We start from the raw sequence: 144,179 nt of genomic DNA, 5'->3' as shown, positions 1-144,179 counted from the left end.
AATGTTTTTATAGACCAAATGGTACCTAGTCCCCCAACTTAACAATTAAACACATGGAAGGTACCAGCAGTCTGAAATAAGTAGATTCAATGGAACCTAATAGTGTACCACATTTATACTGAAACCACGAAGTTAGTCCAGAGAAGTAACATTGTTATACCAGGAACAGTGAAAAAGAGAAGATACAAAGTCTGAAAACTAGAAAAAGTACCCATCAGCCCACTCAAAAGTGGAATTTCGTCATCTGGGTTATTTGCGTTGGAAAATGGTGTCCTGTAGGCTCCTCCTCAGGGAGAATATGAGGCTACCTAATTTCGGACCCAATGGTTGAGCATTCAACCGAAAAAGATGACAGTGTGTGAGCGGAAGGGGCAAAAGTTGCAGTGCTCAAAATAGAAAAGAAGAAAAGGAAAAAGATCCAAGTGATTTAAAAATACCTACTTTGATGTCATAAGAAAAACTTTATTGGGTCTGTCCATCAATGTGGTATAATTAAAAGCAGTGTGATAATAGCATGCAAGGAATTGCTATTCACCATGTGTGTTATTTGGTCAACATGTTTCAGCCTTTACCGGCTTTCGTCAGGACCTATGATGTACTACTGCAACACTTACTTAATGTGATGTGATAGGTAATCTACACCCACTCTCCAATTTTCAAAAGAAAATTGGTGTATCTTCTCCTGTATATACAATGTAGGAAACAAAAACAAGACAGGGTTAAAAGTATAAACAACTGTCACATGTTTATCATGTTTCTATGTAAGTTTTGTATTTAATTTTAATAATTTTCACTCACCCTAGTTGAAGGGAGGAAGAACCTCACCTCACCTGGCAACCGCTCAGGGTAAAGGAGGCCACGCACTGAAAATAAGCGCATAGATCTGAATTTAACTTCAGATTCAGACTAAACAGTCACAATTCAACATTTCATCAGTGATACGAACAAGGCACTATTGGAAGGCCTAGATTTTTTATGCAAGAGAAGGGGGGATTCTTAAGGTAAAGATATGTCTATCCCAACTTCCTGATTTAAGTCAACTAAGCTGCCTCGCATAGTGGTTAGAGTAGCAGAGTAACAAAATACCAGGAGCTATGGATGCTATATCATGAAGTGCAAAGTAATTCCTTCCCAAGTATCAGGTCGAACTATTTCTACAAACGCCTATCTGAAAAAGAGAATAACCCAGATGACGAAATTCCACTTTTGAGTGGGCTGATGGGTACTTTTTCTAGTTTTCAGACTTTGTATCTTCTCTTTTTCACTGTTCCTGGTATAACAATGTTACTTCTCTGGACTAACTTCGTGGTTTCAGTATAAATGTGGTACACTATTAGGTTCCATTGAATCTACGTATTTCAGACTGCTGGTACCTTCCATGTGTTTAATTAATTAAACATGAGTTCAGCCCTGCATATATTTCACCAATTCTTGGTGATTTTGCTAAACTTAATTTATCTATAATTAGGCAAGGTTGAAATCTGATACGACCCCCCGCTTTCCTTGATACAAAGTCTCTTACCTGAAGAAATTTAAAGAAATCCCTATTCGTCATGCTAAAATCTGATTTTAATTCATCAAATGATTTAAATATGTTTACTGTAAAGAAACACCCGAGTTGTCTAACCCCTGATTCAATCCATCTCTGCATACATGCGTCCCGGAATATTTCTGGGAGGTCCATATTTTGTGACACTGGGGTGTAGAAGGAATACCGGCCTAAGCCTACTAGTTTTTTAACGTTACCCCATACTTTAACAACATTAGAAATGGTCTTGACTTTCACCTTTTTGAAATAGTCATCATTTACATGTCGCCACAGACAGCCAGCGCTCCCATACCCCAGGATCAGTTCTTGAGGAGTGGGTATGTTGCGGCCATCCGAGTTGTTGATTAATAAATTTACACTATATTTTAGCACTGTAGCCCAATAATATAGTTTAAAATTGGGGAGAGACCATCCACCTCGTTCTCTAGGTAATGTGATCCATCTAAGTGCTCTACGTGGTCTATTATATCCCCGCACAAACCGTGAAAACATAGTGCCTATTTTTTTAAAAACTAGTGGGGAAAATTCTAAACATATTGAGCGGAAGAAATATAAAAACTTAGGAAAAAATAGCATCTTTACAACATTGGTTCTACCCCCAATAGTCAGATGTAAATTATGTAGCCGAAGCAGTTCTATGTTGGTATGGTGTATGAGGGGCTCAATATTGTCATCAACGATATTTTCAATTTTAGCACTAATACTCACGCCTAAGTATGTTGCCTTGTCAGTTACCCTTGGATCCCTCATTGTGATTTTATTATTGAGCACTATCTGAGTTTTGTTAGAGTTCAGTTTATAACCTGACACTCTACCAAAGTCATGGGCTTCTCTTTCTATCCATTTTATAGCATTGTTAGGGTCTCCTGTAATAATGGCTATATCATCCGCATATGCCAGGCATTTTGTTTCTAAATCTCGTACTTGGATTGGGGGGATTAAGGCATTATTTTCTTGTCTATGTATAAATGTGTCAATGTAAATTGCAAACAATAGGGGTGAACAAGACCCCTGTCTTGTACCCCTAGTGATGGTGATGGCGAAGCTTTCAGAGAGTACCCCATTGATCAAAACACAGGCACTGGGTTTTACATAAAGCTGTTTGATTGCTGTTATATATTTCTCTCCAATCCCACAATTTGACATGGCTGCCCACAGAAATTTCCAGGAGACCCTATCGAACGCCTTCTCTGCATCTAGCAATATAAGCGCCATAGGGTCTCCTGTCACTCCCGTGTAATCAAAAAGAGAAATAACTCTTTGTGTGTGATCGATTGTTGATCATCCGGGAACGAACCCATGTTGTCGTTCTGAAATTATTTTATGTATAATGGGTGCCAGCCATGCTGCCAGTAGTTTTGAATAGATTTTCGAGTCCCCATTGATCAAGGTAATGGGACGATAAGAACCCATTTCCTTGACATCCTTGTTTTTTTAGGGAAAACAATTATTTTAGCCAGTGACCAGGACCTTGGAGGGGTCCCCCCTTGAAAAATATACTGAAACAATGCTGTCATGATGGTTCTAAGTTGAGGAGCAAATTTAATATAAAATTCGGTGGGGATCCCATCCATACCCGCTGCTTTCCCGTTAGCCAGGGATTTTAATGCTAGTAATATTTCAAGCGCACTAAAGTGTCACACGTGACTCAAATAGGCCTGTCATGCAGGATTTGACAATGAGGTGTCAAGGGAATGCCCACACCCACCACCTTGTAGATTTTGTAGAACCTCTTGAGTAGCTCCTGGGAGAAATTTCACACCTCCTTTACATCTTATTCAAGGCTTAGCATAGGCTTAAAGTTGACAGAGGCTAATGATAATTAACCTTCTGAAAGCCCAGGCAGGTAAAGGGTAAGTTTTTAAAGGTTACTTTCCCTTAATATTTATTCAAAATCCAACTTCACCATTCAAATAAATGTAATAACTATTATAAATATTGGCTTGTTTTTTTCCTAGCAGGTCCCTTTCCTAACATAACAGCATTAGTATTTTAATCTGTACTCTATAGATGACAGCGAGGCCTGCCGCAGTGAAAATTGTTTTTAGAGACTTGTCAATGTGGAGACATGGTAATATTAATTATCTACCTGCCCCACATTTAATTACCATACACCGTGGCTTGTGGGCTACAAGACCTACTTAGAAATAACTTACTAATATTTAAAATGGAGATATTTAACTGTCAAAGGGTTATTTTGTCTGGTTGCATTGCAGGTTTCACAGTGCAGTAACAAGGCTACACAGGGTAGGCCAGTAGCCATGTTTGCACTGCCACTGTGGTGGATGGCACAGTATGTGCTGCAGTCCTCAAGTGGCATTTAACGTCCATGCTCTGGGTGGATTTTATACACAATTTACTATAGATTTACAGGCAAATTAAAGTTGCTAATCATGAATAAGCCAATTTAACCATGTTTAAAAGAGGAGCACAGGCATGTTACTAATGGTTAGCAGGGGTAAAGTGAATAGAGTTCTAAAGCCAGTCAAAACAGTGTCAAGAAACAACAAAAAATCCAGAGTGACCATGCAGAAAAGAGTGTGCAATCTGAAACAGTTGTATATATGAAATGTTATGAACACTGATGTTGTCATGATTTATTTAATATACACATTGTAAATGTTGAAGGTGAAATTTAATGTGGCGCATGATAAACAATAAAATATTACATTGCCTTTTTTAAATCCAATTAAGTTGCTGTTGCATATCGCTTTCTAAAGTGTATGTTCCCTCACACCACCCTGTCCTGTTTCTCTTGCAAATATCATTGAACAGTATTAATCTCATTTAGTCTGGTGTTTCAATTGTCTCTCTTAACCTAAAGTTCCTTATGCTAGCCAAATCGGTATTACCTCCTGGGTTGTAATGGGGGATTAAGATAGAATTACCTAAACAGTTAATAATTTCTTGCTTTTTACCATATACAGTCATCTGCTGTGGATAATTAAGCAAGAGTCCTTAAGCTTTGTACTGCGAAAACCTAATGCTTAAATATTCCAACACCCAGCAGATAGTTTATTTTTTTCCATGAGATTGTTATACTATTTCTGGTGATACTAACAAGTATTATATATCAGGTATGGAAAGTGGTTTGTCTTTATCAGTAGGTGCTAAATATTTTCAATAAAGTATTTTTCAGACAACGTTGCTGCACTTTTATTCATATTTCTGACTAAATGATTACATTTGACTAAATTGCTAACCAAACACTAAGGTTATTTTGAGACAACCACAATTATAAAAATCACCAGAAAACTCTTCCTCAGTGGTCTCAATATTATTATGGCCACATTATAAGATGCTTCAGTAATCCCTAGGAAAATTGGTCAAGTGACTTTAACCCAAACTAAATGCTAGAATGTCAGGATTTGATATATTAGTGCGTTTAGCAGGGAGCAGTGTTATCAGCACACACTCAGATCCCTCCAAGTGAATAATGGCAGTTCGATTTTCTCCAACAGATCAGCTATGGTTCGACTCAGAAAAAATGTCCATTCATGCCCGTTTGAAGATAGATTCCAAATGTAATAACCACTAGGTGCAATACATTTTCTTCCATTGTTTTGGACAACAGTGCTGTTAAATGAACAACATTTCTTGCTGATGTAACAGCAAACCTTTCAATCTACAGTCACGGCCTTAAATTATCATTCTGACAAACTGGACATGCAGGTGGATCTCTTCAACACCCTAGCCCTATTTACAGCAGGGATTGACAACAAGTTGGAAAAATTGAACAACTTAATAATAGGAGTGCAATCGACATCCAAACTAGTCCAGTCAGTCTGCTGTTGTTGGCCCATCATTGACTCTCTCTCCTCGCTTCCAGTTTTTTTAATTACTTAATTGATTAATTAATCAATGAAGTTAAGCTGTTGATGGGTGACCGAGCAACTGAATGCGCCGACCAGTTGCTTCATAAATCCCAATTTCCCAACCCGGAATTGGTTGACCCCCTGACCACATCCGTAACTGGGACTTTGGTGATCGGGTATCTACGATCGTCCTCAAACCAGACCAACCACCTCCTAGACTCCCCCCAAGAACAAGACTTTCCACCTTCTGCTGCTTTCAAACCATCGTCGGCCATAAGTCCTCAGTCAGAGAGTGGGGATCCTCATCCTACCAGTAATAACGCTGTAGAGTCTTCCACCAAATCAGCTGCTGCTCCAGCTCTTAACCCTGAAGCATTTCCTGTTCCCTTGGCAGCCCGCAGTAAGCGAGAACGTAAATGTCAACGCAAACAAAGAAATAAACTAAGATCAAACCCATCAGTGGATCTTCCTGAGCTATTCCCATTCTTTACAACTGCTGATAACAAAACGGTCACAAGCGTCCCATATCCACCACCGTTTCAACATCCATCTGTCAAAGTCCCCTAATGGCCAAGCTGGCCTCAAACGCCAGTCAACACATCTCTGGGAGGCATTCCGATCCAAATGCTTCACCCGTGGAAATAGAGGCTCCTGACTTACAGTCCGGGATCGAAAAAACAAAGGGTACACCTAACGTCCCAAAACCAATGAGGACGACAGACACGTCAATCCAACAACAACTATTCTCCCTTTCAAGTCTTCCCTACTCTGGAAAACTAAATACTAGTCCCATCCCCCTGAAAGTAATCTTTACTAATGCTCCAACCGCTCCTAAGGAACTCCAGACATCTAGCCAAGGTCCCAGAGATGCACTACAACATAATCAGGGACTATACTTCGGCTTTCGAATTGATAATCCCATCCTGCCTAAATCTAGCCCTACAACTCATAGTGCTAAATGTGACCTTCAACACTTCAAAATACTCCTTGTTCCTGAATATATATCAAAAGGACGGCACGACATCTTAAATAGATCAAACATAACTAAATTAGCAAACGGTGCCCCGGGACTTGAGGCACTGACATCCGACGAGATAGAGTCCATTGAATTTCTGCCACCAAGAGGATCTCAATCCTCGCAGCAAACCCTGATGACATTTAGATCTGACACATGGGCACGATTATTCTTAGCCCAAAAGGACACCTTTCAGCAATGGGGAATTAAAATCTTGCCTTATTGCACTCCGGGTTACCCCACAGTGCTATTACAGGCCCCAGTCACCTCGACAAGATCACCTGGAGTAAAAAACGGGCCTTATTCAATTCTAAAAAATGCCTTAGGCACGTCTCAACTGACTGAAATTCCATGGGCCAAAGCCCCTATCACTGAAAAAACTCCAGATTGGGGATGGCTTCCGGCCGCCCTGTCCCGAAAAGCATCAGACTGACCACCGGGAAACCACCTTGTATTCCCAAACGGCAATGACTCAGCTCAATCAAGACCCCAAGCATCATCGCCTACAGTCCTTTCAAACTCTTATTCGCAGCCGCCTTTTACACTGTGGTCATGGAACATTAGCGGTCTCCTTCAGAAAACGACCAATCTGGAGACGCACAACTTAATAGCCCTTCAAGAAACATGGGCTATTCGAAACTACCCAGTGACGGGCTTCATGGAATATTGGAAACCTGCAACTAGAGCCTGTACTTATGGCCACCCCAAAGGCGGTTTGTCGATTTACGTCTCAAATAACATAGAATGCCCGATCGACCAACTATACTTTGCGGAGGACTGGTTACTCGGAGTAAAAATTAGCTCATGGAGCAAACACCGATCGCTCCTTTTATTTAAACGTTTACAATAACCCAAGTACACGTTCGAAAAAGGAGCATCTAACATGTCTAATTAATATCGTGTGTGACCTGGCTATTGATTATCCTCACTCTGATTGCATGATCACCAGAGACTACAACACTAACCTCTTCCAGGAAACCCCGCTGACTTTGAACGGCTCTCTCCATTTACATCATCAGAAATAGAGGCACAGTCAAAACCACCAAATCAAGCATAATGTGGCCTAGGAGAGCTCTGTGTGTTGCAATTTTATAGTGCTGTTTTTTTGGTAATGAATGGGAGATCCTTGAAAGATACCCCACCAAAGTGGACCTGGACAAACGGTCGCAAACAATCCTATCTTGACTACACCATCTGCAACGCAGCTCTGCTGCAACACTTGGGTAATTACAGTACTCACCCTCGAACGGAAAGCGATCATCGCCCACAAGTCGGTACCCTTAATGTGAAGCCAACCTATCATATTACTGCCTCATCAACATGTACAGGAATCTACATGGAAAATCTAAAACGACTTAGATGGAGCAACGACATTTCCATAAACGTAATGAAGGAATGTGTGACCTTTACAGCTGGTAGCCCTGACTTGGCGGCACCTCCCACCGAAACATGGCCCACTTTCTGCTCCAATTTGATAAGCCTTTTTCCGTCTAAACAGCACTTCCATAAGGCTCACATTGGCCCTCAGTTTTCGATCTCAATCCAAACTATGGCATTAAAGAAAATGAGAAATAAAGCCCTGCGCACTTTCAAGAAATTCCCAGAGAACACTGAGCTCCTGAATATGTATAAAAAAGTCATTTAGATTGGCTCAACAAAAAGACCGACGACTCCACTTGGATGAATTTTACTATGGGGGAGTAAAAAACGCAATTCAAGAAAATTCTGGGCCTTAATCCATCGCCAAAACTCGGGTTCTCGCGCCTCCGGGAGCGCAAATATCTCAGAAGCCGACTGGGCTGCTTTCTTGACCAACCATTTTAGGGCTACAGAGGGAACGCCCTCCACTGACATATGTGTTTCCGTAGCGACAAAAGCAAGTCTGATTAATAGATGGAGCACCCCCACTGTATCTTTGGAATCTTTGAGGGAAGATATGATGATACCTGAAGAAACGGTCACTTAAGTGCTACTAAAAGCAAGATCTGATGGTGCACCTGGCCCAAATGGCCTACCACAAATCCTATTTAAAACAAATATAACTCTTTGGTCGGGATACCTAACCAATCTTTTTAACTGTGCACTAAGTAATTCAAGTCAGGATCGCACGCCTCTCCAAAGAACTATCGACTAATCGCTCTTTTAGACATTGAGGCAAAACACTACGCATGCATTTTACTGGAGGAACTGAGATCTTGGGCAGAGCTGAATAATCTGATTCCAGAGAACCAGACAGGCTTCACTGCAAATTCGGGCACCAGGACTAACTTATTGACACTGTCTATAATCATTGACAAAGCACTTATTACATCTAGGGCTGTTTTCAGCTGCTTTGTAGATTTCAAAGCCGCCTTTGACCGGGTCCCCAGGGCTGCTCTATGGGTAAAGTTAAAAAAATGGGGGATCCCTGTCTAACTTCTGGACGCCATAATCCAATTTCACTCAGGCACATGGATACAAGTGAAGCTGGGGTCTGACACACATCTCTCTCGGAAAATCATGACAACCAGAGGCGTCAAACATGGATGTGTGCTGGCCCCTTTAGTTTTTTAACTTGTTTGTTTATAGCAGATTTACCAGCCACCCTAGAGGAAATAAACAGACACCCACCCAAGATTAGTGGTGAGCCAATAAGTAATCTCTTATATGCAGATGATTTGGTTCTTTTTAGTCTCACCCGGGTAGGTCTGCAAAGGCTACTAAACAAATTGCACAGTTACACTACTATGAATTCCTTAGAGGTAAACCTAAAGAAAACCCAAGTGGTAATCTTCGGTAGAAAACGCTACCTTGGAGGTGGATGGCTATACAATAAGATGAACCTCACAGTTGGAAAAACGTATAAATACTTAGGGGTCAATTTTGACTCCAGGGGTTCCTTCGTAAAACAACGCAGTGAAATAGCACTAAAAGCCATGAACCTTCAGGTAACTTTTTCTAAGCTCTCAAAAAAGCTGTCCGGTCCAGAGTTTATCACCATTACTGGAAGTCATGAGAGCAAAAATCGGGCCAACTTTGTCGTACGGCATTGAAATATTTAGAAGAAAATTAAATGCCAACCTAAACCAACATGTGACCAAAATTTACAAAAAAAACCTGCACATACCTAAATCTGCTTCTGCAGCACAGATCAGACTAGAACTGGGCCTATTAAACTACGAATTTACGAACCCAGGCTCTTATTTGAATCTGTGCCACAAACTAAGACATGCAGAGCCAGGTAAACTGGAGTCACTACTTTGGTCAGATATCTCTCAGAAAAATCCAGGGGGTCGTATGGCTGTCTCTTCAAGGATGCAGTCAAGCAATTATCCGTGGCCGAACTATGGGATCTCAACCCTAGTAAGGCCGTTTTCAAAATCAGCATCAAGAAACGCACTCGACTGAGGTCCCGAATTGCTGACAAAGCTAATTTTGCTAAACGCAAACATGCATGGGCAATAATGAATTCCTATGGGCTGGCCACTCCCCTCCCCTATCTGTCCTGTACTTATCCCTTGTATTTAAAGCTTGGCTTCTTGGCTCTTAGACTGGGTGACTGGCAATTTTTAAAGGATTTACCTCACTGGCGTCGTACGTCAGAGGATGTAATGTGCAGGGGGTGTGGTAAGGCGGCTGAAACTTTAGAGCATGTAGTCTGTCTCTGCCCAGCAATTGCGCCACAGCGCAGACGAAAACTGAAAGTTGAGTGGAACAGGCTGGGAACCCGGACCTGCAGGCAGGCAGTAATTGCAGCTCTGAATCCAGAGAACAAAGTTTTAAACATAGGCCTCACAACTCTCATTTGCTACGTATACCGTTATTTTCCCCAATAACCGGAAGGGCTGGTCAACGTTTTTATTCTAAAGGTACACAGTTTACATTAAATCGCACCTTATTAAATGCTGCTAAAATTGGTTACATTTGATTGCATTTCCCTACTATCTGCTGCTAGTTGTTGACCATTTGATTGTATCCATCAGCATAACATTGCTACTGTTAAGCCCTCAAATTTCTTTTTTGCCCAAATGCCATTGTCGTTACGGTTGTTGTGTATATTTTGCCTTTTTTAACAGATGTACGCTACTGAAGTCCGCTAATCCAAATTGGAAGTTTTTATGTACCCACTGTTTTTATGTTTTGCTATTTTATAATAATTTGTATTGTTGTTGGTATCCTCTGCCCTGCACGTTTATGGATATTTTATATCCAAATAAATCTAAACAAAAAAACTTGCTGACGTAACATTGCAGTCAAAGGTTACACTAGTTAATTTAAGGTTGCAATACATTGCAGGGTAGAAATTAGCTCCAATAGAAAAAGTTGCCATAATTATCAAAGAGCAAATAAGTCATTGTCAATCCTGAAATGAATTTACTTATTTTTTCCCTAAATTATGCCTCCGTCTTTCCACATGGGTAATCAAATAAGCACTATACATAACATGTTCACTTTCAGTTCCATGACTCCAGGAGGTACAGTCAAAAACTCATTACAATTTCTTATATTTATAGAAAACAGGACAACCTTGCCTTCACATAATGTGTGTGTAATTCACAGAACCTCATCATTTTGCACCATGTAATGTCCCTTCGATTAACAGTTAGTATACCATTTTTCTGTCCATAACCCTGGATCATATCCTGATGAAGACCCTCTGAAGGACAGAATAATTCTACTTTCACACAATACAGCAAGACCCCATGTTGTGCTGTGCTGCTTGAGGGGAGAGTGCTGGAATGCAGCATTATATAATATGGCGCATTCCTGTCCTTTCCGTGTGCTGGCGCTAAACATGCTGCCTTGCGCCAATGCGGGCACCCTTGTGCCATGGTGTAAGGGTGCCTGTGTTGAAGGCAGGATTGTTTTTGTGCGGGAAGGCTTACCTTCCTGCACAAAAACAATGCTCAGAGACATTTTCCTCTTTCTGAGTATGCTGCAACACTTTAGGCCTGAACTTCTATTTTAATCTTTCAAACGTAAAATCTAATATTGCAACATAGCTGACACTTCACCCACAATGCCACTGCCCATTTCCTGTTAGTAATTTTTATTAGCAATGTTACCCAGCTGCACCAACTGTACTTGAGCCGAGTTGCTGTTGTGCTTTTTGTAAATGGCGCACTGTCCTGTGAAATGATGGCTTGATAAGTTAGATTTTCAGCAGTTCCACAGCCATCATTCCCACTCAAAGTGTGATCAAGGAAGAGAAAAGACTGGGCCTCCTCTAAGAGGTGCCCTACCGCTTGCACAACTGAATCTCCAGACTCACCTAAATCCATAGCACCTAACAAAGGACAGTACTTTTCAGAAAACTATTCAGCAGCCACTTGCTAACAGATGTTTCACTGAATTTTTAATGGGAGCCTCTTCACCTCACCACCCACAGGAATGCTGGCAATACACTTCCATTGTCTGGGGAAGTTGTATTCCTTTCACCTTGTACCATGTCAAACCGGAGCACCCTAAATGGATCCCACCGTGATTTATAATTAATACTGTAAGCCATACTTGAGGCTGAACATAAGCAGTCAACCACTCAAGCATTTGCAGAATTTCTTTCAATGTTTGTGTCCAATCATCAATTTATTGTCCCAATCCCTTAGCTCATCAGCTCCCCTTGCTGAAGCAGTGGTCCAGTGGTCCCTTAGCAGTGGACATACTGTTCACCTTAATCTAGCGGAAGGTACCTAATATGGCATAATGATGTTTTTTTCTACATTCTTGCTGCCTCAAATTGCATGCTATCTCAGTAAATGCCCTAATTTTTCTAAAATCCGGCATGAAAAACTGATCTTTACTTAAACTTTCTGATGGTCGCCTCTCCTTTTACATTCAAATGGCTCTCCTCTTCCTTTCCAACCTCTGCATGCATCTCCTCTGTTAACACATTTAAACCAAACAGTGAGGCAACAAACAAACATGTATGCACAAAACCTTTATCCATAGTGCTACTTGTAGATCCTTTTCATGCGAATTTGTCTTTTCTTTGTATTCTTTATCCGAAAGTGCAAGCACACCCAACGCGTTTCACCTTACAACAAAAAAATACATACTTAAAGTGCACATACAGTAACCAACACATAATATTCTTTAAAATAGGGACACATCATTAAATTACAATTCAAAATATGGATTTAAAAACCCACACCATATAGGCCAATCTATGTACAATGACAAACGCCAAGGTGAAATCCAATACAGACACGTTGAGACAAGAGGGCATACAAATAGTACAAAACAAACAATTCAGGCTCCAATTTATCAGTTATATTGTTGTTGTCCTAGAAACATTCATACACACATGGATAAAAGTCAAAAACAATGTACCATTCACAATACATACATTTAATTAATAAATAAATTAAAAAAGATTACAAACAAGTGAAGATACGTGAACAAAAAACAATCAGACTCAACACAAAATAATCTTATGAATTAAACCTGAATAGCCATCAGGTGAAACAGATGAGGAGTACATAAAAATATTTTTAAGAGGCCACCGAAAACCCCAATCATTATAAGAAGTCACAATGTGTAAAAGGAAAAGAGGATAAAGCAAGGAGGAGTAAAGACGTACATTAAGCCTCACATTAAGGTCAGCATGACAGCACCTTTTCCCCTACCTGCAGGGACTCTGAATCCGTGGCCTGACCTTCCTGCTGCCCTTGAGTCCATTTGGAGCTGCCGGGGACTCGAGGCTTCTGTTCCGGTCGCCCCGTCTGGGCACCACTCTGCTGGCGGGATGCCGGCCACACGGCCATAGGCCTTCCCGCCATCTTCCATCCATCGGATCCTCCAGTGTGCTGTCTGCTCTGGCCTGGGGAGAGTGACCAGCCTGGCCCAGTCCTGTCTGGGTGTAAAGGGTAAGGATTACAGCCACCCTCCCCTCCCTGTGAGGCCTTGCTGGGTGCATGGCGGCTGGAGCAGCTAAAGGCTGAGCCGTGCTGGGAATGATGGCAGCTGTACTGCAGCGGCACCCCAGTGAAGGCCTTGTGGTGTGCGCCTTAGATCTGCTGTTATGGAGGTTGGACTCTCCTGCTTTCCTGGCCAGCCTGAAAGACATGGGCCTGGAGTGTGGCCTGCCCCTCTGTTGTGATGTATTCTTACCTTGGTCGGAGCTTCCGTGCTCTTTGTGTTCTTTATGCTCGTGCTTAGAATGTGAGGCTGACAGCACTCCAGGACTTACAGTTGCAGCTGGGTCGTGGAGGTAGTCAGATGTCAGGTTGTGCTACGAGTAAACTATCTTCAGGATTACGTTAGATCATGGATGTTTATTTTATTTTTCTTTGTTTCTCTCCAGCTTTGTTTTTTTGTTTTTCTTCTTCTCTTTTCTCTTTGTTCTGTTTTTGTGTTTTATTAATAAAGGGAGAGGATGTGTTGTGATGTATTCTTACCTTGGTTGGAGATTCCATGCTCTTTGTGTTCTTTATGCTCGTGCTTAGAATGTGAGGCTGACGGCACTCCAGGACTGACAGTTGCAGCTGGGTCGTGGAGGTAGTCGGATGTCAGGTTGTACTACGAGTAAACTTCAGCTTCTTACATGATGTTTCTGGTCTTTCTTTGGAGTATCCGTCTTAACACCCTCCTCTTCTGGCGGTGAGTTCTAATGGATACTAGGTTGGAGCCTCGCTGCAGCTTACCTAGCTGACCCTAGTGCCTTGGGATATCGCTCAGGCTCCTGGTGACACTTGGAGAAGTGGCCCTGTTGTGGGTCCGGACCGGACACTTGTGATGTTGGTGTGTTGATCAGAGGGCGCTGGATCTTGCCCTGAGTGCATGGAGGTCGGGCCTGATGACATGTGGCTCCATCTGTGGATAGCTTCTGGGAAGGATTGTTTGCTGTCCACTGCTTCACCACCGGGTCCCCTCCCACCTTTCTTTTTTTCTGGGGACCCAACTGGACAGGTGGGGAGTACCCTCTAAGTGGCAGCTGCTACATTTCTAGACTTTGACAATTGTTGGGGTACATATGTTGTCGGGGGGCCCGGCTGCCCATTGACTGTGTTGACAGGCCCTGTCTCCCGGATCCACTGGGCCCCACTGACTCCTACATCAGCTCACACCTCTACTCGCTGTGTCTCCTCCCATGTGCCCTGCCGCCACCCCCACCCTTGTGGCATTTCCTTGATGGGTGACTGACTGAGTGCTGGGCCCTGGGGTGGCCTGTGATCACTGTGAATGAGGGGTACAACCTTCGAGACATCCAAAGTTTGCGGTGGGCCGGCTGCTCGTGCTGCTCGTGTAGCTGGTAGGCCTAACACACGTGGGGTGTTCTTCTGTGTGTAAACAGGCCACACAGCACCTTGATGATGGGGCATGGGAAGCTTCTGCCGCAGGCACCTGCTCAGATAAAAAGGGACCAACCCATCCGATGCCAAGGAGAGTGCCAAGACACCACTTGTTGCCCCTATGCAGCCTGTCGTAGTGGACCTGGTAGAGATTCTTAAGGCCATTTAGGACTCGAGAGGCTGCGGAATTCAAATTTGATGGCCCCCAAGTGCATTTTTTCCTACTGTGTCAAGATCTGAGTCATGTAGCAGACAGAGTGACCGAAGATGAGACGTGGATCTCTACGACTGAGGGTGAAGTTGCTACACTTAAACACTGATTTTTAAAGAATCGCTCAAGGCATAAAAACCTTCAGCTCATAGGTCTTCATGAGTTCTTGAAGCCATTGCGTCTTGCTGAAATGCTGGAAAAGTGATTCTTGGGTCTGTTCGTCATTGAGAGAGCACACCGTTCACTGGCACCAGAGCCTCTGATATCCTGCATGCTTAACTTTAGAGACCGAGACACTATCCTGCATGAGGCCCGCACCTATCTGGACCTTCGGCATTTAAACTCTAAAGTCTTAATTTTTTCTGATTGTACCAAAGCGGTGCAGCAATGTCGCCGCTCCTATGAAGAGGTGACAGTAAAGCTCTGCGCCCTCAACCTTGATTATATGTTTCTCTTCACTGCCCGCCTGAAAGTTATTTTTCAGTCACCTACCCCCTTCTTTGATACCCCAGAGCAGCCTTGGGAGTGTGCCACAGAGCAGCGCCCGCTGCAGCAATCTTCACCTGAGATCCACCGCATCAGCAACCACGGGGAGAGTGCCAGGATGCTTTTTTGTTGACAGACCAACCTAATTACAAACTAAGTAGTTTGTTAAAGTCGCGCACTGTTCACATGGTGAGTTACCACTGTACAATAAACATAATCATCACAAAGTTAAATTTCACACTGTTATATTTCTTACAGTTGTGTAAACAAAATATCACACTATAATCTGAAATGTGTACATAACATTGACATAAATCAATTATTGTTATATACAAGTCTAACTGTTATACATCATTCAATATACACAAAATAAACATTATTCATTAGAGTTCCATTTCCATTGCCCAATGCATTTCGGAACCTAATGGTTCCTTCATCAGGGGCTGATCTGCAAAAATAATAAAATATTAGCGTCCATGGGGATCAAAAAACCGCATGTATGTGTGTTCAAAAAAACACTGAGTGAATGCCTACCTTGTGGGCTTGTTGTGTGGAAATCCTAAAAATTCAAAATCCTCTGTTCTGAAAAAACAAATGAGCACTGTGACTCTATGGTGATGAACTACCTTCTCAATTGATATGTCACAATAACTACAACATCAAGAGGTCTAAAAAACGACCCTATGAAACCACCGCTTACCATCAACGGCCAAATTACAGGACTAGATTCGACTGCAAAAACAAACCTCAAAGGGATAATCAGTTTACTCATAATCAAAGTCAGAAATGAGTCCCAAAAAGAAACACCAAAACTGACATACCTTGGTTGCCAATAGTCAGCGCGTAATACTGAAAAACACATAATAAGAAAGAGCATCTGAGTGTCAAATCGCCACCACATTACACAAACTGACATGATCAAGGTAACAAACACTGGATAGATCTAACCACAATGAGCTGCAGCTACGCTCATCTACAAAAAACACGAAAAAATGTCAATGTTACTATTAATGGGTTTTAATATTAATAGGATGTAACACAGAACCATAACGAAAACTGAGAGGCCTGGTGTATACCTGTTTCCAGTATAAAGTGTCCGAAGTATCTACCCGCTCTCTACACAGACAAGAGATTTAAACCGAAAAGTACATTTACAACCACCGGTATAACACAAGATGCTTGATACTTTTGAAATTATGGTTAAAAAGGAAATTAAAGCATTGGAAATGGAACTCTAATGAATAATGTTTATTTTGTGTATATTGAATGATGTATAACAGTTAGACTTGTATATAACAATAATTGATTTATGTCAATGTTATGTACACATTTTAGATAATAGTGTGATATTTTGTTTACACAACTGTAAGAAATATAACAATGTGAAATTTAACATTGTGATGATTATGTTTATTGTACAGTGGTAACTCACCATGTGAACAGTGTGCGACTTTAACAAACTACTTAGTTTGTAATTAGGTTGGTCTATTTCGAACACAAGGGGTGACAGCCCTTGCAAGTCGCAGCACCATTTGAATTGTAGCATTAAGAGCGGTAGAGCCAGATTAAACAAGTGCACCTCATACCTACAATTTAGTATCCTTTCTTGTTGACCTTTCTTGTTGACAGAGACATAAGGGTTGCTCTTGCTCCAGGAAGTCCAGGGCTGAACAGTGGGAGATGGCCACATCACTGGGCACAGTGCCAGAGGAAAGCGGACCGCTGATGTGATCAGCTCAGGACTAGACCTTGACAGATACTCCATTGATCTTTTGAGCCTTCAATGATGTACTGGGCCCCCTTTCTCGACTGCCCTCACCTGATTGATCAAACGATATTGAGGCTCTTGGTTTATGGTCTTCCTGCACTGCGGTCATGGGCGGGCGCTGCGGGGACACATGGACGGCCTGGTCTTACTCTTCACTTTGCCGCTGCTGCTCTTCGGTGCTGCTTCCGCTGCAAATTGCCTGGGCCTGCTGTTGACTCAGCGACCCTGGCCGAAATGGTAATTTTCTTGGATTATGAACTGTATGGTGTCAGGAATCTTCTCAACCTTACTGAGCGCCTTCATACCCTATCTCATTCAGCCATATGATCAGTTTTCTTTACTGTAACCCAACAGCCCAGGTCCTGTTGAACAGCATTTTGTCCGTCCATTTTCCTATCCTGTGGGGCTGCCTGCTGTCTCCGCTATTGTTCACCCTTGCGATAGAGCCCCTGCACGTTTTATATGACGGAGCCAGATCCTTCTCCAACCTCGCTGCCATGACCTGGAACACCCTCCCCACCAACCTACAGCAGACCCAAGACCTACTGGCCTTCAGAAGACTACTCAAGACCTGGATCTTTGATCAGTAGCAGCATCCCCCCCAGTGCCTTGAGACCCTCACAGGTATGTAGTGCGCTTTACAAGTGTCCTGATTCATTGATTGATTGATTGATATGATGTGATGCCCGGGTGTGGGGATGACGGTGGGGTGATGGCTTTGAGAACTGCATGCACTGTTCCTTGGGAACCCTCAGACCTCTGGACCCTGGTGCCTGGATCCTCCATCTGTACGGTGATGCATCGGGCCTTCAAATCAATGCCGGCAAATCTGGCCTGGCGGAAGTAAGGGGAGATATGTGGGCAATTCGGGTGTCCGGATATCCCCAACCGGCATCATTATTTTAAGTACTTGGTGCTTCATGTGTCTCACCTACCTGACCTGGCTTGAGCTCTTAACTATCGGGGGCTTTGCTCAGGCTCTTGATCGGGACTTGCAACCCTGGGTCACCCCCACCTCAATCCCTTGGGGCGCATTGCACCTTTTAAGATGGTATGTCTCCCCCGTTATCTGTACATCCTGGGAAACTATCCCTAGCTCATTCCATGCAAATGGTTTAATTCTCTGAATTCTAAATTCACAAACTTTGTGTGGGTGGGTGGGAGGCATAGAGTGGATTTTCAATCGGTGCGCAGATCCCCCTTTGATGGTGGACTCAGAATGTCTGACATATATCTTTATTTCTTGACAGCACACCTGGTTCCAATTAATGATTGTCTCAATGGGGGTTGGGATGATCCTGCCTACCACCTGAAACTCCATCTAGTGGGCCTTGAAGGTCTTGTTGACCTACCTGCTGATGGGCAGTCCATTGGGACTGCCGCCTGACGTGGATGACTCCTTTGTGGTGGGGTATATGGCTCTGTCACCTTTCAAATTTGGAGGGCTTTACTCCCTGGGACCCATTGGCATTTCTTGTTTATGGGATGTATATAGAAGGGAAAACCCAATGTCCTTTCAAGATCTGAAAGACCAATATGTATTGCCCAATTTGCAGTTCTTTCACTTCTTTTAGCTGCCCTACAATCACATGTCCTCTTAGACACCCCGCTTCCTGAATATAGCCCACTTGATGCTAAGATATTTTTGGGATGCCTGGGAAGGAGAGACATTTCTCTGATATTGAGAGCTGACGATTTCCTCAAGCAAGCGCATGATTCAAATAAATTAACTCCAAGTGACTTAGCTCTCCCCACGATGCTTGACCCATTATCACCTAATGCCCCTGCCGCTTGCATGTGCTGTGCACTCTTGGCAGCAGATTTCTTTCCTGTAGTGTAGGACTGCCCGGTGCTGCCCTCCCTTTTGGGGCGGGGTAAGTCAGGAGCTCTCAGTGATTCTTGGTCATCCTCTGGACCTGACTGTCAGAACGCTCATACCCCAAGTGTCCACAGTCACACATTATCAATCAATCAATCATGGACATTTATATAGCGCACTACTTACCCGGAGGGTCTCAAGGCGCTTGGGGGGGGGGGGGGTGCTGCTACTGCTCGAACAGCCAGGTCTTGAGCTTCTTCCTGAAGGAGAGGTGGTCCTGGGTCAGGCGCAGGTCGGGAGGGAGGGAGTTCCAGGTCTTGGCAGCCAGGTGGGAGAAGGACCTTCCTCCTGTTGTCGATCTTCGGATGCGGGGGACGGCGGCGAGGGCGTGACTGGCTGATCGGAGGTGGCGTTTGGGAGCGTAGAAGTTGATGCGGTTGTTGAGGTAGCTCGGGCCTTGGTCGTGTAGGGCTTTGTGTGCGTGGGTGAGGAGACGGAAGGTGATTCTCTTGTTGACGGGGAGCCAGTGCAGGTCTCTCAGATGTCCGGAGATGTGGCTGCGTCGGGGGATGTCGAGGATGAGTCTGGCTGAGGCGTTCTGGATCCGCTGGAGTCTCTTCTGGAGCTTGGCGGTGGTTCCGGCGTAGAGGGCGTTGCCGTAGTCCAGTCGGCTGGTGACGAGGGCCTGGGTGACCGTCTTCCTGGTCTCGGTGGGGATCCACCGGAAGATCTTTCGTAGCATGCGCAGGATGTTGAAGCATGACGAGGAGACGGCGTTGACTTGTCTGGTCATGGAGAGGGAGGAGTCCAGGATGAAGCCCAGGTTGCGTGCGTGGTCTGTCGGTGTGGGTGCGGTGCCCAGGGCAGGGGGCCACCAGGAGTCATCCCAGGCGGAGGGCGAGGAGCCCAGGATGAGGACTTCCGTCTTGTCTGAGTTCAGTTTCAGGCGGCTGGTCGACATCCATTCGGCTACATCTTTTATCCCTTCGTGAAGGTTGGCTCTGGAAGCGGCGGGGTCGTTGGTCAGTGAGAGGATCAGCTGGGTGTCATCGGCGTAGGAGATGATGTTCAGGTTGTGTTGGCGTGCGATGGGCGCGAGGGGGCTCATGTAGACGTTGAAGAGGGTGGGGCTCAGCGAGGATCCTTGAGGGATGCCGCAGATGACTTCGGTGGCCTCTGACTTGTACGGTGGTAGGCGGACTCTCTGTGTTCTTCCGTCGAGGAAGGAGACGATCCATTCCAGTGCCTTCTCCTGAATTCCGACGTTGCTGAGGCGCTGCACTAGGGTGCGGTGACAGACAGTGTCGAATGCCGCGGAGAGGTCTAGGAGGATGAGGGCCGCTGTTTCTCCGTTGTCCATCAGGGCTCGGATGTCATCGGTGGCAGCGATCAGGGCGGTCTCGGTGCTGTGGTTGGCTCGGAAGCCAGACTGTGAGGGGTCGAGGGATCCATTCGTCTCGAGGAAGGCGGCCAGCTGTTTGTTGACGGTCTTCTCGATGACTTTGGCTGGAAACGGGAGGAGCGAGATGGGGCGGTAGTTCTTGAGTTCGGTGGGGTCCGCTGTTGGTTTCTTAAGTAGAGCGCTGAGTTCGGCGTGCTTCCAGCTCTCCGGGAAGGTGGCGGTGTCGAAGGAGGTGTTGATGATGTCCCGCAGGTGGGGTGCGATGACAGCGTCGGCCTTGTTGAAGACGTGGTGAGGGCAGGGGTCGGTCGGAGATCCGGAGTGGATGGAGTTCATCATGCGGACGGTGTCTTCGGTGCTGATCGGAGTCCAGGCGCGGAGGGTGGTGGTGGGTGGCGTTGCTGTGGTCGTTGTGTGCGATGGTTGACTACTGAAGCTGTTGTGTATGTCCGCGATCTTGTTGTGGAAGTAGGAGGCGAGGGAGTTGCAGAGGTCTTGCGATGGGGTGATGTCATTGTTACCAGCGTTGGGGTTGGAGAGCTCTTTCACGATGTTGAAGAGTTCCTTGCAGTTGTGTGCGTTGTTGTCTAGTCGGTCCTTGAATGCAGTTTTCTTGGTGGCGCGGATCAGTTGGTGGTGCTTCCGGGTGGCAAGCTTGAGGCTGGTCATGTTGTCCGGTGTAGGTTCCCTTCTCCAGACTTTCTCGAGGGCTCGGCAGTTCTTCTTGGAGCTCTTGAGTTCGTCGGTGAACCATGGGGCTTTCTTGCTGCCGGGTCTGCTGGGCGGGGTCCTCAGAGGGGCGAGTTCGTCCGCGCAGTTGCTGATCCACTTCGTGAGGTTGTCGGCGGCCTGGCTGGGGTTCGCTGAGCTGGCGGGAGGGTGCTGACTCAGGGAGGCGGTGAGCTGGTCGGCTGTGATCTTGTTCCAGCTTCTTCGGGCAACCTGTTGCTGGTGGTGGTGGGTCGTCGTTCTTCTGAAGGTGAAGTGGACGCAGCTGTGGTCCGTCCAGTGGAGTCCTGTGGCGTGGCTGAAGGCGATGTCTTTGCTGGATGAGAAGACGGCGTTGAGTGTGTGTCCGGCGAGGTGGGTGGGGGTGGTCACCAGTTGCTTGAGTCCCAGGTTTGCGAGGTTTTCCAGCACGGTGGTGGTGTTGCGGTCGTCGTTGTTCTCCAGGTGGAAGTTGAGGTCCCCGAGGAGGATGTAGTCGACTGAGGGGAGGGCGAGCGGGCTGATGAAGTCGGCGATGTCCTCGCTGAATTGTGTGCGTGGTCCCGGGGGTCTGTAGATGAGGGTGCCTCTGAGAGTGGTCTTGGGGTTGACGTGGATCTGGAAGTGCAGGTGTTCGGCGGGTGCGATGGTGTCGTCGGTGTTGGTCGTGATGCGGATGGTGTTCCTGTGAATGATGGCGATGCCTCCTCCTGTCTGGTTGACGCGGTCTCTCCGGATGATTTTGTAGCCGTCCGGGATGGCGATGGCGATGTCGGGCGCTGAGGAGGCGTTCATCCAGGTTTCCGTGAGGAAGGCGACGTCTGGGGTTGTGGTGTCGAGCAGGTTCCAGAGCTCGACGGCGTGTCTGTGGACGGAGCGGGTGTTGAGCAGGATGCACTTCAGGTGGCTGCTGCTGGAGTTCGGCTTGGTGGGTGCTGGTGCCGTGCAGGTCCGGGTGCAGGAGAACTTGCAGGCCTTGCAGATGAAGGGCCCGTGGGTGCGTCTCGGGGTGGCTCGGTAGCATCCAGGGGTTCGGCCGGCATTGAGTGCGTTGAGGGTGGCGGCGTCGTACGTCCGGCGGGTGGGCTGGGGTCTGCGGGGGCCAGGGGTCCTGGCACTGGGCGCGGTCCAGGCGCGGACGGGCGCAGACGGGCTTACCTTTGGCGCGCCTTCGGCGCACAATCGGCGCGCCCGCTGCGCGTGCACGCTGCGCGTTGATCGCTCTTCCATATGTGGAGAGTGGGCGGGCGGAGCGAGGGAGGGGCAGCTGGGAGGCGGGAGCGGGGCGGCGAATGGGAAGGGCTGACGAGGGGAGGGGAGGGGGGGGGCCGCAGGGGGCAGCGGCGGGGAGCGGGGAGGTGGCGGGAAGCGCGGCAGGGGCCAAGTCACAGGGGTACAGTAGTACAAACACGGGGGAAACAGAGAATAAAACAGGGAGCAGAAGCTGCACAGGGGGTCAAGCAACGGAGATACAGAGGAACGAGTGAGACAACACGGGGACTGAAAAATGCAAGGGAGCACAGAACACACGGGGGGGAAGAGAAACAGTCGGATACTAAACCACAGACGTGGCGCAGGTGGGGTAAGAGCGCCAACAGCGGAGACACAGGCTCACGAGCACCAGCAGCGGAGACACAGGCTCACGAGCACCAGCAGCGGAGACACGGGGTCACAGGACCCAGCTGCGAGCGGCGGCGTGCGAGGGTGCGAGGGGGTGACCAGCCCAGAGGGACAGTGGTCACTGCCCGCTACCTTGCTCACCTCGACCTATATGGCCCAGTCAGTGGGAGGGAGGGGCAGCTGGGAGGCGGGAGCGGGGCGGCGAATGGGAAGGGCTGACGAGGGGAGGGGCGGGGCTGCAGGGGGCAGCGGCGGGGAGCGGGGAGGTGGCGGGAAGCGCGGCAGGGGCCGAGTCACAGGGGTACAGTAGTACAAACACGGGGGAAACAGAGAATAAAACAGGGAGCAGAAGCTGCACAGGGGGTCAAGCAACGGAGATACAGAGGAACGAGTGAGACAACACGGGGACTGAAAAATGCAAGGGAGCACAGAACACACGGGGGGGGAAGAGAAACAGTCGGATACTAAACCACAGACGCGGCGCAGGTGGGGTAAGAGCGCCAACAGCGGAGACACAGGCTCACGAGCACCAGCAGCGGAGACACAGGCTCACGAGCACCAGTAGCGGAGACACGGGGTCACAGGACCCAGCTGCGAGCGGCGGCGGTATTATAGGTCACAGAAGAGAAGCGCTCGACAAAGAAGAGATTCTTGGTCCGCTTTAATGTGATTTCGGCTCTCTAAGATGGCCGCCGAAGTCGTGCTGCGTTTAGCAGTCTAGTCTTTCCCTGTCTTGGCCACCGCAACTCAGGTGAGGCGCTCGTTCTATTCGAGCTGCGCACTTCACCGAAGATTTTGGCCCAAGCGGAGCGTGAAGGAGTGTGAGAAGTGAATCCTGAGGCAAACGAGCTTTGAACTTTAGTTTAGAGACCCAAAAGATTTCCCCTGAATACTTACCAGAGAGACATTATTCCGGAGTTCGGTTGTAAGGCTCTGGAAAACCGCTTTGAATTCCTGAACCTGAGTAGTGAGGTGGAGGCTCGAGTTGACACCGCAACTCTGAGAAACACGACCAACAGAGTAAATCCAGTCCTGAGCACCTGAGAAAAAAGGAGTCGAGATACGTGACGATTAAAAAGTGTAATTTCAAAAGAAAAAGACAATTTAATGACAATAAGAACACTGAGAATTATATACTTACCAAGGTATCGGCAGTAATAGCGCTTGTTCTAGAAGAAAGAAGAAGACTTAATTTAGTTCCAAAATTCAGAAAAGAATTTCAAGAGGAGAAAGAAACACAAGGTTATTCTTTTAAAAGACTTCAGTGAGAATACATAAGTAAGTAGCTAGTATATATACACTAATTAGTTATGGACAAGAATAGGCTAAGACACTAACTCTATGTTGTTTAATTATACAGGAATAGATTAAAAACGAGAGAGAATTACATTCAAGTCTAAACCAGCTATGCAGAAGAGAAGCTAGTTCCAGAAAAGCTATAGGTAGGTTAGCAATAATAATAATAGAGAAAATAGGGAGTAGAGCAGGAGAAGGCAAGCATTGATAATCTTTTTCCTCTTCAGGTTCCAACTACTAAATAGTCTGCAGGTCAGACATGAGGAAGGAACCAACCGGAACAGTCTCTTCTCTCTCTCTCTCTTTATTATTTTATCCAATATCCCCCTTCCCCCAGGACAATAATCGGGAGTCTCGTCTATATTGAGCTCCAGGTTGTTGTTCAGGGCGGATTTGGGAATCGGCATCTCTGTTCCTGTGCAGTCAACGCTACAGAGTTTTCTCAAGATCTTGACACTGACCACATGTAATGTGCTGCGCGGGCTGGTGGAGGAACTTGGAGCACAGGGGCTGGACAAACCTTCCATGAGGAAGCAAGTTTGGTGGCAAAGAGAGATGTGGCTCGCACATGGAGGCAACTGACTCCTCCTTCACTCAGGTGTTGGCAGCGGGGGAGGGTACTGGTGTGCGCAACAGGAAAAGCCTATCAACATTGCACATGGATGCCGTTATAAACATGGACAGATGTGGGGGAAATGATTCTCTTTCTATGGACTGTCGATGTAATACAATTGCCTTTCTCCACCAAGATGGTGTCCATGTCTCGATGTATCTTTCTTTGCACAGTTCCATCTATCTGTATGTGATAACAAATGTCTTGTGCCAGAAACCGGTCCTGGGAAGCTTGATTCCGGTCCAGGGAAGACATGGCTTGGCAGTTCGGGCTGGACTGTTCCCATGAGGCACAGGGTCAGACTGATTTGCATATGGCCATGTCTGAACTGGGGTGGCGGAGTGAGCTAAAGAACGGTGATGGATTAAACCCAGATCAGTTGACTGGGGGTGAGTGTTTGTAATGTCAACGCTCCGTCTATCACCACCTTTGGTTTTTCTTTGTTCGCCCTAAGTTGGCAGGGTATGCTCAGACGTGAGTTCCTTGCTCACTTTGCCACTGGAGTCAAGCAAGCCCGGCTGAAGACGGCTGTAATGCCAGAAACGGGTCCTGGGAAGCTTGATTCCGGTCCAGGGAAGACATGGCTTGGCAGTTCGGGCTGGCCTGTTCCCATGAGGCACAGGGTCAGACTGATTTGCATATGGCCATGTCTGAACTGGGGTGGCGGAGTGAGCTAAAGAACGGTGATGGATTAAACCCAGATCAGTTGACTGGGGGTGAGTGCTTGTATTGTCAACGCTCCGTCCATCACCACCTTTGTTTTTTCTTTGTTCGCCCTAAGTTGGCAGGGTATGCTCAGACGTGAGTCCCTTGCTCACTTTGCCACTGGAGTCAAGCAAGCCCGGCTGAAGACGGCTGTAATGCCAGAAACCGGTCCTGGGAAGCTTGATTCCGGTCCAGGGAAGACATGGCTTGGCAGTTCCGGCTGCACTGTTTCCATGAGGCACAGGGTCAGACTGATTTGCATATGGCCATGTCTGAACTGGGGTGGCGGAGTGAGCTAAAGAACGGTGATGGATTAAACCCAGATCAGTTGACTGGGGGTGAGTGTTTGTATTGTCAACGCTCCGTCTATCACCACCTTTGGTTTTTCTTTGTTCACCCTAAGTTGGCAGGGTATGTTCAGACGTGAGTCCCTTGCTCACTTTGCCACTGGAGTCAAGCAAGCCCGGCTGAAGACGGCTGTAATGCCAGAAACCGGTCCTGGGAAGCTTGATTCCGGTCCAGAGAAGACATGGCTTGGCAGTTCGGGCTGGACTGTTCCCATGAGGCACAGGGTCAGACTGATTTGCATATGGCCATGTCTGAACTGGGGTGGCGGAGTGAGCTAAAGAACGGTGATGGATTAAACCCAGATCAGTTGACTGGGGATGAGTGTTTGTATTGTCAACGCTCCGTCCATCACCACCTTTGGTTTTTCTTTGTTCGCCCTAAGTTGGCTGGGTATGCTCAGACGTGAGTCCCTTGCTCACTTTGCCACTGGAGTCAAGCAAGCCCGGCTGACGACAGCTGTAATGCCAGAAACCGGTCCTGGGAAGCTTGATTCCGGTCCAGGGAAAACATGGCTTGGCAGTTCGGGCTGGACTGTTCCCATGAGGCACAGGGTCAGACTGATTTGCATATGGCCATGTCTGAACAGGGGTGGCGGAGTGAGCTAAAGAACGGTGATGGATTAAACCCAGATCAGTTGACTGGGGGTGAGTGTTTGTATTGTCAACGCTCCGTCCATCACCACCTTTGGTTTTTCTTTGTTCGCCCTAACAAATGTCTTTGCCATTAAACTTCCAGTAAAGTTGGTTATTCAAATAAAATACCTAATATATACTGGACCTTACCAGTTTAATCCATCAACTAATGTCAGTCAAACTGGCAAGCAACATCACAATGCACAATCAAAAATCCAGGGTACACTAGAATACAAAAATAAAGCCATAAATCGCAACATAACCATGAAGTATCTATGTCATAACTGGATGGAATAGACCCTATGATTTCAAAAACTTAAGGGCATACTCGAAAATCAGCCCCAAAGACTTTGGTACTAGGTAGACCAGGACTCCATACCACATGTAAAGGTGCTCCCAAATAAATACCATATCCAAATACAGGTGATTTTTTAACCCTAAATGTTCAAGCATACAAGGATAGTATCTTGCATCAGAGTTTATATGTACACCGTAGTCCGTACGTCCAACCCAAAACCATATACATCTTAAGGTTGGAAGGTATGAAGGTACTAAGCTTTGTGGTCAGTCGTTCCAGCTGGTATAGAATTAAAAAAGAAACAATTAGAGTAATATAAGTCCAAAGTCACTTGGCCTCATTAACAGGGAATCCATGATATCTGACTCATGATGAAACAGTCAGGCAAGCCTATTCATGTTAGGTTTGAAATGCCCATCCCTGCAACACACTTGTTTCATGCTATATTAGGTTAGCAGAGTGTGGCTAAATAGACGCCATTTGTATTCAAGTTATGCAACCCACTGAGTTATCCCTGTAATGTGCAGGCTTCAGTTAGCGAGTGTGACTCCATTTTGTATTTCGTAATCCCTATTAGGCTGCTTAGACTGTGCCTGAACTAGGCCCTATTACTCGCATTGCTTGCCTCAGCAGAACACTGTATTTTGTTATTATTTTCTCTTCTGTTCATGGCTATTTCTCGATTTACTAATGAATAGGCCATTCTGCCCTCGCATACCTATCCGAGTGTGTAGTTTCTGCTCCCCCATTAGGAGATGCTGAGACTCAGCACAGTAACCTTGAATGTCGATAACGGGTGCCCATCTGGCAGGGGGTAGCTCATCCCTCTGTACCCTCTTAGTTCATGTTCGGCCCAGGCCAGTATTTTTCCATTGTTGGTATGGTTGGAGGCTTCTCGGGAGGAATGATGACTCACTGTAGACTGTTGGGGGGGCAGTGCCTCGGCAGACATCTTAGGGTGCAGGTCAGGATGGACTCCTCTGCAGAGTATTGCTAATAAAATACTCTCTGACCGACTCTTCATTCTTGGGGAGGCATAGCCGGTGGGTGTAAGTAACCTGGGTGGCCCCTAAAGGCCACTTACTTCAGTCACTGGTTAGAATATAAATATCACCAATGTTGGAACGTGTCACAAGCAACCATTTTACCCTCATTGGTTGGAATATATATACCACCAATGCTCGAGAATATCCCAAACAAACATATTTCCCTCATCACAGGGGTGACAGTTCGATGTCTCGCACACAACCGACTGACGCCTTTGTCCGGGCCCTAGTAACCCAAACACCCAGAAGCTCTTTAAATAAAGTTTGTTCACACCACAACCTTAGATCATGCACCCAATTTGACGGCCATGGTGCTCATGTAAGTGCTTACTAGCAGGGTCAACGAGTCTTAAATTAAGCCCTGTTAGAGTCTCTCAACGTAAATGTGACGGGAAGAGCTATCAGTATGTAGCAGCCACATTTAACCCCCAAGGGGCTTGTCCCCTGTAAAAGTCCCCAAGGTGAATGTATAAGGAAGAGCCACACTTTATCCCGAAGGGGTCTGTACCACACTAGCCATTTGCCGCCATCACTCACAATATCCAAACTAAACCTCCCCAGCAGGCTGAAATGGCGAGAACAACACATGCATCACAACAAACTCTCAATCTATACCCCCGTGGAACATTTGCAGTACATGTCCAAGGCTACTTACATGGGTTCAGCGTAGAGTTATTGAGTCCCTCACATCCGATGTTGTACAAACAGACGCACGCTCTCACTGCGTCTTAAATCCTGAAAAACCCTGCCCCCTTCCTAACAACTGGATTGTAACCGAAGAAGTAGGCACACATGTTCAGAGTTAACATTACTCCACATCCATAGCACTCCGGAGATGACCTCTCCAAAGCATTTAGCCTTCAGGATATAGATGCCACGCCTCTTAAAGCGACGGTTGAAAATGACGTTTCCTCATTGAGGAAGAAGATTCCGAAAGGGAAAACAAAGTCCCGCTCTCATATTTGGAGGCCCTGACACAGCAATTGTAATAATGCTAAACTACAGGATCGCTGCCCTGTTCCTCGGAACACCACAGAGTCATCGTACTCCTAAGATCCCCATGGGTCCACGGTCCTTGGTATACCTCCTAAGAACTTAGCATTCCCTAAGACTTCAACGGTCGATCGGACATCGTTCCAATGCCGCTTGAATTCAGCCGGATTGACTACCTGCAGGAGGTTTCCATACCAATCCCTCATCATAATCATCCCCGGAATCCCTGGGCTACAACTCGCCATTCAGGGCGGTTGAAAAATGATCAAGCCAGGCAGGCAAATGTTCAATTGTCAGTCCTGATGATGATCCCACATATTAGAGCATAAGGGATCGAAACGTGTTTTCACAACCTGACTATTATGTGTGAATTTTGTTGTGTCTAGCACTTCTTTGGCATTACTTAAAATTAACACTGATCTACAAGTGGCCAATAATGCTCTCCCTTGCCTGAAAATCCCTTCCTTGTGTGTCCCCAGTATGGTACAGGACAGTGCCTTACTAACATTCCTATGTGTGTTTTCATCTGAAAAATAAAATACCCTGTCTGGCTGGACAGTGGATAAATATAGTTCCCATTGTGGCCTATGTTTTACCTTTGCATTTGATCTTAGATATACTAAGGACCCTTGTTTTCCTTTAAATTAAAATAAAAAAACTTAAAAAAAACTTCAGGTGGTGTAGCATCAGGTTTCCTGGCTGCCATAATGTTTTCAGTACTCTGTTAAAACAGCCTTCTCTAGTCATATGCATGTTTGCATTAATCTCTGTTAATGTATTTCTGCAAATTGCCACAACTCATTTGAAACAGCACAAACTCATCTAATATCCTCACCAAACATTTTCATGCATCCACATATGACCCTTTCCAAAATAATGATAAGATCTAACTTCAGCTACTTTAAACTGCCCAATAAGAAACTGAAGTGTATGCATGGAATTGTTTGCTTGAGCCAGGTATTTAATGGAGGCCCCTGACACCCCTGCAATGCATGGGGGGACCCCAACCTTCCAGGTGGCCCCCAAACCTTCTAGGGGGCCCACTTCAGTCCAAGGCTAATGAATATCTGTGAGAATGGAAGACTCGGGCCCCACATCCCATTGTGCAGGATGGCCCCATCATTTTGCATTACGCCACTGGTTGGAGAGTACAAAACTAGTCACAACAGCCACTAACACTGGACTAACAACTAACCTTGGGTTCCAGAAGCAGCATGCTGCCAGGCGTAAAGCACTTCAACGCCTCAGCAGTGCTCGTAAGTGGTATATAAATGCATTTACAATTACAATACGGCAACAGCTTACATACAGACACCTTTGCATTTCTTGTCATACTTAAATGCACAAGTTTACAAAGCGTGAACATGTGTCTAATTAAATAAATCCTTGCAAAAAATCAAATTTAAGGTCTTCTATCCATTTCTCAAATAAAACCATAAGCGTGAGTGATTGCATTCTAATACTGTAGCTTGTTAATTGCTTTTTTAATTTGCGCTAGGTGTACAAAGCAAACACATACAAAGCAAACACAATATCCTATTTTATTTGTTTTGTTTGGGAAGGGTTTGAAGTACAGTCGACAAACGGGAGACAAAGGAACCTGTGATTACCAGCTTTAGCAATTAACATCTAAGACTTCTTTGTTAAACGAAGGTAAATGGGCAATCAGTTCCCAAATTACTAATTTGCATCTCTTTAGCATAAATATCAAAACTAGAAAGCGAATGGTGTTATTTGTATAAAAACGAAGAAAAGCAAACACAGCCCGCATGAATGTGAATTTTATTAATTAGAAGCTTCAAAATGTGACATGTCAACGCAATGAAGCAAATTGTTAAGTTTAAAAAGTTCAACGTGAACGGTACATTAATACAATTACCATATGGCAAAAACGGAGGCAGCATACATATATAACATTTGATAGCATAATTTGTGTTATTTCAAATTCATTAAATCGAGTTTTGTATTTAGCATCATTATCATCCACCATCTGCATTTCCCTTGTAGTCCTTCTTAGTCGTTCTGTTTGATGCTAGCCAATTCTTTTTTCTGCAGTAAGGGGCGTGAATGAATTATTTAGTTCTCACTTATAACACAGTCATGCCAGATAGCAGAGTATTATAGAGGGAGGTTTATATTCATCAAACGCATTTAGCATAATCTCAAACTGAAGTGTTTTAGCACTACATGCATCTGAAGGTTCTTTATCACATAAGTAGCCAGTACTTAAAATTAGACAAAGGATTACACAAAAGGTCTTGCCCTTTTAAAGGCGCATAATCTCATGGTGTGCATGTTTTTCCTTCCAATTAAATCACCATTACCTCCTTGTCAATCTTCCTCATCACCTGAGTTACACAGTGAGCTTCCAGCTCCACAACAGAACCCTCCAAGCAATGTTATGCTCCAGTCCTCCCATCCCTCCCCAACATGGCCGACCACCTTCACCCATGACCGAGTACAAGAGGAGGCATGACCTAACCCACTTCCTGTTTTTTTTTGTTCTTCACTGCAGCTTCTCTGAGCACGATTGACAGGAAGAGGCCATGTGAAGTGGGCTCTGGTTGAAACACCCCTTTTTACCTTGTTCTACAAGGCTTTTTGTCGAGGCTCGGCAGAGCGAGTTTACTGAACAGGCGGGAGCCCTGCTTCAGCCGGCTCATTCTGGGAGTGTTGGGGCTGTGCTGCATGACCGCTTATTGTAACTCTGCCACTACGCCCGCCCTTTTTTCTTCATGGTGTTCTGTTGGCTCTTTTGTGTGGGGAACGTCTTCCTGGTCCAGAGGTTCTGCTGGCCAGTGTGCGCCTTCTCCAGTGGCCTTTGTTTCCCAGGGCCGCTGTAGGGTGGTTGGATGTTTTACAACGGCCCAGCTTGACTTCCCTCATGATGCGTCATTCACTCCTGCCTTTTCGGCATTTTGCCTAGCAATGCATATGTAACCCCCAAAGTCAGCAGGCTCCCTGCCGTTGATATATGGTAGCATGGCAACCGGCTGGATTTTCAGGCGTGTTTGTTTTTTCATCTTGCCAATTCTCTATTTATTACCTACCGGTCACTGGGGGAATTGCCTTCTTCTCTGTGTATGGAGCAGGATGGAGCCTGGCGAGGGACCCCCACATGGAAGCAGCCCCTAATGTTCAGGCTCCTGCGGAGACACCATCCTTTAAGGCCATCCAGAAGATGATTGAGGCTGCTGAGGCTGCAGCATTTAAGGAGTGTGAGGGACCCCCTTCCTAAGAAGCATCGTCTTGAGCCTTCCACCAGTGCTAGGGCACATGGTGAGGAGGATGAACTCCATGGCAGATATGTGCAGGGGCAGGAGCTGAAGGAGGTCCTGCAACACATTAAGGATAACCTGGCTTTATCTGTCCCTCCAGTGCAGGGAGATGCAGATAATTTATTCATGCAGTACCAGTTGCATGAACCTAGTCTCTGCCCTTGCACCCATCTGTCAGGAGGGTGACTGACAATGAGTGGCAGGAGGTGGACAAACAGTCTTTCCTGCGATATCTCTCGAAACACTCTGCTATTCAGGATTTTGCTAAAGACTTTCCCACTGCTGTGAAGGTTGATTCTCTGATGGCTGGGTTATCCTCTCCTTCGTCCATCATTTCAGAGGATTCCTCTCCTTCGGACTCGGCAGACAAGAGGGTGGAGCCAATAGTTAAGAGGTCTTATGCCACAGCCAACTTCTCCATTAGGGCATCTGCCTACCTCTCCTACACCATTCCATCACTGTTGAAGGATTATCAGTCTCTTGACGAGCTTATGGAGCAAGGGGATGATGTCTTGCCTACAATGCACTCATGGAGCAGCAGATGAGAGTGTTGTCCAACACTTCCTTTGACACCTTGGGTGCCACAGCTGCATCAGGGGTGCTGCTATTCAGGCACAGTGCCCGTTCTGGCTGCGCCATTGGAAGGACGAAGCAGCACAGAAGTCCCTTCTGATGAAGAATCCTTTTTCCCGGGCTAAATTGTATGGCTCTCACCTGGAGGAAATTGTGAAGAAATTGGCAGTGGATAGGAAGCTGTTGGCTCCAATACATCCTTCTAGAGGGAGGTTATTTGGTCATAATACACAAGAACTGAATATGACAGAACACTATTCTTTTTTAGAGTACCAGGGAAAGTCTGAAACTATCTCTGCCAAGAAGCTGGCTTCGCCAAGATGCCAATCATACCTAGTTCCCATACCTAGTTCCCAGTGTTCAAATTTAAAATGTTTATCAATACACCAAATAACACCTCATCTAATGAGCAAAACTAGAAAAAAGGGTGTGAGAGGTCAGAAAGTACCTCAAGTAAGCATCACCAAGGGAGCTGCTGGTTGGTACTCACCATTTTGCTCATGCTATCATCATTGGTAACGTACATGACTGTATAGAAAGAAAAAGGTAGTGTCCTAATTTTTAGATTTTTAGAGATGAAGAAAAGAAAAGAAAGTGGAAAAGAATGCAATATCGCTGCTTATGTCATTCTTAGCTATTCATCCCCGTGGTGAGAAAGAAGAAAGTTGCTTCTCCAAGCTAAAATGAGTTGTGACTCACTTGAAGGTATACATACTTTATTGATCGCCGTGATCACACTCAGAATAAAATAACGGCATGTGTTAGACCATTTCAGTTGGAAAGGCCGTCATGTTTTATTGCCACTTATTATCAGGAATTTGATCAGTGCTTGGGTACTGGTCTCCACCTCACTGATGCTTCAATCACAGCCTGTGGTGATTGACAAACAATAAAAGAAAGATAGTGGCAAACATTTAAACACACTTCAAAATTGTGGTTTACTGGCAATATTGCCAATACATTAATGCATGCGAATGTACAAAGCAACGCCATATTTACCAGGTGGTTGCTAACAGAGTTCGTACCAGCAACACACCGTTAGGGGAGCACACACAGTGATCGTGTCCCCTCAGATTTGGATAGCCCTGGGTCGGTGGTGATGATGGATGCCAGCCAGTTGGAGGTCTCTGGAATTGCCTGTAAGCTCGCTGCTCGTCCAACTTCCGGGAGCTGAAGGCGGTACAGATGGCTTGGCTTGAGTTTGCATCAGCCCTTCGGGGGCACCATATTCTGGTCCGGACGGACAATCAGGTGGTGATGGGTTACCTCAATCACCAGGGGGCCTGCAGTGTTCGGTCCCTGTGGCTTCTGGCTCAGGAGATTCATACATGGTCGGAGGGTACTGTGTTGTCTCTTTAGGCTGTGTATATCCCGGGGTGAGAGATGTGTGGCGAATCACCTGAGCAGGGCTTTTTCCCCCATCTTCAATTTCTCTGTTGGGGGAGGTGTTCCGTGCAGATGAAGTTTGGTGCCTGATGGTGAACTTGTTTGCAGCTAAGGTCAATGCTCAGCTGACCCACTTCTGCATGATCATTACCTGTCCGGAGGCGTGGCGGGTGGATGCAATGTCATTCAGGTGGCCGTACACCCTGATCTACGCATTTCCTCCAATTCCTTTGATTGCCCGGGTTCTGTGCAAAATTCGCTTGGACGAGGCATTTGTTCTGTTGATTGTGCTGGGTTGGATTCGCTGCCAGTGGTATCCTCTTCTGAGAGAGCTGGCCATTCAGAAGTGTTGAGTAATTCCTCATCTTCCGTATCTGTTGAAGAGTTTGCGTCTTCCTGTGGGGGTTCTTTGTTGGCTCCATCTTCAGGGCTGCCTCTTTAGAGGGTGAGCCTCTTGTCCTGTGGCTGCTCCAAGGAAGTGGTAGACTTGATTCAGGGTTCCTGACCTCCGGTCACTATTCAGTCTTATTTCCGTCATTGGGGGTCCTTTTTGAGGAGATGTATTTCTAAAGGCCTGGACTCTCATTTGGTGGACCCGATAAGGGTGCTGGATTTTGTTTTGGATGGTTTTCCATTGCGCCTGGCTCCTTATACGCTTCAGGCTCAGTGGGCAGCTTTGCGGGTGTTCCGTAGGCCTCAGTTGGATGGGCTGGATCCATTGGTGGCCCGGTTGATACATAGTTGTTTACTTCAACGTCCTAGAGTGATTTGTCCTGCCCAGTCATGGGATCTCCCATTGGTGTTACAGGACCTTCAGGTGGCTCCTTTTGAGCCCTTTGGGTCAGTGGATGTTAAATTCTTGACCTTGAAGGTGGTGTTTCTGTGGCCATTGTGTCCGCTGGTCGGATTGGAGAGTTGGGGTTGTTTTTGCAGTCTCCTCCTTTCTTGCATGTCTTGCCTGATCATGTTGTCCTTCGCCCTGAAACGAAGTTCTTGCCCAAGTTCCCTTCAGTTGCCAACCGTTCCAGAGAGGTTGTTCTGCTGGCTTTCTCCCCGGTGCCTGGGTCTGGGGTGGATATTGGTCTCCCCTTGCTGGATGTCATGTTCGCAGTTTTAGTTTATCTGGAGTGGACCGTGCCTTTTTGCAAGTGTGATAGTCTGTTTGTCACTTTTGGCCTAGTGAGATATGGTCATAAGCCTTCTCTGTCCACCCTGAATAGGTGAATTAAGCAGACTTTCCTTCTGGAGGTGTTGGCCCTGAACGAGAGTCGGTCTACCCAGGTATTTCTGCCTCCTGGGCCTCTTTCAAGGCAGTCTCAATTGAGGAGCTCAGTAGGGCCGTTACTTGGGCCTCTCATCACATGTTCATGGACCCTAATAGTGTGGTGTGGGGTGGTCCTGCTTCTGGGGGTTTTGCTGAGGCTGTTCTACAGGCTGGCTCTTCCTGCACTTGGCTAGCGCTCCTTCTGTTGAGCATCTGTTTTTTTTCCCTCTGTCTTGTTGTTTGGCTCAAACTTTGCTCTGTGGTTTCTTGTTGGTGAACATGAATCCGCTTAGCTTTGGTATATGCTCACGGTGTAATTCAGGTGGTGAAGAAGACTTATGAGGAGGTAATGCTCTGGTTACCTAACGGTATTCTTCATTACTCTGAGTATAATCTTCCTTGCCACATGAGTTTCCATCCCTCTCTCCATGTTTGACTATCGGCTTCATGTGGTTGCTTGCTGGGCTTGGTAGTTGTACAGGAAATGGGGTGGGTCGTGCCTCCACTTGTACTGGGTTTAGGGTGAAGGTAGTCGGCCATGTTGGGGAGGGATGGGAGGACTGGAACCTAACATTCCTTGGAGGGTTCTGTTGAAGAGCTGAAAGCTCACTGTGTAAATCATCTGGCGAAGAAGACTATACGCTGAGTAACGGAGATTACTGATAAGTAACCAGGACATTATTAATGAAAACTGAACTTGCATGACAATCAGTTCTTGAAGACTTGTTTTATGTCTTTCTTCTGAAGACCTGTTAAAAGGAACCTGGAAGCTCACACACTTGTAGTGCAAAGACAGGTAGCATAAAAACATAAATAATGAAGCTTCAAATGACAACTCCAGTTGAAAGGTCCCATCCACCAAATTGAAAAGTCACTGCACCATGTTAAAGTACATTAGACTTTTAATATGCTAGACATGGATCTCAAATGTACCTGTTCTGACACATTATTTTTCATATATGTCAATTTAATTTTTTTTATTTATTAAAATACTTTTAATGTAATTTTGAGTTACAAGAGGGTGAGTGCTAAGAGGAAGACACTGCATATCAAGGTAATCTTCTTACTCCTTTGTTTTATTCCAGGTTCTTTACAATCACCCTAACCTGCTCGACATACACTGCCTTCACTGAACCTGCTCTCCAACTCCCACTCTTTTAATTCCTATATTCTTAGAACACCGGTTCGCCAAGCAACAGCCCAAGCACATGCAGAAGGTTCCATTCTACATCAATAGATATCACAGTGATGAAGCATTATTTTGAGAGAATTCAAATTCAAATTCAAATTCAAAGATGCTTTATTCGGTTTGTAAAGAAATACAACCATATAGCAACATACATTTAAAAGTAATTTAACACAATACCAAATTAGGCAATCAAAAAAATACAATCTTACATAATAGCGCTCATGATATGAACATTTTACCAGAATCAATAGAGCATAGTCATTGGGTCGTTCAAGTATTAATTTAGGATTTTAACAATCCTACGACTTTTAATTATGTACAAATATGCAATTTAAAGTGCTAAATAGTGTCTGTAAATTAGTATATGTGCAAATCGGCAATTCTAAAGTGCATATGCAAGCAGCAGCACCTAGACTAACTATTAACTAAAAACAATGTTAAAATACAAATAATAGGCCAACCCTACGAAAAGTATAATAGTAGCAGCGATTAGTCCAACAAACATATGTGTGCAAAATACAAATACATAATTCAGCAGCATCGAATTTAAAGTGCATAGTACATTTAACAGCTAAGGGAATTCATATAATAATTGATTTTCTTGCAGAGATACATTTTAAAATATAAGTAGCCACATAAAATCATACATCTGGGGACTCTAGGTTAAACACTAGTGTCATTGCTGTTTGTAGATGATGCGTATTGTATTTTAAAAAGATGGGTTTCAAGTAAAATTTCCTTAAGGAAGTATAAAAAGTACAAGACAACATAAAGTGACACGTGCCCTGTTTTGATTTGCCATCACATGGGCATACACAGGTTCCAGGTTTTTAGGCACAGGAAAAGCCACAAGATGATGCACAATTCCTAGGCGGAGGCGGGTTAAAACAAATCGATGGGAGGGAATACTGACTGTTACGAAATAAGATTGGAAGCCTACATTAATATTATAATGTTGGTAAAAATTGAATGTACTCTGTTTAATATATTTTTCCATCCTGGTCTCTTCTGTAAATTTCATAAACGAGACCTTCAGCTCCTGTTTTGGTAAAATGGGGTCCATTATTAATTCATTGTAAATGTCCAGTCCATATAAAGTTTTATACCAAAGGTGTATATGCTTCAACCAAGGAATGTTCGATCGGCGATCAAGTTTGATACAATCTGTTATTACGTCCTGCGTAAACTTGGTTTCCTCCTTTGCCCATATTGAGCGCCACAAGGATAGAGGACGGAGGGCAATTAGATCATTGATATAATACATATCTAATTCCTTGTGTATTAGCTCCGTTGAAGCCGTAACTGGAACACTTATTAATCCTTTTTAAAAAAACATTCTCCCTCACCTGAATAGAATTGGTACACTGTACATCATACCCCCATATTCCAGCTCCGTATATAGCTGAGGAGATGCATCTAGCATTAAAAAGGGTTAGCATTTCACGAATTCTGCGGTCCCCTAATTTAGCAGCAAATCTAAAAATACAATTTGTATTCCGGGCCATTTTGAAAAGGACACTATTTTGTTCATTGATCCATTTCCCATTTCCCGAAAAGGTGATGCCTAAATAGCAAAAACTATTAACGGATTCTAGTTTCTCTCCTTCTAGGAAAAAAGGTTTGTTTTTCCTAATGTTCTTACCACAAACCATGGTAACAGTCTTTCCTTTGTTAATTTTCAAGTTCCTGCTTTTAATAAAAATATGGAATTGGTTAATTAATTGTTGTAGACCATTATGTGTCCTAGAGAGGAGGACCGCGTCGTTCGCGTATAAGAGGACAGGGACGGGGTTACCATTTATCGTTGGAGCATCAGATTTAATCAATTTTAAAAATGTATCCACATGATTAATAAAAAGTGAAAATAGTAAAGGGGCAAGTACGCATCCTTGACGGATGCCTCTCTTAACTTCAAAGAAGGGGGTACACTCTCCGTCTGTTCCAAACCTTACTTTGCTTGATAAATTACTATACAAGCGAGCTAACAGATGGATAATTTCAATGGGGGCGCCCATTGTTAGTAGTATGGGCCAGAGCAGTGCGTGTTCCACCAGATCGAATGCGGAACTCAAGTCGGCAAAGCATAGAAAAAGATTACCAGATTTGGCTTTGGTATACTTGCCGACTATGAGTTCCAGGTTCACGCACTGCTCCATTGTTCCCAATCCCCTACGAAAACCATACTGCACTGGGGACAGAATGTTATTCTCCTCGACCCAGGCTTCCAATATCACTAATAGGACTCGACTAAGGATTTTAACTGTCGAGTCCAAAAGAGAGATTGGACGATAATTCCTTGCCTCTGACCTGGATCCTTTTTTATAAAGGGGTATGATAATTGATTGGCCCCATGTCAGTGGTAGATTATCTTCCACCGCAGCATTAAAGTAACGAGTTAGGATTGGGGCCCATAATGTTATTTCGTGTTTATAAAAATCCATGGGTACCCCATCGGGCCCGGGTGCTTTACCACCCTTACTATTTTTAATTGCATCTGTCACTTCATTTAAAGTTAAAAACAACTGCATTTTCTTCCAATTAAAACATAAGATAGACCCATCAAATTTAAGATCCGAATTAAAAATCTCAGAAAAAGGTGCAATCCATGCAGGACAGCTGACATGCTAACTGACCTCAGGGGTATTTTCATTCTTTAAGAATGGGCCATTAATCGTTTCCCCAAAAAGTTTATGGTTTTTAGTTACAGCGGCCATATCAAGTTTATTCCAGGCCTCGTCCTGTAGCTCCCTTTTCCTGATTGACAGGGCCAGTTTATAATTAATACGTTCTTCACTGACTCTTTCCTTATTTCTAGGTTTAGTATTAAGTACACTTTTTAATTTTTTCAGGGTCTCGGCACAATGTTTGTCAAACCACACAGTTTTATTTCTCTTACCCCTTCTGTTTCTTTTTAACAGGGAATTTTCAACTGTGCATGTAATTTTCATAAAATTGGAGAGAACCTCAGGCGCTATCACATTAGGTGCAAGGCAATATTCAACCTCTCTGGTACATTTACAGATAATATCCTTTGTTAGTTTATTAGGGTCAATCTTAATCCATTTGATTCTTGTACCATTTAGTCTTTCAGCAGAAATCCCGTGAACTGCTTTACTTTTCACAACGCTTTTTTGACCCCAACCCATTAACTCCACAGAGATGCTGTTGTGATCACTCACAGGTTGCTCTATTACCCAGACATTGGTGAAAATTGAACCACTGGACACCAAAATATGGTCAATATTGGTATGGGCATCTCTCCCCCTAAAAGTTGGACAAATTTCATTATTATTGTTTTTTGTACAATCAAGCAATTCCAAATTAAACTTGGCTATTAGATTATTCAGTGCGCTGCCATAATTACTATGCGGGAAATGATTAACATAAACACTGTCACCCTTTACATAATCCTCGTGGTGGCCGCATATCCCCTTCCGAGCATATCTGCAGGCTTGGATGTTAAAGTCACCTGACCACAGAATTACAAAATTATTCTTGGAGAGAGTGATTGCAGCTTCAATAGCGCGTTCAACATCGGGAACAATCATATCACGTTTAGGGCCCACGATATTATTATAAAAATTTACAACAATTAGATCCCTACTATAGCTGTGTTTTAGACGTAATATAGACGCATGCTGACAGACTATAGAATGCTCCCCAAGGGTAAATTCTGTCAATTTAGTTGAAACCAAAGTCAGCAGACCTCCCTTAGCTCTACCAGCTTTGGAAGCTACTGCTGCCACATTATAAGAGGTGTAACCTTCAACTTCAATTAGTCCAGTATGCCATGTCTCTTGTAGGCAAATAATGTCGTAGCCACATATGATGAAATTATCCCAAAATGGGGTACATAATTTAGAAGTAATTCCGGCTATATTCCAACTATTAAATACAAGAGAATCAGCATTAATAGTTACAGTACTTTCGAGGTGATTAGACAAGATTGAAGCCTCAAATCTTACAGTCGGAGTAACATTAACATTATCATTGGTTACAATTGGTTCATTATCTACAACATTGCCTATACATAGCCCAGTATCTGATGAAATTGATTGTGGTTCAGTTATATTGTTTACACAACTTTCATCACCCAGCTCTTTCTCAAAAGGTAATGTATCACCTATTACAGTAATTCCCGAACTCGATATCAGAGACGGATCGCTCAGTCAATCATTCTCCTCAAGTGAGCCGAGCAGCTGGAATCTATTAGAATTTGGACCAGGAAGTTGTCATATAGGTTAGGCAGTAAGGGGGGACAAATAGGTACAACATTAGGATATTTAGTAAAGGCCGCTCTTGGATGCTGGAAGTTATGTGTAATGATTTGTCTTCCTGACTGGTTCCTATAAAAATAATCAAGTGGGAACAGTGTAATGTTGTATTCGTGATTCGATGGCATAGGTGCATGTAAAATCGAATCTCTCGCCCATTCCGTAGTCCTAAAATTTATAATTATGCAGTCCCCGTCTATCTCCTTTTTATTAGGCCCTACCCAACCTACCCTCTGTGTAGTTATAATCTCTTCCGCGCCTCGTAGTGGGAACCCGCAATTTTTCGCCAACCAATATAAGGTCTTATTTTTCAAGGTTTCTTGATTTTCAAATTGGTTAGGCAACAACTTGGGGACATTCGCAAGTATTGCTACAAATGGTGTGCAATCAGGTGGCAAATTGATAGTGGCTGGGATGACATTATCAATATGGCGCCTTGATACAGGTAGGCTCTTGTAGGTGGGGGTGGGTTCATTGATGTTAGTTTGGGCCCCATCTACTTTTTGCCCTCGTATTACCTTGGGAACAGTGGTTGTTGGCCTCTGCCTTCCACTTGTAGAGGGTACCGTATTTCCCTTCATAATGGGCACACTAGGGATACGATTTACTGCACTTAATTTACCATTACTCTGATTCCCGGAATTTAAATTACTTGAATGAGATCTAACTTGTGAACCCAGTTGTTCTAGAACATCCAAGTTAGCTATTCCCAATTTCTCTAGGTTTTCTATTTTTTTACTTAGAATTTCCAGAGATTCCATCACTGGTGCAATGCAAACCCTTACCATTTTCTCGAGACATTCTTTAACTGCCTCGACATTGCTAGAAGCCTGCATTTCCAGTAGTTTTATGTCTTTTACATGTCTCCCTCCACTGTTCTGCTGCATCACACCTTCTCTTTCATTGGTTTCTAGGGTTTGTATAGCCCTCTTCTTTTTCCTTCTATATATTTTTGTCTGTTTGTTAATTATTAACCTATTTCGATTTTGGGTTAATTTCCTTTTTAAGGGTGCAGGCTCACAATCAGTCTCACTGCTTGACAGACTAATATCACTGATTTGTACAGTTGGAATGACAGAATTAGTAGCATAACCATCCAAATCCCCATTAGTTACAGACACAATACTAGATATTAGGGGCTGTGGTAATGTACTGGCTGATAGGTCAGGTGTTATAGATAGTCTAGTCTCCCTAGTACAGGGTACAGTGGGATCTAAAAGCTGTGGTACATCAGATTGTATTAAGTCATACCTTGGCAAACCTGCAAATGATTCCAATAGAAGTGAATCATGTGACATTGTTGTCTCATTTGGAACGCTAACATGTGTATTATCAGTAAGTGATGTTTGATTTATTAAACACATACTAGCTGGTAGTGATAATCTTCTTTCCGTACTTTCAATAGCGTTGACAACGACACCAATTGTCTGTTGCAGCATCCTATCGATTGCACTTAAAGTGGGCAGAGGGGTTGGCGCCGAAATTTGTTTTCTGGTAGTTGAACGAGTGAGCATAGGTGTTTTTTTGACCGCCACCCTACTTTTACTTTTGACCTCCATCAGGCCTGGTACCCACTATTTACTATATAAGTCAAGGAGTTGAGTACCTTCGGCAAGCAGAAAAAGGTAAATATCAGGGGGGTGGCCCGGTCCGGTCTCCTGCGGTCTCCAGAGGGCCTCAGAGGGCCCGCCCTTTGCCCGGGCTTGGCCCGGCGCGTCCCGCGCGCGTCCTCGCGGGACGAGGGAGTGGGTGGGTCTTTATGCGCCTCCTGGCGCTGTGCAGTGATGGTGGGGGAGGCGTCCTGGAGCAAGGGCTGATGGGGGCTGTAGTTCTTGTCCTGCCCGACCGGCGGAGCCAAGCCCGGCCAGCCGGAAGCAGGTGTTGATGGAAGACAGCGGAGCTAAGCCCGGCCGCCCGACAGCCACGACCCACAGGCAACGCGCCTCAGCGGAGCACCAGGGACAGAGGTACGCTCGGCCGGCGCGTGCAGCTTTTTGAGAGAATTAAATCCTGCTTTATTAAATCTACTAATGTTTGTCTTACTAATAAAACAATCACTAATAGTGTGGAAAAATTATTAACATGGGTGACAATTTTTTGTAAATAGTTGCAAAACAAAGCACACGTTGGAAGGTTTAGTAAAAATGCAAAATGAAGCACAATACGTGGAAGAAAAAATGTAAGTAGCATTAAACGTGTGAAGAGCAGGAAAACTAAACTCTTATGCAAACTGAGACATTTACGAGAGAGAGAAATGGGAAATAATAATAAAAAAATGCTTATGGAAATGTTATGCATAGACGCTTATTTTCTACTTATGTAATGTAAAAAGAGACATATTAATAATTGTCTCCCTTCCTGCACATAAACCAATTTTAAATGATGTAATTTCTTTTTTTTGATTGTTTATGTGCAGGAAGGGTCATCTACTTGCATATAAACAATCAATGGCAATTTGCTGTTTTTATGTGTGCTGCACAGCGCAGCGCACATGGAAACAGCAGAAAAGAGGAGAAATAAAGCATTTCTCCTGTTTAAGACCATGTTTTCCCTAGCTTATTATTGGCACCGCCTCCCGTTGACGCCACCCTTGTAAATAGGGGGCAGAGTCAAAACCAATGGGTGTTGCAGTGGAACTCCCATTGCAATACCCAGTGCCCTCCCCTTTCACGTAAAGAGCAGAGTGAAAGGGCGCATTATTTAAAAAGTGGCTTAACGCTGCCATGTAAATATGGTGAAGCCCCTATCGCCATCACAATGTCACTGAAAACTTCACTCCACTCACCCTTTTGAAACTGGACCCAGACGGATCTCATCTTATCACCAAACTTTGTCGTGCATGCACATCTCTTGAACGAGCCAATGTAGATGGGGTTCGGAAGAAATGGGAGAAGGACCTGTGACACCCCCTCTTTGAGAAGTATTGGGCCATCTGCTGCACACAGACTAAACTAGTTCCCCCCAACCACTGACAAAACCTCCTACATTTTCTTTTTCTACATAGAGTCTATGTGACCCTAGCAAGCTAGCCAATATTGAGCCTCCAGATCTACTCTGTGCCTAAATGCTGAGGTCCAAATGCAGTTTTTCCACATCTATTCCGGACCTGTCCACCAGCTGCATACTGAATGGAAGTATTCCAGATCCTCTCTAAGATGATTTCCATGCCTATTGATCTATTACTGTTTATAGCCCTCCTAGACAACATCTCCCTTATTCCCGCAACCAGTCACAGATTTGCCAACATTGTCCTTCTCCTGGCCGAACAAGGGATTGAGCTCCATTGGGGCAGCTGTTTACATTCCACAGTTAAGGCCTGGCTCCGCAGCATGACCTTATGCGACCTGACAAGTGAAGTGTATTCCTCTCTGCAACCTCTTACAGCCCACCCTAAAGATATTTGGCAGCATCTTAGCCTATGTCTCCTCACATTGACTCCAGACTCCCCCGCTCCGACCCCTCAGGTGCTTACATCAAAGCCATCCTCGGACAGCTCTAGCCAGGACACTGACATATGATACCCCACACACTGCCTCAGGGTCCCTGTCTGCGGAGAATCCCTTCTTTACCTTTTGCCTCCTAAACAACTGTCTACTTTTTTACCCACCCCTACCATCCCATATTGGAATGTACTTTGCTTATACAACAAGTCTTGCAACTTCTTGATATATACGATGTGTTACCCATGCCTCGTCATCAATGTCTTCTCTTTATGTACTCTTAATCTTAAAATCTTGAAATACTGTTTTTTTTTAAAAAAAACGTAAAAAATGTCCTTACGGTTAGAAGATCCTAAAACCTATTTTCACTGTAGCAGGGTTCCTTGCATCATAGGAATGCTTGGGATACACTAGTAAACTTAATGATGCTATCTCCACTTATGGAGCAGCAACAGATTTTAATTTTGGGGTTTTTGAAATATTATTGCAGACCCAATTCACTGGTCGGATTTCTAATAAATAGTTTGGGAAAAAAACTTGGGAACTTTTACCCTATTGGTTAGGTAGGGGCCTGGATCCACCCCAACCCAGAGGCTGGTGCCAGGCATACATGTGGCACCCACAGTTCCCTCCGCTGAACATTTTCTAGACCTCTCAAAAAAGAGAAGATGATTGGACCTACTGTCTGTAACCTGAGATGAGACCTGAAGACTGAACCTGTTCTTGTACCAAGGAGAAAGACGTGGACTCCAAGGGTATTATGTCTGAAGTTCTGCTCAAGCTCTTGGGACACTACATGCTATAAAATACCTTTTCTGTAATTACCCAGCTGGCCAGCTCCAACTGGATCTGCACTGAATCCTGATGCTGGTCTCTGCTGGAGTGAGGCTTGATCCCCAAGTGTTGTCCTCAAGGTCCTGGAACCTTGACTGGTACCAAGGTGGACTCCTAATTTTCTCTAAAGCCTGCGAGTTAGACACTTTTTGGTATGAAACACCTTCGGAGGACCGGGACGAACCAGCTGATACAACAATGTTGCATTACACTGGCCCAAGGATTTTGGTTGCTCCTGCTCTAAGCTTGTCTGTAATACCAAATACCAAATCTGGCTAAACAGGACTTCCCAGAGCAGGTATTTGGCCTCAGGAAGCCCTCTTTAACTACAACATGCAGCCTTAACCCACTGTACAGATCAGGTTAAGATGAGAAAAGTATCAGGCAAGCGATGGAACTTCACTGGGGGCAAAATTGAAGTTCTCCTGCTCAGAGCTTTCCTGCCAAAAGTTAACAGCTTCACCAATGGCCTTGTCCAGCTGCTATCTGACAAAGTGAAGCACAACTACATGATCTTAAACCAGGAACCAACAACGATACTAAGAACAGAAATTGCAACCATGGTGGAAGGTTGAATTAGTAAACAGGAGGGAGACTTTTTGCCTAACACCAACCTCATAACTCCCTATTTATATACACCTAAAATCCATAAAAACCAAGACCCACCTGCTGAAAGACCTATAGTGTCTGGAATTGGGTCACTGCTAGAACCATTATCACATTTTCTTAAACTATCGGACAAAAAACACAAAGATATATAAAAGACACAAGAGACCTCCTGGCACAAATCAAAGACTTGGAGTATGGAATATAATGAACAGGACCATTTGCTGATGAGCTTAGATGTAGAAAGCCTACACACTAGCTTTCCACAAGACGACACATTAGAAGTATTAAGACAAATTCTGGAAAAGGAAGACTGGCGCTACACAACACCGACATAATTCCTTTTGGAAAAGCAGCACTTCCCCTGACAAGAAACTTTTTCGAATTTGAGGGAACTCTCTACCAACAGACCCACGGGACCTCCATGTGAAGCACTTTAGCTCCTAACGTAGCAGGGTTATATGTATTTTATCTAGAAATTGAATGCATCCTACATGAAAGAAACACCTATCATGCACACATTATTCTGTGTAAGCTATGTATAGACGATGTCCTTTTAATATGGAAAGGGGATTCAGACACAGCATTAGCCTTTGTCAACTGGCTCAACAACCAAGATAGAAGTCTGAAATCCACACACACTGTGGACGAAACGAAACAGACATATCTAGATGTGACAATCTTTAATGAAGGGGTAAAGTTACAGATAGACACATTCCAATAACCAGTAGCCAAGAACAACCTATTACGATTCTATAGTTTTCACTCACAACCTCTGAGAGAGAATCTGCCATATGGTCAATTCCTTCGTCTTTGAAAGAACTGTAGCCAAATTCAAGATTTTAAAAATCAGGCAGAAATACTCACAGATAAATTGGGAGCACAACATTATCCTGAACGGATCATTCAAAAATCAAAGAAAAGAGCAAGAAAACAACATTTGGGGGGCTCTTCTAGAAACCCCAACACACCCAAAAACAAATCCACTACTTGTACGGGTCACCATGTGCAATGTGGCATCAAATCATGTTAAAAATATAACTGAGAGCAATTGGCGCACATTGAACATGTGAAACAGACATTGGAACCCTCCATTGTTCTCGCATAAAAGGGCCAAAAGCTTATGAGATACCCTGGCGCACACAAGACCAAAACAACAGCACAGACCACATACAATAGAAACTGCACCAGGCCTGCCACAGGACACTACCCCTGTGGACAGCACAGTGCTTGTCACCTTACCTATGCAGCGAAAGAACTAGATCTAGGTCTGCGCACCCCATGTGAGCTAAGAAAGAATAAAAATTGTAATACTAAACAAGTCATCTATCTGATGCGGTATCTATGCAACCTAATATACATAGGCATGACCACCAGGAAAGTAAACATAAGGAAAGGCAAGACAAGGAGTAACATACGATGCGGCTGTAACAACACAAAAATGGCAGAACATTTCCTAATAATGAAGCATACAACAAACAACATGAGATGGGTCACTCTACAACAAGTCATGGCAGACACTAGAAACCTTGAACAGATACTCTTCGAAAAAGAACAAAGATGGATTTATAAAGTGTCCACCCACACGTTGGGCCTGAATGATAAAATTCCATGGGGTAATATATTGTGAATACAAAATGGACATGGATAAGATGGCATTAACATCCTTTGGAAGCAAGGCCATTACTTATCCCTGCAACACAACAGACCCCTAATTAAATATGACAATGTAAAACATTTCACAGTATGTCAACATACTGGAGATGGTGTTAATAATCGTCATATTGACCCCTCTTTAATGAACCCCACAAATACTAAAAATAATGTACCCTTTCATGAAACATATAATCACGTAATGTCGAGATCACATTTGTAGGCTAGATGAACATACAGCATGATGACACAATAAACAGGGCTTAAGATCAAGCATAGGACACTGTCTCCCAGCACCTTCTACCGGGTCGCAAGGTTTGGACGCCATCAGTAGTGAAAGGCAAGAGAGGCATTCCCACCATTAGAGTTTAGCCACTTACAACGGACCAAATGCTAGGCGGAGGATTCAGTTTCCTGGCATCCTCTGCCCAAATCACATGACATGGACATCGCAGAGTTATGCTAACTTAAGTAGGTACTACACGGTGATATAATAACAGCCACAAACCCCCCGAAATAATAATTTGATACGCATTTTCCCATGCACATTGCGGTATTGGGTTGCTGTCGACAAAACTCGAAACAAGAGTTCCTTGACTGGCCACATGACGGACCATCACGTGACCAGACTGGGAATCGTTTATCTTGACGCCAATGGTCGCAAGTCAGTAACATTCAGGGATGACTAGGGAAGTATTTCTCATTTCTCTGTTCACTTGCTTGTGGCTTACAACCCTTACATGCCACGCTATTTACAAATATTGAACAACTTTCTCTTCCAGTGTGTGACTACAGGGACAGTCTCTCCCTGCAGGACCCTATGGTGTTTGTTGACTGAACAAACCATGTAAGTATCCCTTCTTGAAATTAAATGTTTTAATTGTGCTCCACACTGCAGGCGCACAGTTTGTGTGAATTTATGTACCCACATTGGTTTTGTTTTAAAAATAGACCATAAAGAAATGTTCCTTCTGTTCTGGGGTGGTTTTTCCCACGTGAGTAGTAGGATTTTCCTTGCACTTTCAAAGGATGCTAGACTCCCAAAAAAATGCGAAATGAAGAGTCCTGGATTAATAAATACCTTTCCATTTTTTCAGAAAAAAACACCATACCAGGAAAAAGTCCTAAGTGTATGGTCGGTATTTTGCATGCATTCTTAAATATTTACTTTGCACTAAATATTGATTGTGTAACCAATAAATGCAGTGTTATAGTAAGTTCTGAAGAAAGCCGATAAAATAGAGGATATAGAGGTCATTTTAACTCACTTTCATTCCCTGCACTCGTACTTATAAGAGCTCTCCTTACAAACGTGCTGAGCCCACTCATGCACATTAGGTGCATGAGTGAGGGTCCAAAGATGAAGCAAGCCACAGGTGGAACCTGTGGGTGAAGACCCTATTATATATGTTTATATATATAATTATATTTATATAATACAGGGATTTGTCAGCAGACAGACCCATACATATCTGGAAATAGGATATAAACCCCTGCAAATGTGATGTGGGCACTAATTTACCTGGGTGCTTTCCACCCACTCACTGGGGATAAAATAAACATTGATGCATCATTCAGGGTTCCCCTTCTCTAGTGTATGATTGTCATTCTTGTCTCCCCAACCACTTTTTAAAACTAATTCTAGTCAAGATAGTGATAGTGTTCCTACTCTTAACATCAAACAACTACAGCAACCTTGCTCACTTTCAGATCATCGACTTAAACCTATTTGTAAACAAGCTAATGATCATAAGCAATGCAAAATCTTACCTTATGGCCCCATAACCTATGTTACCAAAATCTATCAATAGAAACTATGTATCTGATACAATCTAAAATACCTAGACCTCATTTAAAGAGAACAGAACAGGTTTGCCACAGTAAATCACTTGAGCTTCTGCCCCGCCAAACACATGGTTGTCATACTCTTTTTAAAACCAAGGAAGGAAAAGATCTACCCCAGCTAGACTTTAGCCACCTGCATCTGGGTAAACTTTTGACTTGAAGGCCTATTCACTGGAAGCTTGTCAGATTACAGTAATGCTTCTTTGCCCTATTTGGAGCAGGACAATCATAGGAAGAGTTCTCTGCCATGCACCAGGAATGTTACTGTTTGAATACTGCATAAATACTTTTCATATTGCCTCTGGATCATAACTTTTGTTTCACCTCCCGCCAAGACGTTGCTTATTGCTTTTTTCCCACTGAGAATCAGGCCCCTATAAGGAATGTTCTGGACTTTACTTTGTCTCTAATTACTATTTAAACCACATGTTCTTAAGCTCTAGAAACCTTCTCAGAAAAGTTCAATCATTCTTAGTTCCATCTCATTTCAGAATCATGTTTTAGGTCCTTGTTTAATCTCACCCTGTAAATTTCTGCGTAGTTAATATTTTGAATACTCTTGCTATAGCTAGCTTATTCTTGATCTAGAATGTAGTTTGGAACAACGACCAGCTGTCTTATCTAGGCTTCTATTCATTTTTTACTTTGAAGTCAGCTTGGCTTTATACTTGTTGAGACTATATTTCTTCTAATTTCTTCTGGAATTCTGTATGGTTTATGTTTGACTACAAACCCTTTTTCGGTGGGAATAGCTTGTTCTGCTAAGTGGGTTATACCTGGAATATCCAAGAAGAGGAAATGCGTGAAGAACCTGGTATGACAAGATCCCCAAAGGTGTTTAGACTGGGATTTAGAAAACACTTGTACAGCTTTTGGTGGTGTGCATAACCATTTTCTGAATAGAATAATATGATAGTGTTGCTGTTTGCGGGGGGACATTTGTAGGTGGTATGTGGTGTTACCTAGTTTAGCGATGATGGCTCCTTCTACTCCGATCTCATTTTCTTCGATGTAGTAGGTAGGAGTACAAGTACCCAATCATTTACTTGCAAAATGTGCCACTTTTTCGCTCTATTCTAAAATATCCTCTGCCTTATTTGACTTTTTTTGAGGTTTGTGTCGGCCAACTACAGGACTTTGCCTATTCTAGACTTCAGCTGCCTAGCATAATCTAAGAGGATTGCTGCCTCTTGCCCTGAATCTTTTTCTCACACCTCTTTAGTCATCATAAGAGAGTATGTGATTGTCTACCATACAATAGTTCAAATAAAGAACAGCTTAGACTACTTTAGACCTGTCCTAGTATCACAAAGAGGGAGGGTGAGGGGTAATAATTGATCCCAGTTCCTCTCCCTAAAGCATTTTTTTAAGGTTAGTCCCATTGTATCTTTCCACTAAACCATCTGTTTGTGAATGACATACAGATGTTTTAATATGGGAAAGATTCAATGTTTTACAGGCCTGTCTTATAATTTGTGACACAAAAGGTGTCCATTGATCTGTAATGATGTCCTTGGGACATTCTGTGCTGGAAAACAATTCTAATAAACAGTCAGCTATATATTTGGTGGTAGGTGCCCTCAATGGAAAAACCTCTGTATATCGTGTAGAATAGTCTACAGCTACCAATACACATTCAATCAATCAATCAATCATGCCATTTGTATAGCGCACTACTCACCCGGGAGGGTCTCAAGGCGCTTGGGGGGAGGGGTATGCTACTGCTCGAACAGCCAGGTCTTGAGTTGTTTCCTGAAGGCGAGATGGTCCTGGGTCAGCCGAAGGTGGATGGGGAGGGAGTTCCAAGTCTTGGCAGCCAGGTAAGAGAAGGATCTTCCTCTGGCGGTGGCTCTTCGGATGCGTGGTACGGCTGCGGGCGAGGCTGGTGGACCGTAGCTGGCGGGTGGGCGTGTAGAAGGTCAGGCGGTCATTGAGGTACTTGGGGCCCAGGTCGTGAAGAGACTTGTGTGCGTGGGTGAGGAGCCGGAACGTGATCCTCTTGTCGACGGGGAGCCAGTGCAGGTTCCTCAGGTGGCTGGAGATGTGGCTGCGTCGGGGGACATCCAGGATGAGTCGGGCGGAGGCGTTCTGGATGCGCTGGAGTCTTTTCTGTAGCTTGGCTGTGGTTCCGGCGTAGAGGGCGTTTCCGTAGTCCAGTCGGCTGGTGACGAGTGCCTGGGTGACAGTCTTCCTGGTCTCGGTCGGGATCCAGCGGAAGATCTTGCGAAGCATACGCAGGGTGTTGAAGCACGATGAGGAGATGGCGTTGACTTGTCTGGTCATCGAGAGGGAGGGGTCCAGGATGAAGCCCAGGTTGCGTGCGTGGTCGGAAGGCTTGGGTGCAGTGCCCAGGGCTGGGGGCCACCAGGAGTCGTCCCAGGCGGAGGGCGAAGATCCCAGGATGAGGACTTCCGTCTTTTCCGAGTTCAGTTTCAGGCGGCTGTCCTTCATCCACTCGGCGACGTCTTTCATCCCTTCGTGTAGGCAGGTTCTGGCGGTGTCGGGGTCTCTGGTGAGGGAGAGGATCAGCTGGGTGTCGTCGGCGTAAGAGATGATGTTGAGGTTGTGCTGGCGTGCGATGGCTGCGAGAGGTTTCATGTAGATGTTGAAGAGGGTGGGGCTGAGTGAAGATCCTTGCGGGACGCCGCAGATGACTTCGGTGGCCTCGGAGCGAAACGGGGGGAGGCGGACTCTTTGTGTTCTTCCGGCGAGGAACGAGATGATCCACTCCAGTGCCTTCTCTTGGATACCGATGTTGCTGAGGCGCTGGACTAGGGTGCGGTGGCAGACCGTGTCGAACGCAGCGGAGAGGTCCAGGAGGATGAGGGCCACTGTTTCCCCCTTGTCGAGCAGGGTCCGGATGTCGTCGGTGGCTGCGATGAGGGCGGTCTCGGTGCTGTGGTTGGCTCTGAAGCCGGACTGCGAGGGGTCGAGGGATCCGTTCGTCTCGAGGAAGGCGGTCAGCTGTCTGTTGACGATCTTCTCGATGACTTTAGCAGGAAAAGGGAGGAGCGAGATGGGGCGGAAGTTTTTGAGATCGGTGGGGTCCGCTGTAGGTTTCTTCAGGAGGGCGCTGATCTCGGCGTGCTTCCAGCTCTCCGGGAAGGTGGCGGTGTTGAAGGAGGCGTTGATGATGTTCCGGAGTTGGGGTGCGATGGTGGAGTCCGCCTTGTTGAAGACGTGATGTGGGCAGGGGTCGGTCGGTGATCCGGAGTGGATGGTGTTCATCGTGCGGGCTGTGTCTTCGGTGGTCACCGTGGTCCAGGTGCGAAGGGTGGCGGTGGGGGGCGTTGGTTCGACGGTTGGGTGCGTGGGTGGGGTGCCGAAGCTGTTGTGGATGTCGGCGATCTTGCGGTGGAAGAACGAGGCGAGGGAGTCGCAGAGGTCTTGTGACGGAGTGATGTCGTTGGTGCCGGTGCTGGGGTTGGAGAACTCCTTGACGATAGTGAAGAGCTCTTTGCTGTCGTGGGCGTTGTTGTCCAGTCGTTCCTTCAGGGATTTCTTCTTGGTGGTGCGGATGAGCTGGTGGTGCTTGCGGGTAGCGCGTTTGAGGGCGGTCATGTTGTCGGTGGTCCGGTCGAGGAGCCAGGCTTTCTCGAGGGTGCGGCAGGTCTTCTTGGAGTCCTTGAGGTCGTCGGTGAACCAGGATGCTTTCTTGCTTCTGGGTCTGCTGGGAGGGTTCTTTAGTGGCGCGAGGTCGTCGGCGCAGGCGGTCAGCCACTGTGTGAAGTTGCGGGCTGCTTCGTTGGGGTCCGTTGTGTTGGCGGGTGGGCTCTGGCTGAGGGAGGTGGTGAGCTGGTCTGCGGTGATCTTGCTCCAATTCCTGTGAGGTACCTGTTGCGGGTGGTGGTGGGTCGTGGATCTTTTGAAGCTGAAGTGGACGCAGCTGTGGTCGGTCCAGTGGAGTCCGGTGGCGTGGCTGAAGGTGATGTACTTGCTGGAAGAGAAGACGGGATCAAGCGTGTGACCGGCGTAGTGGGTGGGGGTGTTGACCAGTTGCTTGAGTCCGAGGTTGGCGAGGTTTTCCAGCAGGGCGGTGGTGTTGCGGTCCTTGTTGTTCTCCAGGTGGAAGTTGAGGGCCCCGAGGAGGATGTAGTCCGTGGAGGGGAGGGCGTGCGGGCTGATGAAGTCTGTGATGTCTTCGCTGAATTGTGTGCGTGGTCCCGGGGGTCTGTAGACGAGGGTGCCTCTGAGGGTCGTCTTAGGGTCGGTGTGAATCTGGAAGTGGAGATGTTCGGCTGCGGCGAAGGAGTCGTTGGCGTCGGTCGTGATGCGGATGGTGTTCCTGTGGACGATGGCGATGCCACCTCCGGTCTGGTTGATGCGGTCCCTCCTGATGATCTTGTACCCGTCCGGGATGGCGATGGCGATGTCGGGTGCAGAGGAGGTGTTCATCCAGGTTTCCGTGAGGAAGGCGACGTCCGGTGATGTGGCGTCGAGGAGGTTCCAGAGTTCCACGGCGTGTCTGTGGACGGAGCGGGTGCTGATCAGGATGCATTCGAGGTGGTTGCTGCTGGTGTTTGTCTTGGCGGGTGCGGGGCAGGTTCGGAGGCAGGTAAACTTGCAGGTGCAGCAGGTGATGGGTCCGTGGGTGCGTCTCGGGGTGGCTCGGCAGCAGGCGTGGGTCCGGCCGGCATTGAGTGCGTTGAGAGTGGCGGCGTCGTAGGTCAGTCGGGTCGTCTTGCCTCGGCGGGGAGGGCCAGGGGTCCTGGCGCTGGGCGCGGGCCAGGCGCGGACGGTGCAGACGGGCTTACCTTTGGCGCACCTTCGGCGCTCAATCGGCGCGTCCGCTGCGCTGTCGCTCTGGGGGCGTCATAAGTAAGGAGCCGGGAGGGAGGAGCAGCTGGGTGGCGGGAGCGGGGCGGCGAATGGAATCACAGGGGGGCGGGGCCGCAGGGAGGCAGCGGCGGGAAATTCCAAGAAGCAGCGGGCAGCGGGAAATTCCCAGGAGCAGCGGGAAATTCCCAGGAGCAGCGGGAAATTCCCAGGAGCAGCGGGCAGCGAGCGAAGGAATCTGCAGGCAGGAGGCGGCAAGGCAGGCAGGAGCGGCAGCAGTGAGTGGGGCGACCAAGCCCTGTGGTTCCCTTTGCTTGACCTGGGGAGAGGTCCTATAAGATCCATCTCAACCCGCTCAAAAGCCGTCTCTGTAATGGGAAGAGGTTGTAAAGGCACAGGCAGTTGTCGATTTGGGTTTCTGCGTTGACATACCTCGCACTCTTGACAATATTTATTTATACTGGCATAAATCCCTGGCCAATAGAATTGTCTGAGGATATTTTGAGTCAATTTAAGGCTCCCTGTATGTCCTGTCATTAGATGTGAGTGGGCAAAGAATAGTATCTGTTCTTGAAATTCATTGGGCACTAAACATTGAGGTTCATCATTTGATTGACCTATCCTATACAGTAGCCCCTTTTTAGTGTTGCACAGGGGAAAATATTTTGGGGAGCTGCTTGCATTTGCTTGCGCCTCATGCCAGGCATTTTGCAAGGTGGTGCTGTTTATTTAAGGGGCCTAAAGTTCTTATCCATGACCTGCCTGAGAAAGTAAGGCCTTCTGTTAAAGCAATTCTGGTTGTGTCTCTCAGAGGGCTGGCAATGATTCATATTGGTTAGGAAGATGTCTAGGAATTCTGGGGTATCAGTACCCAGAATGAGGTCCTCTGGGAGATGACGTTCAACATGTGTCCATTCACTGTAGTTACAGAGAGATTGCTGACAAGATAAGTTCTAGCATCTCCATGTACACACCGGATATTAAATATACTCACACTGGTATGATTTGTGAGGCATTGATCAAGTTTCCTTGTATTACAGACTGTCTACAACCCGAGTCTAATTAGGCTGTAACCCATTGCACATTGATTCAAACACTCGCATAAAAACAGTGTCCCAGTTCTTGAGTATAGAGGATGGATCGAGGAGCATAACTAATATCCATAGGCTCTTTTGTGGTGTTCTTGTTGGGACAGGCGTGGGCCACACTCTCCACGATCAAAACATTGAGTGCCTCTATAGGTATGGGTTTCATTTTTTGGATATTTGGATTTAGTGGTCTCTCCTTGTGGTTTCTCAGGTCTTCTTTCAGTCTTTCCCTGGTTTAGGGGGATATTGTGAATGGTTTTGTATCCATACCAAACATAAAATTAGGGTTGAGCCTGCAAGAAAGTGGTGGCCATATCGACGACTTGTTCAACTGTGAGGTTATTGTGTTGTCTCAACCACCTTTATGTTGGGACAGGAAGGGCTTTGAGATACTGCTCTAATAATATCTGGTTCACGATCACCTCTTTGGTATTTTCTCCAGGCCGTACTACTTCTCTGCGGTTGTTCTTAATTGAAAGAACAATGTTGTAGGATCTCCCTGGACTCCTTTTTCCTTTTGGAATCACACTCAGTCAGTCTCAAGGTACATGCTCAGATGGTCTAAGACAGGGATCTCCAACCGGTCGATCGCGAGCTACGGGTAGCTCGCCATCAGCCTACCAGTAGCTCGCGATCTGATGTCCACTTTAGTACCCTATCACTGTCATTATGTTTTTTAGGCCTTTTTGGCCTCTTGTCTGTTCTTGTCGGTGTTTCTTCCGGTATCACAGTGCTGCTATTGGCTAATAAGTTAGCAGGGGCGGGGAGAAGTGGGTGATGTCGACCTGGTTGAAGCAGGGTTAGTTTGCAGCTCTATGGGGACCTACAATGCACAATTTGTACATTGCTGCAGCATTGGGCTGGCTGCGTGATTCCAGCAATCAAATGGAGACTCACTCAGCCCTGCTGCGGCCTCCTTAATACCACGTGGCCTGTCACAGCATGAGCATCACTGAGCAGTGCCCTCATGAATCAGCGGGACAGTGCTTTGCATTTTATTTCTGGTAAGGCCCAACCCCCATGACCACGCAGGATGTCTGGACAATATCGATATAAGGTTAAATTTGCCATTCCTGGTGCCAGCCGCTGCTAGACTCAAGTAGCACCTTTTAAATATGTAGTAGGCAGAGGAGGTCATGCTCTTTGGTGCCGGATGTACAATGCATCGGAAAATGTGTGTTTTATTTCTGGGGCCACCCCACCCCAAGCACTAGCAGACAATGATTGCCAGCCCAGTGAAAACAGGAGGAGCACTGACCTGAGACTTCCTGCGGGGGTTGGAGGGTGCATAGGGTACACTGTTGCCCCAGATTGTATGGAGAGGGCCCTCTCCTGACGGGCCTGCATGTTGGAGAGGCTGGGGCACACACCTGTTGTCTAATCACGCTGTTCCCAGCAGCGCTGAGCTGTCTTTAAAAAGACTGCAGCCGTTTAAAAGACTCCTCTGCAGCCACGGTTGAACAGCATTGCAGGCAGCATGCAGTCCTTGCACTCTGCTGAGCCCCAGGCTCAGTCAAGAGAGAAGTCTGCATTTTTGCCTAGCATGACGCCAGCAGCAGAGCACCAGCTCTGACTGAGGTCACAGAGCGACGAGTGATGCCTGCAGCCTGCAGTGTCCTTGACATGATGCCACTCCACCTGCAGGAGCATGCCCCCTTCAGAGAGAGCGCCTCTGCCCCTGTTGTACGTGTGATGCCAGCAGATTAGCACCGCAACCACCAGCAGTAAGACCATGTTATGGTAAGTCTACTCTACATTAAATAATCATCTGGGTGCACTTTGTGGAGAGCCAAATAAGTAAGTCATATGCTTAGTTTATAACAAGTCTTAAGTAGTTTAAAATACCTTGATGCAGCCTACATGTGTAATCGTTTTTGATTTATGCTTGGCCTGAGGTCGCAGTGTAGTATTGCATAGAGGGGCGTCTGTATCTGTATAAATTAAACAACAAGGGAGTAAAGTATGCATCTCACCCTTAATTTATCCTATATTAAAAAAAAAAAAGAAAATAGACCGTGACGTCTTCTACTAATGTCCATGAGATCATGCATTTTGGGCGGTTACTTTTTATGTCTATGACCAAACTGCTTTATTTTGACACTAAATAAAAAATATGCTTTCCTCTTTAAAGGATGAGCATATAAGTGAAGTTATTTGAACTAATTTTTCGAGGCCTGCTCTGTTTTAAGGTCAGACACTGTGGTTTGTGACCTTCCATTTGAGAAGTTTTATATCTGTTTCAGAACTTTTCATGTTTCAGAAGTGGGCAATTTGTGATATTTGTTTCCATGGATATTATGCTTAAATGTCATACATAAGCAACCTGAAAACTCGACAGCTGTTGAAGTTGTTTCTGGCTACAAACCGGTCCCAGGAACATCATTTTACATTTCTTCTTTGATTAAAATGTAATGAAATGATGAGAGAAGGGTATAATAACTTCCTGGCTTCGGTTTGTGCCTAGGGACAACTTACAAGAGATACCTTATTGTAAAAAAAATCCCTGAAAAACACTGCTTTAATTTAATGAAATAATGGGAGAAATTTAAAATCAAGTTTTAATTGTATGGCAAAATGAGCATTAGGCTCAACACCTCACTTTTTTAAATGTATCCCATTTGAAAAAATAACCAAACCCCTGCAGTGGCTATATTTTTCTGAGGCCAATGAACAAGGAAAGCTGAAAGATGAATCAAGCTTAGGTGTATGACCCCTTCCTTGCACTAGCACATGTTTTAAAATATTGCAAATGAGGACAAAAATGTCATACAAAAATGGTATCCATTAAAAAATGACGTTCTTTTATTTCTACAACATGGAGAAGCATTTCAACGAGTTTTTAAACACGAAACAGTTATGGACTGCCACCGTCCCTTGTGTTATGACAATGCTATATTAATGTACTAAGATGCAAGTCATGTTTAACAGCTTTATATCCTCTTGGGTGAGATTTTTGCACAGTGCACACCCTGACCTCAAGCATTTCAAGTTACAGTTATGTGTGATACTAAAGAAAAAGAAGGCAAGATGTAATAAAATAGTTGTATCGCAGCATTTATATTTAGAGCTTATTCCCTTTGTGGGGCACAGAGGTACTTGCATACATGGCCAGCAAGCTATGCCATGTAGGGTGTGTGGTTGGTATGGTGTTGTCATTGTCTTGTGATCCTGTGTGGCAGCGTTTCCGTGTCATACGTGATGACCACCAAGGTGCCTTTACTGTGTTATGGGACGGAGCAGTATAGAGGATGACCAGGTATGAGAGACAGACATTCCGTTTCTGGCTTTCAACATGCTGGTAGCGTTACACAGCTCTGCAAGTCCCTATAATTTTATGATTGTAGTGTGCTTAGCTGGTGACTGCAGTGGCCAGGATCACACAATCTGTTGAAGTGAGAAGCTGGAATAGGTTTTCTGGTTTCATGTTGTGATTGCATATACTAAATAGGTAGCTCATTCTCTGTAGTGGCCCTTTAGTCAATGAAGCTGTGCGTAGGGGGTCTAAGATAACCCACTTAATATCCTCATAGGGGTTATTACCATGTGCATTGACTACCTGGTAAGCCTAATGGGCTTCCCCTTTTAGTAGGGGTGCTAAGAAGAAAGGACACTTCTCTTTAGGCCAGGCACAGGCTCGGGCAGCCCTCTTGAAGTTTGATAAAAAAGCATCTAGGTCCTCCTCATATTTACGTATTTCTGTAGAGCTACATTAGGGTGTGAGGCGGTGAATTTGTGACCCCCATGGAGGCAAGACATTAGCTGGACTTGATATTCAGCAATTCTTTGGATTGTTTCAACTTGATAATGCAATGCCTCGCAAAAGATCTCACAATCTGCCTTTGCGGATGACATCCTTTGCTCGAGAGTCGACTCGAGCTTTTTCTGTCCTTGCACTAATTGCTGTACAATATACTTCAGTTCTGCAGATCAATGGAGTGGTGCCCACATTTTCACCATGTGTCGTAATATGCAGGATATATGAGACTAGACCACATCATTGGTAGTGATATTTTATTAGTTTTTATTTTAACATATGAAAACTCAAGTATAGTATTCCAACTTTCTTCTTCTTTCTTATTTTTTAGAGTTGGAAATCTGAGACCACCGTGGATGAAGACATGCCCCTTGAAATGAAGAAGAAATGTTACAAGTAAGTGTTCAGGTTTAGACGCACTCCGTGTACTCAGTACCAATAGCCCTAAACCTACACACAACAACTTGCAGATTGACGACAACCACATCCTTCAGCAAAAAGAAGTTCACATTTCTGTCCCAAATAATATCTGAAACCTTGGGCCCATAATTGACAAAAAGGTAAATATACACTTCACAAGTACTACATATCTTAACAATGAAGATCCTACCCAAAACAATTCCAGTACCCATTGGGTTCCCCTTTTGCCTATATTTATCTGAGGTTGCATTATTGCTCATTTGTAAAGACAGCTCACAAAATTATTTTGTCATGGCTGCTAAATATACTCCTGGTTAAAACCTCAAATCCAAGAAAAAAGCATGATGAGAATATTCAACAACATACTTTCATTCTCCCTTGTTCTGTTTTTAGGTTGAGCCTACAAAGACAGTCCATGCACTGTTTGGTGCAAGGCATATTGTGGCTTGCCATAAACACACAGGGGCCTGGAGCCCGGAGCCCTTCTATAGCTTACCATTGGTTGACTTTTCTATCACTCTCATCTGTCCACCTTTTATTTGCGCCCCAGCTTCTCAATCTTATGTTTGTCCCTCCCAAGGAGCATTGCCTCTTTACCATCTCTTTGACTGGCTGACATCTATGCTTCCACTGTTTACTTTTTAAGCAATACTTTTTTGTGTTAAGCACTCTATATGTTTTGGAGCTGTTTTCTTCATGTACTTCACACCCGCTACACTCCTGTTGCTATCTGTCACCCGAGGGCTTCTTCAATCTCTCTGCCTATTGCACTTACCCACGTGTTTCTCCGCACTGTGTCCCCAAGCCTTGTGTTGCTTCTTTCCACCTGTGCCCGCCTCCTCTCTCCCCGTTGTTCCTTCCCCTACCCATGCTGTTTGTACTGATTTGCCCAACCCTGTGTTGCTTCCTTGTACTGTGTTGCTTCCCCTTCCATCCCACCATCCACCTGCTGCTTCCACATTCCCCCAACCTCCTCTTTATTGCTTCTGTCCCTTTTGCTTCCAACCCTCCCTCCCCCTCTCCCGGGCCCACTTTAGAAAAAAACATTTTTGCACATTTTATTTTATTTTTAGTGACTGATCCATTTTAGATCGGTTACTACAAAGAGAAAATTGAGTGGTCGTGTCATTTTGTATGTGCGCATATATGCGGTGCACATGACTATAAAATGACGTGGGCGGTAGCATCAAAGGATTTCTTTTTACCATTAGCCACACTGCACAGCCGTTGTTAAAAAAACATTATTAAAGCGAAAATGTCAAAAGGCGAGATCTATTTCCTTGGTCAATGATTGTTGGATAATGTCATTAATTCATTCCAAGTGATTCTAAGCCTGCATTTCTTCAAGAGAGCATTTAATAATTCGGAATGTGATATTTAAAACATATTTTGAAAAGTAACAACTCAGATATGCACTTTAGTGGCAGGTGACGTTTCTAATACATTATAGATCAATGAAAAAGCGAAGTAGATAGAAAAAGACATTTTATCCAGTGACACCCTTTACATAATCCTCCCCACAACCCTGACATTTCCTGGGCAGCTGCACTAGGTAGTTAATGAAAAACGACAGTTTGTGTAACAGTTCCCTGGTATACTGTCAAGCAGTTGAAAGAAAAATTGTGCAACTGTCATAACGTTTCAATACCAGCTTCCTTCTTTTTTTAGGTTTTGCAAGGACAGCAGGGGTAAGTTCGTTGACTCAATTCTGTGCAATCGGTTTGAACTTAAAGTCCAATATGAAATTATAATTTTGCCTCTGACTACAGAGCAGATGTCCACGGACCTATCACTCCATAAAATACGAACTGCCTCGCAATACAGGAATAAAAAGGCAAATATAACAGCAGTTATTATGACACTTGTTTATTCAGCATTGTAGCCTTCCCCCACACCGGACTCCCACCAATACAGTTCCCTTTTGAATCAGCAAAAGTTCGAAGATTCCCTCGGAGACACGCAGGACTCCATGTGGCCACTAACGCTAACAAATGTACACTAAAAAAATGCACAGCTCTAGAAATATAATGGAATTGATTGATCATCAAATATAATCCTCAAATGAACTACCTTTTTCTATTCACAATATCAGCGTAAAAATAAAATATAAGTTAAAAGAAAAATAATGCATTGGGTACAAATTGATTATCACATATATAAATTGCAAGCGAATTACATTTTTGTATGCACCCGATCAGCGGTAAAATAAAATATATAAAAGAATTTTCGAAAAGGCAGATATTTTTTCCAAAACTTGTGCAAGAGGTAGGTATTAGAAGACTCTAGATCAAACTTCATAGTAGACACTAAAGAAAGGAGTAAACCACAATTTTTCAATCTATCAGTTAGTTGATATGATATAAGTGTTGCATCAAAAAGTTGTGAAAAATATTGATACCAAACAAAATTTAACATAACGTTCTAATTTACAAACCGGTACCATGTGCAGCAGTCACGTCCTTTGGTAGTAACTAGTCAAATATGTTGCAAGGTGCTTGCTGAATATTTTAGCACGCTGTAGGCTTACTCTTGACCTCGAAATAGGGTACATAGGTTTTTGAATTTGAAGATATCCCAAATAAACTGAATAGATGGATCTTTGGAGAGAAAATAGACCTTTTGTGAAACTCAGTCCACAATCATCAGTAATTCTGGTTTGATAAATTCCCTTGCTTAATATGACTCATATTTATGGGATAAAGTACCCCCTGATATACATTAGACCCATATTGCAAGTTACCAAGGGATTCCATGAACATATAAAGGAAAAGAGTCAAAGGCCGAGTTCCTTTATAAGGTTACGGTGGGATGCTCACGTGACTTACAATATCTTATCATGTACGTGAGGGGGTACTTTATTCAATATAATACTAGGTAACACAGGGCACTTTAACCCTTTCCAACAGTCCACTTTAATCTTTTGTGCATAACTCTTTCATATGCAAGGGAGAACCTATTTTCAAACACAAAGAATAAAAATAGAATCTCTAGTGCATAACGAAACGCATCAAAAATATGTTCGATATTTGTTGCAAAAAGAATTAATTTAAAAGAGGTCATTTTTTATTTTAAAAAAAAGTTGCAATGGCTAGGAATTCGTAGAAATATGTAGAAAGATTCTAACTTTTCTGTAATTACCTAAAGAGTGCAAAATATAAACGTCACCATAAATATGACCTCTGTCAACGTACAGCTACAAAAACAGAGCAGAAGGGGAAAAAAGAAATGTTTAATTCTCTTTTTTTAAATAGCCACATTAATTACGCTCTCTGACCCCCCCTTTGGCCGCTGGCTCTGGCATTGGGCACTGTACCTCAGAGCTAATCTGTAATACGTTATTACACTTGAGTTCGAACGTCATTTCTTTATAATAGGCGCCTGTGTGCATCACAAGTTGCCAACTATAAAGAAATGAGAGACAGGCTTTTAATATAGGGGTTGCTGAATCCCATGTATTATATTATAAAACTGTGATATATGCAGTGCATGTTGTTCTCTGTATAATTCAATTTGCATAATCTATTTTGTAATTATTACTGTGCTACCAAACACCAGACAAAAATAGGCACCTCGCTGAATTCACAATTCTTTGGATGCAACATTTTTGCTTGCCCTGTGGAAATTGCTAATGCCTTAGTTTAAGTAATGTGACTCTGGGAATTTAAAGTGTGAAGAATTGATAAGTCATTTTATCATGTTATTGCCATCATTAAGATTATGTGAACAGATAATTCTTTGTGTAATAATGGTGAAATGTCAAGTAAATTTCAGACAGTGTCATATTCTGTGGGTCCAGTCAAGCAAGATTGAAGGCCTGCAGAGACCATTAATCTAACAGAAGGTGAGAAGGAAAAAACTAGTGGCCTGATTTGGAGGTGAGCGGTAATGGGAATTGCATCAAAAAATGACAGAAATCCTGTCAGGCTCTTCTGCATTCCCAAGTGTGGGGGTGTCGATTTTCACCAAATGGAAACACATGCTTAAACTCTGGTTTACGGACATGAGGCGTAGAGTGGATGGGTTGCTTCCAGGGCCGGACTGGGGACAGTAGCTAGCCCTGGCAGAGTCAGGGCCAGACTGGCTAACAGGCGTTTTGGCATGCTGCCGAGATAGGGGCTGATATCACTGCGGTGGGGGCTAATTTCGTTGATGGAGACCTGCGTGCGCTTCTAAATAAACAAAGCAAAACGAATTTCGTTCAGCCCACGCAGGTCCCCATCAACGAAATCAGCCCCCAGCTCAGCAGCATGCCAAAATGCCCGGTAGCCAGTCCGGTTCTGGGCAAAGTTGCTGCTCGGCCGGCCTTGAAAGGGGGGGGGGGGGCTCTAGGAAGGAGCACTGTTCCTGCTTTTGTTACAGGGGGCCTATATTGCAGCACTGCTGTAAAACTGTCCCCCAGTGACAAAACCGGCACCCACTGGCACAAAATCGCCCGCTCCCCTTCGGCCCAGTGGAAAAATACCCGGTGCTTTGTTTGCCCAGTCTGGAACTGGTTGCTTCAGATGGAAGATTTGCTGTCAACCATGCCTGAACTGGCGCTACCAGGCACTGGGTGTTTTCCAGGTAGGCTGCCAGGGTGGGAGGTGGTTTCAATGCTGGTGGGGGATGATTTTGTTGCCGGAGGTCGGGTCGGCATGAGTCCTGTCTGAATCGCTTCCGGGCTTTAACCATAAACAATGGAAAAAAAATAGTTTTAAAGCATGCGCATTCGTTTCAAACTAATTTGGATAAGTGTAAGCTAGGAGTGGTGCAAAGCTTACTGGTTTCACTTTACACAATTCAGCCACTATATGGTTATCTCTTTCTCTCTTAATTTTAGAACAAAGCTTAATGCTTTCTATTTGATTCTTTGAGGTTTTAAATGTGTGCACTGTGTTAAATACATCCAGACTAATGGATGTTTCATAAGGATTGGTGGTGCTAGGTCAGGGTGATATTTTAATGCAGAAGTTAAAATGAAAACTAGAGCACCCACTGTTGGTTAGTCCATTGAAAGCATTTGTTCCACACCGATAAAAGCCTATACACACTGTCATACATTCTTTCATTAAATCAACCATGCAGCTCTGTCTCCATTCTCCATCCATCCACTTAATAACTATAATGAAATGTGCATTTAAAATGTACCATATTTGTAATTTTTGTTAAAAGAAAACCTTAGAGGGGAATGAATGCCCCCTCACCCCCCAATCTACCCTTGCAGTAGTCCATCTTAGCACTGACATGCATGACACCAATAGGATGTCACACCAGCATCAACAAAATTGTGCACCCCAAACCTTACGCCCACTCACTCCATACTGCTTTTTATTAGTAAAATTGACACACAGCTTGTAACCTGTCTAGCACTGCACTGGGCACAAATACACATCGCACATATGGCTCAGAAGCCAAGGACAATATTGAATTCATACAACACACACAATGTCATACAATAAGCGTGTTATAAATTAAATCCCCTCAATTCCTCAGCCGTCACTTTCAAGCCACAGAAGACCACACCTTACAGATACCACTAAAACATGCATGATACATACAGAAAGATTAGTTGTATGCCAAGTAGTAAGTATTACAAAAGGCACAACTCATCAGCTGCTTATCATACACATTGTAAGAAAGGCACACATACCGACTGTCATATTGATTCTACTTCAGCTCAACAGGACTAATGAATACCCTATTTGAAGCAATGTGGCCAAGAAAAGTCTTGGCTTCTACAACCAGCTATTCAACATTGTCCAAGCGCTTTACCTCTTCATCCCTATAATAAGGAGCACATCAGTATAGGAGGGGCAGGGGGAATGATCACTTGGTTGTCCTGGAATGCGTGCCTGAACGCATTCCTAACAGCTCAAGGAGCTAACCTTTATGTTGGCATAAAAGTCTAACTCCATTGCATGGGCCATCCTCATCCAACCATGCCAACACTGTCACCCAGCGCAATCCGGGAATACAGGGCAAATCAAGTGCCAGGATATCAAGAGAGTACTGTGTATGAATGCACCTGTTCTATGCAATATATGATGTTACAACGCATGCAATTACAATGCATGCTTTTACAACGCAGTCCTTACATCGCAACCACCATTACATTGCATGGCATTACAACGCATTTTTTAAAAACTACAGTTACAATGCATTCCATTACAAACGCATACCAGTACAACGCATACCATAACAAAGCATAATACTTTTAAGGGAACAGTTGAGTAAGTGTTGGATAGTGAAGGAGTAAAAATTACTATTCATACTCCAGTGAGTGCAATAGTAGGGCAAGTGTTGGATAGTGTAGGGGTAGTATTTCTAAGTGTTGGATAGTGTAGGGGTAAAATTACTATTCCCACTCCAGTGAGTGCAACAGTAGAGAACGTGTTGAATAGTGTAGGGGTAAAAATTACTATTCCCATGTACCCCAAACCCCATACCCACCCTAATACTAAAAACATCTCCATTACTTACCTTATTATGCGTTGTAATGGCATGTGTTGTAATGGTATTCATTGTAATGGCATGCGTTGTAGAGGCAGTTGTGCTGTAACAGTTGCCTTGTAAAGGTAGATCATTGTAATGACTTTGTTGTAATAGATGTTTCCCGTATTATGTGCAGCTGAAAGAGGCAGTCTGAGCAATCATATACATCTGGGAGCTGCAAGCCTCAGCTTCTCATTGGATTTCCTTAGATGATGTAATTGTTCAAGATATCCCAGGATGACACTCCCCAAGCACAGTATTCCAGTGCCTCAACATACAATGCAAACCAGCTGATACTTTGAATGCAGGCTTAGAAGACACAAACAGGCAGGTAAACGAACATGACCACCACCGACGATATCACCAGTGCTGCAAGCTCCACAAGAAGTGACTATATAATGATGAATGCCAGGTATTTTTAGGACACAAACAATGGTCACATGCAAAATGCATGATTTACCAAAGATGAAATTCTCATCCTTGTACACGAGATCCTGCCTCTTGTGAAGCTACTACAACATGCGGACCAAAATCATAATGCCCTCCAAAACACCATATGCAACACGATCTGTAAGTTTGGATTAGTCATGGGCAGAGTTCGTGGAGTTCCGCTATGTGGAACCCCGCGAAGTGACAAAAAACTCTGACAAGCTACTCATAGTTTTGCGAGCAGCAGAGTCCGTTACCTTATGCCGTTCGCACTGATTTTTAGCGCCAGGTGTTAGTGCCACAATGTAAAATCAGCACGAAAGGCATCCCCTGCAGTGCAAGAGGGCACTGCTTCTTTCTGCTACTAGAGTAGAAGTTCTGGTAGAGCGGCAGCTTCCTCAACATGAACGGAAGGTTTCTTAACGCGATCAGGATCAATCATCCGTGACTGTCTGTGTTGAGAAATTTCACAGGGAAGTGGTCTACCATTGGATTTTCCTTGCTCGTGCCCACCAAAGTCTGGTCAGTTTATCAAAAATCCACGAGCTCCCAGAGTGCAAAAAACTTTGCAAACTCCGCGAATGAAGCGGAGTTCACCACCCAGGCCTAGTTGTGATCAAGAACAATGTCAAGTCGAGAGGCAGTTCAAAATCAAATTTGAACAAAGGAGACATGTGTCAGGAGGCATGTGATACATCTGCAGTCTTGGATGTTGGCATTGTAACTTCACACAAACAACAGGATATGTGATGCATTGTGATTATGTGGTGCTTACCCCTTTGCGTGCGTGCGTCGGCCAACAGCCGTCACGAGCACTACCTCGGTAGTGCTGCTCACATACGTCGACCGACGCAGCCCCACCCGCACATTTAACGCTGTAAACGGGTTACACACTCATTACTAAAGTTGTTACAGGCGACATGGATCAAAACAATGCAACCTGGGTACTACAGTTTAAAATATCACCTTTTGCACTCTTGTGGGATGTTAGGTATACGTAATTGAAAAGAAAGGGTGTAAGTTCCAGTGTCAACCTGACACAAGCCCCTCGATATTCATGGCCAGTACGCCAAATAAATAAGAGTGTCACTGAAGCACAATGCACTTTGTTGGTGCTAGAAGAAGCGCTGAGCAACAAGACCTGGCGCTTGGTGAGTTTGCAAATACTACAACTGTCTATTTCTGGTAGGCTAAGGCTGACGCCAAAGCCAGGCAGAAACCACCATTGTAGTCAGGGCAAGGGAGTCACACGCCAAGATAACTCCTGCTCACCCCCTTGGTAGCTTGGCACGAGCAGTAAGGCTAAACTCGGAGGCAATGTGTAAAGCATTTGCGCCAGCACACAACAGCAACAACATACTAGGCACACCACAAAATGAACTCCACACAAGGTTATATAAAAATAACTTCTGTATTGTCAAAATCACATCAGATAGAAATCACACCTGTACATTGTGCCAACTGGCATGGGTAATATTCACCAGGGATTATTTACAAGACAGGGCCACATGGGCCACTGTCAGATTCAACACTTTTAGAAATAGAAATACTGTCAGAAATTAGAATAAAAGGATATAAAATCACTGTAGCACAAATTAGCAAGAATAGCACACAACCAGTAACTACTGGTAACAGGTAAGTACCACCTACGCAACCCTAACCACCTTAGGAGAATATCACGCAGGGGACCAGGACCTCCCTAGGACCACCTGTACTGGAAAGAACAACCACCTAAGAATAAAATACATTTAGGGGTATCAGCAAGAACACATTACACATGATGCATCAAACATTCAGAGGTGTAGGGAAGGAGAAACACAGGATGCATCAACCAACACATTCAGAGGTGTAAAATCAAGGAAGACACATGATGCATAAAAACATTCAGAGGTGCCAGACCATAACTCAATAGCGCAAAAGCACATGATGCCCAAAAACATTCAGAGGTGTAAGATCAAGGTGCGTAATCATATTAAATGCATTACATTTCCTAGCACCACATCACATTGCGCGAAACTCAGATTAGGCAATTACCATCACATAGATAATCATATTGCGCCAAAATAAAATCACATATCAGCCCCCATCTAATAAAGGGACTAAAGAGCCCTGTGTCCAGAATGTCAGGGCGCGCTGTCTGCAGCGCCAGTCAGAGGTGCGTAACCGGCGCAAAACCTAAACGGTGCAGCTGCCCACTAATTGCTGGGCAGCTGGGAATCAAAAACTGCGACAGGGTCCTCACTGACCCTAGAACAGAACTGCGCCAACTGTTGGAGCCACACGGGCTCTGCCACAACACTGCGCAGAACGTTGGAGCCACACAGGCTCTGAAACTGTGCCACATTGGAGCCACCTGGCTCTAAAACAAATACTGTGGCCAAATGCTGGAGCCCCCGTAGACCACGGACTCTGTACAGCGTTGGGGCGGCCCACTGCCATCCGGGACCGCCCTATCTCCCACCAACATCTGGGGCTTCGCACTGGCACGGCTCCCCATGGAGACCTCGAGACTCTGAAAGTACCTCTTGAGCCCTTCGTGGGCTAAACCTGGCCAAATGCCCCCACGAGCCTCAGAGCCCTGTGTCCAGAATGTCAGGGCGCGCTGTCTGCAGCGCCAGTCAGAGGTGCGTAACCGGCGCAAAACCTAAACGTTGCAGGTGCCCACTACTTGCTGGGTACCAGGGAACATCACAAGACCTAAACGGTGCAGCTGCCCACTAATTGCTGGGCAGCTGGGAATCAAAAACTGCGACAGGGTCCTCACTGACCCTAGAACAGAACTGCGCCAACTGTTGGAGCCACACGGGCTCTGCCACAACACTGCGCAGAACGTTGGAGCCACACAGGCTCTGAAACTGTGCCACATTGGAGCCACCTGGCTCTAAAACAAATACTGTGGCCAAATGCTGGAGCCCCCGTAGACCACGGACTCTGTACAGCGTTGGGGCGGCCCACTGCCATCCGGGACCGCCCTATCTCCCACCAACATCTGGGGCTTCGCACTGGCACGGCTCCCCATGGAGACCTCGAGACTCTGAAAGTACCTCTTGAGCCCTTCGTGGGCTAAACCTGGCCAAATGCCCCCACGAGCCTCAGAGACTCGTCAACGCGGTGGGGCAGCCCACTGCCATCCGGGGCTGCCCTGACTCTGTGCCCCACGTGGGAGCGGCCCGCAAGCAACAACACGCCCAGCGGCCTCTTCTACTCACCAGGCTGTAGGGCACTCTAGCGGCAGCACTTCCTTAGCGTGGCGGCACACGGGGCTCCCACCACGCAACGGGAGCCCCACCGGATCCATTGCTAGCCTTAAGGGTCGTCTTCTACCATAGGGGTAAGCGCTGAGCCAATCCCGGCGCGGCTCACAAGACGAGCCCCCCTATGACGCTGCACTTCTCTGCGCTGGGCCAATCCCAGCGCGTCTTCACCGGTGCAGTCTGCAGCGAGGCACCAATCACAACGCGGCCTCTCCAGTCGAGCCCTCCAGAGCGAGCCAATCACAGCGTGGCCGCTCCAACGATGAACGCGGCCCGGGGCCGATGGTGGTGATTCAACGGAGGCAATAACGAGGGGTGGACACCCTCGAAGTTAAAAATAAACATAGAAGCGATGTGGGCACTCGCTAAGGCGCCATACACGGGGTAGCACCCGAATTTAAATGAATAATTAAAATACGGGCAAAATGCGGCGTGGGCAGCCACGAGAGTGAAAGTAAAGCGCTCTCAAGCGCTAGAGACAACTTCAAGCGCTCCTAAGCGCTAGGGACAATTACAGCGCCTCCCAAGCGCCAGAAGCCAAATAAAGTTCCAGCAAAGTTCTTCGGGCAGGGGATGCAGCAAAGTCCTGGGGCCAGGAAGAAGGTCCAAAGGATCCCAGGGCAAAGCAAAGGCCCCCTAACAGCCCAGGCAAGGCAGAGGGGTCCCCCAGAAGTCCTCCAAGCATCCAGGGGCTGGGCAGGGCCCAGGGATTCCCCTGGGCCCAAGCAGCAGCACGCCCCTGGCAGGATTCAAGTTAGAAACAAGAGCATTTTGGAAGGGGACACAGCCCCTTTTTATACAGAGAAATCCTTTGTCTAGCAGAGTGCAGGCAGTGTGAGACCAGCTAGAACTGGTTATAGGGAATTCCTTTCACTGACCAGGCTAGGGACATCAGACGCACCCCAGGGGGTGGAGCCAGCATTGTGTGGGGAAAACCCAGCCTCACTCAGGATCCTCAGACCAGACAGTCAATCCACAAGCAGGCCCAGGGTCACTCCTCCCCTCATATCAGCATGCTAAACACTCCATTCACCACCGGGGCAGACCCTCCCAGACTCTTGGAGCCAGGCTCACCAGCCAGCCTCAGCCAATCACACGCCAGTCACAAATTACACAAATATGCCAACTTCTAAAAATGGCACTTTTACACTAGACACAATCATGCCGCATATACCATTGCGCAGCATTCAATCTCACGAGTTCGTACATACCAAACTCGACCCTGCACTCCCCACACATCAGGAACTACCATGGGCATACATATTCCCCATTCATTCCTATGGGAGGGCAGGTCACTCACCACACATACACAGAGAGCTCACGCACTTTACACTGTACCACAGTGAAAAAGTGCGCAGAGGCCTAAAATCACCAACACCAGCTCACAGAAATAGGCTAGGAAAAAGCAAAAAGTCTCGGGGTGAACCTGCCAAAAGGGCCGGGTCCAACAACAACATATTGAGAAAATTATTGTTGAATAGAAAAGTCCTCTTCATGGTAATGGCCGTGCACCTTTGCCCTGAGTGCCCAATTGTATTGATGCTAATGCTAGCTTTCTTTGCTGTAGGCAAACACGGATCATTCGTGTGTGCCATGACAAAGGCCTGTCTCATGGATTGCAGGCTTGAAAAACCAGTAGGGGCCCCCAAACGGCTACCCTTATAGAGGAAGAAGTTTGCTGACTTCACCAGGTGTTGAGCAGCACAAGCCCAGTGGTGGCTGCATACTGTGTTGTGATCAGTTGAAGTGAACCAGTCTTATTTAACCTCTGTAACCAGAGTGAGGCCTACAGGCTCACTCACTATTTCAAGTTCTGCTGCTGTGTTCTTATCTCCCCCTTTAGCCTACATCAATTGGATGTGAAGTGCCGCGCAGCAGAAGAGTGGTGACTCTGTGCTGGATGTATGTGTGCCTGAGAAGGGTACAATAAAGGGATAGGGCAGTGATGTGAAGTGCACACATGGTGAGTGCATGTACTGGGTGTACGTGTACCTGAGAGGAGTACAGTACATGAAGGAGGTAGTGTTGTTCAGCATGTGCATAGCGAATATGCGTGCTGGGTGTATTTGTGCCTGTGGTGGCACAATACATGGAGTGTACTGTGTGGTCTCACTGGATGCATGTGTGTCTGTGAATGGTACAATAAATGGAAGACCCTTGGTTCCATTTTGGAAGACACAGACCTGTATGGTGAAGAGAAGAGGAGGTAGAGGAATTCCCCTGAAAAGATTTGTGTATTGCTGCATTCCTGTGATCTGGGGGTGGACACCTTGGGGAGGGGGAAGCGAGGCTCCTCCAGTGCACTTCAAAGGGTGCCCCTTAATTCAGTGAGAGATCACAAGTAAGGGACCTGGATACATATCTGGAAGGAGATGGGGCTGATAAGGCAATCATAAAGAGTAGGGCTGGGGAACCTAGTTTAACCTTTTGATGCACATATCACCGTGGCCGACATCCAGGTGTGAAATCTAGTCAGTCTGTCCTGTGTTGTGGGACTTTCAGGTTTAAAGTCCCTCCTGCTGTGACAGAAGCCTTTAGAGGGAAGTAGGGAGAGGAGAAGTATGTACTTCGAAAGAATCACCACTCCAACATATAACTTCAAATACAGACGCTAAATCACATTTGGTGTCAGGAAATGTACTATAAGAAGGGGAGTTTGAGAGTCCAAAAAATTGTCATCTGTCAAATAGCCAGATGGGCTGTGTGACGAAGGGAAGATCTGCAAGATTTCTGGCTGTGACCAAGAATGGACGCCAAAGCCTGCTTTTCACCCTGCTGGGTGAATGGACTTTGCCCAGGGGAACCAAAACCACTTGCCCTGGAGCACCAGCACCTGCCTGCTTGCCAAGATCAGTATGCCCTGTGAGGAGGAGGAGAGTGTTGAAGGGAGCACGATCCAGTGGGGAGCCCTGCCAAGTGGACACGCAGTGCGAGGTGTGTTGGAATGGCTACTGTTCTGATCGGGTCATTGCCCATGTGCAGAACTGAGTTGGCAATCCCGGTATGTCATGAGAGGGCTGCCATGAAGATAGCAGTGGAAACGATTGCTGTGCAGTAAAGGCTTGAAGCCTGCGCAGCACCTTTGAGGTGATCCCATATGCTAGGAGGATCATTAACATAATATCGATGACCAAAATATCCCCATACACAAATATCAACACATAAATATTGTTTGCCAAAATATGGACATCCTATCTTTATAATGTAAATGACTAAAATAGCGAGAGAAAAAAATATTGATGTAAAAATATCAATGTACAAAATATCATTTTTTATATAAATTAAAAATAAAGTTAAATTCATTAAATAATAAAAAATGAACTTTAAAGCAATTATTTAGATGTCATGTACATTTTAACATATATAATAAATACATTGAATATCAAACATACATATATAAAAAGTAATATATAAATGTATATTTACCTTAACATAATTATTACACTAATAGTTCTAATTTATTTTAAAATGTTATAAATATATAAGAAATTACACACACACATATATATATATATATATATATATACATACCCATATAAAATGAAATCTAATTAAAAAAAGTTATAATATAAATTAAAACATTAAATTATTTATTCATTTTTAAACTTACATTTTGCACTCCATTGAGTTCAACAATAGGGAAAGTGTTGGATAGCGGAGAGGAAAACATTTGTATTCCCACTCCAGTGAGTGCAACAGTAGGGAAAATGTTGGATAGGGGAGGGGGAAAATGTACTATTCCCACTCCAGTGAGTGCAACAGTAGGGACAGTGTTGGATAATGGAGGGGTACAAATTAATCTTCCAACTCCAGTGAGTGCAACAGTAGGAAAGTGTTGGAAGCGTAGGGGTAAAAATTACTATTCCCATTCCAATTACTGCAAAATTAGGGAAGGTGTTGGATAGCGGAGGGGTACAAATTACTATTCCCACTCCAGTGAATGCAACAGCAAGGAAAATGTTGGATAGCGGAGGGGAAAAATGTACTATTCCCACTCCAGTGAGTACAACAGTAGGGAGACTGCTGAATAGCGGAGGGGTAAAAATTACTATTCCCACTCCAATGAGTGCAAAAGTAGGGAAAGTCTTGGATATCAGAGGGGAAAAATGTACTATTCCCACTCCAGTGAGTGCAACAGTGGGGAAAGTGTTGGATAGCGGAGGGGTACAAAATACTATTCCCACTCCAGGGGTTGTAACAGTATGGGAAGTGTTGGATAGCAGTGAGGTACAAATTACTATTCCCACTCCAGTGAGTGCAACAGTAGGGAAAGGGTTGGATAGTAGAGGGGTAAATCAGGATTGGAGTTGCTGTGAATACCCCGCAGATGGGGTGTTCTCCAAGACCCTGCACGCTGCATTCCTGCCAGGGTAGGTAAGACTTCTTTCAGGCTTAACAGCCCCAGGAGGACTCGCTGCTAAAATTGTTGCAGCACTAAGGCACTATTGACCTGACTTTAATAGTCAGAGTGGAATCTTGAGATACAGCCTGCAAGTTGAGCATTCCCTATTCAGGGCCGGCCCGAGGCATGTGCAAACTGTGCACCTGCACAGGGCCGCCAAACCCCAGGGGCCGCCACGACGAGGATCGGATCGGAAGGGTCACTGGCGTGGCGGCCCCCTGGCAGGATTTGGCGGCCTCCGGGCAATGGCAGCCAGTGCTTAATAATTGTGCCGGTGCTTTTCTCCCGTGGCTGAGTCCCGGTGAAGCAGTACTGCAGAGTCTGCGCTGAAGTCCGAGTGTTGTGGCAGTGGCTGTGAGAGCCAATAAAAATATTCACATCGATCACATATGATATTATATGATTAATTTCTGTGTCCAGACCGTCCGACTCTAACCCTCATTTATTGATTTTTCCATTTCCAAATTCCACATTCAAATGTAACTGGTCGTGAGGATGCGCATTGCGAATTTGCTTTACTTAGGCGGCGGCTGTCCCGTCCTTAGTTTAGTGTTTCCGGTGGGCGGGAACCTGTTTGGGCTCAATTTGGGCTGGATTTAGTTCTGCGCGCCCGTACGGCAGTGCGGCAGGCAGCTTGCATACATTTTCTTTTAAATGCCATGCCCCTGCACGGCACACCTGTTCACCGCGGCGCCACGAAACAAAAGCGAGTGGTAACTGGTGGCTAACGAGTGACGACGTCGAGTGCAGACTGCAGCAGGCCCATCGCAGTTATCCATTAATAAAGGCAGACAACCACTGCCCACCATCACCTAACCGTAAGTGTAGACCCAATGGTTGTTGTTGTTTTTTTAATGAGCATGGCTGTGGTGGGTGGTGTGTGATGTCACGGTCACCGCGTTAGCTCCAGCTCCCGCAGATGATGAATCAATGATTGCACAGGCCCAGGGCCCCAGCCTCTGGCATGTGCAGTAGAATAGGTGCTGCTGACAAGCATGGCAGAGTAAAGTGTTTGTGTGTCGAGCAGTACAAATCATTTAACTGAATTAACACAGGGCTGTTGGGAAAGGCCCGTGTCGTCAGCACAGGGTTAAGTTGCCCCAGTGCGGAGAACCACAGCCTAGCCTGGCGAGGGTTCAACCATTTACTTAAAAATGCGCAAAACGTAAAGAAAAAGAGCTTGAAGTCCTCTTTTAGATCGGATAGTTATCGTGATAGGTCAGGGGTTAAGTTCCAGCCTTATCCTCTTGGCCCGGGCAGTCAGTGGCATTGTACTCCGTTTACTTTACAGTTCACTTTGTTCATGTACGTATGAACTGAAGTGAACCACGGATGTCTCGCAGCCTCCAGCGCTGGGCACCTTGTGCAAGTACAATGGCATTGATTTGTTTTTAATTATGGCAGTTTTTTAATATAAATGAGGCAATTTCAGAAATGTTTTTGAAGCATCCTTCAAGTACGCCGAGCAGAGTGTGTTATTATTTATCTAAAATCCTCACTGAACCATTGATTATACTTTGGAGTAGTTTGTGATATGTGGGGTTGAAGTTGATTTACTATTGCACTATTAGCTACAGGAAGTTTGCAGATAATTCTACAAGATTTACGTTCACAAATCACATCTTGAATACTCACTTAATTAAAGACTCTCATTGTCGGGGTGAGTGCGTTTGGACAGGAGGTGTCGCTGCCATCTAAGAATCATATGTAATGGAAATTAAGAGAAAGTAAATAATGCTAAAATATCTAATTACTTGTCTTAACTAGTGTCACATTCCTGAGCTCCGCCCCGTCCGGACCCCCTCTTCCGGGGCCCCCAATTACGCTCCCTGCACAGGGCCACCATGAGCCTAGAGCCGGCCCTGCCCTATTTGTGGTCACCAGTGAATGGAGAATAACCCCCATTCCATTACGAGGAAAGAGTGGAACAGGGAACAATAGAAGCCCTAACTCAAGGGTGAAATGTTTTATTGTCTGTGAATGTCATATCATTCCTTTGGATGAGTGGAGTCAGAAATAAAATAATTCTATTTTCTATAAACGTGTTTGGCTCAACATTGACTTATTACTGCTGCTATTCGCTGTTTGAGTTGAGCCTGCGTTCACTAATCTGTATGCTCACATCCACCATGAGCGAGCCCTTGATTGCTTGTTCATGTCAACCATTGAGACGCAAGTGCAGAAGGGCTACTTAGCCCAGTTGTTTAGAACGCATAGTTGGTCAGGTCCCCGGACATCAAGAGCGGGGCCGGACTGGCTACCGGGCAGTTTGGAATGCTGCTGAGCTGGGGTTGATTTCGTTGATGGGGACCTGCGTGTACTAAACAAAATTCATTTGCTTTCATTATTTCAAAGCACACGCAGGTCTCCATGAACAAAATCAGCCCCCACTGCAGTAAAATCAGCCAGCAGCTCGGCAGCATTCCAAACTGCCCGGTAGTCAGTCCGGCCCTGATCAAGAGTAAAAGGCATCAATCCCCACGGTTTGGCCCAGTAGCCCCTGTGTGCCCTCTGAAAGGGGTTCCTGACAGTCATGTAAAAATGTCTGTGTGATTGCATTTGCATTACAGTTATATATACATCACGAATGCTCTCCTTTGTGCCTACATGAGTTCTCGTGCACACCACTCTTTGCTCCAGCTAGATGACTTTAAAAATATTTATTTTTTAATTTATGCATCTGCATCTAGTCTTTGGAACATTTACCAAAGAAGCTACCTGAAGACAAATGAACGTTGATAAGCTTTTTGTAGTGTCGCTTTTATAGAATGTGCACGCTTAATCTGATTCCCATTCCAAAGTCAAAGCATTATTTTCTAGTTTATACTGTACAAGATGCGGCGATATGTCTGAAGTTTTATATATTTTATGTGTCCCTGTGCTCGAGTTACAAAGACTGCTTCTCTTCCCCTTTCTTCACGCTTTCAAAATTTCCAGAACTGTTGCTATGACTTCAAAACATTGTGACAGTGATGCTACGCGGCTGAAGGCGATGCTGAAAGGGAACACAGTGTCTTGCTCAAATACACGAACTATTTGCACATGCAGCAAGTCTTGCGGTTAGTAGGCATTACTGTTCTCTATTATGGCACAGTCTTTATCTATTTTTTTGTTGTTTACGAAAAAAAGCTTTAGTTATTTTCATCCATCTTTCTGGATTACATCCACTTTGGTTTGTTTCCATTTAAGAGTCAAGGTTGTTAAGTTATCCTTACTGCCAAAAATTAGATTTTACATTTAGCCAACATTAAAATGAATATCTAACTGGCTGCCATTGAAATCCTAGGAAATACGCTGCCAGTGCTCAGTTTGAAAAAGAATAAGTGCCTGAGCCCAAAGTTTTAGCCTAATTCCAAAAGTGGTAGGCTGGATCCCTCCTTATGTCTCTTTACCTCTATCTCATTCATTCTTGCAGGTCCTTTCTGATCGTTGCTTTCTCCCTTTGTCATTGTGTTTTTGTCTTACCCTCCCTCTTTCTTTTATGTTTTTCTCTCTTGCTCTCGGTCATAGTCTAATGAGTTAAAATAAGTACCACCTGTATCCACCAGTTTAAATTAATCCCATCCATATGTGTTACATTTCTCATAATGTGTAAATTGCACGTGTTGTAATATTGCTCTTTTTTTCAGATGTCTTTTGCATCTGCACATTCAGCATCGACCATTTCATTGTTATGACATTCTTTCCCACTGTGGACCATCCACCTATCCATCCACCTGTGTGTGTGTGTGTGTGTGTGTGTGTGTGTGTGTGTGTGTGTGTGCGTCCATCCGTTAACCTGTCCAATCGTCCACCCATCCAACCACCCTCCCACCCACCCAACCACTATCCATTCATCCATCCAGCCAGCCAGCCACCCAGACATCACTCCATCGATCCATACAGCCATCCACCTAGCCATCTATCCATCCAACCATGCCTGTCTGACCGTCAATGTACTGTAAAACGAACGGATGTCTAGTTCTGTCCACTAAAAGACGCATTATGAGTCCTCCATTTCTTTAACTCGAAAACATATATGAAGACCCAGCTGTACATATGCTTTAAAAAAATAGAAAAAGTAGAAAAACTTGCAATTAGCCACACTGGCTACGTTGGAAAAAGCAAGAGAGCATGGGCTATGCAAGACCTGTAGGGATGAGACGCATCTTACAGTTCCACATAGTTAAATCCTATTTCAACATGGAGATCAGTTTTCAGTGAGAAATGACAAAAGAAAAATTGCCCTTGGCTACCTGTGTTCAGGACCGCATCTGAAACCTACATATTGTATACAGTATTACATCAGGTGACTGAATTAAGGATGATATTCCTCATGCCGGAGTGAGGATCCTGTACTATCATGCTGTCTTATAGAAATACAACTGTCAATACTAAAATGGTGTTTTGAAGGTTCAGTGACAGAAACCCAATGGCTAAATCCATCCCTCCTTACCAGAGTGGGCAGTGACCATTGGAAGCCTACGTGTAGGCAGGTGGTAACTGGTTCTGATTGTGGCTTTCTTTAAAACCAGCTCATAAACAGTTTTAATTAGTCGTAATTGCTTTTATTGTTAAATGATCTTCAGCGGCAGAATATTTAGTTTGAAAGTGCTGCAGTGTAAACACCTACCTTAAATTTGATGAGTGAGTGGAGGAGCAAGCGCCCTGGGGGTTCAGATATTTTGGAAAAACAAGACTAAATATTGCGTTCCACAGTCTGATTCTCACACACATTGGCTAAAAATCGTCACATTTTTTAGGGGCACTAATGTAACAACCCAACGTCTGTAGTGACCCTGGCAAAGCTCTACTTCCGCAGGGATGTTGAGATGCAGCCTTTCCGTGAAAAGCAGAAAGAATGATGAGATGGTAGAAAACTGCAAGTTCAACTCTGTCCAATGTGTCGAGGTAGGCTGCCGTGCCCCGACCGCTGCCCCTGAGGGGGCCGGAGGGGGGGGGGGGGGGGGGGGGGGAATCGCACCCCTACATGTGCCAAGTTGCTACATTATCTCTGGAACATACCTGGCTTTAAAATGCCAGCTGCACTCCCGCGCTAGATCTGCACATTTGAAGCTTCCCCCTCCCAGAAGCAATTGGCGCGGTTTTTAGCTAAAACAACAGGGATCGGAGGGGGAGAGCATCGGCCGCCCCCTTGTTAACTTTTGCGGACTCTTTCTACTTGGTTCGGCCCAGCACAACCTGTATCCAGCGTGCTGCTTCCCTCACCAAAAATCCTGAGAAAATCTATTTCTATATATATGTATATAGAGATAACTCTAACCACTAGTATATGTAGTAGTATATGTAGTAGACCTTTTCCTCACTACCATTCCTATGTGATTCCTAGAGTTTATCCATTTGTATCTCTTCCTTGAGTGACTTTACAACTTGTACATTTGCAATTTTCTCTGTCTGTATCTCTTCCTTGTGTGACTTTACAACTTGTACATTTGCAATTTTTTTTCTGTTTGTATCTTTTATTATAACTCATGTAATCCTAAATCCTTTGTATCGCAACTGGTTCTTTTGTAACGCGCTCTGACACCTTTGGGTAATGTTCACGATATATAAAATCGCATTAAATAAAATAAACTCTGGATATGCAATGTGGTATTTATCGCCGATAACACTCAATGCCATTTTTCCATCTCTATATGCTATGACAGTGAGTAAATATGAAAGGAAAGAGGAGGGACGACAAATGTTGCACAACTGCTTCAATCACAAACCACAGCAGACAAAACACAAATCCTAAACATTCCTTCAGGGGTGCTACTGATGAATTATATAAGGCTAACAGGGCCAGGCAGCAGGCTCCTTAAATTACATTTACATGATCATGCCTAGTCACAAGTAGTGATGAGTTCAATTTTAACAATATAAATGTTTAAATCGTTCAAACAAGTCATGAAATAGAATACATAGCAATAAGCATTCTCTGATACCAAGAAAACCGCATGAATTAACCCTTAAATATAACGTGTAAATAACGTGTAAATATATTACCGAAATGCAGCAATTTATTTTCAAGAAGCACCTTTTCTGTTTTTGAAAATGCAGACATTTCACCATAAACAGCTACAAATATTTTTGCTTGATAGCTTAAATAATGTCTTTTTCAGCAACAAAAGCTAGTAATTGTCATCAAAAACTGTATTTGTGTTTGAAAATAGCAGATTTTGTACCTCATGTACAAAAGGGTTTGTGCTACAAATGAGGCACAAACTGATTTGCATCCATAAAAGTGTTCCTAACATCGTACAATATAGCCGAACTGTGTGATTCCGTGATTTGGTAAGACTGTATATCGCTGCGACCCAAAAGTCACAAAACGCGTCTTGACGTACAAAAGCCAAAAAAAGCAATTCAGATATAATGAATCACCAATCCTGTCTACAAACAACCCTCATACTATGAATCATAACAAAAAAAAGTCACATTGAATGAGAAAAAATACCATCAAGAAGCAGATGGTAACCAGGTGATAGGTATGAAAACACATCTAAAATGCAGCAAAAATATCCATAATGACTGCTCTTTATAGGATGATGGGGATGAGGTGTGTACTAAGAGCCTTACAAAGGAGAAAGAGAAGACAGTAGTGGGTTTGAAACAGATAATCACTGTATTCAGTAGGACTGGGTGGTAAACTTCGTTCAGTTAGCGGAATTTTGCTTGTTCGCGTTCTCAAAATGCGTGTTCGCAAGATCTTTCTCCGTGAGCACGCAAACAGCAATTGCGAACAGTAAAAAAGCATCGCGAACAAGCAATTCCGCGTGTTCGCGGAATGTCTCCTTGTTCGCGGGGATTTTTTACCATTTCGCGGAGATTTGCGTAACGCGATTACGCAAATTCGGCCCACCCCTAGTATTCAGACAAAGGGGTAGGTGTATGCCACATACAGGCTGAGAAATTCTCCTCTAGAGAGACACTGTCAATGTAGCCAGCCCTCCTCTGTATATGTCCAGTTTTTAGGTCTCGTCTGAGCCAGCGCGCATGCTTTCTCTGCAAGACTTTTTGTAAGGGGCTTCAAAAATCTGACCACACGCTTGTGCGTGTGTTTTGGCCTAATGCTTGCGGTTACCCGCACGATCGCCATGTGTTTTGGATTTTCGTGCCCAGATGCGTGTGCGATAATTCAAAACACATGGCTTGTTTTTTCTTCCTGTTCTCCCCTCCCTTCATTTTTATCTACCGCCCCCTTTTCCTTCTTTGCAAAAGCAAATGAGATGGAGGGGCAACTGAGAGTAAGACGGGCTGGTGTGCACAGGTTTTGTATGCTGTCACCCCCCTTTGCCTATTGCCCATCCATGGTGTTGCTCTCGTCTGTGTGTTTTTGCCCCCTCTGCCCCTTACCGTGCAGCAGAGGTCTGTGTGCAGCTCGGTCACCTGAAGTTCACGGGGGGGTGGTTAGGGTGGTTTTATTTTCTCTTTCTTCCTCCCTGCCCCCAGTCTTTCTTGCTGCAGACGGACGGCGATCGATATCGACGTTACCATAAGTATATTTATATGTTTGGAAGGGGACGAGGTAGGGCAATGACTGATGGTCTGCTCTCTCCACCCCAAGTCCTAGGGCACTGTCAGTCTGCTGACAGATGAGCAAATGCAGACCCAGGAAGACATGGCACTTTCAGCTCTGGCAATTATTTCTCTCACCCCCTTCTATCTCCCCCGCTCCTTCTTCATATGTTTTACCCAACGCACAGAGCATAGGTTGTTATGTTATGTTATGTTATGTTAAGCTAACTTTTATAGCGCACGGATGCCCCAGCCAAGGGGCGTCCCGGCGCTTCCAAGAATAACCAACACAACACAGCGGCAACAACAGGAGAAGAACTACAAGAAGGCTAGACTAACTGTGAAAAAAGATGGGTTTTGATAGCCCTCCTGAACTTCAAGAGCTCATCAATTTCCCGGATATGGGGCGGAAGAGAGTTCCACAATTTTGAGGCCAGTACCCTAAAGGACCGACCGCCAGCTCTACATAGCCTGAACCGGGGAATAGTTAACAGATTCTGTCCTAAAGATCTCAAATTTTGGGCGGAGACATACGGCGCCAGCAGATTATGAAGATTTTGAGGGGAGGCCAGCTTGAGGATCTTAAAAGAGAGACACAAGGTCTTAAAGTGGATCCTCTGTGCCACAGGCAACCAGTGAAGCGAGCGGATGGTATTATCCGCTGAGCAAAATCTGGTAAGGCCCACCAGGGCTCTGGCTGCGGCGTTCTGGACGCGTTGTAACCGAGTGATCTCCGCCTGATTGGCTCCCACTAGAAGCGAACTGGCATAGTCAAGCCGAGATAAAATAGAGGCCTGTACAATCAGCTGCCTGGTGGAAGGATCGAAGAACCTCAAAATAGGTCTTAATCCTCGCAGGATGCCGAAACAGGTGGCTGCCACTTTTTTGGTATGTCCAGAGAAGCTAAGGGCAGGATCCAGCCATACCCCTAGGTTTTTTAGCTCCAGAACAGGAATAGGAGTCACACCCAGCTCAGGGGGCCACCATAAGTCACCCCAAAGATCAGCCTGTTTGCCCACGACCATAACCTCAGTTTTTTTGGCATTTAACTGGAGACAGTTGGTATTCATCCAGCTGGCCACTGCCAAAAGTCCGTTCCGGAAGCTAGGGGCATCAAGGTCGGAGTCACCACTCAGGACGACCGCCAGCTGAGTGTCATCAGCATACGAGACCATCGTAATGCCCAGTTGCTTGACGACACCCGCCAGCGGCCTCACATAACGATTGAAAAGTGTGGGACTCAATGACGAGCCCTGAGGCCCACTCAGCTGCAACGGATAGGACTTGGACTCAAATGGTGGAGTGACCACTTTAAAGGTCCGGTCAGCGAGAAAAGATCTAAACCAGTCGAGTGCCGTGCCCGACACGCCTGCCTCACCAAGGCGTTGAAGTAAAATCTTATGTGAAACTGTGTCGAACGCGGCGCTAAGATCCAGCAGGATCAGCGCCGTGGTCTGACCAGAATCGAGCACGGACCGAAGATATTCTGTCATGGAGAGCAATGCGGTCTCAGTGCTGTGGTCAGCACGAAAACCATTTTGGGATGGATCCAGAATGCCTGCCCTGGTAAGATGTTCAGATAACACCCCATTCACATAGGCCTCAGTGATTTTAGCCGGCCAGGGAAGGAGTGAGATCGGGCGGTAGCTCTCAAGTTTAAGAGGGTCCAAGGTGGCCTTCTTGAGTATAGGTGTTACCACAGCCTGTTTCCATTTGATTGGGACAGCCCCAGAGGAAAGGGAAAGATTAATAAGCTGCCGCAAAGGAGGCAGACAGACGTCTGCTGACTCTTTAAACTGAGCTGGACGCAGGGGGTCAGTAGGAGAGCCAGATTTAACCTTGCTGACCAACATGTAAAACGTCTCCAACGATAAATTAGGCAGGGAGACAAGGGCATGGCTATCGGTCAATACAAGGTTAGTGGCCTCAGCAACCTGCTCAGAACTAGGAAAAGCCCGGTAGATGGCTTGGACCTTTTCAATAAAAAACAAAGCCAGGTCTTTGCAGTGGGTCGCTGAGCAAATGTCTGACACAGCAGCTCTGTTGGCTGTCAGGTCCTTAAGGATCTTAAAGATAAGTTTGGACGGATTGGAGCTGTTGCTAATTTCCTGCGCATAGTGGGCAGCACGGGCTCTATATACTGCTTTGTGATAAATTTTGACTTTTGCCAAATAAAGCTTCTTTTTCTCAGCATCATAGAGTTTCTGCCAGTCCCTTTCTGTCAGTTTGCAGGCTTTTTTTACCAGCCGCAGAGAACTGTCATACAAAGGACTAGAGGTTTTAGCACGCTGTTTTGTCCAAACCGCACGAATCAGTGCGTCCAAGGCCCGAGAGACCCATTCCACATAATGATTGTACCCAGACTCAGCATTCAAAGGAGGATCTAGTGGATTGAGCTCCAAAAGATGGTGAAAGTCCACCAGGTTGTTTCCTCCAGTGACGCTTGAGCACAGCTCTATGCACCGGCGTGAGGAGGTGCTCTCCAATCTGGAGAGAGATAATAACAAAAAAATGGTCAGTCCACGCAACCGGACAAGGTTTGACCACTTTGACCCCAGACAAGTTGGTAAAAAAAGGGTCAAGAATATGACCACCCACATGGGTGGGGGAAGTGACCAATTGAGAGAGCTGAAATGCCTCCAGATCGGCTAGAGTGCGGCTGATGGCAGGGATGTGACTACAATCAAAATGGAGATTGAGGTCTCCAATTATGCTAAAATTAGCCCAGCCCATTGCTAAGGAGCTGATGCACTCCGGAAGAGCCTTTCTGAAGGTGATATCGCAACCGGGAGGACGATAAATAAGAAGACCAGAAAAAGTAAAATTATGACTAAAGGAAATTTAAAAAAAAGCACTTTCACATCCTGCCAGATCAACTGGCTTCCAGACACAAGGGTAACTGGATTTCACAGCCATCGCAATACCATCACCCCTGGTTAACCGGCTACGAGTAAAAATGGAATACTCGGGGGGGAAAGCAAGATTGACGACTGTCATATCTATGTCCTGAAGCCATGTTTCGGTCATGAAAAACACATCTTGTAAAAGATCATGTACTTCAGAATAATGTTTCCCGAGAGAACGGATATTAAGGTTCCAGATGGTAATATCTCGGAAAACAGAAGGCCTGGAACAAGGTAGACTAGCCGGAGGAAAGCCCACCACGGCAGCAGACAGGGAGGGAGCATCAAGCGACCAAGTGTCGCAGGCACAAACATAAGGGCCAAACGACGGGCTAACAGGTCCATATAAACAATCAGGAACAGACCGCCTGACCTCCAGCAGCTCCTTCCTAGTATACCCCCGAGGCAAAGACATTACCTGCGTATTTGCATGAGAAGTAACGAAGTGGGGCCCCGCCAACCGCCTCCTTAGCGCTGACGGGCGCAGACGGGCAGGACTCTGGCACGACTCAGGCGCAGCAAAGGCGCGCCTGCTGCGTGAACCGCTGCGCGCGCAAGGGCTAGTTTAAATAGGGCCGCCACGTGTGAGCCGCCCCACTAGGACACTCAAGATGGCGCCCAAAAAGCGTCAGTACCCCTCCCAAGATGGCGTCCAAGCTTCAAAACGAAACTACGCCTCCAGAACCGGACCCGCTAAAGCAGCGGTGAAGAGTAATTTTATGTGCAGGTAAGGGCCAACTACCCCAATTTGTATTTATTTGTATTTATTTTACTTGTAAAGCGCTAACATTCATCCTGAAAGGACATCACGGCGCTGAGAATTAAAAGCAGGGACTAAACGAAACGAAAACAAATAAAATTGTCAAAAGGGAGAATTCAAAAAACACAGCGCGCTATTAACACAGCGCTTAGAAGCAAATGCCTAGCTGCCACGCTGAGCGAGTGATTCTTGTCAAGGCCGAGCCACATGACGCGCCGCCTTAAATAGGGCCACCACGTGTGAGCCGCCCCACTAGGACACTCAAGATGGCGCCCAAAAACCGTCAGTACCCCTCCCAAGATGGCGTCCAAGCTTCAAAACGAAACTACGCCCCCAGAACCAGACCCGCTAAAGCAGCGGTGAAGAGTAATTTTATGTGCAGGTAAGGGCCAACTACCCCAATTAAAAGCAGGGACTAAACGAAACGAAAACAAATAAAATTGTCAAAAGGGAGAATTCAAAAAACACAGCGCGCTATTAACACAGCGCTTAGAAGCAAATGCCTAGCTGCCACGCTGAGCGAGTGAGTATTGTCAAGGCCGAGCCACAAGACGCGCCGCCTTAAATAGGGCCACCACGTGTGAGCCGCCCCACGAGGACACTCAAGATGGCGCCCAAAAAGCGTCAGTACCCCTCCCAAGATGGCGTCCAAGCTTCAAAACGAAACTACGCCCCCAGAACCGGACCCGCTAAAGCAGCGGTGAAGAGTAATTTTATGTGCAGGTAAGGGCCAACTACCCCAATTAAAAGCAGGGACTAAACGAAACGAAAACAAATAAAATAGTCAAAAGGGAGAATTAAAAAAACACAGGGCGCTATTAACACAGCGCTTAGAAGCAAATGCCTAGCTGCCACGCTGAGCGAGTGATTCTTGTCAAGGCCGAGCCACAAGACGCGCCGCCTTAAATAGGGCCACCACGTGTGAGCCGCCCCACTAGGACACTCAAGATGGCGCCCAAAAAGCGTCAGTACCCCTCCCAAGATGGCGTCCAAGCTTCAAAACGAAACTACGCCCCCAGAACCGGACCCGCTAAAGCAGCGGTGAAGAGTAATTTTATGTGCAGGTAAGGGCCAACTACCCCAATTAAAAGCAGGGACTAAACGAAACGAAAACAAATAAAATAGTCAAAAGGGAGAATTAAAAAAACACAGCGCGCTATTAACACAGCGCTTAGAAGCAAATGCCTAGATGCCACGCTGAGCGAGTGATTCTTGTCAAGGTTGTCCTCTGTGTATGCCCTTTCGCCTTCTGTCCGCTAGAGGTTCCATTAAAAAAAGAAGAAATAAAAACTCTGCTTTCAACATGCATTTTTCAGCCATGGGGGTCAATAAAGAACATCACCCCTAGCTCGTTGCTGTACCTCAGCCCCTGCTTATTTAGGAATGAAAAAGAAGGCGGGCGGTTTTTTTTCCTTTCGCATTTGAACTTTTCTTTTAATATATTTGCCTTGGCTTTATTGCCAGATTAAAACGAAATTAACTTTGGATAGAGCACTTTTTTTTGTCATGCTCACCCAATCCGGGAGCAACTAGCGAGCAGAGATGGGAAGAGAGCCCTTCCCCTTGACCCGCGGATCCAGAGACAGCTGTCCTTGACCTTGGCACTGCTCTGCCGCTGTGACCCCTTTGTCTGTCTGACAGCATATCCTGTCTCCATTTTAGCTAAGGGTTAGTTTCGTATGCCGAGACACTTAGCTGCAGAACTAAGCAGAGTTTGTGCTGGTCGTGCTTTCCGTTTGTACACATTTCTGTGTCTCTCTTCCCATTAGCTAAAACGCATAAAAACATTAAAGTTGTAATTGCACGTAAGATTTTCTGCTGTTTAGATAGCCTGACGTGAGAAACAAAACACATGGGAATTGCATCAATATTTATTATGTATTTCAAAAATTTTAATTACATTATTTCTCCACGACGTTTAAAATAACAACACACAGGCGATACTTTTGGTTGGAATTACCACTGCCCCCCCTGAAATGGGTTTATATTCAGTTTCTTTATTTTGCCAGGAGTATTATATTGTAGTACTGATTATAATTCAGTAATATAAACACCCCCCCTTAGTTGGTAAGCGGACGCAGGCTATATCCATGTGTGCTAAAAAAAACAGGACTGTCTGTAGGTCACATACATGCCCACCTTCAGACAGTCCAATGCCATTTAGCCAACTTTATTCTGCATTTTTGAACTTGCAGTATTCTTATGTCCTTACAGATATGGGGGTACCTTCCCAGGATGCGCTTGCAGAATAATTGATTTAAAAGTTAGAGCTGGCTGAACGAGGAAGACAGGACTCGCTCAGCCATCCAGATTAAATTTGACCACTAAACAGATGAGAATGTATGTGTAATGTTGCTAAATACAAAGGGCCTCATTTATGAGGCCTTGCGTCAGTTTTGCGCTTCCGATGCGTCACTTTTTGTGATGCACGGCGGCGTAAAACATGCCTCCTGTTGCGCACTATTTTCAAAGTGACGCATCTAAGCAGATGCGTCACTTTGTAAACCCCTGCGCTACATCATACCTGTGTCAAGTATAATGTATGCAGAGGGGGCGTTCCCCCGCAAAAAGCCTCGTAATAGTGACGCAGTGAAATCTATGAGATTTCACTGCGTCACTTTTAGGACGCTGTTGCGTCAAAATCTTGCGCCTGCCTCACAGCAGGCGTAAGACTGACGCAGGCCCTTTCCCATGGGGCTTTCCCCATGTGAAAGGACGCATTGCTGGAGTTGCGTCACTTTTGTGACACACCCCAGCAATGCGTGACTTTTGCGCTTACAGATACGTCAGAAATACTGACGTATCTGTAACTCCGTGCGACATGATGCAACATACTGTAAATATGACGCATCAATCATGTCGCAAGGAGTGCGCACTGAGAAGTGACGCATAGTTGCTTTCAGGCAGCGATGCGTCATTTCTCATAAATGAGGCCCAAAGTTTTCTAAATATTGGCCATCGGCCTTCATGGGTGGTGAATGTATTACATCGGAATTTAAAATAAGACACCATAAAGTGGAAGGTGAGGGGGTGACTGAAAAGTGGTGCTTTTGGCCAGTGAAATAGAAATTGAATCGCAAAAAGCGATGGATGGAGTTTCTTAAATTAACTGAACCACTGTCATTTTGGCACCACTCCATTACATATTTTAGTTTAGCTCATCTATACCTATATTTGTCTGTGGACATAAACCAGACACATGCAAAGCAGTCTTGGACTGGTCATAAAAGGATTAGTCCAGCCTGATCGGCTAGACTTAGTCCCTTCTGAACGGCAACAAAAGCAACCCTGATCCGTTTCGGCCTGATGGGGCCTCCAGGGTGGTGCGGATCTTGAGTTCATACGACACAGCAAACACAGTACCCATGTGTGCACATCATCACAACAATTATGAGACTAATATTTATGATACCCTGCATATAAATAAGGGCTTACTGACTCATTGATCTCATTGAACAAGGGGCCTGATGCTGCTTGGGTAAATGGAATTTGTGATCAGATTCAGAAGTTACAGTTGTGCCACCTGTGGTTGAAATGTGATTACTTAAATGTGGTTGTTGGACCTCGCTTTTTTTGCAAGCATGACTGAGTCATAAACATCACAGCTGGAGAGTGTGATGAGAATACATGTTTCCTACTCCTGCCTTCAAGACACCTCAGCGGGCTCAAATACAGTGGGGTTTCAAATACGCTGCTGTACTCTGACTGGATGAACCAATGGTGTGGTAGAATTTTTTGCTGTAGAAGTCAGGTTTCACCAAGTTTCCTCTAAGCTGCCAGTCATGAAACCCACCCTTGGTATAGGGATACAGTGGAGTTTTCTCTTCAACCTTCCTCATAATCTCAAAAGTACAGTAGTCTTGCAAGACTGAGAATAGCAATTTTCTTTAGAATATTACATTTTTAAGCACATTAAATTGATTCCTTGTATTTAAAAGGCTGTTCTTTAATACACATATTTAAAAAAAAGTCTCAGTTAGTCATATTTAGAAGATGTCTTTATTGTATTGTAAGTAGATTATTCATGGTAAAATACATTTTGAAAGTTCAAGATAATAATTTATTCTTTAAAGATAAAACACCTGATTCACGATTTTGGTGTGACTTGAGTCCTACAAGAGTAAGTCTCACCGACTCATGGCGAAATCTTTTTTAATCATGCCCAGTGTTTCTCGCATAGTGCAGTTTCTTTGATAACCTGTTTTACAGAAAAGGCAAGTGTGCCTTTTGGAACACGTGACCCCGAACTAAGAAGCCGTTCAGCATCTCTATGGAGGAGAATCCAGAAGTTGGTACACAGTTCTGACAGTGCACAGTCTCCATTGTTATTTTTTTTTAAATGTTGACAAGTAAACCCTCATTTCTGTTAGTTGAAAGGAATATGGATTCTAGTTCAGTTAAGAATAAATATCAGAAATAATGTGATCAGGGACTTTACCTTGCCTCTTGTCTTGCAGTTAATATCTGAAAGTCTGTGACTTTCAGACTGCTGTTCAGGAGTTTCAAGAATGATTATCCGGGGAATCTCTGACCCTAGTGCACCCGCAAGAGCTGTGTCTATCTTAATTTTCCTTCATGAATGTTTTAAAAAAAAAATCTTTTTATTAAGAAAACACAAAACAACAATACAACAAAAATAAAAATCTAAAAAGGAGCAATCGTCAGGATTAGCACATCATTTCGGATAGACATATCACATATTTACGACTAATGAAATTAAAAAAGACAACATCAATAACGATACGGGTATACATCCTGCATGAATGTTTGAGCACTGAGATGTTACATAGTTCTACAATTTTATTTCTCTCAGCTAATTTTTTACTATGTAATAATCATTCTACATCAATGTAGATTACACCAATGTTCAGTTAGATCTGCTATTAGAAGAGACTTTATGTATTTGATTCATATTCTGCTTTTATATGAAGCATAGTTAATACAGAACAATAAAAAAGTTCACAAGCACTGATGAATGACCTTAATTTGGAAGGAAACGGGTATATGTATCATTTTACCTACTAAGGTGATAGGATATGAAAACAAGCATTGGCATAGCCAATAGGTCACGCCTTTGGCACCCTATAAGTATTTAGTTATGCAGTACAATATCATTGGTGCAACAACATCAACTGTTGCATGTCTAAACACTTATAAGGTCCCAAAGGCGAGACCTATTGGCTATGCCAAAACTTGTTTGTGTTCTCTTTATCTCCTAAAATCAGGGGGGCCTATTGCAGTAGCAGGAGTGACCTGAAATAACTACATTAGACTTTTTTTTTATTCCTACATTGTATTTTCTGACCTGTACCATACTTCCTGAAAAGTCACCATTTTCACATTAGAAACCACGAAGGAGCGATTGGCAGGTTCTCGCCAACTGCTCACTCGCTCATCATTGGCACTTTTCTAAAATGGAACGTACACCAACCCCCATCACTTCAATGAAAAATAAATCTGTGTGTGTATCCTAAATAATGTTAAGTGCACATCTAAACAAATATGTTCCCTATAGAACCCTGTCCAGAGAGAAGAAGAAGGTTGCTTACGTGAGGCACTTCCTAAACACACACTTTTTAAACACATGTGAGAAGCACCTTTGAGCGTAGGACCTGTATCTATTTTTACATATACACTTGGGAGGGTTGATAAGTAGAGGCTAGACCCTTCCCCACTATAATAGAAGAAGTGGGGCCCAAGAAATATTGACGTGATGTGTAGTGTACATGGTACGGTTGAGTGGATGGCACCCTTTTTGCCATATTTCCCTCTAATGCTCCTTCATGATAAAGAGACTTTTCCGACTAAATCAAATGTGAATTTTCACCCGTGTCCAGGGTCATATGACTCTGAATGGCTCTCCAGTGGTGTGTTGTGTATTCTTTCCAGACATAGGGACAAAAGGGCATTGAGTTTAGGGCATTTAGTGTTTCTCTACTGAGCAGGATGTCCCGACCTACAAAGGGTAGCCTCAGGGTCCTGGCCACCCACTTCCTGAGTTCCAAGAGCTGCCTGCCCAACCATTGACAGATGGAGCTCACACCTAGGCCTGCCTGCTCTTTATTATCATAGACAGTTTGGAGGAAAACCCACAAAAGAGGGAAGGTTAGACAAATAGGCCGCCACCCATCCACAGACTGGCACTGGGTATAACAAGCATTTGCAATGCATTTGTTCTTGCCTTTGAGACCTTTTATGTATTTAGCTATGCAGCACATTAGCCTGGGTGCTGAAACATCTACTGTTCTTTAGCATGGAGGGAAAGTAAGCACCAAACTGCGTGACACACCAGGTATGAGAACACATGGAGAGAAATATTGCCTTTCAGCGGGAAATTGTATAGTCCAAAGCTCTGTTTTTAATATAAAAACAGGGCCTTCGGTGGTCACATCATTGAAAATACAAGATTTGAAAAAAATATTATTGTCTATGGGTGCTCGTGCAAGACAATTTCTATGGACTAGAGAATGCTCTTGTGATTATCTGGTATGTTAAAGATCTTTGCCGGTCGTTTTCTATCTAAAAAGTAAATAGAGGCACTTGCCAGAAAAATTAAAAAAAGAAAGTCCCTCAGCAGAAAGCAATTTTGGTATTTTACTGACCTCTGCTGTTCGTTTTCTATCAAGACAGTTAAATAGAGGCAGTTGAACAGAAAAAGCGTCCCTAAGGGGAAGCAGACAAGTCCTAGGGCTGATCTCCAGAGCCCACAAAGTACATACACAGATAAGTATATAGTAAAGAATATATACTAAGGTATATACTAAAGTATATAAAAGAGGTCTTGAATGCTCGACCTACAAATGACACCCTCAGAATCTCTCTTCAGAATACTACTGGAGCTGTGGAAGATTCAGAAGAAAGATTGCCCTGCCATCAGAAGAAACTGGACCTCCCTCCCATAAGGATAAGTTGGCTGACCTCCTATTTGAGGTGCAGGGACACAACAACTTCCAGATACCTCCCTGCAAATGCCACTGTCCAGCTGACCTGCTTGCCCTGCCTGAGCCTTGCTGCTGGCTTCTGCATGAGTGAGACCTGATCCCTTAGAGGTGTCCCTAAGGTTCTCTATCCTTAGTTGCCATAAGCATGTAGTTGTCCTGCCTCAAGACCATGTTGAAGGTGAACATCCAGACGTTTTGGTCTCCTCGCAACCCTGCGCAAACACTTTAGGCCAAATAACAAGCGTCTGCGATGCACGTTAATGAGAAGCTCAAGTGATGGGCTGCTCCTCGTGCTAAACAGTGACTGTCCACATCAACCGCCAATGTGAATCTCCAGTGGCAACTTGTTCCTCACAGGGACAATGACCGCTTTACAGTCCAGCAAATGCAAAGCTCCAGTCAAGGCTCCTCATTGGACTTGGACTTTGAGTACTTAAATTCCACACAGGTGCAAACCTGCTCTCTGTATCTGACAGTAGCCCAGCTGAACTTGTGATTTTGACCTTTGCAGGGCAACCAGATACCTGCGAGTTCCGTGTTGTGCTTTTTGGAACTATTTTCACCAGAAAGAAACTTTAAAAACTATTTTTTTAAATTAACTCTATTCTTCCAAATTGGTTTGGGATTTTCCTTGTGTTGTGTTCTTACTTTATTACTGTTTGAGTGCTGCATACTTTACACATTGCCTCTAAGTTAAGCTTGACTGCTTTTGTTCCAAACTACAAGAGGGTTAAGCACAGGTTCATTTGGTGAATTTTGTGGTTCAGCCTCACACGGGTTGTGTTTGTTACTTGAGTAGGGCTTTCACCCCTCTCAATGTATCACCAATTTTGTTCCACTCAGCTTCTTGCTTTATCTGTTGTTTGGTAGATTGATGGGAAGCCTTTTGAAGATATTACTGTATACGAGAACATCAAGTCAGTGGACATCTTGGATTCTTATAGTAGTCATTGCGTATACCTGTGGTGTCCTGAGGTGTTTTAAAACATATAATTCAGCTAATTACTCACCTAGGAACCATGTCCAGCCAAAGTATCCTGTTGCTATCATACATGGTCTAATACTGTCTCTGAATAAAATTGCTTTCTTTTTGCATCCTGGAATGATGGCATGGTAAACAGCCATGTATGATGATTTAGTGGCCAGCAGCTATTGTTTGGACATTTGTGTGGTTTGCCTTTGCCACTCACCAAACTCCGGATAACTACTGATTTCTATTTCTCATGTATGCTTCCAGGATTTTTTGCAATATGTGCTAAGCAATAGAACATTAGTCTTCATTGATATAGACTGGGCTTACATCTTGTGGTATTCTATGTGTCCTTGAACTGTTCTTCCCACTGCTGTTGACTGCAGCTAAAGAGGACAGGAGGATATCTATGAAAATTTAATTTTCAATTGTTTCTATTCTTTGAAAGGATTCACTGATACAGAAATGAAGTTTTGCCAGTATTTCAGTGATTGGTGCTATTGCCTTCCATGTACATCACTGTGTGTGCATGCCCACTCTCTACACAAAGTGAATGAACTATACATGCAAGTGCAGGGGTTTCAGAAATCAGACTTGTCACAATTTATAATTCTGAGGGCAGGGAAACATGGCGGCAGGTTGACGCCGGTCGCTGGAGCTCCCGGACCAAAGAGGGGATGTAGACTTTATGTATTTCTCTCTCTTTGGGATGGGGTCACAAAGGGTGGATTGCGTCGCCCAGGATGTAGAAAGGGGGTTCCCGGGGGGGGGGGGAGGGGGTTAGGGGGGCGGGAGAGGCACTGGGTGTGGGGTGCATTGGGAAACAGAAATAAATTAGTCCTCATTATGCTATCTTTAGAAGGGATGAAGGCCTTGCTTGGGCTTAAATGGGTTGAGAAATGGAATCAAGGTTCAATGCTAAAGAGGATGAAGCTGTGCAACAGAAATACAGTTTGGGAAAATAAATATGGATAGGCCGAATGTAGTTGACCTCTTAACAAGGAATGTGAATGGGTTGAGAACTAGGAAGAAAGTGTCCTGGGTCATAGAAATTCTAAAGAATAGTGAGACGCAAATTATACTGCTGCAAGAGACCCATCTGGAAAGGAGCGGGTGCAGACAATATTTTAGTAAGTTACAATGGGTCCAGGAGGTAGTGTGTTCAGACCAGGGAGGAAGCACTAGAGGAGTGGCTATTATTATCAGCAGTAACTCCGGAATAAGGCTAGTTAAATATGAATCTGATCGTTCTGGTAGAAGGTTAGTGGCCACCCTATTAAATCAAGGTAGGCCATTGGTGTGTGCAGCATACTATGGACCAAACAATGACAACCCAGAGGCCCTAATGAAGCTTGAATCTTGCTTATTGGAGACAACAGCCCGATAGTACGGAGTTAGACCGAACATCGAACGTTAAATGTATTAGCCCTTCATAAACATTTCCCAGACTGAAGAGTATGATGAGGGAATTCAACTTGATTGATATCTGGCACAGCAAGTTAAGGGAAGTTGGGGACTTTACCTTCTATAGTAAGAAGTACAGGCATCTTTCCCGTATTGATTATTTTCTGCTAGATCAGGAGCTATAGGCAGATGTGGACGCAGTAACCCGTATTCCAGCGATCCTGTCAGATCATTCTGTAGTAGCCCTGTCTCTGAGGTTTCATCAAAAAGAGGGGCAGAGATGGTGGACGCTGGATAGGAATATATTATTGGATGAGGAAGTGGTTTGTGAAAAACTGTTGATTACTTTCAGTCGAATAAGGGCTCAGCAGAAGGGCAAATAGTCTGGGATGCTTTTTAAAGCATATCTAAGGGGAGTTTTAAGGTCTAGAATGGCGGGAAAGAGGCAGGTGGTAAAGCAGGAAGACGTGAACAGAATTTGAGAGATCAAGGCAAAAGAAGGAGATTTACAGAAGGTTTCGATGAATGGCTTAGATAGTGTGCCTGTACTTTATAAAGATCTTGAGAGGCTGCAGGCAGAATTCCAGGCACAATTAGAGAAAAAGCTACTTGATAGATGAAAAGTGAGTAAGCTTCAACATTTTGCTTATGAAGAGAAATGAAGCTCATTGCTGGCCTGGAAGGCCAAAACAGACAGGGCCAGAAACACAAGACAGGACTTAATAAGTAGGGAGTCAGTCAGTCAAGAAAGCTGTATTCGATTGTTTGCACAGACAATCATAAAAGCACATAGAAAATACAGTACAATTAGTCATACAGAAAAAAACACATATTCATTAATTTATACTACATTTTAAAACGTTAAAAGCAGTATTAAACTAAAATAAGCTCTTGACAGTCTGTATCAGATCATGGACAGTTGCTTCCTATAGGACAAGACTTTTTAAAAAAAGATAAATATCCTAAACACCATATGCTTGTTATTTAAAAGTTGTAGAGCCAAAAAGTCTGGTCGGCATTGGAGCAACCCAAGCTGTTTAAGAATAGGCAACAAGTACAGGGCCCTTGCAGCAGTATAAAAGTTACAGAAAAGGGTGACATGGAACGATCGGGGAGGAGAGAATGGGCCCCCCCATAATAAAGCCGAATATAAAGCGGCCATGAGGACCTACAAATTAGCCCGTAAAACGGCCCAGGCCGCCTTTTTTGAGGAAATAATTAGAATGTCCTCTAATTCATCCAGAGAGACATTCAAGATTGTGAAAGATCTCCTCAAAATCCAGAGTCCTCCGATGGTGCAGGATGCGTCGGAAGCCAAATGCAACCAATTGGCGGGATTTTTTGATAGCAAAATACAAAACATACTAAAATCCTTGCCAGAATGTGCTCAAACATTTGACTCTGCGGAATTCACTGCCCATACTTGTGGCCCTGTTTTAGACTCCTTAGCTCGGGTCTCAAGGGAAGACTTCCAAGCTGCCCTGTCCTCCATGAAAAGCAGATCTCCCAATGACCCTGCGCCTATGCGTATTTTGAAACGCGTGGCTCCCAACATCTCCTCCTTAGCCACGGACCTGATTAATGCCTCTTATGCTCAGGGTTCTGTTCCCCCTAGTTGGAAGCAGGCTATAGTAAAAACGCTATTAAAAAAGCCAGAACTTGACCCAGTGGAGATGGCCAATTTTCGACCAATTTCATTGCTGCCAGGTCTCAGCAAGATTGCGGAGAAGATTGCTAATCAGCAGCTCTCCTCCTTCTTGGAAACTAATAGGCTACTCCGCAACTCCCATCAGGTTTTTGCCCAGGTCAGGGCACTGAGTCCGCTATGATAGCAGTGGTCGAGGAGGCAAGGTGCATCTTGGATTCAGGAGGATCAGTGGTGGTGATCCTCCTGGAACTAAGTGTAGCCTTTGACACTGTGGACCATAAAATCTTAATCCAATGCCTGGGTAATCTAGGAGTAGCTGGTACAGCGCTGATGGGGTTCACTTCCTTCCTGAGGAATAGAATTGTTCAAGTCTGGGAAGGCTGTGCACGCTCCAAATTAATCCCCCTCCAGTGTGGAGTCCCACAGGGCTCGTCTTTGAGCCCTACCTTGTTTAATGTGTACATGGCCCCACTGGAGGATGTAGTCACCCCCTTTGGGATTAAAGTTATTACTTACGCAGACGACACCCAACTTGTCGTCTCGCTTTACTAAGAGACAGTCTGCACAGAAAACTTGTATGGCTGCCTTTCGGATATTCATTCATGGATGAGCAGCTCGCGCCTTAAATTGAATGGCGCAAAAACAGAGGTTATGCTTCTAGGCCATCAGGTAACATCTCTTCCGGATTCAATTTGGCCCTCATGTTTGGGGGCTCCCCCCACTCCTAAGAACGAACTTAAAAGCTTGGGAGTATGGCTTGAGCAAGACCTTTCTTTTTAGGACAAAAGCTAAAAAGACAGCTGGTATTTGCGTGGGCCTGCTCCGGTCAGCCCGTAAGATCCTCCCTATATTACCAGCTCATTCTAGGAAGTTGCTTATTCAAGGGCTAATTCTGTATAGATTAGACTATAGCAATGCCCTGTTTTTGGCCGCCCCAGAATCGACCATTAACACCCTCCAACGCGTTCAGAACTCGGCGGCTAGGCTGCTTACTGGCACATCTCGTAGAGTATCGGCCAAACCTGCACTCAAAGCCCTCCACTGGCTGCCAATACGGGAAAGGATTAAATTCAAGTCCCTGTGCATTGCCCATAAAACTCTTCAGAACAAGGGGCCCCCTATTCTAGGGTGCTTGGTCCGTCCGTATAAGGCTATCAGGGCCTTGCGTTCGGACCATGGAAATTTGACCATAGTTCAAAGAGTCAAGAAGGTTCGGACTGGAAGGCGTCGATTCTCGGTCCAAACGGCGACCCTGTGGAATGCCCTCCCGGTTAGGCTGCGAACCGAACCAAGTTACTTGAAATTCCGAAAGCTCCTTAAAATGTTTCTCTTTCCTCAGGATGTGTAAGACCTAGGCCCTTTCTCAGTTGTCCTCTGTTCTATAGCGCTGGGACGCTCCCGGGCAGCCATGCGCTTTATAAATCAAATTTCATTTCATGGCTCATGGACTGTGGGGACAAATTATCACAGGGACAGGATTGAGGATTTTGAGACCAGTGATTTGGTGTGGGAAAAGTGACTAGTCGATAAAAAATTCCCAGCCTAAAATGGGTCATTAGGAACCTATCATAGTCAGGTAAGGTTGAATGTTAAAAGTGATTAAAGCCATCTGATTGTGCAGAACGGTGGGTTTTAAAATTTCAGACGACATTCTAGCAGCAGCATTCCCTCTTTTCTTAGCTTCCTCCTTGTTATAATCTTAAGGGAGCGGGGATCGGTGCTAAACTCAGGACGGCCAAGATCCTTTAAAAAGTTATACACATATCTTAGCCATGGAATCCTCATTGCTCCTTCCAGGTTCAGCGTATCCGCAAGAATTTCTCTATTTAAATTGGCCTCATCTTTTGACCACAACCTGTGCCATAAAAGCACAGGTTCAAGCCTAATCAGGTAGGAGATAAATGGAAGCCCTAACTCTGCGTGCCAAATGCTTGCGGAGGAACCTTTTGGTAAGCATAAGATGTATCTTAAAAATTAGTTTTCCACTCTCTGGATTGGAAGTAAATCAGCAAAACCCCACACCCCGCTGCCATAGAGTGCCGCTGCAACGCACTTCGCTTTATACAGTTTTAAAAGTTCTACGGGGGTCTTTTTCCTTTCTGGCAAAGGTACTTAAAGCAGACGTAGTGCGTAATAAAACCAACCTTTTAGCTAAAACTGCTTGGGCCCAGGTGTCGTTATGGGCAAAGAGAATGCCCAAGTAGGAGAACTTCTTTGTAACCCCAATTTTCTGCCCTGCCACAAACAAATCCTTGTGCTTCTTGTTGTCAGTACCCCAGCGCATAATGAAAGTTTTGGACGAGTTTACTCGTAAACCTAGGTCTTTTATAAAGAGGGAGAAAGTATCCAGAACACGCAGAAGACCTTTTTGGGTACGGGATATCAGTACCGCGTAATCCGCGTACAGGTAATTAGTAGGGAGTCAGAAGTGCTATATACTAATGCAGATATATGTGGCGAAGCCCAAAGCTTTATGAGAAACCTCTATAGTGAAGATATACAACCTGGCCGGAAGGGTATAAAGGATTGGTTAAGAATGACAACACTCCCACAATTAACAAATGAACAGAAAAAGATCCTTAGAGAGAGAAATCACAGATGAAGAGATCAGGGCGCAGTGTAGGAAAATGGCAACGGAAAATGCAGCTGGACCAGATGGTCTGCCAGTTGAGGGCTTTACCTGCATTTTGGATATAGTGGTTCCAGTTTTAAAAGTCCAATTTAACTAAATATATATTGATGGGGAAATATTTTAAAACCGTATAAGGAGCCGCAGAAAGTGGATTCTTATAGACCAATATCCCTCCTAAATACGGAATATAAGATTTTTTCTGGAATTGTAGCATCACGACGGTAGGCTGACAAAATATCGAAAATAAAATATCGATATGCAATAATATCGATGTTTTAATATCGATGGTATAGTATATCGATGTGCCATAATATCGACAGACAGAATATCGAGATTAAGGTATGTATGTTAGTAATATCGAAATTTTGTTGTTTACTGTTATATATGTTTGAAAATTAGTAATTTTGTTAACATTTTGCGTTTTAGTATTAGAGCGGGTTGTAGGTTTATAGGGGAATAGGGTGGGAAGTAATTTAATAATAATTAATTAATTAATATATGTTTGTAAATATTTTTAATTATTAATTAATTGGTAATTAATTAATATTAATTAGTTAATTAATTAATATAATGTTGTACATATTTTTAATTAATAATTAATTGGTAATTAATTAATATTAATTAGTTAATTAATTAATATAATATAATTCTTGGGTAAAGGGGTATTTTTAGGGTTCAGGGTCAGTTTTCAGTTCTTGGGTAAAAGGGTATTTTTAGGGTTCAGGGTCAGTTTTCAGTTTTTGGGTAAAGGGGTATTTTTAGGGTTCAGGGTCAGTTTTCAGTTTTTGGGTAAAAGGGTATTTTCAGGGTTCAGGGTCAGTTTTCAGTTTTTGGGTAAAGGGGTATTTTTAGGGTTCAGGGTCAGTTTTCAGTTTTTGGGGTACAGGGGTATTTTTAGGGTTCAGGGTCAGTTTTCAGTTTTTGGGTAAAGGGGTATTTTTAGGGTTCAGGGTCAGTTTACAGTTTTTGGGTAAAGGGGTATTTTTAGGGTTCAGGGTCAGTTTTGGGTTTTTGGGGTACAGGGGTATTTTTAGGGTTCAGGGTCAGTTTTCAGTTCTTGGGTAAAGGGGTATTTTTTGGGTTCAGGGTCAGTTTTCAGTTTTTGGGTAAAGGGGTATTTTTAGGGTTCAGGGTCAGTTTTCAGTTTTTGGGTAAAGGGGTATTTTTAGGGTTCAGGGTCAGTTTTCAGTTCTTGGGTAAAGGGGTATTTTTTGGGTTCAGGGTCAGTTTTCAGTTCTTGGGTAAAGGGGTATTTTTAGGGTTCAGGGTCAGTTTTCAGTTTTTGGGTAAAGGGGTATTTTTAGGGTTCAGGGTCAGTTTTCAGTTCTTGGGTAAAGGGGTATTTTTTGGGTTCAGGGTCAGTTTTCAGTTCTTGGGTAAAGGGGTATTTTTAGGGTTCAGGGTCAGTTTTGGGTTTTTGGGGTACAGGGGTATTTTTAGGGTTCAGGGTCAGTTTTGGGTTTTTGGGGTACAGGCGTACAGGGTAAAAATAAAATAAATTTAAATTAAAAAAAATTACATTAAATTATTAAGTTTTTAATTTATTTTAACCGCTTCCGCGCTACCGCGAATTCCCGCTGTGCGCTGAAATTTGAAAAATGGCTTGATTGTGACAAAGCCAGCTCGTCATGCGCGCAGCGCAGGTAACGCCCATGACGAGCTGGCTTTGTCACCCGCGCTGAAGGGGTTAAATGTATATGTATTACTTTTAATTTTTAAATTATGTTATAATGTTTTTATTTAATATTTGTTAAATTATATGTATTTTTAAATTATTTTTACATTATTATTAATACATTTAAAAAAACGATATTTTTTAAATTTCGATATTTTTGTACTACGATATTATTTTTTTCGATATTTTTGTACTTACCATTATGTAGATATAATGCCGATATTTTTGACTTCGATATTTTTGTCTCGATATTTTTGTAGGTCGATTTTCTGTCTCTCGATATTTTGTCAGACATTCCATCACGACGAGTAGCTAAGGTTATAAAAGGGGTTATCCATGCCGACCAAAGAGGCTTTATACCCGGGAGGCAGCTAAATGAATTAACATTCTAGACGATGGGGGTTGTAGATATAGCGGAGGCACGGAATTTACCTCTAACTATAGTGGCAGTAGATGCAGCTAAGGCTTTCGACCAGGTGCATTGGGTATATCTGTGGGAGACATTAAGTAGCTTTGGTTTTCCGCAGAATGTGGTGAAGGCCGTACAAAATCTTTATTATTGCCCTAGGGACAAGGTGTTAGTAAACGGAGAACTGTTGAATTGATGTTAGCATCTCAAGAGGAACAAGATAAGGCGGTGCCGCTTCTCTTCTATCTATATATAGAGCCTTTCGCTAGAGAGGTTCAGCGTATCCGCAAGAATTTCTCTAATTAAATTGGCCTCATCTTTTGACCACAACCTGTGCCATAAAAGCACAGGTTCAAGCCTAATCAGGTAGGAGATAAATGGAAGCCCTAACTCTGCGTGCCAAATGTTTGAGGAGGAACCTTTTGGTAAGCATAAGATGTATCTTAAAAATTAGTTTTCCACTCTTTGGATTGGAAGTAAATCAGCAAAACCCCACACCCCGCTGCCATAGAGTGCCGCTGCAACGCACTTCGCTTTATACAGTTTTAAAAGTTCTACGGGGGTCTTTTTCCTTTCTGGCAAAAGTAATTAAAGCAGATGTAGTGTGTAATAAAACCAACCTTTTAGCTAAAACTGCTTGGGCCCAGGTGTCGTTATGGGCAAGGAGAATGCCCAAGTAGGAGAACTTCTTTGAAACCCCAATTTTCTGCCCTGCCACAAACAAATCCTTATGCTTCTTGATGTCAGTACCCCAGCGCATAATGAAAGTTTTGGACGAGTTTACTCGTAAACCTAGGTCTTTTATAAAGAGGGAGAAACTATCCAGAACACGCAGAAGACCTTTTTGGGTACGGGATATCAGTACCGCGTAATCCACGTACAGGTAATTAGTAGGGAGTCAGAAGTGCTATATACTAATGCAGATATATGTGGCGAAGCCCAAAGCTTTATGAGAAACCTCTATAGTGAAGATATACAACCTGGCCGGAAGGGTATAAAGGATTGGTTAAGAATGACAACACTCCCACAATTAACAAATGAACAGAAAAAGATCCTTAGAGAGAGAAATCACAGATGAAGAGATCAGGGCGCAGTGTAGGAAAATGGCAACGGAAAATGCAGCTGGACCAGATGGTCTGCCAGTTGAGGGCTTTACCTGCATTTTGGATATAGTGGTTCCAGTTTTAAAAGTCCAATTTAACTAAATATATATTGATGGGGAAATATTTTAAAACCGTATAAGGAGCCGCAGAAAGTGGATTCTTATAGACCAATATCCCTCCTAAATACGGAATATAAGATTTTTTCTGGAATTGTAGCATCACGACGGTAGGCTGACAAAATATCGAAAATAAAATATCGATATGCAATAATATCGATGTTTTAATATCGATGGTATAGTATATCGATGTGCCATAATATCGACAGACAGAATATCGAGATTAAGGTATGTATGTTAGTAATATCGAAATTTTGTTGTTTACTGTTATATATGTTTGAAAATTAGTAATTTTGTTAACATTTTGCGTTTTAGTATTAGAGCGGGTTGTAGGTTTATAGGGGAATAGGGTGGGAAGTAATTTAATAATAATTAATTAATTAATATATGTTTGTAAATATTTTTAATTATTAATTAATTGGTAATTAATTAATATTAATTAGTTAATTAATTAATATAATGTTGTACATATTTTTAATTAATAATTAATTGGTAATTAATTAATATTAATTAGTTAATTAATTAATATAATATAATTCTTGGGTAAAGGGGTATTTTTAGGGTTCAGGGTCAGTTTTCAGTTCTTGGGTAAAAGGGTATTTTTAGGGTTCAGGGTCAGTTTTCAGTTTTTGGGTAAAGGGGTATTTTTAGGGTTCAGGGTCAGTTTTCAGTTTTTGGGTAAAAGGGTATTTTTAGGGTTCAGGGTCAGTTTTCAGTTTTTGGGTAAAGGGGTATTTTTAGGGTTCAGGGTCAGTTTTCAGTTTTTGGGGTACAGGGGTATTTTTAGGGTTCAGGGTCAGTTTTCAGTTTTTGGGTAAAGGGGTATTTTTAGGGTTCAGGGTCAGTTTACAGTTTTTGGGTAAAGGGGTATTTTTAGGGTTCAGGGTCAGTTTTGGGTTTTTGGGGTACAGGGGTATTTTTAGGGTTCAGGGTCAGTTTTCAGTTCTTGGGTAAAGGGGTATTTTTTGGGTTCAGGGTCAGTTTTCAGTTTTTGGGTAAAGGGGTATTTTTAGGGTTCAGGGTCAGTTTTCAGTTTTTGGGTAAAGGGGTATTTTTAGGGTTCAGGGTCAGTTTTCAGTTCTTGGGTAAAGGGGTATTTTTTGGGTTCAGGGTCAGTTTTCAGTTCTTGGGTAAAGGGGTATTTTTAGGGTTCAGGGTCAGTTTTCAGTTTTTGGGTAAAGGGGTATTTTTAGGGTTCAGGGTCAGTTTTCAGTTCTTGGGTAAAGGGGTATTTTTTGGGTTCAGGGTCAGTTTTCAGTTCTTGGGTAAAGGGGTATTTTTAGGGTTCAGGGTCAGTTTTGGGTTTTTGGGGTACAGGGGTATTTTTAGGGTTCAGGGTCAGTTTTGGGTTTTTGGGGTACAGGCGTACAGGGTAAAAATAAAATAAATTTAAATTAAAAAAAATTACATTAAATTATTAAGTTTTTAATTTATTTTAACCGCTTCCGCGCTACCGCGAATTCCCGCTGTGCGCTGAAATTTGAAAAATGGCTTGATTGTGACAAAGCCAGCTCGTCATGCGCGCAGCGCAGGTAACGCCCATGACGAGCTGGCTTTGTCACCCGCGCTGAAGGGGTTAAATGTATATGTATTACTTTTAATTTTTAAATTATGTTATAATGTTTTTATTTAATATTTGTTAAATTATATGTATTTTAAAATTATTTTTACATTATTATTAATACATTTAAAAAAACGATATTTTTTAAATTTCGATATTTTTGTACTACAATATAATTTTTTTCGATATTTTTGTACTTACCATTATGTAGATATAATGCCGATATTTTTGACTTCGATATTTTTGTCTCGATATTTTTGTAGGTCGATTTTCTGTCTCTCGATATTTTGTCAGACATTCCATCACGACGAGTAGCTAAGGTTATAAAAGGGGTTATCCATGCCGACCAAAGAGGCTTTATACCCGGGAGGCAGCTAAATGAATTAACATTCTAGACGATGGGGGTTGTAGATATAGCGGAGGCACGGAATTTACCTCTAACTATAGTGGCAGTAGATGCAGCTAAGGCTTTCGACCAGGTGCATTGGGTATATCTGTGGGAGACATTAAGTAGCTTTGGTTTTCCGCAGAATGTGGTGAAGGCCGTACAAAATCTTTATTATTGCCCTAGGGACAAGGTGTTAGTAAACGGAGAACTGTTGAATTGATGTTAGCATCTCAAGAGGAACAAGATAAGGCGGTGCCGCTTCTCTTCTATCTATATATAGAGCCTTTCGCTAGAGAGGTTCAGCGTATCCGCAAGAATTTCTCTAATTAAATTGGCCTCATCTTTTGACCACAACCTGTGCCATAAAAGCACAGGTTCAAGCCTAATCAGGTAGGAGATAAATGGAAGCCCTAACTCTGCGTGCCAAATGTTTGAGGAGGAACCTTTTGGTAAGCATAAGATGTATCTTAAAAATTAGTTTTCCACTCTTTGGATTGGAAGTAAATCAGCAAAACCCCACACCCCGCTGCCATAGAGTGCCGCTGCAACGCACTTCGCTTTATACAGTTTTAAAAGTTCTACGGGGGTCTTTTTCCTTTCTGGCAAAAGTAATTAAAGCAGATGTAGTGTGTAATAAAACCAACCTTTTAGCTAAAACTGCTTGGGCCCAGGTGTCGTTATGGGCAAGGAGAATGCCCAAGTAGGAGAACTTCTTTGAAACCCCAATTTTCTGCCCTGCCACAAACAAATCCTTATGCTTCTTGATGTCAGTACCCCAGCGCATAATGAAAGTTTTGGACGAGTTTACTCGTAAACCTAGGTCTTTTATAAAGAGGGAGAAACTATCCAGAACACGCAGAAGACCTTTTTGGGTACGGGATATCAGTACCGCGTAATCCGCGTACAGGTAATTAGTAGGGAGTCAGAAGTGCTATATACTAATGCAGATATATGTGGCGAAGCCCAAAGCTTTATGAGAAACCTCTATAGTGAAGATATACAACCTGGCCGGAAGGGTATAAAGGATTGGTTAAGAATGACAACACTCCCACAATTAACAAATGAACAGAAGAGATCCTTAGAGAGAGAAATCACAGATGAAGAGATCAGGGCGCAGTGTAGGAAAATGGCATCGGGAAAGGCAGCTGGACCAGATGGTCTGCCAGTTGAGGCCTTTACCTGCATTTTGGATATAGTGGTTCCAGTTTTAAAAGTCCAATTTAACTAAATATATATTGATGGGGAAATATTTTAAAACCGAATAAGGAGCCGCAGAAAGTGGATTCTTATAGGCCACTATCCCTCCTAAATACGGAATATAAGATTTTTTCTGGAATTGTAGCATCACGACGAGTAGCTAAGGGTATAAAAGGGGTTATCCATGCCGACCAAAGAGGCTTTATACCCGGGAGGCAGCTAAATGAATTAACATTCTAGACGATGGGGGTTGTAGATATAGCGGAGGCACGGAATTTACCTCTAACTATAGTGGCAGTAGATGCAGCTAAGGCTTTCGACCAGGTGCATTGGGTATATCTGTGGGAGACATTAAGTAGCTTTGGTTTTCCGCAGAATGTGGTGAAGGCCGTACAAAATCTTTATTATTGCCCTAGGGACAAGGTGTTAGTAAATGGAGAACTGTTGAATTGATGTTAGCATCTCAAGAGGAACAAGATAAGGCGGTGCCGCTTCTCTTCAATCTATATATAGAGCCTTTTGCTAACTTGATAAGGACAGAGTCCACCATCCTCCCCTTCAAATCCTTTGGGTTTGAAGCTAAACTGGCTCTATATGCAGATGATCTGATCCTTTACACTAGCAATCCACAAGATGCAATTCCCAATTTGATGAGGAAGGTGGAGAGTTTCGGTCTAATCTCTGGGTATAAAGTGAATACGGAAAAAAACAAGAAAATGGAACAGAATCAGAGTCTGAAGAGTCAGAGGGCCAAAACCCAAATGCGTTATCTTGGGGTATTGTTCCCCCAGAAACTGAAGGATTTTCCTAAAATAAACTGGTGGAAAGTTAGTCAGGAGAAAGATAATCTGTTGCTAAAATGGGCGAACCTACCTTTAAATATCTATGGTCGGGTAAATCTTATAAAAATGATTATTCTACCAAAAATTACTTTTCTCTTTAATTCTATCACTTTAACTTTCCAGAAGGAGGACATAGCTAAACTCCAGGGGAAGATAGGTAGTTTTATCTGGGCGTCAACGGGTCCCAGGATAGCCTGGGAAAATTTGAGAAGGAGGTAAGAGGTAGGAGGATTGGCGTTACCAGACCTGCTTGCTATTGTCTTGCTTTTCCATTTAAGAATATTTGCATGCTTGCAAACAAGACGAATAAGACATCTATGGGCTTACTTTTTGAGGCTATCCTGGTTGATGTCTCCTAAGGCTAGCATCACTTCATTTTTAAATATGGTGACCCCAAACATTTTGTAAAGGTGAGGCTGAAGATTCTGAGGTCCGCCTTAAGAATTTGGATGTATGTGTGGAAAAGATTGGGAGTCCCATATTTATCCATCACGGGCTCCGATCTGGGAATCCCCGGGTACCCCAGAATGCCTGAGGGATCAGGCAAAGTCAGCCTTTAAAATCGGTGGGCATATGTTATTGGGCAGATCTAAAATGGGCTCTAATTTAGTGAGCTCGGAAGTGCTAAGCATTGCACTAAGGGACATTTATTGAGGTTTAAGTACTACAAATGATGTCTGTGGTGGGCAACACAAGACTGGGCACAAGAGCAGGAGGATTCGAAACTACATCAGGTGATGAGGACTGATCAGTGGAAAAAGGATATCTCCTTTTGGTATTGGGCCTTCCTGGAGACAGAGGAGAAGATCAAAACCGATATTTCAAATTTATGGGGTAAAGAAATTGGCGATGAAGATTTGAAGCATATGTGGTATGATTCATATTGCATGTTACGAACAGTGGTAAAACCAGCATCGCTTAAACGTAACAATTTATTTACTACCTACAGAGTTTGTTGGTCTCCACCGAGGTTGTCAAAGGTTACAGGCAATACCTACAACTGCCCAAGATGCATGCTCGCAGCAGCAGATGACTTACATTTGTTAATGCAATGTCCTGAAAAATTGCGTCTTACTGGACTTCGGTTTGTGATTTTATTGGGGAAATACTTGGTAAACAGATTTAGGTAAGTCCTCGCCTTATATTCTTCGGACTAAACCAAGAGGAAGAAGAACAGATTAACACAGTTAGTTTCAAGTTTATGTTTTATGTGATCTTGCTGGCAAGGTGTGAGATGTCTAGGCTATGGATATCCGAATGCACCCCATCCTTCACCGAGTGTCTTAAGAGTATTATTTATACAAGTGAGTCTGATATGGCTTGCGATCCAAGGAGTAAAGATAAGATCTGGGCTTCATCGGTAGAGTGGAGAGCGAAGGCAAGTGGGTGCAATGATTAAGTCAAACATGCTGTCACCCATGGTCTCTCCTTTTCCTCTATGGTCCTTGTATGTGCGGGAAATGGAAGCGGAAACAGCAGTATTCTTGTGGGGTGCTACTCTTCCTCCCTCTTTCTGTTTCCATCTTTGGCTCTAGAGGGACAAGAGTAAAACCTAGCAAGAGAGTTGGCAGAATGAGGACAAAAAAATAATAATTAAAAAACAAAAACAAGTGTAGGGGTTTCACATGTGGGCCCAAATTCCGAGCATCAATGAAAGCTCTGGGCCCTATGAAAATAGTAGTTTTGTGGAGGGACTCCGGAAGAATTTGACTTCCAAGTTTTGCAGTTAACCGCTAGACCTGTGCAATTTTCCTTTGCCAGCTATTTGCAGGTCACATATTCCAACATGTATGAGGAGAAAATGCCCAGAAAAACAAAAGATTCCAATGTATTGTGCTAAACACCGATTTCTCATGGTATATCTAATTTCCAAGGCGACAACTTAGAATAGGAGGTATTCTCTACACGTGCCAAATACCTCACCAGTGAAGATGTTCCTTTCTGGGTGTAATAAATACTACCCCTATTCTGTCCAGCTCATTACCAGGGAGATCCTCTACATAGACATCGCTATAATGTAAATATTTACAAAAACAATGTTTATTTTTATTTAGGTTATTTACCACAATAAATTAACACTCAGAAGGGAATTGAATACATTACAGTACCTAAAAACATCACTTCGTTCATTTTTTTCGGATTTCTATGAATACTCCTGCTGCACTGTGCTTCCTTCTGCAAAATTGCCTTCACAAAAGCAAACCACAGTGTAATGCAAATGTGAATTGACACACCAAACACTTTTTTTTGCTTTTACCCACCAGGAAGTTATTTTTCTGAAAGATAGAGAGAGAATTTGTTCTAGAGGAGAAATTCATTTTCATATATGGGTGTGAAATATATGATTATTTGGTGTTTTTCACACCCAACTCACTCACTTACGCCAAGCTTGTTTAGCTCACATTTTAGTGGTGCAAATTAGAGTTGAAAACAATTGTCATGGTTTATGAACACTGACAAAGTTGAAACTTGTAGGTTTTCACTATTTCCACATTGACCATCCCAATGCCTTGCTCCAGGAAACACTTATGTTTACATGCTACTCTTAAAGTTATTACTGCAGAAAACTCTGGTACTTGCAGATTAACTGCAACATGGTAATGACATGTGTAAAACATTGTATTTAAGAAAAGGTGCAAAGTTGATCCTGACATGTAAAGGAGACCATGCAGAAGAAGTGCACAAAATATATCGAATTAATTATAACATATGTGCAATGAATTTGATTGTCTAGTTTATTTAAAGACAGACTTCAGTCAGTGTATGTGGGTAAAAGTTTTTGTTATAATCAGTATCTATGTGTTTTAAGAGAGTCATATCAATACAACTATACATTTTTACTCAGGGCACCTTGCTGCTTGATGCAAAATTAGTTATGTTTCCTGCTTAGAGCTATTCTAAATTAAAAAAAAAAAAGGTTTAATCTCCACAGCACTTGCTAAGTAAACATATAACATGTCCAAATTCAGCAATATTAACAACCTCCTCTCCCTGTGCTCAATTGCTAGTATCTGCAAAGGATCTGATACACAAAAATGAGTAAAAAACCTTGAAATCAAGCAGACTCTTGAACTACGATTTTCAGTGCTGCCAGAGTGGGATTTATGGTCAAATATATCTGTACTGACTTCTTTGTGTTGCTGACGACCCTGTGATTCATGAGTATTTGAAGATGACCTGACAGTAGGTTCATGCTCTGTTAATGTTCAAAATGTGAAGACAACTTTCAAATCAACTGAGTATTTTCATGCGTAAAATACCAGGAATGAAATATTACACAGCTACATTCCAGTCATTCACTTTAATTCGACGGGTTTGGTGCGTCCCCCCAAAAAAACTTTTTGTGTTTGTATATAATATATGTGCTCAAAACAACTAAGGCTGTGCAAAGATAATTTTTGTGTGTGGATAACATTTTACAAAAGACTCGATTTTTACCTTGTAAGGGTCTGATGATGTTTACCAGTTTAGCTTCGTCCGTGCAAAGTTTTTGTCCCCGTAATGAGATCATGTTGATTGTATAATTATAGTTTTCACCCTAGTCAAACTGAGCCAAATTGTAAAATGTCTGCAACATTTTTATCTGTAAATTTACCTTCTGCAGAGCTTTTCTATTCACAACGGAAAACCTGGCAGCATTATTGTTCTATGTACGTTTACCTTTTGTAGAGCTTCAGTATTCACAAGCCCCGATTATAAGCCCCTGTGGAATTACTTTGGCCCAGATTGACTAATTATTTGCATCAGTTCAAAGTGACAAGATGAGATTTACTAATTTTTGTTGGATAGTATCGCAAAGTAACTCAAAGTTCAACAATGCACTGCAGTTTGTTACTTTGCATCAAGGGGGCATTGCATGGATGATCCAGGGGCATTCAAATGCAACCACTTATGGTTTTTGAAACAGATCCCTGCTTACAGAGAACTGTAGAGAGGGATTTATTTGCTCCTATATCCTACACCTCCATGAGGCAGGCACAAGGGGGAGACATGTTTTCATTGCTCCTTGTCTTTCCTACTTAGCATGTGTACTGCATTGTACAGCACACATACAAAGTGAAAAAAAATCATTAGATCATAGTTATTGTACTAGAAGGGCCCCCACCCAGTACAAAACCCTATGCGTTAGATAATGCTCTATTACTTACCAGTAATCTTCTTTGCTCCGGGTCCTGTTGTCCTCGTCCCATTCATGACAAGTGTAGATAATCATCTCCCGACAGAACAAAAGAACAGAGGAATGCTGGTACCCTATACCCAGGCCCTCCCACTGGGAGCACATAAGCAGTACTTACCAAGCATTCCGTCTGAAACACCAAGCCCCCAACAGGAAGGCCGGCCATCCGGGAGCGATGGCAGGGCGTAATGAGTGGGATGAGGACAACGGGACCTGGAGTAATAAAGATTACCGGTAAGTAATAGAGCATTACCCCTAGGTCCCTCCTTTCCTTGTCCCATTCATAAGTGGAGAATACCAAAGCAGAAACTGGGTCTTCTAAAACCCCTAGCACCACCAGGAAACCACACCAAAGGCAGCAACTCAAGGGAAGCAAAATGGAGAACCGCAGAAAACACCAGGCAGAGTACCCAGACAGGAAAGTGCCCCACCAAAGCAGGGACGTACCCACCAAAACAACGGGAGACGACCAAGTCGAAGAGGTGGACAAACCTCAAAGCACATCCAGCACACAACAGGAGCACCCCCTGAGTGAACAAGGAAGGGGGTGAAAAGCCAAACAAAAAAAACAACTGAGGCTGCCAGCAAAGGACAGTGAGGAGGTCACCCAAAGAAGACCCACAGCTGCCCCACAGGCAGCAAGCCAAAACCGGCCAGCTGGGAAACAATCAAGCACAGGAAACTGGAACCAAGGAAAGCAGAAGGTGACAGCGACAGTAAGGAGGCAGCCAACCAAAAACCCCAAATCGCTAGGCAGAGGGGAGCAAGCAAAAAAGGGTAACCAAGCCAAAAAGGAAGCCGAAAAGGAGGTACCTCAAAGAGACCCCAAAGGCAAAGCCCCAGAAGGGAAACAGGCGCCAAGCAACCAACACCCGGGACCGAAGCAGGTCAGAGAAGACGAAGCCCTAATAGAACACGACCAAGGGTGCCCACCGGACAAAAGACCAAGAAGCCCAGCACCACCAGGCAGGCACACAGGACCAACCAAAAAAGGAAAGAGGACATGGCCAGCCAACAGGGCAAAGGTATAACACAAAGAACCAACCAAGGGCAGGACCACCCATACTAAAACCAGAAAAGGGAGGGGAAGCACCCCCCCCCAACCAGACCGACCGGGCCCCAGAGATCCCAGAGGACAAGCTTCCAAAACCCCCACAGAAGAGCACAAGGCCCAGGAAAGAACGGCCAGCATCAACCACCATAGCCGACAGATGACAACCACCAAGCACCCAGCCCGGGAGGCATACACAGGGAAGACCAAGGCACCAACAAACAAAACCGGGGAAACATGAACACAACCGCCGCTCCAAAAGGCCCGGCAGAGCCAGAAGGGAGCAGGCCCGGCAGAGACAAGAACCCCAGGAGGTCCAAACACTGCCCACGGAGCAAGGCCCAAACAGAAGCAGGGTCTGACAGGAAAAGCCCGAGTAGCAAGAGCTGACAAGGCCAACCCCCAAGGACAGGTGATCAGAGCAGGAAGCCGCAGCCCCAGAGAAGAGACACACCGACCATCATAGAAGAGGTGCAACGGGCGCTCAATGGATCAGCCAGCCAACCAAGTGGCCCAGAGAACCCAAGACTACAGCAAGGAAAACCCCAAGCGAGCCCAAACACCAGCAGCAGATGACCCAAGACCAGAAACAGTCAAATGAACTGGACAGCCAGAGACCTCCCCAAAGAGACCAGGCAGAAAACCGACCAACAACAAATAGTCCAGCAAAGACTGGGGGCCAACACATGGACCCACAGAGGCCCGGAAGGGGTGGGACAGGGCCAAACGCCCCAGACCAGAAACACCAAGACCCTAGGGGAGGGAAAAATAACCCCCAAAACAATTCAAGTGAGAGTGGCAACAGAAGCCACGGTGGAAGCCAAGCAGAACACCCAGGCCCACTAACTCCATGGCACGCAGCAAGGGAGGGCAGGAGCAGGGGAGAAACCCCCAGGGCAGAACCAAGGCAACAGAGTGCCAAGCAGATGAGAAGTCAGGGCCGAAGTCAGCAACCCGCCCGTACAGAAGGACCTGGTGGCCCAACCCACACCTGGGGAAGGCCCAAAACAGGGAAGGCCCCAGCAGGGCACAGGCAAAGCAAAGTCCCAGGAGGGCCGAGGAGCCAGAGGCACAAGCCCCCCACAACCCCCAAACCACAGCATCAAGCCCCAGGAAACCAGCGGCCAGGCACCCAAGAGGCAAGACAAACACCCCGTGAATGCACTCCCAACAGGGAGGGGGGAAACCGAACAACAGACTGCCAATGAGAGCAGGCCCAAAAGGGGGGCATGCAGGGAAGACAGGAGTGGCTGCCCGAGCAAAAGACCAGCGCAGTCAGAAAGGAGAGCTGAGAACATAAGGGACAGAACCACCCTACCCCACAAAGACCAGGACACGACTGCTGAGGCAACAGCCCCACACACGCAGAGACCACAGCCGGGCCAGAAACCCAAAACCAAAAAGAGAAAAGGAGAGAGGGAGACAATGTGGCATGGCGGCAGGCCTGGGAGACTCCCAACCAGGAAACAACCAGGCCCGACCCCTACGAATGCCAGAGGGCAGAGGAGAACAGCCAGCAGCAGAAGCCCTGAGCCCCCAGACCACACAGGCCAGCATGAGCAGGACACCAACCAGGCACGACCCACCAAAAAAGGGCAGAGACCAGAGCAGACTAGGGTCCAGCAAAGAAAAACCAGCCGGAGCAGGGATGGCTCTATAAAGAAAAATACACCTAAAGGCGCCACCACAGGAGGGGCAAACCCCACAGCCCGAGGACACCCCAGGCAGACTGGCAAACAGGGAAGGGCCAGACCCAACCCAGCACAACACCCAGGAACCAGGCAGAGAAGCCAGACAAAAGAGGGCCAGATACCCAAGAACAGACCAACAGCCCCGCAGACCGGTGCCCCAGAATCACACCTCCTGCCACCCGCTCAGGACCCGCCAGAGAGCAACAGCCCCAGGCAGCGAATGCAAACAAAAAAGCGACAGGCAAGAGTAAGGCCCAACAGAGCGCAGGGGCACAACCCCACAGCACCAGGAACACAGGCAGGCATCCAGCCTGGGACCAACCGGGCCAGAATGAGGACAGGCACATCCACGGAGGAAGGACCAATAAAACCACAAGAGCAACCAGGCAACAGGACCACACACAAGAGGAAACGTGGCATAGGAGAGGCAAGGACAGCGACCAGGCAAGGAGCCCAGACACAGAGGAGGACCAGCCAGGAAACTGAAACACCTGCCCCAAAGGCAAGACAGAAGACACAACCTAACATAATACACAGCCCATACAGCTGGTAGCCCAACCAGGACATCCCAAAACCGCAATGTTGCACGGTCCCGGAGGGGGGCGGGCCTGCAAACCGCAAACAAGTACTCCCATCACAAGAAAGAGACGAAAAACAGAGCATACACACATTGAGCCCCACAATGAAACACGAGAAGCGGACAGGCCAGTGAAGCCCTCAGCAAACAGCACACAGAGCAAGCCAGCCAGTGGCAGAAAAAAAAAGCACCGCCATGTGGTACACACCTGGGGGGAGCAGGAGACAGGAACAAGACCCCCCCACCAAGCAGCCAAAGGCGCACCACCAGTAAACATGCCAGGGCAGGGAAGGCAAGGGAGCAGAAGTGGCCAAAGTACCCAGACATCCACAAAGAGAATTGAAATTAATAGTGCCTTTATATACAGCAACTGGTAGTCCTAGGCAGTTTCCCATCCAGGTACTAACCAGGCCCGACCCTGCTTAACATTGGAGAGTAGATAAGATCACATGGCTTCAGGTTGGTATGGCCGCAGGTTTGACTGAGAACTCAGAACCAGCGAAACACCAGGACTTGAACACATAACCGCTGGGGTAAGAGTCTGCATCCTACACCACTCGTCCACAGTGACACATTCCAAAGGAAAAGGAGGGCAAACAAGCTGCAAACACAAGGAGAAAACAGTACCAAAGCATGCTCCAGTGACCCAATCACAGGAGTGGAGAAACAGCACAGCAGAGTAGCATCCATAGTACAGCAAAAAAGGAAGACACAGACACCGCTATACGGCACTCTCCCGGGGGAGGCAGTATACCAGATCGAGGTCCCCCCCAGCCAGCCCAAGGCACACACCCAAGATCCACTCCAGGGCAGGAGGAAGCAGCTCCGCAGGCATGCAACAAAAACACAGCACAGACCCCCAACGCCTCCAGGCATGACACCAGTGACGACAAGGACTACGGTGTGAACTGACGCACACCACAGTGCTCTACCGGCATGCAGACCAGTAATCGACGTACTCGCATCCCTGCGTGGAAGAGAAAGGAAACAGACACCGCTATGCGGGACTCACTCAGGGGGGGCAGAGACAGGAACAAGGCACCCCCACCGCTAGCCAGCCCAAAGTGCCTGACCGCATCCACTCCAGGGCAGGAGGAAGCACGAAGGCAGGGGAACCAGCGATCACAGCTTGTCTTCCACCGGCCAGGTCTCAGTAAGATGTGCCCAGCAACCCGGAAGAAACTGGGAGGCTTGCACACCAGCCGGAAAGTGCCAGCAGGCAGGCAAGAGTCGGCCGGGACGATCCAAGCCTCTCAGCAAGCATGGCAAGCCGGGAGGCAGACCAGTAGACACCCAAACCGAACAGCCAAGCCAGATAGGGAGTCGAAGAAGAAAAGCCACTCCAGCCCAGCGGGAGCAGCACCAGCACCTCGTCCCAATTCTGTTGATAGACAGAAAAAAAGAACAGATGGAATACTGGGTTAGTCCTGCTTATGTACTCCCAGTGGGAGGGGCTGGGGTTAGGGTCCCAGCATTCCTCTGTTCTTTTGTTCTGGCGGGAGATTACTATCTCCACTTGTCATGTATGGGACAAGGACAGGAGGGACCTGTGGGTAATGAAGACACCCCTGCACTATAGTGCAAGGCTGTTTGCATCGCTACATGCACACCAAAAAAGCACCAGCACGGGAAGAGAACAATGGCATATGTCAACGCAAGTAACGCAAACTTGACACAGCGCATTAGTAAATTTGGGCTTCGTACCAGAGACTCAAGCCATCCAGGCCATACAGAGCTGTAATCACCTACCTTTATTGAAGGGCGGTGCATCTAGTCTTCACTCAGTGGGGGCTTATCTGCATGCCTACCAACGCAGATGAAAAGAGCAGACACTTAATTTGCGGAACATTAGTTCTATTGTTTAGAAGAGGTATGTAAGTGGAAACACTATCTGCATCTAGACATAGGCTGCTTTTGATATTAAGTTTGGCTTAGTCATGCGAGAGGATGGTGGGGTTAAAAATATGAATATAAATGAACTTTATGATACAATAAATATAATGTTACAATATTTCTTATTATTCTCTCTTCAGATAAGTATCATTACCACTATTTTGCTTGTTTTTATAATAGTTAGCATTCACATTGTATGAGTATGCAGTAGAATAGGGTTTGATTTTTTAAAACACTGCAAAATATATTCCTGGTTTCCTAGTGTTCCTGAGTGCGGCTTTCCATGCTAAAGCTGGTTTGGGTTTTGCTAACCATCCCAGTGATATCCAGCCGCGGCCCGCGGCGTGGAGGGAGTTCGGTGGGTCAGGGAGGCGGTGCGGGGGAGGGGCAGGGTGGGGTGTGGTAAACAAGGGAATATGGATAATTGCAGGTAAGTAAACAATTTAATAAATAAAACGAATTTCGCAGGGTGCGCTACGAAATTCGAGATTCACCTTCTTTATTCATTTTCGCCGACGCGTTTCAGGGCACTGCGGCCCCTTCTTCCTGGGCAGCTTACAAACAACACTGAGGCTTGCAATTACTCTTTACTCGGTTTTTATTAACACCACATGTCCCTGCAGCGGGCCCTCCCATCTCGTGCTGCTGCAGTGTTTGATGGGTCATTTAGTCATCAAATTGCAAGCGAACATATCCTTTAAGTAAGTTCAGTAATTTTTTCTCATTCAAAAGCACATTACACTTCTTTGTTGTTTGTAAGCTGCCCAGGAAGAAGGGGCCGCAGTGCCCAGAAACACGTTGGTGAAAATGAATTAAGAAGGTGAATCACGGCGAGCTGCATTATGCCGGATGGCTGGGGTGATTCGTGTGCCCTGTCAAAAGCTTCGGGCATCTTTGTGGTTTATGTTTGTGCACGGCTGGTCCCTGCCGTGGATGGGGCACCATCTCAAATAAGGAGAGGCTGGGTAGAGGAACGGAGCTTCGCCGTCAGCACATCGCCCCAATGCGAACAAAACAGCTTGTCAAAGAGGATCCTCATCCTACTAAAGGAATGTAATGTGCTTTTAAATGACAAACAATTACTGAACTTACTTAAAGGATATGTTCACTTGCAATTTGATGACTACATGACCCATCAAACACTGCAGCAGCACGAGATGGGAGGGGTCGCTGCACAGACATGTGGTGTTATTAAATACCGAGGAAAGAGTAATTGCAAGCCTCAGTGTTGTTTGTAAGCTGCCGAGGAAGAAGGGGCCACAGTGCCCTGAAACACGTCGGCGGAAATGAATTGAGAAGGTGAATCACGGCGAGCTGCATTATGCCGGATGGCTGGGGTGATGTTGTGTGCCCTGTCAAAAGCTTCGGGCATCTTTGTGGTTTAAATATATATATATATATATATATATATATATATATATATATATACATACATACATACATACATACATACATACATACATATATATATATATATACATATATATATATATATATATATATATATATATATATATATATATATATATATATATATATATTTCTGAACAAATGCCCAAGATGTGAAAACAGAATCCGGATGGATAGCGAGCAGAAGTGTGCCCTCCCAAGATCTTGGGCATTTGTTCAGAAATATATATATATATATATATATATATATATATATATATATATATATATTCACTGAAAAAACCATAGGTTATAGACCATATATAGTTAGGAATTAGCATTTAAAAAACCTTATTTTACTCACACAAAACCATTGAAATTCCATATATAGTTAGTTGCACTAACTATATATTGCGCACCCGCAATCCACTGCTGATCATGTCACATATTACATCATTCATGACATGGTCAGTGACATCACTGATGACATCACTGATGACATCTCAAATGACATCACTGATGACATCACTGATGACAACATCCAGTGACTATGTTTCTGTAAAGTTAAAATATGTCTTACATATTGAAGAATGAGTGGATGTATAAGTGTCTGGACGAAGGATTTAGTAGGTGCATGACTGAATGTATGAGTGAGTGATTAAATGTGTCTCACTGAGTGCATGGCTTAGTGACTAAACTGTCTTAATTTGTGCATCATTATGTCTGTTGTTCTGTAAACTGCTGCATGTGTTGATCAGTAGCTATATGAGTAACTATATGGGTTATTGATTGATTGCCCAAGTATTTGCATGGGAGACTGAGTGTGTGTGTGGCTGGATGGGAGGTGTGTGACTCTGTACAGATCAATGTGTACTTGTATCAATGATTGTATAAGAGAGTAAGTATGTGTTAGTATATGGTTGAAAACGTAAGGTGCTCTATGTTTAACTGTATAGAGTAGAAAATGGAAGTGTGATTGATTCTTTACAGGACTGACTAGGTGTGTGAGTAACTCCATGGATGAGTGGCAGAGTGTGAGTGTCTGTATAGGTGTATGAGTGCATATGATTGTGTTGTAAACATGAGTGATTGTATGTATGAATGATTGTATGGGTGAATGAGTGAATGTGTGTGTAGACGTAGGAATCAGTGAGTACGTATGTAGTAACTAGTATTGGTGTGTCAATGGTTTCAAAAATTATACTCTGTTTTTAACACTGGGTGAAACAGAGGTTATATTAAAATGTGAAGAGATGCATTGTATTGTCACATGAATAATATCATCAGTGATGTGGTCATTGATGTCAAATGAGATGTCATCAGTGATGTCATCAGTGATGTCATTTGAGATGTCATCAGTGATGTCATCAGTGATGTCACTGACCATGTCATGAATGATGTAATATGTGACATGATCAGCAGTGGATTGCGGGTGCGCAATATATAGTTAGTGCAACTAACTATATATGGAATTTCAATGGTTTTGTGTGAGTAAAATAAGGTTTTTTAAATGCTAATTCCTAACTATATATGGTCTATAACCTATGGTTTTTTCAGTGAATTTTCAAGGTTTTGTAAATGCTAATTCCTAACTATATATGGTCTATAACCTATGGTTTTTTCAGTGAATTTCAATGGTTTTTTAATAGCAAATATCATAAGCTGTCGAATGTCAAGTACGTGGTAAGTGAAAACATTTTCGTGTTTATGCACACTGATCTGCTTTGAATGGTGCCCCCCCCCCTCATTTCTATTAGGAGTACTCTCTCTTTGCAGATAGTGAAAGGTAGTTAACGCAGGCCTTTGCCCCCGTTGTAATCCGTCGTGCCTGCTTCTCTCTCCATTTGATTGATTGTTATCCAAGTATTTACTGTTTTAGAATTAGTTCTCTTTGGTTCATTCTCTATTTACAAACAAACACAGAGTCGCAATACTCTGTTTAGTCTTTGCAGATAACGAAAAATCGTGTAAAAAAAAGAAAAGGAATCGAGCAAAATCAGTAGGCCACTAATGGGATCTCTTTTTGACCTCGCTAAAATAGAAACATTAGGAACAACCCCTCATGACAAATACAAAACTAGTGAGATGAACTGAACTCCACACAATGATGGCTGCAAAACAGCTCGGCTCCGCCACCCACCCCGCCCAAAATAACGATAAAGAGCGGCTGCCATGATTGGTTGCGGAATGGCCACGACGGAGCTACGAAATGATGCTGCTCTCATGCTAACCCCAGCTTCAGTCTGAAACATCCAGAAACACTGTAGACTACCAATTCGATCAGTTCCGGTAGCGCCCCAATGTAACCCGGTAGAGAAGAACTAGCCCTCCCCTCTTTGACTGATGGTTCTTGTTGCCTGTCCCTTCTGTTGTCATTTAACAGAACTATTTAGCCTGCTGAAAGGGGTTGTGTTCCGACCGCTGGTTGGTGGAGACATTTTGACTATATTCTGGACCTGCGTTGTCGCGTAATGCGTCATATGACGCGCCGCGTTAGCGCATCCGGAAGTCATCCGGGGCGCGCAGCGCGTAACGTAAGCATAACAAGTCATGTGACTTGTTAATAAAACTTTTCATTGGTTCATTTTACTTTTCTTATTGTAATGATGAAAGGCTTGGTCATATGACCTAAAAATTACGCTTTTCATTACTTCCGAACATTATTTTTTCTTAAATATATGTTATAATGTTCCAGACTAATGTACTTTCCCGGAAATTTTACAACTGTCCTGCAAGTAAAATATATTCTTTTTTCGAGAAAAAGAGCGTTTCTTCGTCCCATGATGGAGCCGTTGAGCAAAAGAGGGTCGACCTGCTGTCTTAGTCGCCGATACGCCTGAATATGAGATTCTTATCGATCACTTTATGTTGCAGGAATAGAAAACACAACAGCCCTTGACCATTTATCTTTACTGCGTTCCTTCGTATTATACCTTTTACCCTTCATGTAATTGGTCTGCTTTATTTCACTTGCCTTTTAATGATTCTAAAACAGTGACTATTATTACAAACTTTACCAATGTATATACTACTACCATGTTTTCTTTTAAAAACCTTTATTGTGAAAATTTCATTATACAAATACGAGCCTATAACCACGTGGGCCGGCCACGGAGCAAACTGTAATCGTATGTGATGAGTAGACATTTACACTGTAGAGGAACGTAACGGGCGGGCCATTAGGTTGCAAGAACTAAGGTGTCTAACAGTTACGGAATCGGTGGACGTACATTTTATAATTAAAATACGACAGGGCCAGTTACAATAAAATTATCTAGATATACATTTGCGGGCAAGTACCATGGGTGACGTTAATTCGAACTTTCAACAGTACAGTAATCAATAACACATCAGAACTTAATATCAATAGGGATGTCGAAATATTCAATCAATTCTCGTCCCCGCCCGCCATGTGCTTCAAAACTGCATACGTATCTCGTGATTTCAAGGTTCTGCAACCAGTACACAACAAGGAGTTACGAGTCCCATTTATTCCGGCGCCATTTTGGGCGAGGACGGGCAGGTCCAGGATATAGTCAAAATGTCTCTACCAACCATCGACTATGATGATGTTCATATGCTGTATTTATTAGAGTAACACTCATCTGTCCACATGAAATTAATTTGCCACAATCTAAACATGTCATTTTAATCTTTCCAAAGTTCTTCTAAAAATTTGGGACCGTTTCCCTTGCCTCTGAAGCTCTCAGTGCCACTTCTTTGATGAATGTACTAGCAGGTCAGGGGTTCTCCTCCAAATCTCTCTTTTATGCAGCACTATAATTAATTGGTGCCACCTCTCCATATGACGATGCATGGTATAGTTACCACAACTATATTTTTTTTCGGTTCCTCTGGAGAGTTCATCGTGGCAGATGAAGCGTGTAACGTACCGGGCATTTACCTTTTTTTGCATGTACAGGAAAGGAAAAAAAAATCGAGCGTCCGAGTTCTAAGGTGTCCCAGGGCCATTTTAGTGGACCAGGCCCAAATCCAAAGAACAGGCCGCCATTTTGAGAGTCCTGTTGCAGCCGCCTGTCGCTGTAGCATCAAGAGCAGCCGAAACTCAGCTGAATGGCAACTGAAACGGTAAAGGGGCGCCCCACTACAGCAGACGAGCCAGGCCCAAATCCAAAGAACAGCTATCTCACAGGCTAATGGGGCGACCCACGCCGAGTTTCAGCATTGTAGGATGACCACACAAGTACAGCAACTTGCTAGACATCACCTCGGTGCCATCCGGATCTCGGCGCCCCACTGCAGATGAAGTGCCTCTCAACTATGAAACCACCACGGTGACATCCGGATCTTGGCGCGTTGTGCTGCCTTCGGCCTATTCGCACATCGGTCCGCTACTGACGCCATCTCACAGGCTAATGGGGCGACCCACGCCGAGTTTCAGCATTGTAGGATGACCACACCAGTACAGCAACTTGCTAGACATCACCTCGGTGCCATCCGGATCTCGGCGCCCCACTGCAGATGAAGTGCCTCTCAACTATGAAACCACCACGGTGACATCCGGATCTTGGCGCGTTGTGCTGCCTTCGGCCTATTCGCACATCGGTCCGCTACTGACGCCATCTCACAGGCTAATGGGGCGACCCACGCCGAGTTTCAGCATTGTAGGATGACCACACCAGTACAGCAACTTGCTAGACATCACCTCGGTGCCATCCGGATCTCGGCGCCCCACTGCAGATGAAGTGCCTCTCAACTATGAAACCACCACGGTGACATCCGGATCTTGGCGCGTTGTGCTGCCTTCGGCCTATTCGCACATCGGTCCGCTACTGACGCCATCTCACAGGCTAATGGGGTGACCCACGCCGAGTTTCAGCATTGTAGGATGACCACACCAACTTGCTAGACATCACCTCAGTGCCATCCGAATCTTGGCATCTCAACGCCTAGTGGTATCTTCCATACAAAAAATATTGTTACGCTGCCTTTGGCCCCATTCGCACATCAGTCCGCAACTTAGACATCACCTCGGTGCCATCCGGATCTTGGCATCTCAGCGCCTTGTGGTGTCAGTCAGAAAATATTGTTGTGCTGCCTTCGGCCTATTCGCACATCGGTCCGCTACTGACGCCATCTCACAGGCCAACGGGGCGCCCCACGCCGACTTTCAGCATTGTAGGATGGCCACACCAGTGCGGCAACTTGCTACACACCACCTCGGTGCCATCCGGATCTTGGCATCTCAGCGCCTTGTGGTCTCTTCTACACCGGAAATATAGTAGAAAATATTGTTGCGCTGCCTTTGGCCCCATTCACACATCAGTCCGCTACTGACACCATCTCACAGGCCAACGGGGCGCCCCACGCCGACTTTCAACATTGTAGGATGGCCACAGAAGTGCGACAACTTACTAGACACCACCTCGGTGCCATCCGGATCTTGGCGCGTTGTGCTGCCTTCGGCCTATTCGCACATCGGTCCGCTACTGACGCAAACTCACAGGCCAACGGGGCGCCCCACGCCGACTTTCAGCATTGTAGGATGGCCACACCAGTGCGGCAACTTCCTACACACCACCTCGGTGCCATCCGGATCTTGGCGCGTAGTGAAGCTGCAGCAGCTGCAAATAAGCTTCAGACAGTGTTACAACCGCTGCTCAGAACTCTCAACTATGACACCACCTCGATGCCATCCGGATCTTGGCGCGTTGTGTTGCCTTCGGCCTATTCGCACATCGGTCCGCTACTGACGCCGCCTCACGTGCCAACGTATTTTCTCCGCATTTTATACCCTATGCCGCATAACAGGTCATGTGACTTGTTTATAAAACTTTTCATTGGTTCATTTTACTTTTGGTTTCCTAATGATGGAAGGCTTGATCATATGACCTAAAAACAACACTTTTCATTGGATGAAAACTTTTTTTTTCCCCCAAACGATGAAAGCCCCACCTTGTTTCTGGATGTTTCAGACTGAAGCTGGCGTCACCATGAGAGCACCACCATCTCGTAGCTCCGTCGTGGTCATTCCGCGAGCAATCATGGCAGCCGCTCCCCACCAGAAGCCTGCAGGAGTCGGGGCCCCCAAAACTTTTGATGAATTCTCAAGGCGGAGGGGACGCTTTCGAGAATGGGGTCCAAGACCTAGCAGACAAGCGTCCGATTTCCAAGGTGTCCCAGGGCCATTTCAGTGGACCAGGCCCAAAAAGGAAACAGCCTGCCGCCATTTTGAGAGTCCTGTGACAGCCGCCTATCGCTGCACCGCAAGAGTGGGCGCAACTCAGCTGAATGGCGGATTTTGACACAGTGGACCAAAAGCGGACGGAATGGCAACTGAAACGGTAAAGGGGCGCCCCACTACAACAGACGAGACTCCACCTGGAGAGGCCCGTTCACGCCGCCTCCCCCGGGGCGCTCCACGCCGTTATTCGGAGCAGCATTGTAGGATACCAAAACCAGTGCGGCAACTTACTGGACATCACCTTGGTGCCATCGTTCTGCTGCCTTGGAACTATTCGCACAACAGTTTGCTACTGATGACCCACCCCCCGCGACGCCCCACGCCGTTATTTGCTGGGTGGCAACTTACTAGACATCACTTTTGTGTCATCTAGATTTCGGCGCGTTCTGCTGCCTTGGAACTATTCGCACAACAGTTTGCTACTGATCACCCACCCCCCGCGACGCCCCACGCCGGAAATCTGGACGTTGTGCTGCGTTGGGACTATTCGCACAGCCGACCGCTACTTCGTTGTTTTTCTCTAAAAATGTTTATATGTTATTACTATTTTTGTTTTCTTGTATATATTTATAAATTATTAAAGTTTTATAATCTTACTACTTTGTCGGAGTGCTATATATTTTTAATGTGACACATAATTGTAAAAACTTTGATGTACAAAGAGTCATCCCTGGAATCTTCCGCTTCACGCTCGGTCCCCTCCCCAATCACAATACAGGATGGTTTTCAGATAATAGCAACGCTTCTGCTGTGACGGATCTCATCGAGTGTGGGCCTTGATCTACTATAACTCCTTTGAAGACGGGTGATTCTTTACAGCTGTGGCTATAAACTACATCTGCAGGGCTAGCTGATAGCCTAGGACCGGCCTGGACAATCGGACACAGAGGAAAAGGAGTGTCAGAGGGTGCGGTAGTGAATAGGGCGAAAGGGAGGTGTCGGGCGGGCACAGGGTGTGATTCTCAGGGAAGAACAGCGCAGATGGGGGGAGGTTTATTACCCATGCATAAAACAGAGAGCGGGGGTGACCACTGCCTGGGGGAGATGCTTGCGAGGGTGGGGAGCCATGCTAAGGATCGACAGCGTGCACAGAGTGGATCTGGTCAAGGCATCTAAAATGGCTGCCGTGCACGACAAAAGTGTGGCATTTGAAAAAAGACAAGATGGCGCACACAATGTTTTTCAACAATTCCTGATTTCCTTCGAATCGAACGTTAACAGACGTTGGGGCATATTACCAAAGTTAAGCGATATTTATCCCTAACGATGCATTGCAAAGATTTTTTTACCGTCAGAAATTATCGCAGATAAACCTTGCTATTATCAAGGTTTATCGCAAATACGATAAAAAACGAGCGCAATGCATTAATATCGCTGAAAACTCCGCGATATTCATGCATTACCGAGCTAATGCTCTTAGCCATGTTATCCACCTCCCATTGGATAACATGGCTAAGAACTGCTCAGGGCAGCTGTTACTTTTTGGAGATATTCGCGCTTATCTCGAATATTTCCAAAAGTTGATAATAGGAGATAGCGATGTTAGCGACTGTTTCCAGTCGCTAACATCTTGGCATGCCCACTTTGCATGTCATTAGTGATAAATATCACTCACATGCAAAGTGGGGCCCAAGATGGTCGCTATCTCCTACTAGCCGTCGCTAACTGGTGCTAGCAACAGCTACGTAATACAGATATAATTTTATCTCCGCGAAGCGGAGCGCTGTTACAGATATATATCTTGTTTTTGAACGTTAATTTCTCAAAATGCACTGAAGCACATATATTGAGACCTAGCAAAGGCACATCGGGCTACCAGTCCCTAATATTTTACCAAGTTTCGTGCAAATCCATTCAGCCGTTCGATTATTATTATTATTTATTTTTTTTGCCCCGCGGGGCCCTTTTAAAACCTCCACATCAAACCTAGGGGATCAGCGAGGATCTACTATGCCCCCTTATGGTCATTTGCCCCTTCGCTTTGGCCTCCTCTTGTCTCTCGATCCTACCGAGAGACAAGATGGCGGCCGCTACGGACTGTTTGGAATGTTTACAGACACCGGAGAGCCAATCAGCTTCGCTTCGCAAAGCTCCGTAACGCGAAAAGTACGCGGAGCGGTCCGCTGTTACAGATATATATCTTTTTTTGAACGTTAATTTCTCAAAATCCACTGAAGCACATATATTGAGACCTAGCAAAGGCACATCGGGCTACCAGTCCCTACAATTTTGCCAAGTTTCGTGCAAATCCATTCAGCCGTAAGATTATTATTATATTTTTTTTTTTTTGCCCCGCGGGGCCCTTTTAAAACCTCCACATCAAACCTAGGGGGTCAGCGAGGATCTACTATTCCCCCTTATGGTCATTTGCCCCTTCGCTTTGGCCTCCTCTTGTCTCTCGATCCTACCGAGAGACAAGATGGCGGCCACTACGGACTGTTTGCGGCCACTACGGACTGTTTGGAATGTTGACAGACGCCGGAGAACCAATCAGCTTCGCTTCACAAAGCTCCGTTGCGCGAAAAGTACGCGTCCTAGGCCGCTGCCCGGTCCGCGCTTACAGATATATATCTTTTTTTAAACGTTAATTTCTCAAAATCCACTGGAGCACATATATTGAGACCTACAAAAGGCACATCGGGCTACCAGTCCCTACAATTTTGCCAAGTTTCGTGCAAATCCATTCAGCCGTTCGGGCTAAAAGTGAGGCCAACCGCCCTATGGAAATTAACATGGGAAAAACGCGTTTTGGGACCCCCCTTTTTTCTCGGCCCCCCCTTGACGAACCCCCCCCAAATTTTCAAAGGCTGCTCAGAAACAAAATGTGCCATTTTCCTGAAAATTTCAGCCAATTCCGTCCACAAACGCCAAAGTTATTAGACATAGAATTTTCAAAAATCCCATAGAGAAAAAATCCTAACTATATATACCTACTGGCGACCGCCAGTAGGTAATATATATATATATATATATATATATCCACACAGGTTTCAACGCACAATGCAGCAGACTCAATCCCGCCCCGGCACCGTCAAGAAACAGGAGACCCAGATTTCCGTGAGTAATTATTTATTTTCTGCAACGGACAGCATAACGTTTCGGCCTTCCAGAGGCCTTGGTCACATGGCGCCACTGAGGGCGGCGGCAGAAATTTAAAGTGCTAGTGCAGCTGGATTATCCAATCACAGTGGGTATGTGTTTAAAACACAAGGAAAATAGTAAAAATACTACGATTTTAACCCTTACATTACCGTGTGCTTTGAAAACAGAAATCACAATAATGGGATCAATCCCTCTAATCGTAATGTTACACAAGAATCACATGAATCACGCTACTAAATTGGCTCGCATAACGCTGGTAATCTTATATGTCATTGACAACATGATTATACACAGTAGCTGGATAAATCCCTGACCACAATATACTTTATATTCATATATTTCAATGACAGTTTTAGGAATCTGTACCATGACCACTCTGGATAGCATTGTTGATTTAAACGTGCATTAATGTGCACGACACCATAAAAGTGATAAATATTTATCTATAAACATTTATATACATATATACAAAAATCCCGTAAAAATGCTGAGCATGTATTTACATATAACTTATAATCCAATTTTCTATGTACAAGAAAAAATGAATCAACATCAATACCCCTAGCTTAGTTGATTCGCCAATACATGTATAATACGTTCATGTGCAAATACGCTAATATTTATCCTACGTGATAATACCCTGCTGGATGAATCAGTGATACAAATAATAATAAAGTGCTCGATTTTTCTGGGGTTAACACTAATTTGTGTTATATAGGTGTGATATTAAACAGACTGATCCCAGTCTGACAACCTAACACAAATGGTGGCAGGTTCTGCATAACCATAAACAAGGTTTTAAAATACAACTAAGAGTAAACATCACACTTGCACCAACCAGTTGGTATTGCAGCAGGTTATATCCATTGTGCGTGCAAGTGTGTATTTATAAACTGATAACATTAACGCAAGTTGACGCAGCTTGTTTTAAAGAAAATATTTGCCTCAGAGGCAGGTGTAAAAATCTTCTGAGGCATTGAGTCCCTGCGGTGCCTTACTGTCCAACATCAAAATATATCTAGTTTCCAACTTCCTAAGTGCAGCATCCCTGTCACCTCCCCTTCTCAGGGGTGCTACTGAATCAATGGCGTAGTACCTCAACAGAGTGCTGTTACTATTGTGGTACTCTTTGAAGTGTCTAGCCACTGGATAAACTGGGTCATTGGTATTTATAGCCCTCAGGTGCTGGAGAACCCGTTTGTGGACTTGCAGCTTAGAGCTGCCCACGTATCTCAAGCCACACGGGCACTCCAACACGTACACTGCAAATTCACTCTTGCAGGTTAGTTTTTTGTTGATCTTGCACGGGACTTCAGAAAAAGGGGTGATATATTCTGTTCTGTTAACCCCATGGGCGCATGCCTTGCAAATAGAGCACTTCCTAAAACCTTTACTGCCCCCCAGCCAGTCTTTGTTTGTTACTAGTTCTGGGCTAGATTTTACCAGAGCGTCTTGTAAGGAGTAGGCCCTTCTGTAGGTAATAGCTGGTTTTCTAGGCATGACTTCTCCAATGACTGGATCACATTTCACTAGATCCCAGTGTTTGTTGACAATCTTTCTGAGTGCCCCATGCTGGTTATTAAACGACCAAATCAGTCTGACAGGTTGTTGCATAGGTATAACAGTTGGAGCTTGAGATTTTTTGTGAAGTAAAGCAACCTCACGCGGGAGAGCATTGGCTTTGCAAATGGCAGCTGCAACAATTTTTTCACTGTATCCTCGGGCCAGAAACCTAAGTTTACTGGCCTGTTGTGCTGCACTACATTGAACCTCAGTACTACAGACCCTTCTAATCCTGAGCATCTCCCCATAGGGGATGCTCCTGATTAAATGCGGAGGATGATGACTATGGGCGTGCAGTACTGTGTTTCCCGCCATGGGCTTCCTAAACAAAGCTGTTTCCAAATGACCATTACTGATTTCAATGGCTACATCTAAGAAAGTTGCATACTGTTCACTGATGTTAGAAGTGAATGCAGGTTGTAGTTGTTGATGTTCAACTGAGTAATGAATTGTTCTGCCAGTGTGCGTGTACCCTTCCAGATCATAAAAACATCGTCGATGTATCTATACCACCGAACGATGTGGTCTCTGCAAATAGCTGAGTACTCACCATGGAGGACCTGCCTCTCCCAGTATCCCATATGAATACAGGCATAACTGGGAGAGAAACAGGCCCCCATGGCTACTCCCCTGACCTGTTGGTAATGTTGTTTGTTGAACATAAAAAAATTATTGTTCAGGCAGAAGCTAATCATAGACAGTAACATCTTATTGTGTTCTACCAATTCAATCGCACGTTGACCCAAGTAGTAAGACACAGCCCTCAACCCATCCATATATATATTTCCATATGAATTAATGTGTATGCACTTCAAAAAAAATATCATGCTTAGATATATCACACTAACATGAGGCCTGAAGCTTCAACGGGCTTCCTATCTGACCTTGCCTGGACAAGCTTCAAAAGCTATTTTGAACCCCCTTAGAGGTCACTTTGCTTGTCCTAACTTCATGATAGTTTCCCTATCTGGTTGTGCAAGTTGCTTACACAGTGCCGAGCCAGCCTTTCTGGTCTGCCCATACCTAGCTCTTTATAATTGGCATGGTGCAGATCTTGCACATCCCTGTTAGCCATATTTGGCTTGGGGCCTTATTCTTGCTCCGCTGACATGGCATTACTAAATGTATATAGCACCCAGAAACCAGTCACTCTGGGAAGAAATGATGCATGCATTTGGTACCAATAAATACATTTCACTCTGTTTCTGAGCAAACCTGCTATGTCTGAGTTTCATTCATTTGCTCTTGGGAGGGTGCCAGTATTTCCACATCAGAGTGCACACGTGGAATAAATGAGGATGGTGTGTAGAACAGAAATGAGTTTGTGGCCTATCAGTGGGGAGATTGTTGTAAATACATGGAGCAGTGCACGCAGTAGATGTGGTGGCTGTTGCAGGATAGGGGTAGAAGAATGTGTGCAGGGGCATGTGTAAATAGATGAGGAGGAATGTACAATATTTGTGGAGTAGCGTGGGATAGATGTCACAGAGTTATTTTTTGACACATTTTCCAAGAGAGAACATTTCCCATTTTACTTTTTTGTCAGGTTGAGAAGCTGTAGTTGCAGACCCTCTACTGTTCATTTGTGCCTACACAATATATATTATTGTTCAGCCCATGAATTCTGTGCTATTTAAGATTATGGGTCTTTGTTTACATTAGCAAACTACAGAGCAAAAGAAATGAAGATAGGCACAACAATAGTAGGTCCTCGTGCCTTCAGGGTCAGAGATGCAGAAATGAGAATAGTTATAGCGCTTATGCAAAAAGATGACCAGCACAAATAACATGGGGGTCAGTTTACATTGTAGGACTGCGAGCTGGGTAGGAATTGCTACTTGCCACCAATCTGTTGTATGCTTCAGTCTTTTACTTCGGAAAATCCTTTTTTTGAGGTTAGAGAAAAATAATAGAGACACGCTGGGAAACAGCAGAGAATAGAAAAGGATAAAAGGCAAATAGAAATAAAAAAAAGAGTACATTAAATATTTGTATCTTATTCCTGCCATTATAGTTTTACACCTTATTGACGGAAGTGACTTCAGTGTGTAGCTGCAGGCATGTGATGGGGGCACGAAAAAAAAACAGCGATGGGAGGTGGTTTTCTGAAGCCAATGCCAACTATAAAAAAACAGGAGGAAGAAGAGGCCATCTCACACTATAGCAATGTGATGGTTTAATGTTTCTTTTGATATAATTGAAAGGAACACTGAAAGAGCAACTGAAAGCCCCGAGAATGTCTGAGGAAATCCTACTCATATACAAGAGTTACTGTAAAATACTAATAAATTCATAAAGAGCTAATAAAAAATTAACAGATACCGAAATATTGTATTACATACTGGACCACAGATTGTAGACAGTGAAACATTAACAGGAGCTCATAAACAAGGACATGTAATGGAGCTCGGAACTGTGGGCATGCCAACTATCCTGGAGCAGTCAGACATACTATGGATCTCGACAATGCTTCTTCCGGGAGTCCTCTCCGCTATTGGAATCTCATGGGATGCACCAAATCTGAATAAATGCCGCAACAGGCGGGATGCCCGAGACTGATCATAGCCTGCCTTGTGTGACACCAACTGGCAAGATACATTATCTTGCAAGTGAAAAAACATGCTGGTCCATTCATAGATAACGAGCACAAGATTTTCACCTTGGCAAATTTCGCACTTGAAATTAACTTGAAAAGCGGAAGAATCCTTGTACTGAGCTGGAAAATAGGACATCAGATATAGATTCTTGGCATCAGCCACAACGTAGATCATGATAGAAAGAAGGTAAAAGGAATATTATGAACCCAAGGACTTAGAGAAATTCTTTGAATGACTTTCAGCAATGCACACATGGTACCCAAGCATTCAGTGTTGAGAAGATCTGACAATGAACACCCTTTGTGATGGCAGCAGATCACCGCTTAGGTGAGAGAGAACAAAAGGAAACTGAAATAGAGCAAAAAAAGAATCGGGAAATGACACGAGACACAAACACCCATAGGTAGAGACACATGCAAATCTCCCGTGAAGACTTAGGTCTTATTCAATATTTGTCAGGATGTACTTCATTCTGTAAGATCATTGGAGGGAGGTACTTCACTGCTCTAGTGGGCTTTATCCCGCTAGGATGGAATGCATGAATTAATCACACTTTTTAGTATTGGAGCAGGGCTAAGACTAATTTGCACTTGACTGGGTCCAACCTGGGCTGGAATGGTGTGCAAAATAATGATGGACTGGGGTGTGGCTTCGAGTAATTACCAGTGGCTGTGATTAAGTCAAGCACACCATTCATCAAGCTTTTGTATACTTGGGTGTGATGCTCTAAGTGTGACAGGTATCCCCATCCATAGGGCCTGTGTTCACTGTGCCAGTCGAGCCAAGCTACACCAACTGAACAGCCCCAGTCAGGGCAAAACCAATTTTTGGTTGCTTGTGTCCGGTTCAGTAAGGACCTGGCTTGACAGCTGAACTGTACCTATTGGAGCATGGTCAAGGCTTATTTGACATTTGGCTGGGGCCAAACTGAAGTAGTATCATGTGCAAAAAATAACAATGACCTGGAATGCTGCCCAAGTAATTATAAGTGGCTGAGATAAATTCAAGCATTTCACCCATCAAGGTTTTCTCCTCGTCTGAATTCAATAGGCTAGTGATAAATGTCATACCTCAGCCTGGGCAAGATCTCTTACTGTTGTCAAGCTACCTCCCTATCTCTCTGCTGCACATTTTATTTTAATACCTTCTTGGCCAATAACAGGAGGAACTTCTCATATATTTTCATCCTAAACTAGTTCTGAGCCAACAGCACTGACCATGAATGAAATTGTAGTCCATATTGTGAAAATAAAAAGTGACACTACAAATTCAAACACTCTTACTGCAGATTCCTGAAAATCCTCTACAGGCTGACAATCACCCTTACGAAATAGGATTCCTAGACAGCTGTTCTGAGCCGAACATGGTACCATAATGTGCTAATTAGGTCACTAAAAAATTCATTTGTACTCAGAGAGCTAGTACATATTCATTCTACGTGTATTTCAGTCTTCTAGTCGGCCTATGTTTATTAGTATGATGTGTTCCCGATTTGAATACATATTGCATTCATTTCAAGTGTTTTCTGTAAACCTTTTAACAACTTTTCAGAATTCATTTGATAAATTGGATCAGATTTAATAAAGCAATGCACAAGACCAAAGAGACACAAACTGACGAAAAGAGACTCAAAGTAACACGTGCTGTTTATTATCCGAAGTTATTATGTTTCACATTGGAAATGATCCTCTTCTCAGTGCAAAAAAATACTTCTCTGTCCATTGTGATGCTTTGTGTACTTTTGTGTTACGAGAGCATTACTGGGATAGATCAGCACAAACACCCATTCGTTTTGGTGCAAAGCCCTAACTAAGACAGCCAGACCAGGCTTTGCGTCAAAAACTACCCCTTACTCGAAACAGACACAAACAAGAGAAGATGTTTTCATTTCTCATAAAAAGAGGATGCATTTAGGGACGTTTCAGGGATTTTAGGGGCCCTGGGACAAATGTATTTTGAGGGCCCCCTATTCCGAACAACTTTAATTTATGATCCAGTTTCAGCCCTTTCATGCCCTCTTTGGTCAAATTCTAAATATGTGTACATCTGATATTCAGGGATAGTGATGTGTGTTTTCAGTATTGTAATACTGCAGCAGCACACAATATTACTGCAAATAATCTATGTCACCATTTCTCATGAGTGAGGTCCTGTATTGATCTAAAGCACTGATGCTCAGAATACTGCCTGGGGCCGCATGCAGCCCCCTGGAGCACAGCTGCACTCAACTGCTGCTTACTAGAGAGTGCTAACAATAAAAAAATTAAATAAACAAGCAAGCGTTTATTTAAAGGCCAAGTGGTGTTAAAGAAAGGAAGTAACTATTGAGCCTTGCACCACTTAACTTTAGGACCCTCTTCATTTTTAAAGCCATATTGCAGACAAAGTGTAAAAATATGAGAAAGCCGCTTCAAAATTCAAAAAGTGCATTTAATGAACATGCATAACATTTTCAGTTTAGTACATCAGATAACATTGCATTGAAATTCAGAAACATTAATTCTTACTATCAACCTGACAACAATGCCAATAGTGAACTAAAGAGGCAAACTAGTTGTTATGCTCACTCTTTGGGTGACCTAGGTTCCTATTATACAAGTACAATGTTTTAGTTTATTAATTCAAACACAGGCGTTTTTTTACTGTGCGCATCCTGACATCATGTATTTCGAGGTCCTTGTATATGTGATAATGAAAAAAACCAAGGGAAAGTGAAATAAAATAGTTGCATAGGATCACACATTTTGATAAAGTGGGGAAGCCAGGATTAATCCCAGCTTTTCTGGTTTTTCAGCGTGCAGTTCAGCAAATAGATGCATATGCTTTGCTTCCCCTACACCCACCTTATTGCCAATGCCTTCCCAAACCCCGATCCAACCGCACCCCACTGGCATAAATGCGGCCCTCGGACAGGTTTGCGAGTACTTATGATCTAAAAGAAACTTTTTATATGGATGTTGCATGAAGCAAACCCATTTTGTCTGCAAAATGTCTGTTATAGACTCTCACCCATTAAAATTATTAAATGATAGAAAAACGCTATTTACAATAATCTGTTTAAAAATTATTCATGGTCATCAGGGTAAGACGCTCCCCAGAACCGAGCAAGCTCTATCAGGGGGTCCCCTGAAAGTCTGGGCCCTGGCCCAGAGCCCACTTTGCCCATGCCTCAAAACGTCTCTGGATGCATTGCAGATGTGCTGCAGTGCACAGCACACATCAGACACATGGGGTCCTTCTGAGTGTATCTATGTAATTGGAAGTTGTACTGAAAGGGTACGCTTCCCAGTACAAATCCTATGGTAGACAGCACAAACCTTTGCACCATAGTGCGACCTGTGCATTGTGCTAAGCGGACTGTGTTCAGTACTAGCTCAGGGTATAACAGAATCAGTAGGCCAATATTAGCCGATTTTACTCATTGCTGTCTTTTTCCTATTGAGCAAACTTAAAATTTGGATGCTGCCAAATCTGGGCCATATGCTTCATATGAAGTTCCTTAGCTTCATCTCACTGAATTATCCTTTGAAATACTTGCTCAAAGCAACACAGTCATTTAATCACTGCACATAGTTTGTTGTTTTCTGTTAAGATTACACATTTATTCCAGCTCAAAATTGATTTGACAGGAACAACGAGGTAAACCAAATACATCATAGGGCTCAATTACGAGTGGCTCAGATTTTTGATACCTCTGCGCTAACACATGTTTGCAAGGTTGTCGCAATAGCAAGAAGCGGATTGTTTACCAAAGCTACCACAAGTGATAACGTCGGTACTGTCAGAGTTTTCCCCTGTTAAATTTCAGTCAGTCAAACTTGTCCCCAAAGCAACAAATGAGACAAGTTCTTTCCCCCAGCCAGTCCCAGCTTACAGGCCATCATGATGTCTCTGCAGACAGAGCTTCAGTACAGCAGTGCAATCAAATGCTGCTCAAAATGCAGGCCCACCTGATGTTATGCCACCAGAGCACTTGCCAAAGCAGGGGTCATAAGTTATTGACGTCCATGATTCTGACACCATTGGTATTCGATTTTATTAGGAGTCTAAAATATCATATTCCCCTCTAGGGCGCTCCTAACCAGGTGGTAAGAAAATAAGGTCTTATGTCAACCTGTAAGAATAGTGTGGCGGTCCTGACTATCTTAGATTGCATTTTCCCATAAATCAATCAATGCACATATATCAATAGTTGAATTTAAAAAAGACTATCTGTCCCATGAAGCACTGAAGGAATGGATGTATTACTTTTGGCACATCCACACTTGTGCAGCATGTTTTTCACTAGAAAGAATGTAGGACTGTGGTGTAGCATGACACTGAAAGGTAGTCTTGGGCAAAACTCAATCGTAGGTCTAGGTCTTAGAACTATGGAAGAAAGTGGTCATTGCAATGCTCTGTTCAAAGACGTCCCTGGATATCTAGTCCTCTAAACTATATGGTGTTGATAGATGCCCAGCTGAACAAAGTTCCTTTATGCTAGAAAGTAAAAAAAATGCCCCTCCCCATAAAGTTTAAATATACTTATACCACATTTCACAATGCTGCCGTTATAGTATCCCTTAGTCTATGATATATTTCACCTCATACACTACATCTGGTATTGTTATCACTGGGATGATAATTATTAATGCAATGCCATTTTCTATGGCTAGTTATTTCACTAGTTTCCTAAATGTGTAGTAAAGGACATACTGTGTTTTCACAGTGCAATGTGACTAATAGAAGAATACGGATACGGTACATTTATGCAACGAATGCAAGTGACCACACCCTCGTTTTCTCAGAGTGCTTCCTTTACCGAAAGTGAGCCTGTTGTAAATGTCCTGTCCACTGAGCACATAGTTCCCCAAAAAGAACATGCAAATACGTCAGAGAATCTTGAAACATCAAGGGACAGAGGAACTAAATAATGTTGCTGTTACAAACCCTCACAAGCTTACAGTGCTCGCAATTGCAAAATTGAATTAGCTCAAGAACAAAATCCCTTATATGAAGCAGAAAAGGCACTGCGACTAGCCTTTCTGATTTCAAAATATAGATTTGTGTATTCTTATGAATTCCAGTGAGGTAGGAACATGATTTACAATGGTTAGTAACAATAGTTCCTAACAGCAATTGCAGTCACAAACCTTTGAAAAATAGCAGACACCTCAAAGGAGATATTAATTGATTTGCAAATGGAAAGCTGACCTCAGAGACAGGTTCGCCCTTCAGAACCATGTCAGCAACCACATTGAACCAGGCAATAGTCCACAGGGTCACTGCATGACCCGCCTGTATATGAATGGAAACATTAAAAAAGCAGCAGTTGTCATTTTCCATGGACACACTTTAAAAAGAAAAATCCCATTTGGGAAAGCAGATATAGGAATGGTAATCTGCTATCTCTTTCAGGCCACCATCTCTGCATTTGATGCCAGTCACAGAAGTTGTATGCCCGAACACTGACTGCCAAATTTCGCAGCCAAAATATCAGGAACCAAAATTTCATTGGTGAAGCTAATTTGCCTTTTTTGCCCGGTCCCCACATATATTTTTCATCTTTTTCTGGACCCTATTGTTGCTGGTATTAGGGTTCTGTGCTCTTTGACACTGCTATGGAATTTCTCCAATCACTGACTATTACGTAGGATAATTCTGGCACCTCCACCGATGTCAGAACTGGCCTTGGTGGAATACGTTCTTCTTCCTGCATCCAGTCGCAGAGGCAGCATGGTCCCGCATTCCCCCAAAAGCATCCGACGGCCAGCAGATAAGGGGGTATGGGAACAAATAATAAACAAACAAAAGAAGCTAAAATAATAACCTGATGAATAAGTGTGTGATAGTAGTGATGAGAAGAGTCCCAGTACAGTTACCTGACCTTACCTCAATACCACAGCTCATGAATGCTCTACAACTTGTGGAGATACCACTCTCATGAGATAGTGACTGTGAGAAGTTGGCCTGATGTATAATGTCCACAATTCTGTGGGCACCTTGTATCAGTCCAAACAATCCCTTATGGTGGTGGTTGTAAGTCAACCTTATAGACAAGCTATCCTAATGGTAGCATGGACTAAGCAGCCTTCAGGCTAAACTCAAGAGGGCATGTGAAGCCAGCTGTTTTACCATATGCAATCCTGTAATATCAAATGAAAGGACACCACACAAGTTATATATTATAAAAATATATGTATTTATTACTAGAATAATCCCCTGTACTCTTTATGAGTATAGAAGCACAAGCGTTTAAACAAAAGCACAGTTTAACAAATGAAAGTTGCACGTTTATGGATGAGGCCGGTGGCCACTCAAACCATATATCAAAAAAGTGGTATAGGTATCACTTTACGAACAGTGGTAAGGCCTGGGGCCTTGGGAATCACTGGGACTACACTGGACAAACAGCAGTTAGGACGGGAGTAGCCCGCGGGACTCGGGTGCAGAGCTAACAGCACACGCATGCACTAATGTAAAGTCAATGGTGCGTAAAAGTTACAAAGTTACTGTTTTAGAAGTCTTCCGACTGGACTAGAACTTAGTCACTTAAAAATAGGACACTAGAGGTGTAAACCATTACAGGAGCACTGGCGGTCAATCGTTACCTCACCCACAGGAAGCGGGTGCATAGGCGCCAAAGTCTGTCGGGTTTCGTCGTGGAGTTCTATGGAGCCTGGAGATGAAGATGCTGCAGGCGGCCAGGAGAGAAGAGTACGGTTGGATCCAAGAGTGGATCGAAAATGTAGAGTACCTGAAAGCAGAGGGGACAGAGTCTGGGTCACTAGCCAGTGACCAGGAAGGATCCAGGAAGGAACCAGGCGATGTCGGGCGCAATCAGGTCGTTGACAGGAAGCTTGTCTCCGCTGCCACGTGGACTCGGGGGCATCGAGGATGACCAGGATCAAATCAGAAGCTGTCCCACAAAGGCTCTCGCTGTCGGCGTTGTCGGTTTCCCGATCAGGGTCAACAGACCTTGGCAAAGGCAACCCACGCAGGATTGGAAGATCGCTTCTTTCTCGGACCAGACTAGCAGAGCAAATTTAAAGGTTCATCGGTACTGGGGCCGCTAGCCAATGGGCAAGCGACCAGACCAACACGTCAAGCAGGAAAATGCAAAAGGGCCCCACGCAGCACTGGGTGAGATCTTCAATGCACAAGCTGCTCGGGGCTAGGGCTTCTCAAACCCCAATGCACAGCTTCGAGGGTGCCTCGGGAGCTGCGTGGTCAGCACTTTGTAGTTTTTCCAAGATGGCCGGCCCCACGCTTCAGGTCGCCTCCACCGGTCTCAGATTCGCTGGAACTGTGGATTGGGCTGTTGGAAAGCAGGAACAGTGGGTCTTGTTGATCTCTGTTGCTCGAGTTCCGGCGGGAACTGCAACAAAGCAAACCGTTGGGCGCTGGATGGTGCCTGTTTGCACAGGGTGGTCACTCCTTGACCCCAAGAGAGATTCTTCAGTCTTCTACGTCGAGTAGGATGTCGAAGGGTCCAGAGTTTTGTTTCATAAGTTTCAGTCAGGATAATCTGATGTGCGTTGGCACAGCTCCTACCTTTATTCCAAATCAAGGGGCTGGATTACCTGCTAGGTCCCTCCTATGGGTGGGACCCAGGAAGGGGGTGGTTACACCCCTTTCCCTTTGTCCAGTTTCGCGCCAGAGCTGGGTCTGGAGTGCCCCAGAACCGGTTTGACTAGATCTTGCATGGGACACCTTGTGTGCCCCAGGCATTGTCTAGTTTCTTTCGACCCTCCCTGCTCCAATCCACTATCTCCTGTCTGGGGTGGTGTAGCACCTCCCTGTGACAGGAAACTCTTTGTCCAGGCCTCCCCTGCCAGATTTCGGTCAGCAGCAGGAGGTCAGACTTGCGTCGGGGCAGCAGCATCCATTTTGTGATGCTGAGGCTCTGGTTAGGATCAACCGCGTTTAAGCAAAGTAACATGTCTTCTCCCTCTAGAAGGGTGGAATGCTACCCCCGTCGCCAGAACTGGGAATCGCTGGGACTACACTGGACTAACAGCAGTTAGGACGGGAGTAGCCCGCGGGACTCGGGTGCAGTGCTAAAAGCACACGCATGCACCAATGTAAAGTCTATGGTGCATAAAAGTTACAAAGTTACTGTTTTAGAAGTCTTCCGACTGGACTAGAACTTAGTCAGTTAAAACTAGGACACTAGAGGTGTAAACCACTACAGGAGCACCGGCGTTCAATCGTTACCTCACCCACAGGAAGCGGGTGCATAGGTGCCAAAGTGTGTCGGGTTTCGTCGTGGAGTTCTATGGAGCCTGGAGATGAAGATGCTGCAGGCGGCCAGGAGAGAAGAGTCCGGTTGGATCCAAGAGTGGATCGAAAATGTAGAGTACCTGAAAGCAGAGGGGACAGAGTCTGGGTCACTAGCCAGTGACCAGGAAGGAACCAGGAAGGAACCAGGCGATGTCGGGCGCAATCAGGTCGTTGACAGGAAGCTTGTCTCCGCTGCCACGTGGACTCGGGGGCATCGAGGATGACCAGGTTCAAATCACAAGCTGTCCCACAAAGGCTCTCGCTGTCGGCGGTGTCGGTTTCCCGATCAGGGTCAACAGACCTTGGCAAAGGCAACCCACGCAGGATTGGAAGATCGCTTCTTTCTCGGACTAGACTAGCAGAGCAAATTTAAAGGTTCATCGGTACTGGGGCCGCTAGCCAACGGGCAAGCGACCGGACCAACGCGTCAAGCAGGAAAATGCAAAAGGGCCCCACGCAGCACTGGGTGAGATCTTCAATGCACAAGCTGCTCAGGGCTAGGGCTTCTCAAACCCCAATGTACAGCTGCGAGGGTGCCTCGGGAGCTGCGCGGTCAGCACTTTGTAGTTTTTCCAAGATGGCCGGCCCCACGCTTCAGGTCGCCTCCACCGGTCTCAGATTCGCTGGAACTGTGGATTGGGCTGTTGGAAAGCAGGAACAGTGGGTCTTGTTGATCTCTGTTGCTCGAGTTCCGGCGGGAACTGCAACAAAGCAAACCGTTGGGCGCTGGATGGTGCCTGTTTGCACAGGGTGGTCACTCCTTGACCACAAGGGAGATTCTTCAGTCTTCTACGTCGAGTAGGATGTCGAAGGGTCCAGAGTTTTGTTTCATAAGTTTCAGTCAGGATAATCTGATGTGCGTTGGCACAGCTCCTACCTTTATTCCAAATCAAGGGGCTGGATTACCTGCTAGGTCCCTCCTATGGGTGGGACCCAGGAAGGGGGTGGTTCCACCCCTTTCCCTTTGTCCAGTTTCGCGCCAGAGCTGGGGCTGGAGTGCCCCAGAACCGGTTTGACTAGATTTTGCATGGGACACCTTGTGTGCCCCAGGCATTGTCTAGTTTCTTTCGACCCTCCCTGCTCCAATCCACTATCTCCTGTCTGGGGTGGTGTAGCACCTCCCTGTGACAGGAAACTCTTTGTCCAGGCCTCCCCTGCCAGATTTCAGTCAGCAGCAGGAGGTCAGACTTGCGTCGGGGCAGCAGCATCCATTTTGTGATGCTGAGGCTCTAGTTAGGATCAACCGCGTTTAAGCAAAGTAACATGTCTTCTCCCTCTAGAAGGGTGGAATGCTACCCCCGTCGCCAGAACTGGGAATCGCTGGGACTACACTGGACTAACAGCAGTTAGGACGGGAGTAGCCCGCGGGACTCGGGTGCAGTGCTAAAAGCACACGCATGCACTAATGTAAAGTCAATGGTGCGTAAAAGTTACAAAGTTACTGTTTTAGAAGTCTTCCGACTGGACTAGAACTTAGTCACTTAAAACTAGGACACTAGAGGTGTAAACCACTACAGGAGCACCGGCGTTCAATCGTTACCTCACCCACAGGAAGCGGGTGCATAGGTGCCAAAGTGTGTCGGGTTTCGTCGTGGAGTTCTATGGAGCCTGGAGATGAAGATGCTGCAGGCGGCCAGAAGAGAAGAGTCCGGTAGGATCCAAGAGTGGATCGAAGATGTAGAGTACCTGAAAGCAGAGGGGACAGAGTCTGGGTCACTAGCCAGTGACCAGGAAGGAACCAGGAAGGAACCAGGTGATGTCGGGCGCAATCAGGTGGTTGACGGGAAGCTTGTCTCCGCTGCCACGTGGACTTGGGGGCATCGAGGATGACCAGGATCAAATCACAAACTGTCCCTACAAAGACTCTCGCTGTCTGCAGTGTCGGTTTCCGGATCAGAGTCAACAGGCCTTGGCAAAGGCAACCCACGCAGGATTAGAAGATCGCTTCTTTCTCAGACCAGCACGGTCAGAGGGGTTGCTCCTTTTCAGGGGAGCAAGGGCCAGTCTGCAGCAACCAGACTAGCAGAGCAAATTTAAAGGTTTGTCGGTACTGGGGCCGCTAGCCAACGGGCAAGCGACTGGACCAACACGTCAAGCAGGAAAATGCAAAAGGGCCCCACACAGCACTCGGTGAGTGTGGAGGGGAGATCTTCGGTGCACAAGCTGCTAGTAGCTGGGGATTCTCAAACCCCAATGCACAGCTTCAAGGGTTCCTTTGGAGCTGCACGGTCAGCATTTTGTAGTTTTTCCAAGATGGCCGGCCCCACGCTTCAGGTCGCCTCCACGGGTCTCAGATTCGCTAGGACTGTGAATTAGGCTGTTGGAAGGCAGGAACGCTGGGTCTTGTTGATCTCTGTTGCTCAAGTTCTGGCAAGAACTGCAACAAAGCAAACTGTTGGGCGCTGGATGGTGCCTGTTTGCACAGGGTGGTCACTCCTTGACCACAAGGGAGATTCTTCAGTCTTCTACGTCGAGTAGGATGTCAAAGGGTCCAGAGTTTCATTTCATAAGTTTCAGTCAGGATAATCTGATGTGCGTTGGCACAGCTCCTACCTTTATTCCAAATCAAGGGGCTGGATTACCAGCTAGGTCCCTCCTATGGTTGGGACCCAGGAAGGGAGTGGTTACACCCCTTTCCCTTTGTCCAGTTTCGCGCCAGAGCTGGGGCTGGAGTGCCCCAGAACCGGTTTGACTGGATTTTGCATGGGACACCTTGTGTGCCCCAGGCAGTGTCTAGTTTCTTTCAACCCTCCCTGCTCCAATCCACTATCTCCTGTCTGGGGTGGTGTAGCACCTCCCTGTTACAGGAAACTCTTTGTCCAGGCCTCCCCTGCCAGGTTTTGGTCAGCAGCAGGAGGTCAGACTTGTGTCGGGGCAGCAGCATCCATTTTGTGATGCTGAGGCTCTGGTTAGGATTAACCGCGTTTAAGCAAAGTAACATGTCTTCTCCCTCTAGAAGGGTGGAATGCTACCCCCGTCGCCAGAACTGGCGAGGGGGTAGTATTCCAAAGTGTATGACACCTTACACGACATGTTTTGATAAAGCCAAACCAAAGTTAGCACTAACCTCAAGGATTATAATGCACTTAAGAGTATATGGTATGGCAATATCCTGGAACAGCAGTAAGGAAATGGTTCCGAACGCTGCAGACAGGCTCAGCTCATGCCAGAGCACCGTCTCACTTAAAACCAAGCACTCTGCCTCCAGGATTGTTAAGGCCTGCCATAGAAGTGACGTATAGGTATATATGTGTCCAGATATAGGTTTAGATATAGGTATACTATATCAATGCAAGGGGTGATTACACCACCTTGCCCCAGCTGAGTGATCAGCCAGTTGTGTCGATTTTAATGGCCAGCCAGGGGTGGCAAAAGATATGCTGCAGCCCCTGGTAGGCCTTGGACGCACCAATGCCCTGGGCACCTATAGTGCACTGTACAGGGGCTGATAAGGTGTCCAGTACCAAATCGGTGATGTACCTATAGTACATGGATATTAATTTAGAGAGAGAACAGCAGGCTGCGGGTCTGATTAGCAGGCCCACAGCCACATTAAGTCGAAAACCAGTGAAGCAAAAAGCAAAAATTGGGGTGACCATAGGAAAGCAGACCCTACTCTCCTACAGTGACAATGACAATGATAGTTTCTCACCCAGATATGGTCCTGCCTGTAAATGGAGAGGCTCCATGTTAAACTGTCACAGGAAAAAAGAGAAGACTCATACAGGGTTAATCATATATAGGGTTGTGGCTACAATGAAGTACATTCAAAGAACATGAATTACTTATAATATTTGTTGCATACTTGAGCACACTCACTGCGAGCTCACTCTCGTAATGCTGCACGTAAATTCTGAGTGTGCCCAGCAGGTTCTCAAGTGCCCATGTAGTCTAAATGGTTCCTAGTAGGGCTCTTTCGACTGTCCTTAATATCAAACACAAAGCACTGCGCACAAAGCGGTTCTTGCGGCAGTCCCGATATAGTAATTACACATGAAGTACTGCGCGCAAGAGGTCCTAGCGGCATTCTCTCAATAATGGTACTAGTCCCCAGTGTATGTCCTCACTGTGCTGCCAAATGTCCTGGGTTCCTTCAACTAATGTGGCGGAGGACAAGCACTTGTCTGAGAGGAGGAATTCAGAGAGGGCTCCGCCTGCTTCCAAGTTCTGCACTCACCACCAAATTCTTTGCTCACCTCCGATTACCATGCAGTTCTAGATCCGAGGGTAAACATTGGCCGGATCGGGGAAGCAGGCGGCCAAATCAGCCCCAGGAAGCTCAATGCAAAGCGTTGAGCACTTCCTGGGTGGTTTTTAAATACTCCTCAAAATACAAAATGTCCGCCAGGATTTAGACAGCCTCGCAATAGTACCTTGCATGCTCTCAGCAACAAAGGGCCATCCAGATTGAAAGCATCGTAGCCCCAGCCACTGCGGCCAGACTTAGACATGCTGCCCCAGCTGCAAAGGGCCAGCCAATATGAAAGCAGAGCCCCAGCAGCACCGGACCATCAGGAACACTGCTGCATGTGCTGCGGTGATGTGACACTCCGGGATTGGGGAGGCCTTCAAGCAAATGGATCTTCCACCATAGATGCCTGGAGATCCACAGGAGGTATCTACAGATTGTTCAGAGTAAGGAAAAACAGTGTAACAGTAAACATGTTCCTTAATGTCTTGCACATGTGATGGAGCAAGGTGGAAGCAAACATTTTTGTATACCCCTTGTGAAATTATCTTTCCATAACAGTAATAAGTACTAAATGTGTGGGTTTGAAATGAACCAACATAGAATAGAATGCACACACACAAATACACGTGGGATACTAATTTGCATGGAATTGCTAAGCATAATTTACTAATTTGTCATATATTGTGTCAAAAAGAGTACGCATTTGTTATAATCTAATTGAGAATTGCATGAATGTGCTTTTGTCTGTTTATTTGTGGCATAAATCATGAAGATTGGTAAGTCAAATCACGCATATATGTTGCTTAAAGCTAGGTAAATACTAACCAGGATATCATTAGAAAAGGGGAGGTAAACAGAAAGGGCTTTATTTCGTAAATTTACATTTATTTGTGTTTGTTTCTGTAATATTTCCTAAATTGAGGTCTATGTGAGCCAATAAAGATGGATGCTGACTGAAATTCCGAGATGGCTGTAGAAGTGCCCAGGCGCCAGATCGGAGATGCGAGCTGCCTGTGACTGAGCAGTATAGGTCAAGGACAGTTTAGACTACTTCATGGGGCCCAAGCCAAGTTTGTTGAAGTCAGCAAGTTGAGCCGTGGGAAAAGAATGTTAAATAACAACTTAAAGGACACTACAAGTTTAAAGGAAGTACAAGTTAGGACAATGGCACCCCAGTTTTCCGCGACATGAGGATGACTCCGCACAAATTGAACAGTAAAATGTTGAGGTGATGCTCATCCAACCCTAAATTGACCAATGACAGACATTCTAGGACTTAAGAGTTACGAATTTAGACAGATAAGTTAGTGAAAAAGGGTATAAAAGAGGACATTTGGGACATTGAAAGAAGCTCGATTTTGACCTGATCTTTGCACCCCGAGATGCTGTTGGACTGCACAATTTTTCCAATGACACAGGGACTTTGAAATTTTTCTGAACTTTAACTTTTGAATGGGTGTGAAGTTCTTGGGGAGAGAGAGAGAGACAGAGAGGTTTTCGTTTGGAACTATTTCATTATATGCTGATGTCTGCGTCTCTATATCTGGGTAATATGTCTCTGATTTATTTTTCAAAGCTGTCATGCTAATAAATGAATGTTATTGAAATTTTACTTTTCTTTCAGGATTTATTGCATAACTGAATTATGTTTTCTTTTAGTAAAACGTAGAGATCAAGCTAGGAGATTAAATCTCTAAATAAAAATTAAATAAATGGAGAATTAGGCAGGTCTTGTTGTCCTTTAGTTAACTTTTACTAACAGATCCATTAAAGAGATGAATAGTGGGATGTTTTAAAAATTCTTCTTTTAGAAAGCCATGGTATTAGAAATAAAACTGCAGTTGTAAATAATGTAAAAGTTTAGTTTAGGCACTCCGCAATAGCACCGTGACTCCTCTTTT

Source organism: Lissotriton helveticus, chromosome 10 (genome assembly GCF_964261635.1).
Source record: "Lissotriton helveticus chromosome 10, aLisHel1.1, whole genome shotgun sequence".
NCBI lineage: Eukaryota > Metazoa > Chordata > Amphibia > Caudata > Salamandridae > Lissotriton > Lissotriton helveticus.
Note: the sequence above shows the minus strand (reverse complement) of the source record.